At 41.1% G+C, this 144,179-nt stretch overlaps 4 protein-coding genes across 6 annotated transcripts; 3 read left to right on the forward strand and 1 right to left on the reverse strand.

The window, feature by feature from the left end:
* Positions 1-24,094: 24,094 nt before the first annotated feature.
* On the forward strand, positions 24,095-69,673 carry msh3 (mutS homolog 3 (E. coli)). The gene is made up of 24 exons (XM_034118529.1): positions 24,095-24,496; positions 24,583-24,700; positions 26,047-26,306; positions 27,496-27,717; positions 28,877-28,993; positions 29,080-29,197; positions 29,664-29,791; positions 30,630-30,796; positions 34,313-34,422; positions 34,610-34,724; positions 35,383-35,467; positions 37,867-37,976; positions 39,859-39,991; positions 41,646-41,833; positions 43,121-43,289; positions 43,518-43,582; positions 44,336-44,452; positions 44,694-44,801; positions 45,137-45,251; positions 45,695-45,852; positions 56,830-57,016; positions 65,607-65,733; positions 65,900-66,068; positions 69,341-69,673. Exons 1-24 carry the CDS (start codon positions 24,362-24,364, stop codon positions 69,465-69,467), a joined length of 3,348 nt encoding a protein of 1,115 aa, XP_033974420.1. The 5' UTR covers positions 24,095-24,361; the 3' UTR covers positions 69,468-69,673.
* A 574-nt stretch (positions 69,674-70,247) lies between these two features.
* On the forward strand, positions 70,248-111,110 carry rasgrf2b (Ras protein-specific guanine nucleotide-releasing factor 2b). 3 transcript variants are annotated; one of them, XM_034118087.1, is made up of 29 exons: positions 70,248-70,858; positions 82,582-82,688; positions 83,341-83,488; positions 86,417-86,506; positions 86,611-86,747; positions 87,475-87,591; positions 87,735-87,814; positions 89,447-89,640; positions 89,787-89,896; positions 89,994-90,112; positions 91,199-91,359; positions 91,455-91,521; positions 92,144-92,280; positions 92,742-92,824; positions 93,164-93,412; positions 95,150-95,242; positions 97,726-98,225; positions 99,964-100,089; positions 101,161-101,250; positions 103,228-103,334; positions 104,663-104,775; positions 105,107-105,167; positions 105,775-105,878; positions 107,161-107,245; positions 107,334-107,531; positions 107,760-107,839; positions 107,924-108,041; positions 108,128-108,196; positions 109,007-111,110. In XM_034118087.1, the coding sequence occupies exons 1-29, from the start codon at positions 70,478-70,480 to the stop codon at positions 109,097-109,099; spliced, it is 4,017 nt and encodes a 1,338-aa protein (XP_033973978.1). In that variant the 5' UTR covers positions 70,248-70,477; the 3' UTR covers positions 109,100-111,110. The 3 variants fall into 3 exon arrangements, with proteins under 3 accessions (XP_033973978.1, XP_033973979.1, XP_033973981.1); XM_034118088.1 differs by lacking the exon at positions 101,161-101,250; XM_034118090.1 differs by lacking the exon at positions 95,150-95,242.
* A 3,562-nt stretch (positions 111,111-114,672) lies between these two features.
* On the forward strand, positions 114,673-118,199 carry LOC117472726 (creatine kinase U-type, mitochondrial-like). Its single transcript, XM_034118091.1, has 8 exons — positions 114,673-114,849; positions 114,934-115,029; positions 115,133-115,354; positions 115,468-115,553; positions 116,314-116,437; positions 116,740-116,874; positions 116,968-117,093; positions 117,965-118,199. The coding sequence occupies exons 1-8, from the start codon at positions 114,688-114,690 to the stop codon at positions 118,079-118,081; spliced, it is 1,068 nt and encodes a 355-aa protein (XP_033973982.1). The 5' UTR covers positions 114,673-114,687; the 3' UTR covers positions 118,082-118,199.
* Positions 118,200-131,669: 13,470 nt separating this feature from the next.
* LOC117472727 (corticotropin-releasing factor-binding protein-like) lies at positions 131,670-138,851 on the reverse strand. Its single transcript, XM_034118092.1, has 7 exons — positions 138,745-138,851; positions 138,520-138,607; positions 137,947-138,104; positions 136,859-137,069; positions 135,462-135,616; positions 132,971-133,091; positions 131,670-132,268 (listed from the first exon to the last, which is right to left on the reverse strand). Exons 1-7 carry the CDS (start codon positions 138,823-138,825, stop codon positions 132,114-132,116), a joined length of 969 nt encoding a protein of 322 aa, XP_033973983.1. The 5' UTR covers positions 138,826-138,851; the 3' UTR covers positions 131,670-132,113.
* Positions 138,852-144,179: the final 5,328 nt, after the last annotated feature.

Consider the following 144,179-nt stretch of genomic DNA (forward strand, 5'->3'; position numbering starts at 1 on the left):
CTTAAGAAAGTTATCACCAAACATTTTAAGAATGTTTTTAGAGAACATTATCTTACCTTTCAGAAGAACATTCTGGGAACCAAAAGAAAACTTCCCGCTGAAAACATTCCTAGAACAGTGAATGGTAACATTCTCAGAATGTTTTTAGAACCAAACATTTCTAGCTGGGTACACACTAAAGGAATTGAAACTTCAGAAAATGAAACTTCCTGTTGTCGTGTTATTCAATAATACACGTGAGTTCAACTGTCACAATTACGTGTCTCTTTATTGGTAGCCTACATGCTAGAACACTCCTAGCTCACATGCCCATTACCATAACATCACATGTCGTCTCCCTATGACGTCCTTGAACCGTGCCCGTAGGGCTTCACTTCATGAACTATATGTAACCCTATGATATTTTGTGTATTACACAACATTAATGCACAACATCATTAATAACCAGTGTTTTTACTCTCTTATAAAACTCTCTATATATATATATATCTCTTAGGCTTCTGGTCCAACCTAGCCGGTCTCACCACGGCTCTCCCAGACCTGGTTCTAGGGGTAGGTGGCAGGTCTTGAGCACCAGGCTCCGGAGGTTCTGCAATACGCTGCTCTGGAACACCTCCTGAATGCTGCTCAGCTGCATCCCTGCTGCTCTGCTCTGACGAGGAGTGGGGATGAGATGATGGCAATTACGCCGGACTGTCCCATGAGGTCCCTCAAGAATGTAGGAGCGCGGCGTGTTGTGACTGCCAATAACCGTTCCACTCGCCTTCTGATCCGTGACCCAAACCTCTTTTCCCGGTGCAAGCCTCTCGAGACTTCTCACTCGATGACGCAGGTTGTACCACTGTGCATCCTTTATTCTCCTCTCTCTTTCTCGCAGAACTACAGCCTCGCTGTCGGGAAGAGCAGGATCCAGCAACGCTGGCAATGTTGGCACCGTCGTGCGAAGCCTCCTCCCCATGAGAAGTTGCGCAGGGCTATACCCGTTCTGTAGTGGGGTGGCTCTGTAAGCCAGCAGAGCCAGATATGGGTCTGCTGCTTTCTTAAGGAGACTCTTCACAGTCTTTACAGCCCGTTCTGCCTCATCGTTGCTCTGTGGATATTTAGGGCTGCTGGTGACGTGTTTAAATCCATACGACTCTGCAAACTCTTCAAATGCCCTTCCCGAGAACTGCGGCCCGTTGTCTGTGACCAGCGTCTCAGGGATACCATGTCGTGCAAAGATGGATTTGAGATGGTGGATTACATCTGTTGATTTTGTGGGTGTCAGCAAAGCCATTTCCACATACCTTGATGAATAATCCACTACCAGCAGATATGACTTGCTTCCCAGCATAAACAAGTCGGCACCCAGTTTCTGCCATGGTCGGCCTGGATATTGTGTTGGCATCAGCGGCTCTTTGGGGTTCTGTCTCTCCTTGCTGCATGTTCGGCAGTTAAGAACCAATTCATTTAGCTGCTGACTTAGCCCTGGCCACCATACAGACTGTCGGGCACGCTCCCTACACTTCACCACTCCTTGGTGACCTTCATGTAGTCTGGCGAGCACATCATTTCTCATTGTTGCGGGGATGACGAGTCTGTCCCCCTTTAACAGTAGTCCGTCCTTTACAGTTATGAACGCTTGTTCCGCCCAGTATTACTTTATGGCTGGTTCGCTGTTGCTGTCTGCTGGCCATTTCTCTTCACACAGCTGCATCACTCTTCCGCACACACTGTCCTTTGCCAACTGCTCTTTTAGCTCTTCCAGGTAAGCCGTGCTTGCTGGCAAACTATCGATAATCATGTCCACATAGATATTCGTGCTCTCGAGCAGAGTTGGTTGTAACGCGTTACTGTAATAATATTACTTTTGTCGGTAACGGAGTAGTGTAACACGTTACTTTTATAATTCAGTAATCACACTACAGTTACTAACATTGCCCCGACACGCGTTACTTCGTTACTTTTATAAATCAGTCATAATCACACTGACAGACAAGAGGGGTTTCCGCCGCAGGTTTATATGTACGTAATCTGCGCGACTTGCGCGTCCACATCTCTACGTGCAGTGCTGCATAAACATGGCTGAGTCAGCGATAACTTTCGAGGGGTGGAGGTATGCCCATTATTTTGAGTTCGTCCGAAGAATAGACAGGAATGTGACGGTGAGGTGCAAACTGTGTCCAGGCCAGAAGCTGTTATCCACTGCTGTAAACACCATGTCAAACCTCAACAAACACCTGCAAAGAACACATGCTAAGGTGAAGCTAATAGCTAAGGACCCCCGAACCCAGAGTGAGGATGTTGTGAGTGCGCCGCCGCCGACTCCGAAGCAGCAACAATTCGAATTTGGAGGACCGGTAACCAAAGCAGAGATGGACAGGCTTGTAGCATCCTTCATAGTAGAGGAAATGTTGCCAATTTGCACAGTGGAATCACCATCGCATCGTTCAGAGATATCAGAGGTGGGGACTCGAGTCACATGACTTGACTCGAGTCAGACTCGAGTCGCATATTTTTGGACTTGAGACTTGCTTGACTAACATTGATAAAAGACTTGACTTGACTTTGACTTGGTATTCATGACTTGAGACTTGACTTAAGCTTGAGACAGATGACTTGAAAGGACTTGACTTGTGAAAATTAAATATTTGCGTTTGTTTTTGTATTGAGATATTACGTTTAGTTTTTTCGAAATGTGATTGGGTGATTATAGCGCCATGCGTGCAAACCTGGCAACCCACTAGTAGGCAGGAGTGTCAGTTAACATGGCAGCGGCTAGCGTTACTCCACAAATAGTCAAGTTTGGATTCAAGGATTATGTTGTCGATGACGCTAATAAGAAGAGAACAGCGGTATGCCGGGTCTGCACTGCAGCATAAAGATCAGTGACAGGACCACCACAACATCCAACTTCATTCGTCACTACAAAAAACCCCACAGAGAAAGGTGCGTGAATGTGTTGTGTTAGCTAGAAAGCTAACGTTAAGTTTAAGCTACGTTAGACTTGGTTTCAAATCGATTAAGCATTGCAAAGAGAAGACAAAACGGTAAATTAACACAAGAACCTCCAAGGGATTCATTTGTACTAACCCTGATACTGACGGGCTGTCAGTAGAGGGAGAGAGAGAGAGGAAAAGAGATGCCTCGTTTATTTCCCCTGTGTTATTATCAGAACTTACTGCAAACTGTTGAATAATGTAGTTCATCTACTTTTAGTAGTTTGTTTAAATGTTTTAATTATGTTGTTTTTGTTTGTAGAAGTGCATCATTCCTTGATTTATTGTAAAATTAATCTGAACTTTTTGATCTGTTATGATGATAAACTGAAGCAATTTCAAAATGAACCCAATTAAGTGAGTTTTAAATCATCCTACTTAGTTTATAAGGAAATTATGAAGAGGAACAAATTAAATGATTTGAAAATGATATCTATGTAGGTTCTGCCTTTTTTAACAGACTTTTTGACTGAGTCCTAGCTATATTGTCTGCAGTTCTAGGGTTAATATGAATCTAATATGATTGTCATCGGTCTAAATTAAATTTCAAATGATTAACTGTGTATGTAATGAAGATCATAGTGTGGGTTGAATCCATTTTCATAACCACTGTCTTTTAACTGATTTAAATGCGGAAACTGGGCTTATTCATCAGAATTTCGTATAACTTGACTTGACTTGCTTGACCTGAGCAATGACTTGACTTGACTTGCTTGACTCTCACCACAGTGACTTGGGACTTGCTTGATACTTGTAGGTCAAGACTTGAGACTTGCTCATGACTTGCACATGTAGGACTTACTCCCACCTCTGAGAGATATACTGCACAAAATACAGAAAGCAGGAGACAGAGGACAGCCATGGTCAGAGCTATCTGGATCAGTCTTATGCGACAATGGAAACTGAACTAAAGAGAACATTTGAAACTTTAGCAGTCTGCGTGATCTGCCTGTAGGGAGGGGCGGGCCTAGACAATTTGCAGCCCTAGGCGAGATTTTAGCTGGCGCCCCCGCCCCCAGCCAGAGAATCGTACAGTAGAAAAGATAAAGATCAATAGAGTATCCAAGGAATACACAATAAAGTAAAATGCTTCAATCTGGTGCACTTTGAGCATAATTACTACTAGATCTATGGGGGTACAACTCTAAAACACCCACATGAAAAAGATCGGTTTACATTTTAATAACCAAATAAGTATGTGAACATAACCAATCACCTACCATAGCCAATAACAAATACATGTAACTTATTTTATTGTTGTTGTTCATCATATCTTATTTTACCAGTTAACATTTATTTATTTATGCATATTTTTGTATCTCTCCAGTTTTAAACGATATTTTTGGTTACTGTCCATGGTATACATTGAAATGATTTCAAACCTGTTTATCCCAATAATTATAAAGGAGTGCCTTGGAAATATGTGTTTACATCAATTGTGATCAAACCGTTTGAGACCCACTGAGATAACTTAGACTAAAGTGAACTATCTAAACACTCAAGAGTCCTTTACCTGTTGTGCACCGACAGAAATGTTATGGGAGTTTCATTTTCATGTTGTTTTATGTTTGTTTTGTCACTCATCATTTACCTGTCATTCCAGGCTTCCTGATTATCTACCTCTTGTGTGTCTCCCGTGCTCATCAGCACCAGCCCCGCCCCTGATTGTTTCCACCTGTGTCTTGTTGTCGTGTGTTTAAATTCCCCAGTCTCCCAGTGTTCATTGTCAGTTTGCCTTGTCTCATGCCTAGGTCAGATCTATGCTCTCCTTGATACCAAGATGTTTTTGTTCCTCACTACGTGAGCGATTTTCTTTTGTTCACTTTTTGTCATCTCATCCTAGAGATTTGATAGTGTTTATTTCTGTTCTTCTTTTGAAAATAAAGTATCTTACAAATACTTTACCTCTGTCTCCTGGGTTGTGCAATTGGGTCCTATACCTTGAGTCAGTGTTGTAGTCAAGTCACCAATTCACGAGTCCAAGTCACTCTCGAGTCACCACTCTTCGAGTCCGAGTCCAAGTCCGAGTCACCCAAGGAATGTCCGAGTCGAGTCCGAGTCCGAGTCATCATTACCTGTGTTTGAGTCCGAGTCCAAGTCTGAGTCACCCAAGGAGTGTCCGAGTCGAGTCCGAGTCATCATTACCTGTGTTCGAGTCCGAGTCCAAGTCCGAGTCACCTAAGAAGAGTCCAAGTCAAGTCCGAGTCACAAGTCTTCATGTATTAATCTTCGTGGATATATGTGTTGAAATGTAGCTGCTCCTCTACATTGCTTTTATCCTGTCATGTTATACTAATCTGTCTATTGAACTGCTGTGAAGCCAGTTTGGTTACAATTCTTGTATTAGGTGCTATACAAATATAAAGCTTATTACTAATATTAATATTATTATTATTATATATAAATAAACTATGTTTAAAATGAGTTACCTTTTAGAGAAGTGATTATATTTGTATGCCAATATTTTCCTATGGTAAAGTTTTCGTTTTGCACTTTTATTTTTGATAGTAATAAGATCGGGACTCTTATTTTGAAGGAACTTTTACCGGTTAAATCGGTTTACTCAGAGCCGTATAATAGAAGGCGCTGGGTTTACTGATAAAGATTTAGGTTGCGGTCGAATAGTCCATTTAGCTTAGGAACCTTCCTAACGGAGTGAAATGACCCGGAAGTCCCTCAGTGACAGCCATGATAAGTGCCGTTCGAATTCTCTAAATTAAAAGGAAAGGAGGTTTCAAACTTCCTTTATAACCAGGGGTGCACATAACTTTTTTAGTGAGTTACTCAGATGAGTACCAGGAGACAGCGTTTGGTACTCACCCCACATGAAGCGTGGTTTTAATAAGTGCAGTCTTCCTCACTGTCCTCCTCAGTGTCTCCTTCACTGTCCTCTATTTACACTTCTTGCATGCTAGATGATGAAGATGCACCTCCCTGTCTCTTTTTAAGCCTCCGATTTGCTTTCTCCAAAACTTGTTGCCAAAACTGTGAAGTCCTTGCATTTCCTGAGGCCAAGTTGAAGGATCAAATACTAAGAAATTATCACATGACTTGTAGTCATATCTGATTTCAGAGGAGGGAAGTAACAAAGTACATTTATTCAAGTACTGTACTTAGGTACAATTTATGCTACTTTGTACTTCTACTCCACTACAGTTCAGAGGTAAATCATGTACTTTTCCTCCACTACATGTAGTTAATACATTTTAGTTACTTCACAGATCTGGATGAATGATGTGAAATATAATCAAGTCTTAAATCAGACTTTAGTTCCACCTGGAGTAAATTCACAAGCTACCCTGCAGTAGCCTATACAAAGTCATTCAAACTAATTTTTAAACACTTTAATGATCAATAATTATAAAACATATCATATACATTATTATGAAATGGACCAATCTGCAAAATGACTACTTTTACTGTCGCTACTTTAACTAGGTGTTGATGATAATACTTTTCTAATTTTACTTGAGTAACACTTCATCCACCTAACCCTGTCTGATTTCAAACTCTTCCATTAACAGCCTGAGTAAGTTTGCAGGCAGCTGTGTGTTTTACTCCACTTTGTTGTAAATAAAACTGCAGCAGCTTGACCACAGAGCGTGAACGTTGTGATCAGCTGATTTTGCGCAGTTCTCCAGTGTGTGCGCGGGGCACAGAATGTGCACAGGGGAGTCTCCCACTGCAGCCAGTTGATGTAGTTTTGGTACAATTCTGTTGTACACACCGACGTTAACAGCAGCCCCGTCTGTGCACACGGCGACCTACTCTGTCGTCCAGTGATCTAAGCCTCTTTCTCCTGTGAAGCTTCACATGTCCGTCGGTTATGTCCTGCGCGGCACAGCCAGCACCCAGTTCAATCAGTCATAGAAAGTCCGAAGATTTTTGCAGGGAGCGAAACGGCAAAGTGGCTGCTTAATGTCTTTGTTTTTTTTTGGACAGGTCTAATAATTTACTCCACTGAGTGTTGACAAGAAACACGTATAGACGAAATATGTGTTTTTGTTTTGATGACCTATCAGGTACGCAAAGGCGCGTTGTGACACAAGTGACGTTACGCATTTCAGATTGTTGCCGCGCATGCGTACCTGCGTACCAGTTATGTGCACCCCTGTTTATAACCTCCTTTAGCTTAGGAGCCACTGGACCTCCCTAACCGAAAGGAGAGGAGAAAATGCTGCCCCACAATGCCTTGCTGCCGCGGCATTGCGGCAACAGTCGGCCGTTCACGGAAACAATCGATTATGACGAGAAATGATATCATGAAAGTTACGGTGCTTATTAAGCATTTTAAAACGTATGTGGTAAGTTGCCAAAGTGCTTTGTTTTGAACGTTCATCAGTATTATAATCAAAAAGAGAAATATGAACGTTCGTTTTTACTGAAATGATCAAATAAAGTCAACATTTCAGTCTTTACTAAGCTGTGTGGGGTTTGTTCAACTTTTAAAAAGATGTTTGAATGGTGATATACTTAAGCAATAGCTCACGACAGGCCGTGGTATATGCTCATTATATCACAGCTAAGGGGCGTGGTTCGGCCCGACGCGAAGCGGAGGGTCGACAACCCCCTTAGCTGTGATATAATGAGCATATATCACGGCCTGAAGTGAGCTATTGCTTTTATAAAACGGTTACCAAGTGTGGCAATATGAAAGAAAAATACACACTCTAATTTAAATAGTTTTTATTAGTAAATAATGATGTTCAAAATAAAATAGTCCCTCTGTTGCCTTCTGCACGAAACATAGTGCGAGGTGGTTGCTATGCAACAACACTAACAACAACTAGCGAACATATTAGACAGAGAGCGTTGATCCATTATTTGGCTATTTATTTACATTAATGTGTATGTTGCCGTTTATTGTGCACCCACTGAAAAACTGTCCAGCATCAGTAGCATAGCTTACGTGGTTACTTGTATAGGCTGAGGTTGTTCTAGGCTGTTGCTTTGCGTGGCGAGAATATTGCTCCACTTTCTCCGGTCCCCGAGATTCGGCTTCCAGTAGCTCTGGAGAGAGCTTTCGCACCTGTGGTCACTAACGGTCATAATTTCTCTGCTTTGTTTCAAGACCCGCATCAGAAAGCTTTTGAATGGTGATCCTTTTCCAGTTGGTCTACCTGCTCTTCACGTAGCTCTACATGTCGTCGTTTAGGTGCTTTTTGTTCTGGAGATAGGCACTCCTCAATCCACTCCTCCATAGTAAGACCCCCCCCCCCCCCCCCCCCCCGGAGGTCGAAGTTAATCTTAAATGTTTTTGCGGACCTTTTTGATTACAGATTTGAAAACATGGTTGCTTGCTTTAAAAGTAGCACAATTCATTATATCAAACCTTGGAAAGTATCTAAATATCCCTGCCCTAATGCCAAAGGAACTGCACACTGAATATGTTTTTGCCGTTTGATGTCTATGTCTGGACCGTTGCGTAAAAAGGAGGGTTTCTGCCCCGTTACTTCTCCGCTGCTTTCTTGTTCCAGTTTGAAAAGCAAACTGCCTGCAGTTTGCTTTTCAGCCCAACTGTATACTGTTTATCTCAGACGCGGAGGGATACTGAGTTGTTGTGAAAAGTAACTTACAATTCTACCCGTGGTATACGCTCAGTATACCACGGCTAAGAACCAATCAGATTGCTTGATTTTACTTGTCCGTTTTATAAACAGTGATAGATGTTAAGGACTAACGTTTATAATAAATACATTTGTATTGCTTTTAAGATCTTTTCATAGTTCATACGTATTGGGATCATTTGTATTAATGTGGACCGGAGGGAGAGGGTGACGAGCATAAGTTTCACTTTCCTTTTTTATTTCAATTCCAACTTTGGTCATGAAGAATATGTTTCTCTGTTGTCCCCGTTCATAAAGCATGAAACAACAGCATCAGAGCACGGTGCAGAGTCTCTAGATGAGTTTACAGTAGTCCCTCGTTCTTATTAAACATCCATGTTGCAGTCCGCTGTATAGAAAACTGTAGTTTCCATAGTTTCCCCACCGCAGCAGGCGCACATTTATGACCTCCGCTGGCGCATCATAAACACGTCGGATAGTGAAAGTGCAGTCGGATTCTCTAAAGTACCGCAGTCTCTTCTCCTAAATCCTTTTGAATTCTCCTATCCACTATCCCTTAACCCCATGACGTTTCACTCCAAGGTCAAGGAATAGACGATAGGGTTAGAACTTAGGAGCTGTTTTTTTGGAGTATTCGACCGCAACCGTAGCCCCAGAAAGCACATGGCTACTTAGCATGCAAAATGACATCATTCTGCATGTTAAGTAGCCATATGCTTCCGTGTTATCGGCTGAATCTTTATGTATTGATTAGATCACGTTACTCTGATGATAGTGTTCAAGACAGCCTATATGTCTGAACTCGATGTTTAGAGTAATGTGTTACGGAGCCTTCTCTTCAATATTGTTTCCACAGAGCATTTTGCGCTGCTCTTTTCCAATGTGGAAGCAGAATGTGTAAAAGCATACAGCACGATGCGGGGTGTGTCTCTAGACATCTTTAGACTGGAATAGCCGGGCCCAGTACGTGAACTCGCCTCGCAGCCGGTGCACACGCCAGGATAGAGGACATCAGACTCCATAGAAAACTTGCTCGAGTCCGAGTCCAAGTCGGAGCGTCAATGTACAAGTCGAGTCCGAGTCATCATGGGGGGAAAAATTCACGAGTCCGAGTCCGAGTCCAAGTCAGCGTACGCGATAATTCACGAGTCCGAGTCCGAGTCCAAGTCATCGTGCGCGAGAATTCACGAGTCCAAGTCCGAGTCGCGTCAATCAGTGCGCGAGTCCGAGTCGAGTCACGAGTCCCGAAAATCGGCACTCGAGTCCGAGTCCAGGACTCGAGTACTCCATCTCTGCCTTGAGTTTCTGAGTTCGTAACATTACCTCACTGAGCTGTAGTTATCAGCCTCTCAGTCTGACAGGAGAGGACTCTCCCTCCACATTATTGTAGAAACATCTTCTTCTTATATCCGTTAGAGCAGCTAGCACCAGATTCTAATAACAACAGCGCTGGTACCGGTGCGCTCTTCTCTCTCTTCCTCGCTCGCTCCCACGCTCACTCGCCCTTTGGCTGTGAGCTGCGGGCGCCTGATAAGCCAACATCCCTCATTTTCATCACTTACAGCGCCCATCGTACAGGGCAAATGAAAAGTGTAACCGGGGGGAAAAGGGTGTTACATTTACTTAATTATGAATATTGTTACATCAAGGCCGAAAATTAGGATGAGCACCAACAGTAAAAAAAAATGTGTTTCCCTCCCATAGCTACCAGCGCAGCGCCTCCCCAGATCTGGCGCCCTAGGCGAACATCTATAACGCCAGTGCTACGGGCCGGCCTTGCCTGCGAGTAAAGTAACGAGTAAAGTAACGAGTAAAGTAACGAGTAAAGTAACGAGTAAAGTAACGAGTTACTTTATGTAGAGAGTAACGAAGTAGTGTAATTTATTACTTTTTTATTTAAAGTAATATGTAATATATTACTTTTATTTAGTAACGACCCCATCTCTGCTCTCGAGGAACTCTTTTTCATCTGGTGTGGAGTCTCTTTTCACAGGTGCACGTGACAGTGTATCGGCCGTCCACAGGCTTTTCCCTGGCACATGTGTGATTGAGTAGAAAAATCAGGCGCATCCGGAAACGTTGAATCCGTGGGGGAAGCGCATCCAATGCCTGACACCCCAGGAGACTCAGTAGAGGTTTATGATCTGTTTCCAGCTCAAAGTGTCTGCCGATGAGAAAGTTGCGAAACCTTTCACAAGCCCAGGTTAAGCCTAAAGCTTCCTTTTCTACCTGTGCGTATCTCTGCTCCGTCTGTGTGAGAGAACGTGACATATAGGCTACCGGTCTCCAATCCTCTTCCCATTTCTGCAGAAGCACACTCCCCAAGCCGTATGATGATGCATCTGCTGAGACTTTGGTTTCTCTGTTTGTGTCATACATGGCTAGCACTGGTGGAGATATCAGAGAGTCTTTCAGATCTTGGAAGGCTCTGGCCTGATCGATGCCCCACAGCCAGCAGTTCTTTTTGGAGAGCAGGTCTCGAAGTGGCTTGTCTCGCTCTGCTAGCTGCGGTATGAACTTCCCCAGCTGGTTGACCATGCCTAGAAAGCTCCTCAGCTCACTCACATTTTTCGGCTCTTCCATTTTCCTTACAGCCTCTGTCTTGCTCGGGTCTGGTCTAATGCCGCTAGCAGTCATCACATGGCCCAAGTATGTCACCTCCTGTTTGGATATGTTGCACTTTTCCACATTCAGGGTGATTCTTTTGGATCTTCTCCAGCACAGCATACAGACGAACGTCGTGCTCCTCCTGTGTTTGGCCCCACACCAGTACATCGTCCATGTGACAGACAACCCCCACTAGTCCCTCAGTTACCTCAGTTGTCATCCTGTTTTGGAAATGCTCAGGGGCTGAGGCTATGCCGAAAGGTAGCCGATTGAAGTGGTATCGGCCAAAGGGTGTGATGAACGTTGTGTACTTGGCTGAGCCTTTTGTTAGAGGTATTTGCCAAAACCCCATGTTTGCATCCAACTTGCTGAATATTTTGGCTCCAGACAGCTTTCTCAGTGTTTCTTCCACTGAAGGTAGAATGTACTTTTCTCGACACACAGACTCGTTCAGTTTAGTTAGATCCACACATATGCGAACAGCCCCTGTCTTTTTAGGCGCCACCACCATGCCAGCGCACCAATCTGTAGGCTCCTCAACTCTGCTGATCACCCCCAGGTCTTCCATGCGGGACAGTTCCTCTTTGACTTTGTCCATCAGTGGCAGTGGAATCCTTCTAGGCGTCTTCAGAGAAAACGGTTGGGCCCCTGGTTTCAGCTTAATGGCATATGGCTGCCGCTGCATACAGTCTTTAGCGTGTCCATAGTGACGTTGTCTAGTCGTGCTACTAGCTTCAGCGCTACACTGGCAGGCCTCTCGAGCAATGCTGTTTGCAAGCGTCGAATGACATACACATCCTCCATAAGTTCTCTCTCTCCTTTCTTCAGCAGCATACTAGCAAAGCCCACTACGTCTAAAGGATTTTTCCCTGGACCCCAAAGTGGCTTCCTTGGCTTTTGAAGTGCTGGTGGATCTTTGTGCTTATAGACCTCTTTAAGTGAGGAATGACTGTAACATCAGCCCCAGTGTCAATTTTGAACTGCACGCTTTTGTTGTTAATGTCAATGTCTGCCATCCACGGATCATTGTCGGCCTCAATGCTGCCTAAGAACAAGCTTTCCTCTTCTTCATTAATCTCATGCACGCTTTTAGCTGTTTTACACACACGCATATAATGTCCCATTTTCCCACATGCATGGCATTTTACATCCTTGGCTGGACACTCAGTCTATGCATGTGAAGGAGAACAACCACAGTTATAACACTTTGCATCATTACCCTTGTTGTATTGTGTCCAGTTGCATCCGTTCAGACAGCCGCTTATCCGTCAATCCGACAACAAGCCTGTCTCGAATGAGTTCATCATGTAGCACGCCGTAGCTACAATGCTCCGCTAGTGCATATAGAGCTGTGACGAACGAGTCCACTGGTTCACCTTCTCCCTGTCTGCGCATATTAAACTTTGCCCGCTCATATATGACATTTTTCTTGACAACGAAGAAGCCTTGAAAGCCCTCCCGCACACCTTGGTAAGTGTCTCTCTGAGCCGCTGTGAGAGTCAATCCACGTAAAATATCATCTGCTTCATCTCCCATGCAGTATATTCATGTGTTGACTTGATTCTCTTCTGAGCTACTGTTCAGATTACTTGCCAGGCGAAATCTCTCGAACCGCCTTATCCATTTGGCCCATTCCTGCGGTCTTGAAAAGTCGAAAGGCTCCGGTGGCTGGATGCTAAACGTAGCACTCGGTCCCACCGCGGGTCGCGCTGCATCTCCGTTAGCATTATCATCTGCCATGTCCACTTTCCTTCCTTTTCACCGTCAATTGGCTCCAAACAATACTTTTTCCGGTCACACTCCACGTAATGTCGACAGGACTTCTGACACCATGTCGTGTTATTCAATAATACACATATGAGAGGCCCCGCCTTACATTTTCCGCCACAGATTTTGGAAATTGCTCCGTGCGCAAAGCATTGTGGGGATTTTAAGACCGCGGAGTCTACTCATGTGCAGCCTCGATATTTCTCCAAACGGCAGTGGCGAGCCGTCAGGGCCCCCTAGGCCCTCTGTGAGGGCCTAAGATATTCAATTTTTTTTTTTTTTTAAACATTAAAAAAAAAAAAAAAAATTTAAATATATATTTTTTTAATATTATTTTTGTTATATTTTTCATTAGTTTTACCGAAAAAAAACTTGATTTAATAAAATAACATTTCCAAAGAAATAAATCCTTCGAATCTGCCTGTTCAGTCTCTGTTTGAATGTGAAGGGTTACATGAAAGAAGCTCGTCTGGCCCTCTCTGCGATTCACAGAGGGCCCGCTATAGTAACTGAACGAGAGAGTAATGTCAAATGACAGTACAATTGACCAATCATATCTTCCCTCTAAATGGGTGGGTTTTATTATCGTGGACTTTATGACAAGTTCCGCCCGCTGTGAAACTTTTCTTGTTTCCATAGCAACAACAACTTCCTGTCAACAGCGTGAACTCGCCTTCAAAATAAAAGCATGCCAAATTACACTTAAGACATACAACTGCAACGAAAGTAACAAACACAATGCAATATCATTTTCAATGTTAAAGAACACAAATTGGGTTCACAGGTGTTGTTTTGTGTGGTAGAGGGTCGCTGTCATTGATGCGTTTTGCACCCTGGGCCGTTGTTTTGATATTCCGCTGAAGTATACGCTGTGACGTAATAACTATTTTTTTTTCTTTTTTTCGAGGGAATTGGTGGGGGTCAGAGGGCCTAGGTATAAAGCTCACGGCTCGCCACTGCCAAACGGAGTATGCCGGGCTCGGCAGATTTCCAAGTATGCTGGAGATTGTAACAGTACTTCGGCGGCACTCGATGACGTAATATGCTTGAAATAGTGGCTCTGAAGCAGCTTTACTCGCGATTGAGAAACACCCTCTGTGATGTTTCGCTCTTTCAAAAGTTGGGCCATTTTATCTTCATGCGCCAATGAGCAACTCTCATAGGAATGAATGAGGCCCCGCCTCCCACGCTTTATCAAGTGTTGCCAACTCCATAGTAAGGAAAGTAGCTATTGGCTGTCCAAAAAGTCACCAGAAGTCCCTAAATGACGTCATCGCCCAATTTGCATATCCTGTAATGGCGGTAAAAAAACGTTCCACCCCCTTCAAGGATCAAAACTTGAAACCATCAGAGTAAATCCAGACGACAGTAGATCAGAAATGTCTCTATTAGAAAAAGTAGAAAGTAGAAATAGTTTTAGTAGTTTTTAGTAGAAATCTCCCTTACAATAAAGGCAGTATGCCCGTGTGTCATCTCCAATAAATGGCTTCAACCATCCTTTAAACTCAGGGTTTGATTCCCACTCCTTTCTGTACTTTTGTAAATACAGTTTACTTAGAGACTGTGACATGATGACCTATGTGGATGTTTAGCTTGTCACAGAGAGTGACTATCTGTGACAGAGAGGCAGAGCCGGCCCGACCCATTAAGCGACATAAGCGGCCGCTTAGGGCCCCGCAGCCACTAAGGGCCCCCAATTTTCACCATTGCCGTGATAAGTATGTTTAATTAATTTTGTTAATATGCCTCGATTGCCTACTCTCAAAGTCATGTATTATATGATTGAGTCAATCATATAATACATTAACCGTGCTTTACCTGAACCTCATCATGAGAGGACGGCAGGATTGTAATTTCCCGTGTTCAGTGAATGCAACAGAGGCAAGGCACCAGACCAACCAGAGAGTTGAATGGAAATACACATCTGTCTTATTGGCTGACAGGTACCTATCCTGTGAGCTGTGACAATGTTTAAAGGGCCCATGTCATGGCCATTTCCACTGATCATAATTCCATTGTTGAGGTCTACTAGAATAGATTTATATTGTGCAATTTTCCAAACTCACATTGGTTTCTCATACAGCATCTCTGTAAACTACGTCTATTCACTGAATTTCACTCTTTGCCTTTAACGGCTCGTTGCAGCTCCAATAGCTCCAGCCCCCACCCTCCCTGTGAGCACAGTGTGCTCTGATTGGTCGGGATGTTGTGAATCGCGCTGAGCTCCGTGGAGGTGTTGTTTCCTTGTTAGCGATACACAGCCAAACACAGCCAAACTCATCCTGAGCACACACAAAGTCACAGCCGAAGTAAAAATAATAAGTTTGGCTTGATATTGAGTAAGAAAAAGGTTGATAAACGCTGTGAGAATGGGTCTGCAGAGAGAATTTCGCCGCGATCCCAACTGTCTGTTATCAGCCTGCAGCCAGGGAGGAGAAATCAGCTGAGCTGCCTGCTCCCTGCACACAGATGTGTGTGTGAGGAAGTCCGTGGATTGGTCAATTTGGACCAATCAGCGGGGGCTTAACGTAACGGCTCCGCGGACTTAACGTAACGGCTCCACGGATTGGTCCATTTCATTCCGGGTACGGCTTGACATCATGCCGTACCCGGAACGAAATGGAAGAATCAAATGGACAATGACGTATCTCCAACGAGGCGTTTTGGGGAGGTATTTTCTGTGTTAGAGTTTTACTCGCTACAGGGTGTACTTTGAGGGTTTGTGACTCTGCACACCGTTTACATGCATAAAAACCTTCATAACACACAAGGGGACGGGTAATAACCGGAAAAGCATGACATGGGCCCTTTAAAATAAACTGTTAGTCGGACTCAGAGTTTTTGAAGATGGACATAAGAACATTTTTGTTCTTAAAAAATACGACAATTCTCAAGTGGTGGCTCACACAACAATCCCAGAGCCACCACTTGAGCCAGGTAAACAAGGTATGTAAATGTCAGTAAACTTCCAAGTTATGCGAACATGTAAGCAAAGCATAAACTACAGCTACGTTGACGTTACTTTGAATTGCGGGGGTAAGCTAAACTGTTAGCAAGTAGCTATAGCTAGCCAGATATATTAAATAAACACTTTGTCATACAATCTAAAAGTTATGTTTTTTAGCGTTACCTGGTGATTTCAAAGAAAGCTCTCTGGAAAATGTTGACTTACTGTTCGACATGAAGCTAGAAGCTACCTTACAGTAGGCTACACAGTTGATCCTGAGTCCTGTCAGTTAAAGTGTTTCATAGTTAGCTTAGCTAAGCATCAACCTAGCACTGAAATATATGGATGTTATGTGACAGTATTTCTGAGAAAAAGTCAGCTGAAATGGTGGCATATTTGCCACTGCTTTACGTGTCGACAGCACGTTTGAACCCTATGGTTTGAACGTATTTGCAGCAGTAAATGTGGCTGTTTGACCACTGACGTTGCCATAACAACACCTGAATTTAAATGTGCAACCTCTTTTTGTGACAGATTTTTGCATGAAATTATAATTCTTCTGAATGATATTCCTATTGACAGCTAGTTTCTATGTGAAAATTAGGAGATGGACAGCCAGAGAGAATAAATGAAAAACAGTTATGAAATACTATATGACAAAACAAGAATACAGTTTAAAAGGGGAGTGATTTGTAAAATATCCATAAAGAAAAATCTGTTTACAGTTCTGTTTCATATGGGTGTTGAGAGATGTATCCATAGATCTCTTAATTTTGCTCTCAAAGTGCACCAGATTGATGCTTTTAACTTCAATATTTAAAAAAAATCTTTCCGGGGGAGCATGCCCCCGGACCCCCCTAGAGGATGTTAGGTCCACGGTGTTTACATGCTTATTTATACAATATGTGTGCTTATGCTAACATCATAAGACAAAAGTTGGTTCCGTGTTGTGTGTAGTGAGAACGTATGAGAGGCCGTCTAGCTCACAACTCATACTTGGTCTTACAAACAATATCAGAATTCCACACATACACCATTAAACTCTTTTATACATATAGCTAAACACTTTTACACGCACAATCATACTCTCTTTCACACACTTTTGTCTGGGCCATAAATCAAACTTACTTACAGACCAAACTGTACTTTCTTAGAAACACTATTATTCCTACTTACAGACAACATCATACTACAATATAATACTCTAGTAGTGTATGCAAGATAGAAAACGTTGTGTGTGAGAAAGAATGATAGTGTATGTGAGAGAGGAATTGTAGTATGTATGAGGGTATAGTAGTGTGTGTGAGAGAGAATGATAGTGTATGTGAGAGATGAATTGTAGTATGTATGAGGGTATAGTAGTGTGTGTGTGAGAGAATGATAGTGTATGTGAGAGAGGGATTGTAGTATGTATGAGGGTATAGTAGTGTGTGTGTGAGAGAATGATAGTGTATGTGAGAGAGGAATTGTAGTATGTATGAGGGTATAGTAGTGTTGTTAATTAACATGCATATTAGCAGTATATTGGCTCTTTATTAGTCATTATAAAACACTTATTAATGCCTTATTCTACATGACCATATTCTACAAGTAATAGACCATTAGCTGAGAGTTTTTCCTCAATAACCCTCTAATTGGTGCTTATTGCAAGTAAGGAAGTTGTTAGGTCTTAATATGCTCAATATGGGCCTAATAAGGCAGTAGTACCACAAGAATAGTAATTCTCCCATAATAACACTTAACAAATATGATATATCCTTATGTAAGAAGACATGAAACTATAAGTGTTAATTAAGTCTAAATAACTCAAAATGAGGTATTTCTATCGAATAATTACATTACATTACATGTTACTTGTTAGACGCTTTTCTCCAAAGCGACTTACATACTCAATACTGTGGACAATTCCCACAGGAGCAATTTGGGGTGAAGTGTCTCAGGGACACAACGACATGCTGACTGCAGTGGGGTTTGAACCTGTGACCCCGATCCAAACCTACACACAACCCACTGCGCCACACGCCTCCACAGAAGAATATGTTCCCTATTTTAAAGTGAAGTCTTGTTCATAACCAATAAGCTAGTAGTTTGACTCTAATTGACCTGAACAGGTTCCCTATTCTAAAGTTGCCTCCTCTTCACACTTTGTAAATACATTATAGCACGCAACTACTGAAATTAACCTCAACAGCACATGAACAAAGTAGGCACATGTTGAAATATCTGTTTTATTAAACCACTAAAGAGAGGTTCAGACACATACCAAAACATGTCAAGTTTCTCCAAGGGTGAGAACACATATGCAGTCTGTATACTTCTTAATAAAAACTGATTTTTAACAGAGTTTATGTATTTGTGATCATACTGTGTGACCTGCTTTACACAATAGGTGTACTGTTCTCTCTATGTGTTGTACTGTCTCAGTGTGAACATAGATTAAACAGCCAGCCAAACTCTTTTGAGAGCCAGGGAATGAGCAGCCATGCTCCTTTATTTAATTATTTGCAGTCCACTGACATTCAAATGGAGTGAAACTATACAAAAAGAAGTTACAAGGCACTTAATGATCTCATACATGCAAGTGTAACATACACAGATTAACACTTAGGACCGCTAAGTGTAAACAAGGTAAATATAGCTAATGCTAGCTGTAGCATATCCCTCCGAAATATGGTCGTAGACTTTACTGATGATTTAGAATTTATTGAAACTCCAGAGTCAACGTAAGAGCTATAAAGACACAAAAATAACAAATACATTTAGGCTCAATCCGTATTAGAATCACTTTAGCATACTACCAAAAGTTAACTAAAAACAGACAGCAAAGCTACAAAAGAGCTTATAAACGAATTAGGACACAACCTACAATTTTATATTATAGTAAATACCAACCTTGTGCCTCTTCGGGGGGTGCTAACATTTAAACATACACTTTATTCTTTACTTTCTCCGTCTTTATAGAAGATATTTCTTTTCGCAGTCATGTTGTTTCCATAGCAACAACAACTTCCTGTCAACAGCGTTAACTCGCCTTTGCGACGTGGGGACAGGCGTGAACATCCCGGTGGTCCCCAGCAGGGAGGAGCGCTGCCCGGCCGCAGGCGAAGGCACAGCGGCGGCGGGTACGAAGTCCTCGGGAGGAAGGAGCCGTGTCCCCGGGAGAAAGGAGCCGTGGACAGGGGAGAGGCCAGACGGGGCGCCGGCCGAAGCCGCCGTCGAGGCGAACCGTGAGCCGAACCGTGAGCCGCGGTTAGAGGTGAGGCCAGGCAGGGTCCCGAAGCGCGCCACCCACGGGCCGATGAAGGCATGGGCGACGTCCGAAACCGTAGAGTCGAGGCGAGACGGGGTCCAGAAGCGCGCCACCCCACGGGCCGAAGAAGGCATGGGCGACGTCCGAAGCCGCCGTCGAGGTGGTGAAAAAGCGAGAGGGTCCACACGAGGCCGACCAGACATGGTCGAACCTCCTCTCAGGCACCAGAAAAAAACTCAAAAGGGTCGTCCTGTCCGCGAACAAAAACAGGTGGGCGAAATAGCGAGAGGATCCACACGAGGCCGACCAGACATGATCGAACCTCCTCTCCGGCACCACAAAAAAAACAGTCGGATGGCGATAGCTGCTAGCTGTCGTGGCTAGCTGTCGTTAGCCGTTGGTAGCTGCTAGCCGTTAGCAGTCGTGGCTAGCCGTTAGCGAGCGCAGCCGGACATGCAGCCGCATGTCCCGAATAAACCAGGCATGGTCGTGTATCGGCTCCATGGAAGGCTTGCTGTCCCCCAGTGCCGAAAAGCCGTGGAAATGGCGAGCGTTGTCTGCGGCCATTCCGGAGGGCGCACCGAGCCACAGTCTGTGTGCACGTGGCAGCCACGGACGTCTCCAAGAATCTCCGGCATTCCGAGAAAAACAGTGTTTTTTGCCGTGTTCGGTTCAGTCTCGGAACCTTCGCGAGACTGATGTCAGGGTCACCAATGTAGTGCCGAGAGAAGGGAGTCGGAGACGGTGCATCGAAGGTGCAAATCTGTACTTTAATGAGCAGCAGGAATGCACATGCTGTCGGGTCGCAGCCCGAGAAGAGAAGAGAAAGCGAAAGGGAGGACACACAGTAGGTACACAGTAGGTACCGTCAACATATGTGTCCGTGCGGAAACAATACCCCCAACCTGTAGTTCCTTGATTTAATTATGTAACCCAGTGTATTAATAAGTGATCACTACACCTTCAAAATAAAAGCATCTAAATGAAAAAGGAAGTTTAAGACTATATAAAACTGCATCGAAAGCAACAAAAACAATGCAACATCCCCTTCAGTCTCACATAACACAAATGGGGTTATTTACACTAGCTGTTCAATAAGCATGTGTACAGCATAGGTGTACAGGCTAGTATGGCTAGCGTGTATGCTAACGCTAGCGCGAATGCTAACGCTAGCGCGAATGCTAACGCATTTTCTCATTGAGTTTAAACATCTCCAAATGTCATCACATAAACACAATACATGTTACTAATCCTTACAGTGTAAGTGTAAGGCTTACACTTACACTTACAGTCATTGCTTTCTGACGGACTTGACCCTTTTACTCTTCAGGTTGCATAGCGAAAATTAGTAGCATTCTACTGCCATTGTGGGCGGTGTCCATCAAACGAAAAACGTAGAGCCAATCAGGAACTGAGAATTTAGTCCAACTTCCTTTTCAATCAAACTCACTTCCTTTTCAATCATACTCTCACACACTCATAACTATTCTTATGCACACACCCTATCATTCTGTTTTATATAACAGATACATACCTATAGTCATTCACATGAACTATTATTACCTCTTAAGCTATTATTCAGCCTTTCATTCACTGCTATTCTGTTTTACATATATGACTATTGTTATTAACATGAAATACTATTCCCTCTTATATAGGTTATTATTCTGTCTTACATACATTGTTTACCGATTACACACATACTACTATCCTCTTTCACATACACTATTATAATGTTCTATTAGATTATAGTTGTTTGTGAAAGACGATAGTGGTGTGTGTACGAGAGTATGATGGTGCGTTTAAGAGATGTTGTTTTTGTGTGTGAGAGAGAATAGTTATTTACGTATGATAGTATGATAGTAAATGAAGGAAGGAATGACAGTACGTTAAAGACAGTATGATACGGTGTGTGAAAGAATCTGGTGGTGTACATGTGAGATTCTGATATGGTTTGTAAGACCAAGTATGAGTTGTGAGCTAGACGGCCTCTCATAAGAACGCGCTAGAGCAGTGGTTCTCAAACTTTTTCTGTCATTCCCCACTTTGAACAGGTGGGCCTTTTCAAGCCTCACCTGTTCCTCATCGCTCCAATAAAATGGTAGGCCAAGCTTAAAATTGTCAAATGTATCGTTCTATAACAGGGGTCTCCAACCTTTTAGGATGAGAGCTACTTTCAAAAAATAAAACAAGTCGTGAGCTACTTTTACTCCTCTTTTTTTGTTTTTTTGCAGTGTATATATTTAGCACATTTTAACATTATGATATGCTGACCTTTAACCTTTGTGTGCTGTTTGGGTCTGTGGGACCCGTTTTCAGTGTTTACTAAAATAACATGTATTCAATTTAATTATTTTAACCTGCTTTATTTGGGGGTGGACCTCCCCTCCACTAGGGGGGTCCGGGGGCATGCACCCCCGTGAAGATGTTTTTTAAAATGTTGAAGTGAAATGCATCAATCTGGTGCACTTTGAGCACAACATGAATTGATGGATACAGCTCTCAACACTCAGATGAAAGGGAGCTGTATACTTTTCAATAATCCAAACATCTTTAGAATATGATCACAACCAATAACAAATCATTTAAACTGGTTTATTCTTATCTTATGTTACCTAGTTAGCATTCTTTATTTCTATTTATGCATATTTTACTAATCACTTCCCTTTAAACTGTTTTTTTTATTTTTTACTGTCCTATAGTACACATTGGAATGATTTCTTACTTTATTTTTTACAACCAGGCTATATTAAATAGATAAAGGTGTTCTCTCTCTCTCTCTCTCTCTCTCTCTCTCTCTCTCTCTCTCTCTCTCTCTCTCTCTCTCTCTCTCTCTCTCTCCTCTCTCTCTCTCTCTGTCTCTGTCTCTGTCTCTGTCTCTCTGTCTCGCTCGCTCACAGAGGCTGTGTGCTCCTCCGTGGCGATGACGGCTTACGTTAAAAAATAATAATAAACATAGACCTATTTGTAAAGTGGGGGGACACAAACGGGATTTCGAAAAGTGTCACGGTTAAACTCCTTATGAAGTGGTGAGGTGCCGCTCCACATTGCTTTTCTTCCCGACTGCAGCGCTGTTGTGTGTGTGTGTGTGAGAGCGATTCACATGTGTGTATGAGAGATTTTTACATATGTCTGTAAATGATTTTGGTTTCAGTTGTGTGTGTGAGCAGGCTCGGATTGGCCATCGGGAGATACGGGACTTTTCCCGGTGGGCTGCTGCCTTCGGTGGGCCGCTGGCTCTGGCATAGGTGGGCCGTGGACTTTCACAGCGCCGCTGCGCCGGTACCGCACCCGCCGCCGCAAACGTTGTGAGGCTCCGGCGGGTGCGGCGCTGTGAAATTCCACAGCCGTTGCGAGTCTCCGGCTGTAACAGTCCACTGCCACCCGCGAGGACCCAGGTTCGATTCCGGCCTGAAGTCCAAATAATTAAAAAAAACATTTTTTTTTAAATCTCCCGTTCATCACGTCCATTCGCGACCCACCTATCACACTCTGCGCCCCACCAGTGGGGCGCGCCCCACACTTTGAGAAACGCTGCGCTAGAGTGAGGGGGGCCCCCAAGCCAAAGCTCGCTTAGGGGCCCCAAAAGTCTAGGGCCGGCCCTGCAGAGAGGCACACACACAGTGGACGAGGTGATTAAGTGACTGTTACATTTAAATCCGGCTCAAAACCAGGACAGCTTGGCAGTTGGCGCATGCACAATTTATTTGCAGTCTCGACCTATGGTCTCGACGCGGGAGAGTGTGGCTGTCTCCTCTCTGCTCTGACTGTAGCTGAGCTGCTGCGGGAGGCAACTGAGCGCCTGTGAGTACTATGGGAGGGCAGAGGGGCTCACGGCAGCACCCGCGGCTCGTTAACTGCAGAACAATACGTGAGTCTCCAAACACCAGAAAAGTCCCTAATAACACCATTACAAGTCGTTAGATTAGTCGTTAGTCGCTTTTGACAAAAATAAGTAGCCGGAGGCTGCGTTTCACTTCTCTTATTTTTCATTTCCTCGCTCCTCGGTCTCGGTCTCACCGGAAGTTGATTTGTCTGCGCCATCTTGAGTAGCGTCCCAATGGCCTTATTTTTGCCGGAGGACCGAGGATCGAGGAGCGAGGAGCGATAATGGAGGAGCTATAATCGAGGAACCACCAGACCATCCTTCGATGAAATCCTCAGATACTCGCCCCGCCCCCTGACTGTGTATCGCTCACTGATTGGACGATGCAGCGCATGCAATGATCTGATGCTTCTTGACATGAGAGCAGTTTCCCAGCGGAGTGAAGAAAACACATGAAACTCACGGGACTCACTCCTCAGTTCATACTGTGTTTTGTTTCAATGAATGCATCATTCAGTTACAAATATGTGATATATCTGAACAACAAAGTGGACAAAAATCATTTCATTCATTTATTGGAAACATTTTCGTGATCGCTTTTTTCGTTTTACATTTTAATTTATTGTCATTTCCATTCAGTCAGTCATTAAGTGCTATTTAACATGTTAATTTGCTACATATCCACACAAACAAACTAAGTGTGCAATCCAATGAATGTTAATCTAACTGGGTTTTGATAGATAACATATCTCTTTTTCTTCTCTCAATTCTTTTATTTATATTGTGCACTCTAATCAATATTAATCAAACTAATATTCGTTTATACATTTTAAGAATGGCGTTTATCTTTTTTGAGAATTAGTTCTTATTTGATTTGATTTATTTGGGTCTACAACAGATGATACAAATGTTTGTGTCAGTAAATGTGTACTAACAGAGGCGAGGGTGTTTGTGAAAATAACGGGGACAGAGCTGGCTGCTGTCAGACGATCAGCTGTGCGGCGTCATCACAAACGGACGTCGCTTCACGTGACGCTCCGGAGGAAAGGACGTCCCATTGCTCTTAAAACTAATTTCCCTTCTTCTCGTGGTTTTCTTGCGTCTCTCCATGCTTCCCTGGTGGGAGGGACTAGTCGCAGGGAAACGACGCAAGTGAGGGATGCAAGGAATCCATTTAACCGAAGTGAAACGCAGCCGGAGTGTTTAACGATGGACCCTGAAAACATACCCGGAAACGTTTTCTATGTTGTGATTGGACTGACGCTAGCTGCGTCATTTACGCGCCTAGGTGACCTCAGCACATGCGCCGCTATGTTTTGAAAACCCGGACAGCCAAAGCCTCTCACTGCATTCTACAGCAATACATGTGCATACAATGATATACTTCATGATGCATCTAATGTAACAGAAAGGTAAAGCATGCCAAAGTCTCTGAAGAAGTCCTGCAGCGCTCAGACCTCCATCAGCAGATACTTCGGAGGTCTGAGCAGCTGCACTGTGCCTCAGTGTGGGACTAACAAGAGTCCTGCCGAGCAGCAGCTCTCAAGGGGCAAGGTGAGGTTTGATTTATTGAACGCATGTTTGGGTCAGATAAACGTAACTTAAATATGATTAGTGACCTAAAACCGTTTGTCCTGCAGAAGAAACTGTCCCCTGGTGATGGTTTTGGATTGCCAACAAAACGAGCCAAACTTTCTGTACAAGACCTGCTGGTGGAGGATTTAAACTGTGAGCCTTCCTCCTTTCAGAGCAATACAAGTGAGTGTGTGCACCTCAAACAAAAAATCCTCACATTTACCCTACACATGTCACTCTCAGCCAAACCCATTCCAGGCAGTTAAACCCTCCTGTTTATGGGAGAGGTTTGGAATTGACATGAGATAGAGCTACTCATCATGTTTAAACCAACAATTTAAAGGTCCCCTATTATACTGTTTTTCATCAATATATTATAGGTCTCAGATATATACAAAACATGTCTCTGAAGTGTTTGGCTCAAAATCCCAAACAAATCATGCATTGCAGCATCCCATAATCCCCTCTGTTTCAAAAGGGCTGATTCTCTGGGTGTTTCTCAATCGCGAGTACACTTGCTTGGTAGCACATGTCTGCCGAGCATCTTGCTTCAGAAGCGAGGCAAGAATACTTCCTGGCATTCGGAAAATGTGTTACCTTGGTTGGTTATTGACTAATGGTTACACAAGCCAAAACAATCGTTATGACATCATAAAGTGGCCAAAATCTGATCAGCTCATTTTCAGACAGGTCTTTATATAAACGGATCAGGACAAAAAGAGAGAGAATCTTTTTTCCTGAAACTTTCAGAATCTCTTTGCACAGAGGGGACACATGTTTATGTATAACAGCAGTGTTTCCCCTACCATTGTATTGGAGGGGCGCTGCGCCCCGCCAACAGAGCCCCGCCAACAGAGCCCCGCGCCCCCCCTGAAATTCAAGGTGTTTAAAAAATAAAAATAAATTATCTATATATTTTTTAAATAATTTTTTTAATGTAATTTATAGCACCAAATTGCAACTAATCTATATCTACTGTCACTTTTCACATTGAACATGTGCTCTTTTATTAAATAAACTAAACGCTTTCATTGTAAGTTGTGAGTTTAGTGTTTTTGACCCTAAGAAACACTGATGCATTAATCAATAACAATAATCCACAGCTCCTCTCTCTGCTCCAGAGGATTTAAAAAACATATATCCCAATGCCACCCCCCCACGCTCAGGCAGCACCCCCCCACGCTCAGGCAGCACCCCCCCACGCTCAGGCAGCACCCCCCCACGCTCAGGCAGCACCCCCCCACGCTCAGGCAGCACCCCCCCACGCTCAGGCAGCACCCCCCCAAAGCAGTACACCTCGGGGAAACACTGAGCAGACATGACAAAGTGGAGTTTGCATAATAGGTGACCTTTAAATCGTTTTGACTAATATGCGTTGATTTGTGTGACGAACTTGATTAATGGCAGCAAATCCTGTGCATCCAGGTAATAATGTATGAATAGGAAAACAAATATTTACGTTTGTGACGTTCTTTTATGGATTAATACTCTTTATAGTCATATTTCATCTGTGTTTCTTGACACTCTAGAGACACCGGTCATATCGAGCCGAGGAGCAGCAGGCCTCTGCTCCTCCACCTTGGAGAAGCTGAAAGGCTTCACCTGCTCGACTGAGGCCGGTGATGGTGCTAGCAGTCTAATCTGTGACGGAGGAAGCAGTATCCGGCCTCCTCAGGATGTTACTGAACAACACAGCAATACAAATAAACTTCATCAGCCGGGAGAGGAGGATGAGGAGGAAGGGGATGTTGAAGAAAAAGGGGGTTCAAGGTTTGCTGCTTCAAAACAGGTAAACTCTAAGTAAATCGTCTGTGTTTATACCAGCATTTAAAAATATTTAGCAATATTCTATTCTTTGCCTGAGCCATATCTTGACATGTAGAGGACACAACAACCTCTAAACAAGGTAAGGTAAGCAGTGTTTCCCCTATATACAAATATGTGCGCCGCTGCTAGGGGGCGCCAGCAGGTACCCAAAAGAAATAAAATATATATATATATTTTTTTATTTTTTTTAATAAAATAATAATAAGTGGCGACCCTTTTTCATTTTTGATTGTTTGTTATGTGGATTTGTAGTATTTGTGTTACTGTATGTTCAATAAAGGTGTATTTTTGCTAAATCTTGAGACATTGCCACTGTATGTACTGGCACATTATGCTGGGCCCACGTGCCTTAGCACCGCTGCTATGACTCCATCCTATCCATCCTAGGGGAAACACTGGTAAGAATGTGTTTACATGACAAACACTCACATCATGATAGAGCTCTTTGCTCAATGGATTGTGGAAAAGAACATCATAATTTCTCTCTGTTAAACAGGTTTTCCCGGCAGACAGGAGAAGGCTTAGGTTTCCTTCAGATAACAAACCAACACAAATGTTTGAGCTGTGAAGAGTTTCTTCATTCTGCTCAGATCTCTTTAAAAACATTATGACACAAGCTTATTTTGTTGTACGTCAATCACCTTTAATTTCATTATTCTATATTTTTTAAGGAGTGAAAGGTATTGCAATTAAAACAACAATAGCACTAAAGTGATAAATCAGCCTAGCCAATAAATGGGCTGATGCGAACTGAATGCAGATAAATCAGTTTAATGTATTCTACACCTATAAAGTTTTGTCATGCCAAATCGGGCCATGAGCGTACAGTGGGGGTCAATTAGAGACACATAGACTCACAAAGTAAAAGCAATACCAGCATTGCTTCTGCCGCTGGTATCAAAAGGTTCCTCTACAGAAACGGCAACAATGTGCTTGAAGTCAATTAGGATCAATGTTTTCATACTGTGGTCACATTTCTGTCATATAACACATTTTAGGGATCTTTGTTATTGTTTGGTTCCAGTATTTTATCACTCAAGGGAAGTTAAGTAAATTTTTTCTCACATATCAGTTGGAAATAAAGAACTACATTCTTTGTGTGGGGAACTGTTTCTACTAAAATGATTTTTATGTCGTCTTTTCTATTGCAGGCGTTCCACTTTTCACAGTTTGCCAATTCAGGAGGAGGGGGAGGGGGAGTAAGGTTTGCAGATCTGAGTCCCCCCTCAGACTCGAACGCCCCCTCAAAGCGCTCAAAGAAAGTGTTCACCCCCCTGGAGCAGCAGGTGATCCAGCTGAAACAGCAGCACCCGGACGCGTTGTTGGCTGTGGAGTGTGGATACAAGTACAGGTTCTTTGGAGAGGATGCAGAGGTGAGAACTGCATCTGTGTTATTATGACGTATGTGGGTGCAAGGTTTAAGATATGCCTGAGAACATTCGAAACATTAACGGCCCGTCCACACAGCGGCGTGCGTTGAAGCTTGCCGGCGTGCGTGTCTGAAACTCGACCAACAACCAATCACATGATTCTCCCGCCCCTGACACACAAGCAGCGGTTTGATTGGCTAGAGCTTGTACTGGCATATGATTCGATTGGCTGACGCTTCTGCAGAGGCTTCAAAAGTTGAACATTGCTCAACTTTTGCGGCGAGCCACGCCAGCAAAGCTCCGCTTCGCTTCCCACAATGCAGTTCGGCAAAAAGTGACGTCACCCCATTCAAAGTGAATGGTGAAGCTTTCAACGCACGCCGCTGTGTGGACGGGCCGTAACTAACATTATAAAAAGAATGTAAAAAAAAAGTACAGTGCTGAAGTTATGTCATAGACATCTAATGTATCTTGTTGCAGAGATATCTACTGCAATTAGCATGCTAATCAGCTAGCCCCAGCCCTTCCTGTCTTGTAATACCACTTGTTCCTCTATAGGCAATATTGAGTTGCTGTAGTGTCAGTCTCAAACATATACAAATATCTCACTGTGTGAAAGTCATGTTTCATGTGGTAGATATTTGTTTCAATGCAGGTTATACGATATTTCCAGGTAATGGTAATTGTCAGGGAATAATTTCTCCCTACATGTTTACCTTTTGCCCTCTGACTTAGCTGACCAACCTTGAGCAGCCTTTATCTCCCATAAGGAGGGGCTGCCCTAGCAAGTTGTTGTTGTTGCCAGTTTATGACCGGGCAACTCTGTCAGAGATAGTTATTGTTGTGGGACACCTGGAACACATCCTTCTCGGGGTGTAGATGACCCCGAGCAATAAGCGACAACAAATGTGATTCAGTGTCCTCAGCTGTTTAGTCTATCTATTGAAGAAGGTTGATTATTACACTCTGAACTAGTTAAAACCTGGAGCTACAAGAGGGTTCTTCAGAATTGATTGTGGCATCTCAACCGTGTGGTCAACTCGTGGCCCGTGCCATGTCTTGTGAATTCTCCGGCCGAAGCTCCAAATAAACCGTCAGTGTTTGCCATCAAAGCTCCAGCTCTCCTCGTGTATCTCTATATAATCTTTGTTTGTGTGAGCAGATTGCTGCAAAGGAGCTGAATATCTTCTGTCACCTGGATCATAACTTCATGACGTGCAGCATCCCGACACACCGTCTGTTTGTTCACGTCCGACGGTTGGTGTCCCATGGACACAAGGTATGAAATATATCTTGCATATATTTCCTATATAGTAGCTGTTTAGAGTTACGTTGTTTCTCAATATTATTGTCCTTATTTTATAGGTTGGTGTGGTAAAGCAGACTGAGACGTCTGCAATCAAGGCCTCAGGAGCCAATAAGAGCGCTCTCTTCGCTCGTCAGCTGAGCGCTCTGTACACCAAGTCCACTCTGGTGGGAGAGGGTATCCTTACTGTGTGTGTGTGTGTGTGTGTGTGTGTGTGGTGGTTGTGTGTGTGTGGATGTGTGTGTGTGTGTGTGTGTGTGTGTGTGTGTGTGTGTGTGTGTGTGTGTGTGTGTGTGTGTGATTGTGTGTGTGTGTGTGTGTGTGTGTGTGTGTGTGGTGTGTGTGTGTGTGTGTGTGTGTGTGTGTGTGTGCTGTGTGTGTGTGTGTGTGTGTGTGTGTGTGTGTGGTGTGTGTGTGTGTGGTGTGTGTGTGTGTGTGTGTGTGTGTGTGTGTGTGTGTGTGAGTGTGTGTGTGTGTGTGTGTGGTGTGTGTGTGTGTGTGTGTGTGTGTGTGTGTGTGTGTGTGTGTGTGTGTGTGTGGTGTGTGTGTGTGTGTGTGTGTGTGTGTGTGTGTGTGTGTGTGTGTGAAGCAGCTTTTTATGTCTCTGTCTTTCTAAAGTGGTGTCCTTGACAGTTTTTCTGAGATGTGAACCCGGTGTGCAGTCTGGGGGGGGTCTGTGGTGACGTGGTGTCGGACCCCCCCGACAGCTTCCTGCTTTGTATCAGTGAGAGCTGGGACAAAGTGAAGAAGCAGCTCACTGTGGGGCTGGTGGTGAGTCTGATCAGTTCATATTCATAAAAACTACAGATGCTCTCAGGCAAGGAGCTGAATCAGGTTCTTCAGTTTAAAGCAAATTCATATTTATAGTTTATGTAAAGATAAGAGAAGGTTTTCATCTATATTTTGTGCACATTTCTTTTGTTTATTTTTATGTAAAGGGTTTGAAATACCACTCTTATTAAAATGTCATCTAATTTCTACATCTCTGTAGTCATTAAGGAGGCTTGGTCTATGCGGAGAAGTAGTGGGTTACTTTAAAAATATGCATACAGTGAGTGGGATGGGAGAAAATTCAATATGATAATTTATGGCCTTCAATGTAATCAAATCTTGATTCAATGATATATGGAGATAAACAAGAAGGCCTATATCGGCATAGACTAATTAGGCCATATGACCCGGACACAACAGTAATAAATAAATAATTGTCAGCAGTCAGAGATTATTTCAAATCAGCTCTCCCCTGAACATCTGTGGTCTTTGACTTACATTTGAGGAAGTGTTATCCCTTCCCTTGAATCAACTGGATTAGCCAAAAGCAGATGTTTCTAATTTCCTATTTTATTAAGAATTAAGAGTATTTCAATTTGTTTCCAAGATAAGGTTTCTAGATTTGTAACTATATCACAAAATACCATAATGGTAATAGAAGATTCTTTAGCCCTGCGCTGATATCAAGAATCAAGTGTTAAAAAACAAGTTAATGTTAATAATCTATCACAGCCGGTTGTAAAATGTGAACTTTGAGTACAAGCTGTACTTCTTTAACATAATCTGATTTAGAAGGAAAGCATGAGTGTGTACATTCAATTTGTGTTTGTGTTTGCAGGCAGTCCAGCCCAGCACAGGTGACGTGTTACTGGATTGTTTTCCTGATGATGCGTCTCGCTCCGAGCTGGAGGGTCGTGTCCTGAAGATCAACCCTGTGGAGATCCTGGTGCCCTCTGACCTCTCAGAGCAGACTCACAGACTCCTGCAGAGCATCGCTGCCGCCAGGTAATCTGCTGTCAGGCCACTAGAGGGCAGTCTGCTCCCATTTACAGTACATGTCACTTGTTAGACGCTTTTATCCAAAGCGACTTACATACATTCAATACTGTGGGCAATCCCCACAGGAACAATTTGGGGTGAAGTGTCTTGTCCAAGGACACAATGGAATGTTGACTGCAGCGGGATTCAAACCAGTGCCCCTGTGATCAGAAGGTCAGCACACTAACCAATGAGCCACAACCTCCCTGTTTAGTACAGGACAGTATGTTCTCTAGTTAACATTTTAGGCACAATGTAAACAGCTTCATGTCCATCCAGGGTAAAATGTTCTATATCTATAAACTGATAGGATAAACAGTTTTAGTTTTTCTATATTTCTTGCTCAGATTAGCTTGTTTTTGGCAGTGTTTCATATGGACATTTTATTTCTCTTGCATGTAGATACAGCACAAACCTCACATAGCCAGCTGGAAAACCGAATCAGGGGGGGTTACTACTTATAGTTTTACCTTTATCCCAATGTTTTGTTCAATGTTTTACCCCAACTTCTCCATTTCACTTCAACTCTGCTTTATATAGTAGCTGCTCTTTTAAAGCACATAGCTAAGTTCACATTCTCATTGTCGGTCCGAATGATTTCAGACATTTGGCAGTCAAATCCATCCAGTGATAAGGAGCATATATGCAAACCAGGTACAACAGGGAGTTGTGAGCTTTTTTGTTGTTACAACCGATGCGCCGATGCAAAAACAGACCTCAATATAATGAATGTAGGCTCCAGTGTTGACCAAGATACCAAACAGAGCTAAACCGTGCGTTTTCTTTTCACAGGCTGACTCACACGGTCAGCAACAGTGACTTTTGAGCTGATGAATTCCAGAAACCTGTTGCCTCTCATTGTGCCGCCATTCAGATCCTCTTTGCTGACAGTCTGCACCCAGCATGTTCACACCAGCAGGGACGGGCTCCTCTGGAGGCTGCCTGTGATTGTATTATGTTCTGAAAATGAAACGAGGGAGTGGGAGGCAGTGCAGTGGATTAGATTAGAGGGGAATAGTTAGATAAATGGGAAGGATCTCTGCCACTTTTTGTCTTTGACTCCTTGAACGTGCACTTATCTCCTTATTCACCTTTTCTTTTTATTCCGGTGGCTTCTTTTTTTCCCTCTTTGTTTAAATTCAATTCTAGAAAATGTGGTTCATTTGTATTCATTCCTCTCGGTCTTTCTCTCTCCCCCTCCTCATTTTCTCACCGTCTATGTGAGTGATTATAGCGGAGATGGGCCTGTAAAGGCCATTCCAATTATTGTGTTTGAACAGCACTGCTCTCTAGCGTTGTGCTCATCAGAGACAAGACTCTTCTCAATTTGCAGCGTGTATCATACAAATACAGGGCAGCTCGGTCTGTTCTGCTCGGATAGAAAATTCATCACATTTATATTCACACAAGCCTGTTACAGATCACCATTACTGTAGACCTTTCACAATATTCTTCTAGGTGATTTTCTTTTCCTCAATGATTTTTTTTTATGCTTCCGACTGAAATGAATGACACTTTAAATGCATAAATTATTTGGAAATAGATGTTTTGCAATGACACATTATATTGCTGTTAATCCCACCCATTAAAAAATCTTAAAGCAAGAGCCACCCAGGCGATTTAGAAGAGGGGTTTTTGTGGCTGCTGACGTTAGCTTCACAGCCTCCGTGTCTCTGGGGTTGGCTGACGAGAAGTGCCCCCTAGCAACGGGATGTATGTGTGTCCATGGAGAGGCAGGTAATGAGTCCCTGCGAGGATGGGAGTATCTTGGTGCAATATTACTTTACTTATTCTCAGCCTGGAGTCATGAGTCAGGATGAGAGCAGTGACATCGAGAGCTGAATGAATGATGCTGTCAACACAAAGGCTCTTGCTCTTTAAGATTTCAAGTCGATCACAGACACTCCGACACACAAAACATAATTTGTGTTTGATGTCTGTATGGATTTAAACGGCCACTCAGGGCTTTGTATTCACCCTACAGAAATAGATACTAATCGAGCGCCTTGATCTGTTTTGCACATTAACCTCTGCCTCTAACATCTCTGCCTTAACCTTTAACATCACTGCTTATGATTGATCACCATCACGAAGGCAAACAAAACAAAACAAATGTCTTATTGTTAAGAACCCACCTCTTCACATCTGCAGTGACACACTAAACCCAGAAAACAAAAGATGTAACATATTTTTCTCATTTGCCTTTCGTTTTGGAATTGTTTTTGTTTTTATTTTGCAAGATTTTGAGATATGTGTGTCAGAGGCATGTTTCTCCGCCAGTACAATGGAGGTGGATGGAGCTCATTTGAGCTTATTGTTGAAAACTGGTGTTTGAAAATCATACAAATATCTGCAAAACTTGCCTTCCCATCCACTACACTCTGTTCTGTGTTTAGTGCTATTACAGTAAACATGTGAAACATTGTAAACATTATTCCTTTTTAACATCAGCATTATAGCATCCTCTTTGTGACCATGTTAGCTTGCGGTTTTTGGCATTAAACTCAAAATACAGTTGCATCAATGCTTCTCTATATTTGAAAGACTATGGTTTATAGAGAAATGTCTTGAGATATCTTGAATTAGCGCAATATAGACATAAATTAACTTGGCTACCTTAGCACAGCTGGATCCCATGGCTGTTGTGTCATGTCATTCAATATCTTGAAGCAACAAAAAAAAAAATCACCTTCTTTTATAGGGGCGGAAAGCAACATAAAATAAAATAATCTAAACGCTACTTACCAGAAGAGCCGAGCATGTGTTTCCTGGTTATTTAAGGGTACATTTTGACAAATTGGTGGCATAAACTTGAATGAGATTTGTTGTTTCCTCGGGCCTCTCAGGGTTTTGCAGAATGCCACACAACACTGCTGTGTCCCTGGATCGATAGCAGCAATTGTCGCTGTTCTCGTAAACCCCATAATATGGTTGAATTGACTGCTTAAATGATTAATGGTTGTGTTTGCACTGAGGGCACAATATGCGGTCTATTGATCACTAACATGCAATCTTTGCTCCCAGTCTTACCAGTGACTGAAGTGAGAGATAATGATTCTTCTGTGTGTGTGTGTGTGTGTGTTTGTTTGTGTGTATGTATGTTTGTGTGTGAGTTTAAGCATTAGGAAGTGGAAGAAAGAAAATGCTCCAGCAGCACTGTGTTCAAAGCCACGTGTTTGCCTTGGTTGCCCTGGCAACAACAGCGGACAAAGCAACCGAGTCCTTGAAAGCAGCAACGCCGAGCAAGTGAATGGAGAAACCGGGAGATGCAGGGAAAGTGTGTGTGTGTGTGTGTGTGTGTGTGTGTGTATCCACTGAATGTGGTTGAACAAAAGGATGGCTGGAACATGCAGTGCTTCTGTGTCTAATTTAACTCACAGACAGGAAAATGATCAGATATCAGAGGTTGTGTTTCCTTCATCTACTCATCTGTACAGTCACAAGCACAACTTAAATCTATGCTGTCCTGTTGTCCTCCTGTAGCGCTCAGGCTGATGACCGAGTGAGAGTTGAGAAGAGGGACAGCGCTCAGTTTGAGTTCGCCTCGGCCATGAACACAGCCACAGAGTTCTACTGCCACGCCCAGGAGAAAGGTGTGTTTGTGCCTCTGGGTGCTTTTTGGTTTTAAATCCTTTACTCTATATAACCCTCAGTTACTCACATACTCTCAATGAGACCAAGACAGCCATTCAGCTCTCACACGCTGGATGTGTGTAAGGAGTGTGCCTGTGACTCATGGCTGTTTTATCTGTGACATGTTTGTGTTTCTGTATCCTTCAGGCTCTCGCTCTCTCTCGAGTGTAGCATCCTTGGAGAGCCCAGTGATCTGCTGTCTGGGGCCCCTCATCCAGTACCTCCAAGAATTCAACTTGGAGAGAGTTCTTAGAAGTGAAAGGTATTTGCACACTCAGCAATGCAGGTTATTGTTTGCTATGAAATCCTTGGTAGAGCTGAAACGATTAGACAGTTCATTGATTAGGTGATTGTCTTCTTTAACTGCTGCTGCCTAACTTGGCCAGGACTCTTGAGAAGAGAGAGAAAGAGATTTTTAATCACAATGAGATCTTCCTGGTTAAATAAAGGTTGAATAAAATAAAATGAAATGGTTTAAATTGTATATTTTTATGTATTGTTCCAGTCACTCATAGATAGATAGGTACACTTTGCTGCTTTTCTTTGTTATGCATACTTTTAAACTGAATCTCCTTGGGTTTTGGACTTTCATTGACTTAACTTACAGTATATATTTCATAAAGATTAAGCTAATGTAATAGATAGGGAAAATAATATATATACCACAATGTTTTTCTAAACTTATTTCAGACTTGATTTAATATCCATATTGTCTCCTTTATACCTGTACAACATTTTGGGGTGACCTCCATTTACAATCCAAGAAGAAAGAGCAGTTACTTTTTCCTAAAATTGCTCTGATTTAAGTTAAAGAAAGCTATTTTAATATTCTAGTCTTCACTATTGAACATACATTGTATTGCTACATGGATGATTATATCATGCAGCTGTATTTAAATATGATTTCTTGCTCCACGCAGCTCATTTCGGCGTCTGTCCTGTGAGTCGGAGGGTATGATCCTTGGTGCGGCCACCCTCAGGAACCTGGAGATCCTAAACAATCAGGTGAAGACACATCTCTGCTGGCAGTCAGTGTAATGAAGGGGTGGAGTCAGTCAGGATGATACATGGTTTACACGGCAACATACTTTATAATCCTCTTGTGTATAATTACTAAACAGAAACATCCACACTTTGTCTTTAGCTGGTAACGACAAATGTGCTTTTTTAATTAAGTTGGCTAAAACCAGGACTGTTTTCAAGTCTTAAGTCAGGTTTCTAATGTGTTATGGAAAGGCATGAAAGAGCACCTCAAAGGTCAGTCAGTTGCATACATTTAAGCTCTCAATTCAATTCAAATCATTAAAATGTTAACTTTGTCTTTTAACCCTCATGGGGGTTTGTGGTTTTGTAAAATGTTTTTACAAATATTCAATGTATTCCTGTGTAATCTATCCCCCTCACAATGAATTAACCCCATATCTGGCATTGTCCCAATTTAGAAATGTGACTTTGTCCAATATTGATGACATTCCCCTCAGCCTTAGCTGTGCTTTGTGTTTGTGGCTGATGAGCAGATGTTAGCAATGTAACATGCTAAACTAAGAAGAGAACATGTTAACAGAATACCTGCTAAACATTAGAGTGTTAATAACAATAGTCATATGGAGCATTTTACTATGCTAAAGTCGGCATTCAGACAGAAAGGCATTTATGTGTTTTGTTTGAGTCAAAGTTCAGTGTCTCTAATCAAGTAAGGTCAAGTCTGTAGGGACTATGAGTTCAGTTGTGCTCTCTTTCTGACGATTGCCTATACCAGGGGTACTCAAACTTTTTTATTAAAGGTCCACTTGTGAATTGTATACCAGGTCTCTGGTCCGGATCAATGCCAGTAAAGTACCCCCCCCCCCCCCCAAGCAGTTTCTTACAGCGCGCTATGCATGTGGGGGTTTCCCGACATGTCGTTGCAGTAAATTAAAGGGTGTTACATGTTGTCGTTGCTGTGGACCTTCTTAATCTACCTTCTTTGGGGGCCCCCTTCTGGTCCAAGCACTTGCCTGCCTTGCCTGTCGGCAAACAGCGCCCCTTTATACACACACACATTCAATACATACATATAGTATGGTGGCTTGAACTAGTGGGAGAAATGGCACTGTTTGTCTGTAGTCAATGCTTTGAACCTCGGCAAAAAAGGCATTAGAAGCATTAGAAAGTCAAGGTAAACTTGCGGTTAACTTGCGGTCTGCAATGCGTGTCACGCTCGCGCACACAAGTAAATATATATGCACGTTCATTCTCACAACGCGTCAGACACAAGAAAATATACATTAATTTACATCAGAATCAGAAATTGTTTATTTTGTATAATTTTTATTTTTTATAATGGGACACAGGGTTCGGTCCGGATTGATTTGCAGTTCGGTCCGGATCCGGATCTTGGTCCGGAGTTTGAGAAGCCCTGGCCTATACACTGAAAGTTAATGCTAAGACAAAAAGGTAATGTTTGTAACCATGAAAACAAACAAAGGCACCAAAGGTACACAAACAAACGTTTTGTTCATTGAAATAAGTATAAATAGTTTACTGGAATGTTTCACCGAGCCTGTATAATAAAAAAAAAAAGGAAGGAATACAAAGTACTTTAGACATCGGTATTTTGTATAAAGTACATTAGTGTGTCTAGCTGCTTTTAGTGAATCATTCAAATGCCTACTGTGTGCATCACAAATGACATATTGCAGTGTTGAGTTCATTTTGACATAGAAGTCAGATGTTCCTCTGTAATTGTTGTTTCTAATTTGGGTTGTGTGTAGAGTTTTGGCTCAATGAGCCCAATTTCTAAACAAGTATAAATATAAAATATGCAGGTCTAGAGCAAGGTCACGAAAGACAGCTGAACAGGTGCATGTCAGGAATCATTTACTGTAGAGTTGTAGTATTTAACAAACTTCAACATGATGTTTGCAACATTTACCTCAGTAAAAAAAGCCTGGAGAGTAGAGAGAGTTTTCCATTTTTATCAAGCTTTTAGCACAAGGGTGTTGACAGCCGCCTAGCTAGAAATGTCATGCAGCTTACCGGCTGGATGGCCACCTTCCAGTGCAAATAGTTTTTATATGTCAAGACTGTCCACATGATGTCTGTACACGTTGAAAAAAATCAGCTGCCAGCGTCGTTGCACACTGTAATGTAATGGATGAGTTAAATTGTCGTTTCTCCGATCACAAGAAAATGTTCAGTGACTGTTCAGACTTGCGTGGGCGACGGCTCAAAAGTTCAGCACGACTCTGCTGCTGTGGCATGTTTGTCACACATGGAGTTCAAGCTGAGTTCAAACCTCCTCACCTGGCTGCTTAAGGCTTCCCTCACCTGCCCATATCTATTACTTCATGTTATTATCCTTCCTGTGTCACAGTCAAATGAAGTCGTCTGTTTTGTGTTTGTGTCCGGTCTTTGGGTGACAGACAGATGGCAGGCTGAAGGGCAGTCTGTTGTGGGTGTTGGACCACACTCGCACTTCATTTGGGAAGAGACTGATGAGGAATTGGGTGAGCCAGCCCCTCACAGACCCGCAGTGAGTACAGGAGACCCTCTGTCCTCTAAAGGAGCTTATCTAGGCTTGACATTCAGTTTCACAGTGCCCCAAAATAAATCTGAACCCTAGGATTTCATCTTCCTAGTGCTCTTTTCCTATGCTTTCACTGAAAGAATAGTCCTGAGCAACAGATGTGAAAGACTACAATGTTTATCATCTGCACTGGTGTAGGTTACAAATAATGTGTATTGTAGGAGTGTAAGAAAATATCAATCCACTTAGGTGTTGTGATATTGTGTTATTGTTTTATGTTTTGAGATACGGAATTGATTCTCAAAACAGAATAACACATTTTGTTTTAGTTAATAGTTAACATGCAAACATTTGTTGTAGACGGTAGCTCAGTATGTTAAAAAAATGCTATGATTTTGATGTTACAGGGACTTTAACAAATACAAATGCAGATTCCACTATGCTGTTTGCATAACACACTTTTTATTCTGATTGAATGCATATGGCCTGTTTTTTTAATTACCACAATATATGCTTACAGTATTGTAATATAATGAATCGTAACCCCTGTATCTTGATATAAATAAATATTGACAGATTTTTGCCAATACACAGCCTGTATATATATATATATATATATATATACAGTATATATATAGTATTGTATATTGACAATATAACATTGTATGCAATCATTTTAGGTTTAATTACCTGGAACGACACATGTCTTTGAGTCACTTCTGCATTATTGAGCTCCAATAGCAAATGTCTTAATTTGAGAAAAATATGAATATCCCTATCATTATGATTAAAATGATTGTGACTATTTTGATATGACATGAATGCAGCATTATTCCAAAGCTGTTTACCATCCTTTGAATAATTCCTTTAATTAAAAGTCAGTGTAGCACAAGGATGTTCTCTAGAGAACTTAAGGCAGCGTTCATCATCTGAACATTTACTTATTGTTCAACCAGTTGAGCAGTGTTTCTTAAAAGAGGAACAACTGCTCTGCGAAAACCCTTAAAAAATGTTCAGGGGGTGATGTCATTAAATAAAAATACAGAAATGTACACACAACACTTTTTCTACAAAAATCTCTGAGTTAATTTATTGCAGTGCCGTTCCACTTCTCTTCTCTGCAACGTAATTCTATTATCCATATTTGGATATTGTGTTGGTATTTTGTGTGTGTGTGTTTGTCCCTCTCCCTCCCACAGTGCAGGGATTACAGTTGGGGATTGGGCTCTGCCCTCAGATTATACAGATAGCTCCTCTACAGAATTGAAACATGTATAAAACCCAGATTACACGCAGTCACACGAAATCCAAGGCACACAGGGCAGCAGCACATGACAACTAAGCCTTACTTTATCTGCTTTTTTCAGTACATTTTTCAGACTATGTTTTTCATAATATTAATTTGTAACCTTTGTGTCTTTGGTACAATGACACTTTCCAGGTTATGTGCTATTTGGATACAAGTTAAATTAATGTTTTTTAACACCAAATACTATTTCTTGATAAATACTAAAATGTTGCCTAGGTTATTATTTTTCTTAAAGTCATAAACACATTAAATACTACAGTAATACACATTTAATCCATCTCCAGAAAAGATAACCTAAAGATACTGTAATCGCTACATTCAAAGCTGGTTGGCTTCAATTAGTTCAGGAAACTGGTAAATCTCAGAAAATGAACATAATTTGTGAAGTTAATTGCTCTAAATTCAAAGTTACACAGCCTTTCAATCAAGTCTAATTCAGCTCCCCAAAATGAGATCTGGTGATGACTGATTGATGAACATTTTCATACCTTTAACTATTTGAATTCCATCTTTTCTATCAACTCTCTGATTTTGTGTGTGATCTCTCTCCTTTCCTTCTGTCTTTCCCCTCATGAACAGGTCTCTCTCAGAGAGGCAGGATGCTGTGCAGGAGATCCTGGAGTCGCCCTCCCTCACTCTAAGTTCCATCAAATCCCTGCTGTCACATCTGCCCGATTTGGAAAGAGGCATCTGTAGCATTTACCACAAAAAGGTAAAATGCAATAAAAGGAACACACTCATCTTTTGCCCCACTGATCATATTGTTTTTTCTACAACTGGTTATCATTAACACAGCATCTGTTGGCGTAGTGACACAGATTAAAACCGTTAGAGAAAAAGATCACAACTACAAAAATCTGGCAAAGGCATCAAGAAGAGCAGACCTCCTTTTCCTGGACGTTATGCATAAAAATGAAAACCAATAAAAATGTTCTCTCCCCGACTCCGTCACCCCCTTCTTCTCTTTCTCTTGCTCTCTATCTGTCTTTCTCTCTCTTTTTATGACATGCATCTTGATTAACAGCAGCGAGCAGTCACCTCATTGGCACTTACCTGATTGTCTGACACAATCTCATTTCCCATCGGATCCATTTTTGAAATGTCAGATGGCTCTTGTGTGTGTATGTCTGTGTGTGTGTGTGATGAGAGTGTGTGTGATAAGTGTGTGTGATGAGAGGGTCACTTTGATCTGAGCTCATGTTCAACTCTTCTAGCTCCTTTTTATATATTGTTAAAAGAAAACGATCAAATGAGAACACACACACACACACACACACACACACACACACACACACACACACAGGGGCCTTGATTGTCATTTAGCCCATGTGTAGATAGATGTGGCTGTGTGTAATGGTCTGTGTCTCTATGGCTCCATTGACATAATGGGAGGGAGGGCATGCTCCTAGTCTCCAGTCGCTCTCTGGGTTCATAAAAGAGCATCTCGGGGGCTGCTGACATGGGGGACCATTAGAACTGCAGCATGTGATTAATGCCATAAACCACTGTCAGTGTGACGCCCATTAACCTTTCAGCACTTGGTACGATACTCTGAAGTCACTAATGGCCATTTGAAGTCGATAAAATCGGAAATATTAGCTATGTTCTGAGCATTGATTAAACATTACCTTGATTGTATCGTAAGTCATATTCGGTTTTATGTTTAAAGCTGCAAAAGAGACATAAAGCTACTATGTTTGAGATGAAGGACAGCTGTGTTTCTTATGTTGTGGATTGTCAGCAATCACTAGAAGAGCTCAAATACAGACAAAATTAAATAAATATTTAGTACCTTTGGTCATCGCCTTTTTATAAGGTGCAGTCTGCGCTTTTAATCCAATACACCTTTTGTCAAATTGAGCCAATCTTTCTCCAGAATCACATACTCCACCTTTAAAGTTTCCATTAACAAATATGTCTTGTTGGAATATCTTAAATGATGAAAGATATCAATAACTTTTAAAAGTTCAGACTAAATCTTGTAGATGCATTTGAATGACATTTGTCTCACATATGTAATGCAGGGAATGGCTGCGATTTGAGCTTTTTGTAAAGACTTGCAGACTGTGCTGCTGCTAATGATAGTGTCTCTCAGAGCGTTGGCTGTAATAGGTCGTCTCTCTTCAAGCTTTGCTGCCAGACCCATCGCTGACGAGATTTAGAGATCTAATCTTTCTGGCTTGCAGACTCCCCCAGTAACACAACACACACAAACATTCACAGAGGGAAACAGAACAAAATAGCTAGTGTTTTGTTGGAGAATAAAGATGCTATTTCCAATATATAGTCATTTTTTCCAACCACGTCCAAAGATTGCTCAAACATTTATCTTCATCAAAAGTAATGCATAACTGTGTGTGTTCCAGTGTTCCACGCAGGAGTTTTACCTCATTAGCAGTGGTCTCTCCCGCCTGGGGCTGGAACTGCAGGCCTTGCTCCCAGCTATCCAATCACAGATCAGCTCTGCGCTCCTCCGAGGCCTCCTATTGGACACTCCTGACCTGCTGGCTCCCGCCCACAGCCACCTCAAGGTGCTCAATGAAAAGGCTGCCAAGTGAGTATCCAGCAGCATGAAACAAAAGTATTTGTTAGTGAAAGAGGAGGGACAAAGTACTTTGCACGAGCAGCAATACAAACAAAGTATTGAGATAATACAGAAAACCAATGGCCTTAAACAAAACATTTTCATTTATAAGTGATGCATTGTTAGAGCAGATTACTTACTGTTGCTTAACAAAGTTGTGTGAAAGTCTTAAAGGTCCCATGTCATGGCCATTTCTACTGATCATAATTCCATTGTTGAGGTCTACTAGAATAGATTTATATTGTGCAATTTTCCAAACTCACATTGGTTTCTCATACAGCATCTCTGTATAGTATGTGTATTCACTCTCTGTCCTAAATGGCTTGTTGGAGCTCCTGCCCCCCCCCCTCCCTGTGAACCCAGTGGCCATCTGCGAGACAGCGAGACACAGCGAAACCCAGCCCGAAACCAGCCTGAAACCAGCCCGAGCACACACACACACACACCCGCAGCCTCGCCACGTCCCGCCGTCTCAGGCGGAGAAATCGGCAGAGCTGCAGCTGAGAAAAGATTGAGTGTGTGTGTGTGAGGAAGGCACTTTACGTTACGTTACGTCACTATACCCAAATACGTCACTATACCCAGGAAGAAAACAATGGAAAATGAGAAATCTCCAACGAGGCGTTCTGGGGCAGCATAGACAGGCCTTTTCTGTGTTCAAGTTTTACTCGCTACAGGGTGTACTTTGAGGGGTTGTGACTCTGCAGACCGTTTAGCTACATAACACACAAGGGGACGGGTAATAACCAGAAAAGATTTTGAATGATCCTAACAAATGGCGATGGTCAATCAGGACAATACATTTTATTTAATTGCCTTTTTGCATTGAGGATTAATCTATACATTTAAAGGAGAAATTATGCTAGAACATTATATAGAACATGTACATGCTTCAATTAAATACAACTGAAAAACTTGGTTTCTTAAAGATGTTTTAAATTAAAAAAACGAATTCTCTGTAAATGGAGGAATTGGTCTATTTGCCTCTTCTATATTGGACTAATTTTATTTAATCGCTAACTCCAAAAAGTTTGATTGCTAAACACTGTTGTATATGGGTAAATCTATAATTAGTTTGATCAAGGTATGTGAAAATCTGAAAAACATCAAAGTACCAACACTGCTGAAGAGGTGGACTGACCAAAATGTTTAATGTCTTAGAAACTCTCCGGTATTGTGTGTCTATCCTGCTAAACATGCATACTATTAACTGTTACTGCTGTCACATGTGGATTCTGTTTTTCTTTATTTGTGGAGGTCGGGGAATAAGACAGAGCTGTTCTCAGATCTGTCCGGCTTCCCAGTGCTGCAGGAGAGGAGGGAGCAGATCCAGACTGTCATCAACGAGATTCAAGACCACCGCAAAGAAGTCCGGCTGACGCTGAAGACCCCGGCACTCGACTACACGAGCGTCTCCGGACAGGAGGTACGGCCTGTGTGTGTTTGAGTCTGAGAGTGACAGACAGGTGGGAGGAGAGGGATTTGGGTGGAAGACTGAGTCACAGAGATGATCTGATGTCTGTGTTTGTGTGTCTGTGTTTGTATCACTGTGTGTGTGTCGGTTTTAATCAAGAATGACGCATTATTTTGACCGTCTGCTCCCGCCTTATTTATCAAAGTCTTCCTCATCCTCCTCTTCCTCCTTTGCCCTCAGTTTCTGATTGAGGTGAAGAACTCGCGGTCGTCCACTGTTCCACCTGGCTGGGTTAAAATCAGCAGGTGAGCTCACTGTTGCAACACACATACGTGCGCACACAAACACAACTGGGATGGACACATCACTTTTATCATTTTTTTTTAATTAAATGATAGTGGCATTTGCTTCTTGGTGTAGGACTAAACATAAATCACAGTTTTATTGAAACCATAATAAGTGCAATATTTGTATTGAAATATTTGTTGAAGGTCAAATATGTGTCTATATCTTTAGTGAATAAGGCATTGTGGTGCTGCAGAGATGTCAAGGTTTACATATCTTATTATACAAACTAAAGAAAATATATCATTCATTTGGTACACTAAAAAACACACTGATTGTTTTCATATTAAGTATATTCTTTTATGTAAATAAATATAATGATGCAAAATGTTACATTGGCTGCAACATTGTGAATCATATTGCAATATCAATCCAAAGAACTGCAATCCTATATTATTTCACTCCTTTGTACGATAATGACAAGATGACATCTGTATTCAGAAAGCAATGAGCAGAGTGGAACTGATGGCTCCTATTAATTTCAATGAGAAACCGTTCACCACTCACAAATCCTTAATAAGGATCAAGAAAATGGTGGATCATTTATGTCTTCAGGCAATGGTCAAATTAAATAAACGGAAAATAGATTATATGCGTTCTTTCGTTTTAGGGCAGCACACAGCTCAAGACAAACCGGGTAACATCTGGTGTAAAAAAACATTTTCTATGTATTTTCTAAACCCTTGCATTCTCTGCTCCTCTCTCCTCTGCAGCACCAAGGCAGTCGGCAGGTATCACTCCCCTCTCCTGGTGGAGCGCTACAAGAAGCTGCTGCAGCTCCGAGAGCAGCTGCTGCTGGACTGCCAGAAGGAGTGGACCAATTTTCTCGAGTATGACACAAAAACAGCTGAACCCAATCTCAAATGAAAAACTGTTAAAAGTTTAACATGTCAGTCTCTGGTTCAGAGAGACGCCTGCACATCTCTCAGCTGGACACAATTATTTTTTCATGGTCAAGTGCATCAACAGTCTGCTCAGAACATAGTATGCACTTACCTTAAATTACACTTGAAAACACTTTCTCTGTCTCTCTCTCTCTCTGTGTCTTTCTCTCTCTCTCTCTCTCTGCAGTCAGTTTGGGGAGCACTATCACACCATGAAAAGAGCTATTAGTCACCTAGCAACCATGGATTGTCTCTTCTCATTGGCTGAGGTGGCTAAACAAGGGGACTATTGCAGGTGATGTCCTCTCATGACGACTGTAAATACTGGTGTGAGAGATTGTATTTGTGTGTGTGTGTGTTTGAGTTTGTGTGTGGGACATTGTGTGTGTGTGGGTGTCCTGTGTCGTGTCCTATAGTCTCAGACAGGCTGTGTGTGGGAGTGTGCACCAGGCTCAGCAGCGTGCTCAGCCAAAACGCCAACATCTCTCCCACTCACTCACAAACACACACACACACACACACACACACACACACACACACACACACACACACACACCCTTGCACTATGTCTTCTTCGATACATTTGGCCATCTCTAGACATGTTTGTGTGAATGTGTTTATTGCATTCAGGCCTGAGGTGTGTGAAGGTCAGCGGCAGATTATGATCAGGGATGGACGACATCCTGCGATTGACTTACTGATGGGAGACCACAACCAGTATGTGCCTAACCTCACCGAACTACAGGTACACACACACACACACACACACACGCGCGCTCACACGCGCTCACACACAGTCCCATTCATAGTGCTTTGAACAAAGTTGAGCCAAAGCACATAAAGACATTTGTTTGCTCACTAACCCATTGAGGCAGCTCTGTAACAAAGTTGTAACAGTACTCACTCACACACACATAAATGCACACTCACATACAGACTTGCATGGCACCACACACACTTCCTCGCACAGAGTGGGTGTAGGTTAATTTTGCAACAGAAGCACAAGCCAATGGGAAGTAGCCAAGCTTTCAATCCACCCACCTCCTCAGCTGTGCAGGACAGCATGCACATATCTTATTCTGTCTCTCCCCTTGCCTTCTGTCTATGTCACTGTGGTTACTCCTCTCCTCTCCTCTCCTCTCCTCTCCTCTCCTCTCCTCTCCTCTCCTCTCCTCTCCTCTTCTACAGGGGGATGGCAGGAGAACTATGATAATCACGGGTCCTAATATGGGGGGTAAGAGCTCCTACATCCGGCAGGTGGCTCTGATCTGTGTGATGGCTCAGATGGGCTCCTATGTCCCGGCCTGTGAGGCCCGTCTGGGCATGCTGGACGGCGTTTACACCAGGTATGAACACAAGCACAATCTACCTGTGAAATCTTAGGAGTTACACCTGGGTAAGGTTGATTTGGACCTTCTAGGTCACATATTACATGATGAAGAAGTCATGTTGAAATGTAATTGTATCTATTAGACTGTCTTGGAGTGCCTTGGAAACATTCCTTATCTTAGCATCATTACAGTTCTATTATGACCAAACCTGAGTTGGTGTTTGTGGTAAAAGTGACTTTCAATTTCGAATATAAAAAACTACAAGGTTTTCCAACAACTTTGAATTCTTCCTTTGCATTAAAAATGAACTTTTAAGAAAATTCAACTGCAAAAACACTGTCCCAAAATGTTTTTGATAGATATTACAGTGAACACATTTTAATGGAACTACTTTCCTCTGAAGAACTTCTGACACAGTGTTAACTTTATTCTTATTTCTTTTGATAGTTTGGTTGAATACACTTCACTATGAATCCTTAAGCCGCTGAATTGGCTTCATAAGGCAGAGTGCATTTCACAGAAACATGATCAATGAGCAATCACTTGATGCAGCTGAACAAAAAAAACAAGTATAGCCTGCTTGTTTATTTTTCTGGCAAGCATGTTAAAGATGAGACAATCATACATTATTAAATGCTTAGAAACAGGTTTAAAAGAATACATAAAGCACATAGGGTTTACCTAATCCATAATTTAATAGTGACACAACGAGCCACTGCGTGTTTTTCATTTTACTCATAAACGGGTGCACAAACGCTCCCAGGAAGTGATGAGTTGCTGAGCTTCTAGCTTTGTCTCCGCCAACAGGAAGACCACAAAAGTGACCATGACAACGCAATTCAGATCATCTTTATTAGTGCAATTAAACAAAAAGACATTGCTTGAGAAAACCTTAGGCCAAAAAAATCACACTTTTCCCCAAAACACCTCATTCACCTTGTTTCACCTTCATCGTCTGTGACAGGGTCGAGTTTATTCCTAGGACTGAGAATAATCCCTTCTAATCCCATTGTGTTCCTCCACACACAGGAAGAGGTGTGTGAGGGAAAAAAAGATTAACAAGAGCTGTTTGACAAGGCCAGCGCTATTGTTCTCTCATAGTTCTGTACGCTGCAGCTCTCCCTATCGTAAGAACTGTGAGACAATAAGGCTTTGTTGTAGGAGGTCTTTTTTCTCCTGATGATGATTGTCCTCATTATGATGAGAGTAGCAGTTAGCTCTGCATGTAGTTTTCAGTTATAGTGAGAAACACAAGCCAATGTAATGTATGGTGTCTGTTATTCTGCTGCTGCAGCACTATGTGATTAGACCTAATGGCTTGCAGATGTGTGTAATCGTCTTTTCTGTGGGTTTAAGCATGTTCTTACGTATTAACCCAGTAGGTGCCAAAGACATGTCAGCACACCACAAGAGCGTGTGTGTTTTAAGGGTAATTAACCTAAAACTTGGAAATCTACTAATCATACTACATATAGTTTATCATCCTGTAACCTAGAAGCAAAATATGTAGATATTCAAACTGATTCAAAATAATCAAAATCATGTAATTTGTCACAGAATAGTGGTCAAGTACTTACAGTACAAAGCCTTGCATCACCTAGCACCTCAGCGACTGCCTTTCTTTTTCTGTTCCAACAAGAACCCTTAGATCCTCCACTGCCCTGCTTTTAGAAATCCCAAGAGTATCACAAGAGAGATCTGGGGAGGCTGCGTTCTGTTTCTTACAGCCCTAAACTATGGAACAGCCTCCCCGTGGATCTTAGAACAGCAAACTCCCTTGAAATCTTTAAAAGCAAAATAAAAAGCTATCTTTTTAATATGGCTTTTAATTTGGGTTAACTTTAAATTCTCACTGGTATCACCAGTTCCTTCAGCAGGAAATCACATCTTTTAGTAGCATGGCGCACAAAATCTGAGAGAAAATCTGTTTAAATTGATCTGATTTGTCTGGCTGTGTTATGCCTTTTACAGTATACTGGCCATTTGATAGAAAGATTACAGGAAAGAAGTGGAGACAGAGAGATCTACGAGTTACTTGCAACACAGTTCTTGAACTAATTATTTATTGAGGATGTTGGGTAGCTCTACTGTACATCACTAGGGTGCCCCAACTAAGGTGCTTTTAGAACAGGATATTTCAGATCAGGATATTTCTTGGGAAGAAATGTGCACAAACCAACATACTTTTAGACTGGAAGTAATTATTGTCAGCTTTAGGTCAGTGTAGAGAAAAAGTGTACTTCAGAAAAGCAATACGTGTTTCCATGTGTGTCCATTGGTTGTTAAGTGGGGTCTATAAACATTGTAAGACGTACATTTTCTTGCTTTTTCTCTGAAAAAAAACAAGCATTTTAAAGAGCCAGTTAATGTCTACAGTAAAAAAGCACAGCCTCACAGAATCCGCTGTCCTCGCTGCCTCTTCTCTTTCTAATTGGGCTAAGATCCTGAGAAGCAAGGCAAGGCAAGGCAAAGTGCTTTACAAAAAATGAAAGACATTAAGAAAATGGCATTTAAAAACAGTCATTAAAAAGCAAAGATAATAAAATAAACATTAAAAGAAAAAATACATAAAAGTTGCAGTGCAGTTTAAGATGTGAATAGTTAAATTAAAAGCAGCGAAAAAAAGAAAAGTCTTCAGCCTGGATTTAAAAGTAGTCAGAGTTGCAGCGGACCGGCAGATTTCTGGTAGTTTGTTCCAGATATTTGGAGCATAATAACTGAATGCTGCTTCTCCGTGTTTAGTTCTGACTCTGGTGACAGAAAGCTGACCAGACCCTGAAGACCTGAGAGTTCTGGATGGTTCATAATATAGCAGCAGGTCAGAAATGTATTTTGGGCCTAAACCCGTGGCTGCTTTATAAACCAGCAGCAATATTTTTAAATCAATTCTTTGACACACAGGAAGCCAGTGTAAAGACTTCAGAACAGGAGTGATGTGATCCACTTTCTTAGTGTTAGTGAGGACTCGAGCAGCAGCGTTCTGAATTAGCTGCAGCTTTCTAATGGATTTTTTAGTGAGACCTGTGAAGACACCATTACAGTAGTCGAGTCTACTGAAGATAAAAGCATGGACAAGTTTTTCCAAATCCTGCTGTGACATTACGGCCCGTCCACACAGCGGCCTGCGTTGAAGCTTCAACGCTTCTGCCCATTCACTTTGAATGGGGTGACGTCACGCTACGCCGAACTGCATTGTGGGAGCGAAGCGTAGCGTTGCAAAAGTTGAGCAATGTTCAACTTTTGAAGTTTCGGCGGAAGCGTCAGCCAATCGAATCATATGCCAGTACAAGCTCTAGCCAATCAAACCGCGTGCTTGTGTGTCCGGGGCGGGAGATTCATGTGAGTTTCAGCCCCCCCCCGCCGGGAAGCTTCAACGCACGCCGCTGTGTGGACGGGCCGTTAGTCTTTTAATCCTAGATATATTCTAGTGATAGTAGGCTGATTTAGTAACTGTTTTAATGTGACTGTTGAAACTCAGGTCAGAGTCCATGACTACACCTAGATTTCTGGCTTTATCTGTTGTTTTGAACATTGCAGACTGAAGCTCAGCGCTAACTTTTATACGTTCTGCCTTGGCTCCAAAAACCATTATCTCAGTTTTATCTTTGTTTAATTGGAGAAAGTTCTGACACATCCAGTCATTGATTTGTTTAATGCACTCACTCAGTGTTTGAATTGGAGCATATTCTCCTGGTGAAATGGTTACGTAAATTTGTGTGTCATCCGCATAATTATGGTAACTTATTTTGTAGTTTTTCATTATCTGAGCCAGTGGTAGCATGTAGATGTTAAAGAGAAGAGGCTCCAAGATGGAGCCTTGAGGAACCCCACATGTCATATTTGTCAACTCAGATGTGTATTTACCTATAGAAACAACGTTTTTTCTGTCCGTTAAGTAGGACTCAAACCAATTTAGAACTGTTGCCGAAAGTCCCACCCAGTTTTCCAGTCTGTCTAGCAATATGTTGTGGTCAACAGTGTCAAACGCAGCACTGAGATCTAATAATACTAACACTGAAGTTCTGCCACTGTCTGTGTTTAAGTGGATGTCATTGAAGACCTTTACAAGAGCAGTCTCAGTGCTGTGGTTTGGACGAAAGCCTGATTGGAACACATTGAAACAGTTATTTAAATGCAAGTACTTACTCAACTGTTGAAAAACTACTTTTTCAATGATTTTACCTAGAAATGGCAGGTTTGATATTGGCCTGTAATTGTTCATTACTGAAGCATCTAGATCAGGGGTCAGCAACAGGCGGTCCGGATCCGGACCCAGACGCCGACCTATATGGACCCGGACCTATAATCAATACATTAACCCTTCTCTTGCGTTTCGGGTCAAAAGTGACCGAATGACTTTTGTTTCATAAATATTGTGTTTTTCATCCAATTGCCTCAATACCTTATGTTATACTCCACACTAGGCCTCTGAACATATACACTTGATGATCACCACTTGCATTGAATTTTGAGTGATTTATTCAATAGTGAAACACCATGATGTTTTCGGTCAGAATTGACCGCCATAGAAAATGAATGGGTATGAGTGTATTATGTTCATCCTGCAGATGGAAAACATCTATACACACACACACACACACACACACACACACACACACACACACACACACACACACACACACACACACACACACACACATACACATACACGCACACACACTCACGTTATGGGAACCTCTCCCTTTCTCGCGCTGTATGATACAATGTATCATACCTTCTCACAGGTGCGAGCTCTGTGCCCCTCGAGAAACACAAACCTCTCACTTTCTCGCGCTAAATGCGCCTCCCTTACTGTCTCTCAAGCAGTTATATTTGTGCCTTGCTCACATTTGACTCATTGACACAATGAGCAGGCGACCGATTAGGCGATTTTCTGTACACATTTTTTTAACCAGATGAAGAGGAGATTGAACCAGATGAAGAGGAGATAGAGGAAGGTGTCTCAGAAATGGAAGACAACAGCGATCCAGACTATGAGCCTACAACAGACCAGGAAGAGGCACCTGAGGGAGAGGCCCCTGAGGGAGAGGAGGGAGAGGCCCCTGAGATAGAGGCCCCTGAGGGAGAGGACCCTGAGATAGAACCCCCTGAGGGAGAGGAGCCTGAGGTGACATTCCACATTTCAATTTTGATGGGGCGATTCTATTTTAACCGCTGCCGACAGGGGGCGAAAGTACGGAGCCCCCTAGGGGACATGGAGAAGAAAAAAAAAATTATTTGAAAAAAAAAAAGAAAAAATGTTTTGCGAGATCTCGCAATACTTTTGCGAGATCTGGCAAAACTTTTCATTTAGCTCAATGTACTTCCTGGTCAGTTCGGCCACACAGAAACCACAACAATGGAGCGGTTCATCGATTTTACTTTGAGCTTGGCCTTAAATATAAAGATATAACATCAGTGCTTGGCAATAGGCACGGGTTTCACATAAGTGAAAGACACCTCAAGAGAACACTCGGAGCGAGGGGACATGCATGTCGCAAAGCATACTATGAGCTGAGTTATTGACAGATTCGAATTTCGCAGATCAATAACTCATGAACATAACGTTGTAAAAATACAAACGACATGACTTTACAATCATAGCAAGGTAGACAACGAGCTACAGAGTCATTTTTATCAGAACAGTACGATACGCGCCGCCATCCGAGCTAAACTTCAAGAATTGGTCACAATCTGCAGCTGGAGGAGGGAGTCTACAAACTGCAACGGGGGTTTTGCGAGATATCGCAATACTTTTGCGATATCTCGCAAAACATATATATATATATTTTTTCAAATACATTTTTTTTCTTCTCCATGTCCCCTAGGGGGCTCCGTACGAAAGAGACGAGTGAGCGATACAGGGAGAGAAACACAGAAGAAGAGATGAGAGCGCGGCAGAGAGAAGCGGAGAGGAAAGTGAGTGAAGAGAATAATTAGCGATACAGGGAGAGAAGCGGAGAGGAGAGTGAACAGGCGTGTTAGCGGCAGACAGGGAGAGACACATAATTACACATGGCGCTCTCCAAGAAGAGGAAAGTGGACAGTGAGAACAGAGCTTTTAACCCTGAGTGGACGGACTCATTCATGTTCATCCTGCCCACTGGGAGCACAGAACCAGTGTGTCGAGACCGTGGCGCTCATTAAAAGTGCCAAAACGCCACTATGAGACAAAACACAAAGTGTTTGACCAAACATTCCCTCTCAAGTCAGAACTGAGGTCACAAAAAATAAGCAGTCTCAGAGCCCAATATGATCAGTCCACCAGGATCAAAATTAAAACTAAATATCGTTCCAGGGCAGGCTAACCGAGGCTAACCAATGAGCACCTGCATGTGTATGAGAATGGCACTGACACCATTTCAGCCCAGATTTACAAACTCCTGGCAGGACAAGCTCCAGCTCAATTCTCACACTGAATTAAAAAAAAGTGAGTGATGGACTGCAATATAAGAGGGAAAGAAAGAGAAACTTTAAAACTGTTGAATTGTTATGATGTGTAAAGACTGATATTGTTCTATAATCGGCTGAAACTGTTAAGTCATGATGTGAAAAGGTTAACAAAGAAAAAGGGAAACTCAAGCTGCTGCTACACTTTATTTGATTTATCTAAAATTAAGCACTTTTAAGATGCACATATTTTCAAAAGCTATTTTATTTATTTTCTCCTTTATTTTTAAATGCAGCCTGGGAGGAACATTACACATTTCCACAGTATTTACTGTATATCTGTATAGTTCAAAGTTAATTGACAATAAATATTGTTGTTTATGAATTGTACTTTCTTTATTTGATTGGCAGTCAGTTGTTGATTACATGCAGACGTTGATAAAGCTACAGGCTACTTCAATATATATCACACTAATTCATAAAGCAAGTTAGACATTTTGATGTTCCGGACCTTTGCATGGGGAGATTTTCTCTAACTGGACCTCGTTGAATTTTAGTTGAATACCCCTGATCTAGATTATTCTTTTTTAAGAGCGGTTTAATGACTGCAGTTTTCAGGGCCTGTGGAAAACACCTGAGTGAAGAGACTTGTTTACTATGTGAAGTAGATCTGAGGCCATGCAATGAAAAACATCTTTGAAAAATCCTGTTGGAATAATATAATAATAATAATAATAATAATACATTACATTTATAAAGCGCTTTTCCTGGTGCTCAAAGCGCTTATATATAATATCAAGGCAGCAGGAGGAGGATTTCAGAAGTTGAATAATGTCCTCTAGGTTTTTATCATTAATCTGATGGAATTGTGTCATGGTGTTTGAATTGATATTAGGTGGACACAGGGACAACACATCTGCTGTAGCTGATGCAGAGGCACGGACTGCTTGTCTGATTTTCTGAATTTTGTCAGTGAAGGAGGCAAAGTCATTGCAGGCCCTGGTGGATAGAAATTCAGATGCTACTGACACTGGGGGGTTTGTTAGTCTGTCAACGGTAGCAAACAAGGCACGTGCATTGTTTTTGTTTTTGGTAATGATGCCAGAGAAGAAAGACTGTCGTGCATTTTTCAATTCCAAATTATAAGCTTATTTATAATAAGCACTCAATCAATTCCCACTGCTGTGTCAAGCGTGATACACGCAGCGGTGGGAATTGCTTCATCTTGTGTGTGTGAGAGTGAGAGGTGTTGTGTGTTTATGAGCAAGAGGGGAGACAGACATGGAGAGCCTCTGAGAGGAATAAGCAGACTTTGTGGGATGGGGGTAATGAGATGGTGCGTAGGTGTCTAATGGGATGTCCTGTCGGAATTGATCCACATGATTGATTATCAATGACGATAAAGTGAATAATCTGGAGATTGGTTTTAAAGCTGTGTGGCTGCCTTCATAACTTTTATTTTCCTGCCCACTCCTCTGCGCTACAGCACTTTTGACAAATATGCCAAACAGTGGTTTTAGCATTATTTGGTGCATGTGTACCATAGTGACCCTGCTGTGTGTGTTTTCTGGCGAGGGACGTGTGTGTGTGTGTGTGTGTGTGTGTGTGTGTGTGTGTGTGTGTGTGTGTGTGTGTGTGTGTGTGTGTGTGTGTGTGTGTGTGTGTGTGTGTGTGTGTGTGTGTGTGTGTGTGTGTGTGTGTGTGTGTGTGTGTGTGTGTGTGTGTGTGTGTGTGTGTGTGTGTGTGTGTGTGTGTGTGTGTGTGTGTGTGTGTGTGTGTGTGTGTGTGTGTGTGTGTGTGTGTGTGTGTGTGTGTGTGTGTGTGTGTGTGTGTGTGTGTGTGTGTGTGTGTGTGTGTGTGTGTGTGTGTGTGTGTGTGTGTGGTGTGTGTGTGTGTGTGTGTGTGTGTGGTGTGTGTGTGTGTGTGTGTGTGTGTGTGTGTGTGTGTGTGTGTGTGTGTGTGTGTGTGTGTGTGTGTGTGTGTGTGTGTGTGTGTGTGTGTGTGTGTGTGTGTGCTGAAGGTTATAGAGCACATTCTTCCATCCCTTCATGGTTGTTATGGAAACAGCTAAAGAAAACTGTGAAAAGGACCTTTAACGACCGTGGACTCGCAGCAGTGATTATACCGTGTGTTACTTGAGGCTTTCAAAAGTTCCTCGCCCATCAAAAATGCAATGAGAATTTATTTTTCAGAAATGTGGCTTAAATAAAAAAAAAAAAAAGGACCTGAGGGTTTTTTGCCAAGGGTCTTGAGATCCAGACCTCGGTGGGTGTTGTACAGTGTTGTGAAATGTTGCATCCAAAATCCACTTGTTCCTCAGAGCTTTTGATCCAAACACTTAAATGATGGACCAACTAATTACTTTGATTTTCTTGCTGCAGAGATCAATTTAATGTTTTTCATGTAGCATTATTCTTTATTTGGATTTCCTTTATCTCTCTACAGTATATCTGGTTGCTAGTCCTCTGGTGTTCCCATGAAATAAAGATAAACTGCACTTTTAAATCACACGGCATCAGTGGAGCAACAAAGGTAAAGCAAATTAAACATAGACATAAAAAATAAGTGAGTTTAAAGTGACTCTGCGAATCAAATAGCCTCAGTACATTACATTACATGTCATTTGTTAGACGCTTTTATCCAAAGCGACTTACATACATTCGGTACTGTGGACAATCCCCACAGGAGCAATTTGGGGTGAAGTGTCTTGTCCAGGGACACAACGACATGCTGACTGCAGTGGGACTCGAACTTGCTATCCCCTGATTCGAAGTCCAGTACTGACAGTAAACAACAAACAGTGGCATATATATGTTTTTGATAATATTGACCTCAGTTTAAAATGAACTTCAAAAATAACATATTAAACAGAATTATTTATTTGCATTAGGAGAAATGTATCAATGGGAAGCCTTCTTTCTCTAGATTAAACTGGATGAAATGCAGAAGGTTGAGAAGGGCTGTGAGGCCAACACTGAACAGGATGCAAATCCTCTAGAAGTATCAGCTGTTCCTTCTAACATTTGATTTTGAAGGTTGTGTCATGTTTGTAAAAGTGAGTTTGACGTTGTGTTGTGGCTTGTTGTTTTGATTGAACACATTGGAGTGTTATTCTAGTCAATCGGAGCAACAAGAGAAATGAGGGCCAGAAAAACACTTGAAATGTGGCTGACAATGTTTTGTTGTGACGTGATGATAAATGGACTCTATTTTCAGAAACAGTGTATTTGGCGGGAAGGCAGGACTCAATGCAGAGCAGCAGGACGCCCAGCTGGTGGAGCGAGTGTGTGTTTTTGCTGTACATCCGCTCATCAGAGGACGCACAGAGTGTGTGAACAGAGCTCTTCCTTTTCATCTCACTCTGTCCGTCCTTCCTGCCACGCAGTATAGATCTGATTGTATTAATTTCCCCTGACACACACGCACTATAAATTGGCTGATGAAATGCAGCAGCATGTGTGCCACGCCCCTCTCCTGTGTGGTGTGTGATGTAACCATGGTAATGTAAGTGCTGCAGGCTCCTGTCGGTAGTTCATTGATAATATGGCACTATATTCAAGGACAAACAGGACAGGAAAGACAGATTTAGAGGTGAGAAAAGCTGACTGGCAGATAGATTTGGCATCTGTGCTCCAGCTGGAGTCCTTGCTCTGTCAGACAGTCTGTATCTGTGCGTCACAGGAGCTCTCAAATGGGCTCTGAGGCTTGTGAAGAATTCAACATGTTGTCGTATCTCTGTAATCGGTAAATCTCCACTGACATTTGTAATCGACAGGTGGCAACGTCAATAATTTTCAAGGTTGTGTTATTCCACAGTAGGAGTCTTTTTGATTTTCTGTCATCAGACATAAATTACCGCTCAGGCGACAGTGTAACAGCATCAACCATAATTGTATCTAGAATTAGTTTATCAATACATGCATTCAGGGATGTCTAATACATGTATTTAATGTGTTGCTTCTCATAGCTGGGCCTAACGCAATACATGTTTTGTATTCTTGTGTTGGATGTTATGGTAGCTGATTATTGTCCATGTTTTTAAAATGAGATGTCCAAAAACCCTATGAGTGTCAGGTGCAGAAGATTTAATCTCTGGAAATACATAAAGAGTGCTAAAGGCCAGTTCTAACAGGAATAATATTCCCGTTTATACTTTTATTTATACAGGCCACTATAACTATAAAATGCTCATGATGACTCAACAGATTATTGGTTTTCTGTTAAACTATTATGGACTAATGATGATGGTTTAAGTGGTGGCATGCTCTTCCTGTGGTCAATCTGAGTACACTGAAATGTGTAACCAATGTCACTTATTTATAATTTAAGGAATTGCGAAGTAGACTTGATTCTTTATCCTGGTTTTTCTTCTTTGTTTTGGTATACAAAAAGAACCTACGGTTGTAGTAGTTACTCTTTGTCACTTTTTTCACACCCGTCCTTTTCAATTTCCCTTTTTCTTACAACTTCGATAGTTTAGGAGGAAGAGGAGGAGCAGCAGCTTCAGGGATTGAAAGATTGTGTGATCTGATCTCAGCATCATAACCTGTTACCCTTCGACTGTTTTCTGATCTCTGATCTATGCCTTGGTCTGTTTATCAGGATGGGGGCTTCAGACAACATCTACAAAGGCCGAAGTACATTCATGGAAGAGTTGACTGAAGCCTCAGAGATCCTTTCTCGTGCAACCGACCGTTCATTGGTGATCCTTGATGAGCTGGGACGGGGCACGAGCACTCATGACGGTATTGCCATCGCCTATGCCACCTTGGAGTACTTCATCAGAGATGTAAGTTTGTGTTTGTTTGAATGGATTCTTTTTACTGATGTCATGGTCACACACACGGATTTAAATATTTTAAGAAGGGAAGAAAAGGGATGAGAGGGAAGACACTGAGAGGACATCTGGGTTACATTGTGGTGCCGAAATGAAAAATAATGTGAAATACTCCCTGTTGTCATACAAACACATAATGTATTCATCCACCTGATTTGTTGGATCTCAACGCAAGCCCAATTAACCATTGAGCCGATGGCCTCGAGGTGTGTGTATGTGTGTCCATGCAACTGTTTGATAGTATGTGGCTGTGTGCTCTGCAGTATGCAGTGATCGTTTGTTCTCCGAGAGAAATATGAGGCTCCAGAGAGGCCTTTAGCAGCAGAGCAGCTCTTGAGAACAGAGCAGGCTTGATCTATAATGTTAATATTCTGGGAAAGAGCAAGCTGCAATGGAAAAGGAAGGAAAGAGAGAGTGATCCCTAGGTACCTACATGTTCAAGGGGTGTTGCAGTGCTGCATGCCTCATTTGACTTACATGAAATATTCACACATTCAAGGCCCATGACGGGTTGTCCAATCTTCACCTTTGCACTCTCAAGGGATCATATGTGTCCGTAGGCGTTGGTGCCTTTTGCTAATGATATGTTTCCTGCTTATTTTTGTCAACCATTGTTAAAATGTTGAGTTTGAAAATCAGTATTGTCCAATTTTAGCAATCGAAGCCAAAGAGAAGAGAGCAAAAGGTGCTGAGGTTTCAGTATTTTACGAGAGAGGCTGGGTGTTCTGCTGGGATTATAAATCCTGCACAGTCAAATGTGTTGCAAAATGTTGCACATCTCCATATTGACAAAACAGATAAGTAGTATCCCCAGAAAAGGGGGGTGCTTGTGTCAGTGAAGGGGTTATTAGTACCCACATTGGAAATTCAATCATTGTTGACTTGCAGTAGTTGTTGGTGCCAATTTATATTAAACAAACAATTAAATACTGTATGCATAGAGCACTCATTATTACAGTTTGACTTGCGTTGTGTGCTTGAGGTTGTGGCATCAATTAGGGCACACAGCTGTTCATTTTCTAAGCTGGTAACACCTGTAAAGTATAATCTACATAAAAATAAGGCGTCCTCTTTGTTTTATGTTACATGTTTTCCATGGTAATCCTATTTGTATCAACATAATTAGTGAACATAAATTGCAAATGTATACTTTAATTTCCACATATTACTACATAGCTCTACAATATATAACAACAATAAACATGTTAAAAATATGTACATACAGTATACAGTAGTGATAAGATTTATATTAATGCTGAAAATAGGATTGTTTCTCAAAATGTACAGTAAAATACAGTAAGGATGCCATTATTATACTTAAAATAAAATGAATCCTTTAAAATGTATGTAATATCAATTGTGACAAATGTATTTAAAACTGCAATTCATATTTTTAATATTGGACTTGTAGACTCCCTATGTTGCTCTTTATTTGCGTGATATGAATACAGACAGTTTACTAATGTTAGCAACATCCACTTTAAAGGGGAGGTTGTGCATTTAGCCTTTTAAGATGCCCTCAAATGGCCTGACATTCCTTTACTGTAGCTTTAAAGGAGAGGTGTCATGCTTTTCCGGTTATTACCCGTCCCCTTGTGTGTTATGAAGGTTTTTATGCATGTAAACGGTGTGCAGAGTCAAAACCCTCAAAGTACACCCTGTAGCGAGTAAAACTCTAACACAGAAAATACCTCCCCAAAACGCCTCGTTGGAGATACGTCATTGTCCATTTGATTCTTCCGGGTACGGCATGATGTAATGCCGTACCCGGAACGAAATGGACCAATCCGTGGAGCCGTTACGTTACGTCCGCGGAGCCGTTACGTTAAGCCCCCGCTGATTGGTCCAAATTGACCAATCCACGGACTTCCTCACACACACACATCTGTGTGCAGGGAGCAGGCAGCTCTGCTGATTTCTCCTCCCTGGCTGCAGGCTGATAACAGACAGTTGGGATCGCGGCAAAATTCTCTCTGCAGACCCATTCTCACAGCGTTTATCAACCTTTTTCTTACTCAATATCAAGCCACACTTATTGTTTTTACTTCGGGTGTGAGTTTGTGTGTGCTCAGGATGAGTTTGGCTGTGTTTCGCTATGTATCCTAAACAAGGAAACAACACCTCCACGGAGCTCAGCGCGATTCACAACGTCCCGACCAATCAGAGCACACTATGAACCAGAAAGACAACTCTGTTTCCACCATTTTATTGATTGATCATTGTGATTGTATATCTCCACAGTATTGACTAGGTCTAAGATTTCCAGAACAGGGGGCTGGAGCTTTTGGGGCTACAACGAGCTGTTAAAGGCAGAGAGTGAAATTCAGTGAATACACGTAGTTTACAGAGATGCTGTATGAGAAACCAATGTGAGTTTGGAAAAATGCACAGTATAAATCTATTTTAGTATACCTCAACAATGGAATTATGATCAGTGGAAATGGCCATGACACCTCTCCTTTAAAACTTGAATCAGGAGAACATAATAGTTTTGCATATCTGCCAAGCTGGACACCAATGCCGATATATCAATGATAAGTTCTCCTATGGATTGCAGTCTGCAAGACGCACATAACAAAACTAAAACATGCTTACAAATGTAGCTGTACAGAGGTCTAGTTTTCTTTACAGCTGTGTGGTGAGTTGTTGTGTGTGAGCCCTCCAGGTTGTAGCTTCTCTGGGGAAAAGGATTTAACAACTCACATGTTCCACCCTGACCTTGGTGAACATTACATTTTGCACTTTAGGAACTTTGTTTTCCTGGCTGTAGTAAATAAGCACCTCACCAGCTATTGTAACGGCTGATGATGCACAAACTGTTGATCCTCAGTTTGGGGCATCCTGTAGTGGGAGGATGAGCGCCAGGGTGCAGCTCCCCCTTTGGTCCTCACTGTCAGATCCCATTGATGTCGTTTTGCCACTAGAATGTCCTTACTCTCTCACTGATGCCTTCAGGGTAATTTTCCAAGCTGTATCCAATCTCTGACAGCTGGAATTTGTTTATTTTCTGTTTTCCAAAGCCTGAGTCAAAAAGCTCCAAATTGCCCTGAGGTTCCCCTTGTTCAAATATAGATGAATAAACATTTATCTTTGAAAACTCCTTCCAGTGATCGTGTTTTGCCAGTTCCGCATTAATGGACAGAATCTCAGGGGTTATGTAATCCTGCTGGAAAACATAGAACGCAAATGTGTAAGTAGCGGCTAATGCAGCAGGCAGCTGCTGCAGGAAGGAGCTCTCTAACTACCTGTTGTATAACACCATTGATTTGTTAGAAAAGCCTTGCTATTAAGAAAGACACAAACAAGAAGTTATGCTTTGCAGCAAAAGGCCTTTTCAGTACAGGCAGACCTGCAGAGTCTTTAATGGTCTCTCCTCCTCCTCCTCCTCCTCCTCCTCCTTTCCAGACTCAACTGCTCACGTCAAAAGTCAGACTACTCCTCCTTTGACTCGGTTGTTATAGTAACACACCTTTCCCTGTCCCCTAGCACTCACCTGAGAGGTAGTTAAGAATGTAGATGGGTTTCATAACACCACTCAATAAAAGAGACAGCCTTGACGCAGGAAGAGAAAAAGAAACAGAAAAGCAGAGGAGAGGAGAGACGATCACGAAAAAACAGGAGCTGCTTCTGTCAGAAGTTGCTGGGTTTTAATGTGAAATCAATCACGACCAGCACGCGGTTTGTTGCTTCAGTACGTGTTTCATTCTCATTCTAGCCGTGATGTTACCTCATACTGTCCTCTTCTTTAGCCATTACTCACTCTCAGACTCACTTGGACTCTCACTTTTATTCACACCAACAGCAGGTCCTGCCGTTAGCTTCACACAGAGCTCATCACTACGCATCGCTCTCCACTTGTACAATGACTCAGGCCTGAATGTGACTGCAATAACATTGTAATGCTGCACTGTATACACAAGCAGAATCAGGCCCAGCTTTACACCTTTTACCCTCACAGGAGAACTTGTACTCACTAAAACTTACTTTTGGTTGCACACTAATGGGTACATTTTCAGTAGGATGTTTCGCTCCGTGTGGGCGTTAATGGTCTGTTATGCTCACGCTGATGCACAGAGCTCCTAAGAAGACCCACGTGTGCTCCACTGCACTCTGCACTGCTCCGTTTCTGCACTGTTATACATACTGCACATGGGGAAGATACATGTCAGTTTGCTTTCAATTCGTTGTGATTTCATTCCTTTGTATTTTTCAGCTCTTGCATGTTCAATGGTGAGAATTGTGTTTCTCCATTGCATGCCAAACATGGTTTGGAGTGTGTGGGTGGGGACCACAGACAGGGATATAATAGAATCAAAATGGGAAAAGTTACAAGATGATACAAGAAATTAGGGCTGTGCAATTAATCGTATATTAATCTCGATTACGATTTTGGCTTGCAACGATTACGAAAACAACGTAATCGAAATAAAACGATTATTTTTATTTAAAAAAAAAAATAAATGTACCGGTAATTTTTTTTTTTTTTTATTGGTTTTTCAGTTGAATTATACTTAAAGTTCCGGGTAATCAACTGTTCGAAACATTTTTTTCAATAAATGAATGTTTTCAAAGTAAATGGATAATCGTTTGTAATAATCGTGATATCAATTATTGACCAAAATAATCGTGATTATGATTTTTGCCATAATCGCACAGCCCTACAAGAAATATATTTTCTACCACCGATTTATACTTCTATGATTGAACTCAAATCATAAAATACTGGATAATTTAAGCCCTTACCATTGCACCCAGGATATATTTCTATTCAAACAGAAGACTAAATATAACCTAAAGAAAAGTTTAGCACTTATGCACCCATCATCGACCCTTACTCAAATAAACTAAGCCACTTAGAAAACAGGATTAAGTCTCAGTCAAAGTCAGAGGTCAGTGACACACATGCAGGCATCAATTCCATCAAATCTCTTCCTGTCACACACTCACACAGCACCTTGGTAAGAGCCTTGTTAGTTGTGAGGTGAGAACACAAAGGGTGTCTACTTGAGTCAGAATTGGATTTGTGTCTAACAGGATAGATAGAAGTAACAAGACAGAGACACAGCAAGAGTGGAGTTGACAACTGCAGCCTCTGGATCAGATTTTCGAGTGGAAGCAAACCTGTGTCTTCAACAACATATCTCTACAGGTGTACAGTGAAACAGACAGCAATTTGGAGCTGATAATCAGAGGCATATAGGAGAGGAAGAGGTAGGCAAGGTGACAAGATACGGAGAAAGTGTTATCCGGCGGCTTGTGACCGAGAAACCTGAGATGCTGTTTTGTCTGAACCTTCGTGTCCAGTGAGCTGAACACACACCCTGTCTCTTCTGGACTCAGCCTCCTTTATGTTTGAGCGCTCCAAGCATTCCTCTATCTGTTTATAAACATGCAGAACATTTTAGCTTACATTAGGAGTGGATATTTATAGATGTTCCTCTTTTTGTCAAGTCCCAGACTGCCACTATTCATAAGCAGTGAGGCAGAGCAATGTTCCAAGACTCCCTCACCCCGTTTTAACAATCTTCCAATCATATTTTTTGGTCTATATCATAATGATAAAGATCATACACGCCATTTAACCTGCATCGTAATTCTCCAGCATTTTACTTGATCTTCATCAGTTTTCATTTTCCTTATCAATTAACTGAAAGCTGCACTCATCTGTATTTTTAAGTTTACATGTTTATAAAATGATGTTTCTTGTAGTGGAAAACCTGCAAAGAATAATGAAATTACTTTTTTTAATAGTGATACATACAGGACAGTAACACATATTCAAATTAACGCTAATGTTGCGTCTTATCTGTATCACAAACAATGGCTTATTTACAATGTTCACCACAAAGAAACGAAAGGTCAAAACATCAAATATGGTCTTTAAACTGCTTCTTCAATTGAACCAGACATTTAAACTTCGATGTGCATCTTGATTTAAACGATTATGTTATCTTTTAAATTGCCATGAGGAACTTTTGTAGTTACCGACTAATCGATTAATTTACTAATTGTTTCAGCACAGATTTCATCAGAACATGGGGCTCTGCAGAGCACAGCTGTCAGCTCACCCAAGGGTGGTCTTGTAATGAGCTGCTATTAGCCCCTAATCAGACCATTAGCCAGGCTGCAGCCTCCCTGTGACACGCTCCGTTTGTTTTTACCTTTCAGTGTAGGTGGACAGGAATGATTGAAGTGGCATGCTTTTGTGAGCGTGTGTGTTTGTGTGTAGTTCTCTGTTCCTTTGTTTGAAGCATGTGGGAGTCTCCATGCACTTCTCTTTCAGAGGGAGGTATTACCAGTGACGTCTGACCTTTCTTAGACCGAGCGGTTAGCGGACGATCTTAGAGCCGGCCGAGTCCTGCAGCGCCTGTCTGCTGCGATGATGTAAGACTCAGGCCTGCCTCACCATGAGAGCTCATACACAATTTATAATTGTCTTTCATCGTCAGGCTCAACTACTATTATAACGTTAGTTTTTGGGATATTTAATCAAGCATTAGTTTTTTTGTTTCAACATTTTGTTTTCAACTCATAATCACTTCTTTATTATGTTATTGCACACTCCCTACTGCCATTCAGTTGTGATTGGGCAGTTAGATTAGGCAGGAAAAGGAAACACATTTGTTTTATTAAAGATCTCCCAGCGGCTGTCCTGAGAGAGAAGTGAAAAAAATGTTGGCACATGTATTTGAGAGAGAGGTAGAGGGAGTAACCCCCCTGCTTTCTATAATGTTAAAGTCTTAACCTTAATACCAGATTTTGATCATGTAGTCTTTGGGTTGCCCCTAGGCCTAAAAGAGATTAAGGAATACAGAGAGGAGGCAAAGTGCTTTTAATGTTGCTACATCCCCCCCAGGATGTGTGCTGTTCATAGTGAACAGCAGAAAAACAGACTGATTGACTTTAGACATCCTTAAGAGAAAGAAAAAACTAAAGACTGATGCGAGGAAAAAGTGACATAATGCTGTATGTATGTGTTTATGCTGGTAGTAATATTCACAAAGGATGTCTTCATGTGTTATTAGCTCAGCACGCTGCAGGGTACAGAGGCGGCTAAGCACACTGGGACACAGTAAGATAGATAGAGATGGTCTTCTTTGAGTTTCTCAGATACTTTTGCTCAGTTGTGGCAACGCAGACAGGGTTACATAATGCAACATTTGTTATTAGGCACACCATTTGGTATATGTATCACTTTGTCTTCTTTGTCTTTTGTCTTTCTGTTTTTTCCCCCCGCCTACTACAATTACGTTTTTGCAGAAATTCATGCTCCCTCTGGGATGAATTGCAATGAATTAGGTGATTTCTTTCCATGCCACAATCAAGTCACATTCTCTGTCTTATCCAATAGAATATCACAGTGGTTGCCAAACTTAATGTCATTCTATGTCTACTTGTGATGTCATTGTAACAGACTGCATACTCGTCGTTATATATATATATATATATGTATCAAATATCATAATCAATAAATGTTGTTTAGCAGAATTATTATTTTCCATTACCAAGTCATTTTCATTTAAATCTCATTACTCACTGTTGAGATCCAGACCTACAGGTCAAACATCCCTGATCTAATTTGTTGATTGCATCGTGTTTGTTTAGACATTCATATTCCCTGCTGAGATTGGGGATCCCCGACTTTCATTTTAAGGACAACTTAAAGGTTGACACTAGATTCAAGTGAAGTATGTCGGCAACTATGGTGGTTTATTCGATATACATATATTTATATCATATACAATGTAATGGAGTCTATCATGCCACCTCAGGATGAACTGTAATAACTCACGTGCTGCCGTAACGCCACCATTAAGTCAAAATGACTGTCATTGTGAGCAGGAGCCTTGCAAAGCACTATAAACTACTACACTTGTTAATTTTGTGGTCTTGTTTATAAGAATGTTTCGGTTTCATTACTGTGTTTTATGTGACTTTGGCTCATTGATTGCCATGTGTGATCATTATTCAATGAACATGATCCTGTAACACCTCGTAATAGAATAGAACAAAAATATATCTGCGATTGGGTGTTTGAACAGATGATGACAAATACAACTGGAGTATTTACTTCAGTTTTCAACATGATTTTGTTGTCTGCATTATGTGAAAAGTTTTCATTTTTCACAGGCACCCTGCAAAACTGGTGAGTAGGAGGGAAGGTGGTAGTTGTGTTGTCAATAAAACCAGACATAGCAGGCAGAGGGCTACTACATGTGATATTACTCTACAGCCTGTACTTACTTTCTCACTTTTACCTACGTCTTGATTGTAGGAAACAACACAAGTGACAGGCTTCTCAGAAAGGCCTCTAAAACAGTGACTGATTTGATGAAATTACTTCCTTCCTCCTGTTTGATTCAACCCCTCGGCTGTGAATTTTTTCTTATCCAATGTGAACACAATGTACAGATCACATATCACCTGGCTGATCCTGTTTATGCAGTTGTTCCATACTTCAACATCAAGAGCAGTATATTGCAGTGTATCTGGCAGGCTTTTAGACCTAGCATCAACACTGCACTCTGCGTCCTTTTCTTAGGTGAAAGCCCTCACCCTGTTTGTGACCCATTACCCTCCTCTGTGTGAGTTGGAGCGGGTGTATCCTGAACACGTGTCTAACTTCCACATGGCTTTCCTACTCAATGAACCTGACATCAACACTGACGGTATGCGTGTGCCCATTGTTGTGTGTATTTCAAAAATGATTTCAACGTTTTTATGTCACGGATTGTCGGTTACATTTACATGAATCTTACTTTTTTTTAATCATAATCACGTTGCACTTGCTGATTTTTAACTTGTTTATCTATATATATGTGCATATGCTGACAGACGGAGAGGTTCAGCCAGAGTTCATCACTTTCCTCTACCAGCTAACTGAAGGAGCTGCAGGACGGAGCTACGGTCTCAATGTCGCCCGATTGGCTGACATCCCAGTCCCTATACTACACACTGCTGCACGCAAAGCTCGAGAGCTGGAGAACACGGTCAACGCCAGGAGGTACAGCAAACACGAATACACGTACAAATCTTATCATGAAGGCAGTTCTTTTATCTTTACTCCTGATGTTCGCCAGGTGAACAGAAGAAAAATATGTGGTTCTGCCTTTTTTGTGCTTGAGCGCCTTAAAACACCTTTATGATATAAACACAAGTTGCATTGTGGGAAATGTAGGACTTTGGAGCCTGACCCATATCAAAGAGTAAAATTCAGCCTCCTCTGCTTTGATTTCTACTTTCAAGTCCCCCAAGATTATTCCAGTTTAATACTTCCTTTAAAACCTCTCAAAATAAACCGTTTTCCTGTGCAAATGGAGCTTTACTGCTTATAAAAGAGATAACTCAAGAAAGCTCTGCTGACACTATACTGAATGTTTATTTAAACTTTAGACTCACATGAACTTGATTTAATTTTGTGCTAAGACCTTTGAAGCAATAATAGTGGAAAATCAGACCGCTGAAAAATGTGGCCTCTTTAATTCTAAGGGATGGAATTCCAGTTTTAGCTGCTTTTAGTTTAGGTTACTTTGGCTGCATCTCACTTCGGTTAAACAAAATTCTTGCGTCCCTCACTTGCGGAAGGAAACCACGAGAAGCAGGGAAATGAGTTTTAGGAGCAATGGGACGTCCTTTCCTCCGGAGCGTCACGTGAAGTGACGTCCGTTTGTGATGACGCCGCACAGCTGATCGTCTGACAACAGCCAGCTCTGTCCCCGTTATTTTCACAAACACCCCCGCCTCTGTTAGTACACATTTACTGACACAAACATTTGTATCATCTGTTGTAGACCCAAATAAATAAAATAAAATAAGAACTAATTCTCAAAAAAGATAAACGCCATTCTTAAAATGTATAAACGAACATTAGTTTGATTAATATTGATTAGAGTGCACAATATAAATAAAATAATTGAGAGAAGAAAAAGAGACATGTTATCTATCAAAACCCAGTTAGATTAACATTCATTGGATTGCACACTTTGTTTGTTTGTGTGGATATGTAGCAAATTAACATTTTAATAGCACTTAATGACTGACTGAATGGAAATGATAATAAATGAAAATGTAAAACGAAAAAAGCGATCATGAAAATGTTTCCAATAAATGAATAAAATGATTTTTGACCACTTTGTTGTTCAGATATATCACATATTTGTAACTAAATGATACATTAATTGACAAAACACAGTATAAACTGAGTTGTGACTCCCGTGAGTTTCATGTGTTTTCTTCACTCCGCTGGGAAACTGCTCTCATGTCAAGAAGCAACAGATCAGTGCATGCGCTGCATCGTCCAATCAGTGAACGATACACAGGCTGCGTCTCACTTCTCTTATTTTTCATTTCCTCGCTCCTCGGTCTCGGTCTCACCGGAAGTTGATTTGTCTGCTGCGCCATCTTGAGTAGCGTCCCAGTGGCCTTATTTGTGCCGGAGGACAGAGGATCGAGGAGCGATAACGGAGGAGCGATAACCGAGGAACCACCAGACCATCCTCGGGTGAAATCCTCAGACACTCGCCCCGCCCCCTTACTGTGTATCGCTCACTGATTGGACGATGCAGCGCATGCACTGATCTGTTGCTTCTTGACATGAGAGCAGTTTCCCAGCGGAGTGAAGAAAACACATGAAACTCACTGGAGTCACTCCTCAGTTTATACTGTGTTTTGTTTCAATGAATGCATCATTCAGTTACAAATATGTGATATATCTGAACAACAAAGTGGACAAAAATCATTTTATTCATTTATTGGAAACATTTTCATGATCGCTTTTTTCGTTTATACATTTTAAGAATGGCGTTTATTTTTTTTGAGAATGAGTTCTTATTTTATTTTATTTATTTGGGTCTACAACAGATGATACAAATGTTTGTGTCAGTAAATGTGTACTAACAGAGGCGGGGGTGTTTGTGAAAATAACGGGGACAGAGCTGCTGTCAGACGATCAGCTGTGCGGCGTCATCACAAACGGACGTCGCTTCACGTGACGCTCCGGAGGAAAGGACGTCCCATTGCTCTTAAAACTCATTTCCCTGCTTCTCGTGGTTTCCTTGCGTCTCTCCATGCTTCCCTGGTGGGAGGGACTAGTCGCAGGGAAACGACGCAAGTGAGGGACGCAAGGATTCCATTTAACCGAAGTGAGATGCAGCCACAGTAAGGGGGCGGGGCGAGTGTCTGAGGATTTCACCGGAGGATGGTCTGGTGGTTCCTCGATTATCGCTCCTCCGTTATCGCTCCTCGATCCTCCGGCACAAATAAGGCCACTGGGACGCTACTCAAGATGGCGCAGACAAATCAACTTCCGGTGATACCGAGACCGAGGAGCGAGGAAATGAAAAATAACCGAAGTGAGACGCAGCCTTTGAAAATGTTGATTCGGCAACATAACAGAAGTTTTATAGAGTCTTCCTACAGTAAAGAGTTGCAGCTATTACCACCTCTGGTAATGTCGGACATTTAGCATATATTGTATTTAAATGTTGCTTCAAATGCAGACACAGGATAGGCTTTCAATAGTTCCTCGTTTTAAATTCTGATTTTAAATTAATGTTCTTAATCGGGTCTAATTCCATTTTAATTAATCTAAATGTGCTGGAATGGCTAATTTAGTCAACTTTGTCACATTCTTGTAATGGAATATTTTCACCCAGGGGGTTCAAATCTCATTATCGCTATTCTAAGTATTAAGATGAGCAATATTTTTTTTAATGTAGATGTAGAAAGGTGTTTCTGTTAGAAGGAACGACACAGCCAGACATCGATGTTTGGCTTACAATTGAGTAAGGAAGTGGAAATATGGCAAATTCCTTTGCTGTCAAAATTTCAGCATATTGCACTTTCTCTCAATACACTTTTTTTCCTCTGTAAGTGTGTACACTGCATCTCCTTCACTCTGTAACAGACATCCTACTGGGACTTGATTGCTGCTTAGCCTCTGCCTTAGTAATCCTCACAATATGAAATATCTGACACACACTCACACTCACACTCACACACACACACACACACACACACACACACATCTCTGTCAATGTAATCCTCCCTATATTAAATGTTTGTCCTTTGCTGAAGTGAAGCCGTGCTGAGTAAACAATAATCGTACACAGAGGAGTTGGACTGCTGGTTGTACGTAAAGAAGAGGGATTTTTTTGTGCTCTCACACACGGTGTATTTAGGCTGAACACAAACAGGGGATGTGAGAATATACAATAGTCTAATATACAATGTTTTGTTAAACTGTTTGTCACTGTGTTTTTGTCTCCGTTCCTTTAGGAGGACAAAAAAACTTCTCTCAGATCTCTTGAGCATCTCGGACAGATCATCCCTCATGGCGTGGTTGCAGTCACACTCTTCATTGGTGCAACACCAGGAAAACACACACCCTGCAATCAGTGAATGATCCTGCTCAAAGAAGAATACACACAGAGGTTCAGAAGTACAAACTTGTCTTAGAATGAGTGGAGTCGTTTTTGTTAGTATTTGCGTGTGCGTGTCACCATGTACTGTAGCTGTATTCCAAATATCAGTTCATACGGACTGACAAGATTTAACTTCCAGACTATATTTGAAATCAATGTTTGATGATTAAAAAATGAAAAAAATATACCAACGTGTCACTTGCTGTTCTTCACCTTAAAAAAACTTTGATGCAGCTGGACCTTTGATGTATTTTTGATTTTTCCTCACAGTCTTCTTTCTTTTAAATATTTGGAACTTACATTACCCAAAATGCATCTCGACGCTTGCGATTGGAAATGTGTTTGTTACGCTAGTAGCAGCTAGGGGTCTTTTAGCCTGCTACCTCTGGGCCTGGGTTTTTCAAATATGCTATCTTTCAAGACCTGTAGATTTTAATTTCTTAAATTGCTGGAATTTCCATTTAAACAAAAAATGTTCATGCTTAACATTGAACACTACATTAGTTCTGTTATGGTATAAAAGTGGTTGATGCAACACTTTAAGCCTATACTTATTCAGCAACGAATCACATTTGCCTGTAAGAAAATATGCATTAGCCCTACATACATGTAGCTCTTTCACTCACTCTCACTGTCAAACACACACATACACGCACACACACAACTCACGCTCCGCCTTTCAATTCACCAACTCCAAGATCAGCCCGCACCAGCAGAGAGAGAGAAAGAGAGAGTTGAATGGAGAGAGAGAGAGAGAGAGTTAAAGGAGGGTGAGAGAGAGAGTTGCCACTGTCAAAGCCGATTACAGTTTATCTGGTCTGTGATTCTGTCACTGTCCACTTGAGGGTTCTCCACTTTGTGGACGAGACGCTCCCGCTTTCTCCTGCTTGATTGTTTGCCGAGCAGCATGGATGTACTGTAGTGTAGCGGGACTCAGACACCTCTACCATGAGTTCCTCTGCAGACGCGCTCCTGTCAGCGGGGCAACTTTATGGTGCGCCATGCTGCCGCTGAGCCGCGCGCCACTCGGTGGGAAAGTTCTCGTTGTGAACCCCGCTTGTCCTACTTTCTTCACTTTGCTATACCGTGTGACAAAATGCAGAAAAGCGTCCGCTACAACGAAGGGCACGCGCTCTTTCTATCGGCTGTAGCGCGTAAAGAGGGGACTAAGCGCGGCTATCTGAGCAAAAAGACGGCGGAGAACAGCCGATGGCACGAGAAGTTCTTCGCCCTCTATCAGAATATATTGTTCTACTCCGAGAACGAGCAAAGCACGAGACCCGCCGGGATTTACCTGTTGGAAGGATGCACCTGCGAGCGCGCGCCGGCACCCAAGACATCTACCACTGGGAGGGAAGCGCTGGAGAAACAGGTCAGAGTTTTTCACTCAACACTGATGTGTATGAAAGTTCTCACATATTTTCTGATGATCCCCCAAATCTGCCCAAACCCCCATTACATCATCCTGGTGCAGTCACTGATTGTAAGTCCAAAGAGATGCATATCTGGAAGCTGATATGTCTTGTTTATCATATAACCCATGGCCACCAAGGTCTTTCTAGAATATCTGTTGTTTATTTACATTGAAAGAAACATAAATGAAGAAATTACAAGTTAAAATTGTTTCATCACTCAAAGGGACGCCCATGTAGGCTACAGTAAAAAAAAAAAAAAAGAGCAAGTGGCTCATGCAGCGTCAGACTGAAGTGGCTGCAGCAGCTCAGCCTCTCTGCAGTGTCAAGAGCTCCAAGTGCATCATCCCCGAGCAGGTGATCACCCCCCCAAAGATTCAGATGTGCCAGAAAGAGCAGGCTGCCAGGAGAGTTAGGTTCCAAAAAGCATGTCTTCTTCTAATTTAAAAACAAAAACCAGGTCCTTTTATATTAATATATTTCTTTTTTGTACTCTCTTAAGTACTTCTCTTTATCTCTGAGGTCATAACATTTGCCCGCTGTCTCCCCAAAACGTACTTGATTTGAAACCTGTTTAAAATGACCCTGATAATCCATCACAAATGTATTATAAACGATAGGAAGTTATTCTGAACACCACCTTTTTCAGTCAAGCTTGACATTTTTTCTTATCCCACAGTCAAATTCATATAGTCTGACAGTGGGAGGAAAGTAGAAATGCAGCAACAGGTTCTTTCATTTAACCTAATGAATTCTATACATCTGGAAAATACGTTTGATTCTACACACAATATTTGTATTTAGCAGTGCAACAAATCCACATCATCTTTACATTGAATGAAACATGTATTCCCTATCTTCCCACTATCTCATATGAATGTATTTTTGCTTTATTTAGTTACACCTCATCCGCTTGGAATATTTAGTGTTTTTTTTGTAATCTTGTTATCTGAATTACTATTGAAAATAAACCCTTGTTTAAGCAATGCAGTGCTGTGGACCCATTTCTAAATCCTGCAAATGCTGATGAAGGTCAGAGATTCTTGACTTAAAGGCAGTAATGGGGGAGGGAGTATTTTTTGGCAAATCTGTTGGTGATGTGTTCCTAAGAGCTGCCTCAGCATTGTTGCTCCAACAGCTAGGTAGATCTGGTTGCTAGGAAACATTTGAATTATAGTCCTACCATGTGCACATGAATTTCATTGAGAAAAAATTAAACTGATCACATGTTTTCAGCTTGCCTCAGATATGTGAATAGTCCTCATTACATTAACAATTTAGGGGGAGGGATATACTGCATGTTACAGTGCATTCTTTACAGATGTATGCAAATGTCCAGTGGCTGACAGGTGGAAATGCTCTAAAATGGCCATATACACTTCCATTAGGAGAAACGCTCTGCAGCTTCAGAAACTATGCAAATATCCTCATAATCAAGATGATGAAGGAGGACAGATATCTCTTTTTGAGGGCAACATTGCATGTGGTTCTAACTCTTAACACCTAATATTGGTACTGATGTTAGCATGGAACCCGCCTCTTTTCTTTTATCCACACTCACACTGACTGTCTCACTCTCCCCCCATCTGTCTACAGCTGTGATGTTTAATTAGGGTTATTTTCAATTTGCCTTCAGCTGAAACCTGGTGTGCTCCAAAGTCATGTGTATCCATAGCCATGCACACGAGCGACACATATAAACCCAATATCATTGTATTTTTGAACACTGTATCTGGCTTATAAGGCGGTGTATGTGCGCAGGTGTATATGAAGATGATATCTCAGTTAAGGATACGTTTAGGCTGCTCCTGGGTCTTTTTTCCTTATGCAAAGGGTTGTTAGGATAAAGTGAGAGAAGGCCTTCCATCTCTTCATCAGTCACGCTGGCTCTTCACTGTTTTTTTGTGCAGTAGAGTGAGTCTGCCAGCAACCTACTGTATTCACACCCCCACAGTGAGCCACAATGCAACCACACAAATAACACACATCTACTGCCCTCTCTCTCTCTGTGTTGTACTCTCAGAAAGACACAAACCCCTTCAAATTATTTAGAGAGCATACACACTGGTCTGAATGGTTTCCACAGCGACTGTGGACGTGCATTGCTGATATGAACAGGTGATTGTCTGTGTGTGTGGTGTGTGTGGAAAAGACCAGATTTAGCTGTGTATAGTTGTCAACCCCCCCTCCCCCCATCATCAAGTGTTGGGTTGGGTTTTGAGAAGCACAGTTATACAGAGGCCGTGAACCAGGAGAGTGCTGGTATTGCTTTATTGAATGACAGTTTGCCATGTTGTAGAAACAATTGTGGTTGGACTTCGTTGGACTATAGGTTGGTAACATCATTGAGTTGTGCCAGAGCCAGGATCCAAATACATAAGGAGACAAACTGAGAAAATCAATGCTACATTTATTAAAACAAATTATAGCCTTACCATAATAAAGCTATACATTAGAGTTGTTTCTTCAAATTGATGTTTTTCTCCTTGGGTTAAAGGAAATGTTTTTTAAGTGTTTCTAAAATGCCAATATTTCCTTGTTTCAATAATTGTTGGCACTTCAGGGCCACCTTACTGTTGGTAGCACTGAAAAGACCGTTCTATATCAGCGTTATTATATATTGGAAAATTGAGAATAGGATATAGATCAATAGTATATTAAAGTTTCGTGTTTGTAGATGTAAGGCTCAGTATCGTGATAAAGGATGCTTCCAAAGGAATAAGGAGATTGTAGTTATATAACATAATCATCATAATTAAAGGTTAATTCAATGCTGTGATTGCATAACGACTGCTATGACTTGAATAAAGTGGGTTTTTGTTGAGATACTGTATCTATCCATAAGAGTTATTTGTGTGTGTGTGTGTGTGTGTGTGTGTGTGTGTGTGTGTGTGTGTGTGTGTGTGTGTGTGTGTGTGTGTGTGTGTGTGTGTGTGTGTGTGTGTGTGTGTGTGTGTGTGTGTGTGTGTGTGTGTGTGTGTGTGTGTGTGTGTGTGTGTGTGTGTGTGTGTGTGTGTGTGTGTGTGTGTGTGTGTGTGTGTTCTAAACATCTCTTTCAGAGCCTCCTGTTTTTGTGCTGCTGCTCGCCCTAATCGTCTGCATCAAGGCACCAATTCTTGCCATATTACTGGATTCTGATTTGCTTCCATCCGCAGGCTGCTTTTCATTTTTCTCTTTAGTCTTATGCCAGGACTTTGAGCCATTGTGGACCTAATTAGTGTCAGATAACAATTTGCAGCTGGCATGCATCTTAAAATCTGTCTCATGTGTTTGAAATACTGCACTAATCAAAGAAGGGTCAATGAGGGGGGGAACTTTAAAGAAAACACTCCTGGTAAAACAACGTTCTTTTGTCTTATTCTTCAGTGTCTATGAAAACTATTGCCTCCAAATTGTCAGAAGTTCATGACAAAGCTTATTTAAAGAAGTAGAACACAGTTTTGGGAAATATACTTGTTTGTTGCCCTTTCACACTAAGCTAATGTAGAGCCATTGGTGAGCATCTGTCGTCCTTGTATTCCTATGTTTCCGATGTTTAGTGATCTGGGATAACACTTTTGGGTCATCTAAAGTTGTGTAAAAATTGTCTCAAAACTTACAATATGTTACCAAATGCAGAACATACAATGAAAAAACTGAAATCTGTTAACATAATACATTTAAGTAAAGTCCACATTTCAGTTTTTTCAGTGTAGGTACTGGTTGGCTTTTGGTTGTAATCTTTGCAGTGTGACACAGACAAGGTGAGGGGACACAACAGTCAACCTTTGTTGAGTTCTTTGCAGGTACGTTGCAGAGTGGCCCTGGGTCTAAACATTCAATGCCAGTTTGTGATGTTTCCAGCTAGGACACTTTATATTGCCCCTTTGGGGAATGACTGGGGAATTTGACTTTCTTAAGTTATTCCTTAAAACCTTCTCCACCCCTGCTTCATCGATATAGATTGGAGTCCTTTTTTTTCAAGAATCCCAAGCAGCTCTTCTGGGTTTGTAGTCGTTGAGTGGTATGTTATTCTCTGAAGACTACTCTGCAAAATTGTTGATTTTCTGCTTACTCCAAATATAGTCAATGTTTGTATCCCAGCCTAAAACGTCAGTGTTGTCCGCAAACTTCTCTCCCTAATGGGGGCTGCAGTGATCGATGTTTAGCACACAGCCCGAGGTGCTCGGTGTTAAACAGTTAAGCAGACAAGGTAATGGGGAGAGATTGTATTGATGGCAAGCAGAGATCAACAACCAGTAAGACCAGAAATCATCACCATATGTTTTTGGAAAGGGAGTAGTAAAAAGATATGGCCATTATGAACATAACATTGTAATGATGCATTTCATTTGCAGTTTTTTCTGCGATAGGACAACGTGATATGACTAGCCTCTTTAGGACAGCTGAATTCAGCAGGTCTACAATTGTTTACAAAACTTACGTCAGTCATCTCACTGCCTCAAGGCAGAGTAGAGGTGAGAATAATATATAAAACACACCTAGCCGATACAAATTATTCCATCACATCTCATCCTTCACCGGCACTGGGCTGTTCATGGGGACGCCACGGGTGATAAAGCTCTCGGGGCATGGAGCCTCTGTTCTCTTTAGTGGTGTTATTGTTATTGCTGGAGCTGCTTCCATATACAATACACACTCCTCCTGTCACCAGCTACAGGTGTTGATGTTGAATGGTGACACAGAGAAAAAAGGATACACTAGGGCTGCTCAATTAATCGTATTTTAATCGCAATTATGATTATGGCTTGCAACGATTACGAAAACAACGTAATCGCAATAAAACGATTATTTATTTATTATTATTATTACTTTTTTCTTTTTTTATTACATTTTCTTTTTATTGGTTTTTCAGTTGAATTATACATAAAGTTCAGGGTAATCAACTGTTAAAACATACTGTTCAAAAAAATTGTTTTCCAATAGATTGATGTTTTCAAAGTAAATGGATAATCGTTTTTAATAATCGTGATATCAATTATTGACCCAATTAATCGAGATTATGATGCCATAATCGAGCAGCCCTACACACATATCCCATGAGGAGTTTATAAAATAAACTTTAGCGTCGGGTAATGGGATTGTCAAGTAGTTTCATGTGTGCTTGTTGTTTTCTGCACAGAGTTTATGAGCAGTGTATTTTACAGGATCAGGCAATACTCAAGAATATCGTAAAACAGATTTATGGTGGGTTTAGGCACTTCTGCTGTTGCACCCTGGGAGTCGTAGATCAAACTTTCCAATCCAGCATGTAATGCATTCAGGCGGCAGGATGTTTGCCGATGGTGACTGAGCAACTGTAAAGTATTAACTGTGTAATATGGAAAACAACGCTCAAAGATATATGATGCGTATTTATGTATGTTTTTGATGTAGTGTACGAAGACAACAGTGAGTGTAAACAGTGGTGGAGGGGAGCTATACGTTTTGACATGAAATAAACAGACAGATAATCCCTGATCAGGTTAAGGCAGAAAACCTATTGATATAACATAACATTATTTGTATGCCTACATACAGTATGTGTGTTTTATATGTGTGTGTTTCTAAAAGAAAGCGAGAAAGAGGGCCCCATACTTTGTTATAAAAACTTCTCTGGAGGAAGTGAACAGCATGGAGGGAAATAAAGAAACAGCAGGATGTGGGATGTGGATTCAGTGATCGTCACATTAGCTGGTACATCATTAGTTGAATTCAGTGCTTACATAAAGTTCTGCGGCTGCTGTCGCTGTCAGATAAATGTTTTGTATCTCTTCAAAAATAATAAGCCTACAGGAAATTAAAACGAACATGTTCTTTCTAATGTGATACAGTTTGGATTTCTGGAATGAATGGTTGTTATGGTTGTAGAAATTCAGAGATGAAGGGGCAACATGAAGAAAAGGGCAGCTGCTAAGGACTCAGTCTTTGTACGCCGGGTGCCTGTTTCTTTCAAAGTTTATAAATTGTCTTGGGGAAATATTGATATTACAAACGGGAATCCAGAAAATACTTTATATCCAAGAAGATCTTTAGAAAAATGCCCATTAACTTTCTGCATTACGTTACTTGCCTGCTCGCTTGCTTAATTGGTAGCCCTGGTGGTTTCTAGACACCAAAAGTAATGTCAATATTGCCGTTTCCAAAGAAACAGTGTTCTCATGACTTTACAACTTGATCACTAAGGATTTCTTGCACACACCCTCCCATGTCGTTTCCACCAGCTCACAATATTTCATGGCTGGCAGCAGGTCCCAGACTTCTTCAAGGCTTGTTATCACTGTGAGGTTGCCTGGAAACCAAAGCAGACTCCAAAAGGGTCTTGGACATGTTGTTTTTCATAACATAACCTGGCATTCAAACAAACAAGATATAACATGGTCACAATTTAGATTTAGAGGTGCTGTTTGGTAAACTTTGGACACAGCCATGATAGCTGTTGCAACAGTTTTCCAGTCTATATGCTAAGCTATGCTAATTAGTTACTGGCAGCCTTTCAAATATCAGACAGGTATGTGCATCAATCTAAAAGAAAATGAATGAGCATATTTCCGTCAATATTTTTTTAAATGGCAAATATGATGGATGTCACCTGACCACTTATTGAAAAAGATGCATGTGCAGGTACCCTAATGTAAAGTAAAAAAGATCATAAGGTACTGTTGTATTATTGAATGCACCATTTTTTGTTATGACATTAGCACTTTGTCTCATTGTTCTTGTCCTTGGCGGATTTGATGAAGCTAGATTAGGCACAAAAAGACATTATAGCCCCTGTGAGAGCACAACAGGAGCTGAGATATGAGAGGAATGGAGGAGGGAGGCTGATCGAGAGACTGGTGGGTAGAAAAGTGATCCAACACCCCTCCTATCCTATTTATCTCTCGTAAGCTTCTTTAGAGAAATGACTTTTACATTGTGACTTTTATTCTTTCAGTTATTGATTCAATCCTTTCAATGGCCAATAACATGTTTTACGACGATATTGTGTATGTCATCATTATCAGTCTATTCATGAAAACCCAAAAGATTATGTCTGCAATATATCTTAGTTATTTAGAAAATTAACCACCATGTTCGAACACTAAGATGTAATAACTTTCATTAGGGTCTTGTGGCTCGTTTTTTATGTAAAAAAAAAGGTTTCCTTTTCATTGTTGCTGCGTTGATATGAAAATGCAACAACCAGTTGTTTGAGGTTAGCTCTGTTTTATCGCTCACTTTTTGTTTGTTATATCTCATTGGTTTTAATCTTTTAAGGGAAAAACAACATGGCTTATATACCTCCACACATAAACACACAGGAATCCAGTTTATCAATGATATTATCAACTCCCTCTGGAGTCACACACACACACACACACACACATGAATCAGGTCTCCTTTCTGTTGTATTTCTCTGTAATGGTATCACCGCCCTGCGGGACTCAGGATCTCTGAGCAGTCCCTGCCTCACCACAGCACTGCAAAGGTGGAGATGCATTTTACATCACAGCCTCCAGTGGAGCCCATCATGTGTTTTTTCTACTTTGTGCTTAGTACATATGGAACTAAGGATAAGGATGAGTTCAAAACCTCTTGCACTTGTTGTAAGACGTTAACGGCAACCAAACTCACATGGCATTGAAAAGAACTGTGATTGGTTTTCCCTGCGGTACCGGTACCTTGTTTTGAACTGTTGTATTTCACTTATTCATAATGCTGTAGTAACACTTTCCTGTACCTTCATGCAAATAGAGGTTGTACTTGTCCTGTTGAATACTTGCTTGCAGTACTTTTTGCTCAGTGGTGGCAGTGTTTAAATATTTGCTTTTATGCAAATAAAGATCAAACAAAGGTAGCAACCTTAGCAGTGTGGCGTTAATATAACCGCAAACATACAATACTGTATATGGAGGTGAGACAGAGCAGTAACGTGATGGCCAATTTCTCTGACTTATACAGTACAGCTTGCTCCACCACCATATCATTTATTTTTTTCTTTATAACCATGCCAGTGGTTTTGCAAGTTTTAGCACATTTACTGAACAACAAAATATGTACAGGGTGTACTGTATATGCGTGTTTTAGAAACTTGACTATTATTTTCCTCTGTTCTTTTTAGATATTGGTTTCTATTCATTTAAGTATGATATGAAAATAGAGGATATTTGAAACGGCAAATATCATTTTCATTTCCAGGATCATTTTTAGATTTTTGGGCTTTTACTACAACAGGTTTACAAGCTTTAGTTTTCCAAAAACAATATTGTCTCATATTCCTGTTTTATTATAACTTTGATACTCAATTTTCTTTAAGCTCCTTTCCTAAAAGAAACCTAATCTGCTGTGGCATACGAGTAAAATATGGTTCAACTCTGCAAAGACAGCTCTCGATATTCAGGTTGGCAGATGGTTCATTCTAATGAACAGCACGGCAAAAAGCATAACAATAATCCATAAGGGTATAGCATGCAAAGTACAGAAGATTTGTAGTTAATAAATCAAAACTTGAAACATACTGGTATGCTCTTTTAAAAACCTGCGGCAGTAAAATGCCAGTCGCTCTGAAAGGCTGACAGTGAGAGTGGTGACAGTCCATCTGCGGTACTGTAACACAACATGGCCTCTCCTCAGCGCAGACACCACAGCAGACAGCCGTGTTGCATCATTGGTTGCTATTCAAGCCTTCCAATCAGCGGTGAATCCTAACAATGTCATCTCTGTTTTAAAATATTTATAACACATGAGTATTTCTGGTTCCCCCAGCCATCGTTTGCCTAATGAATCTATTACCACCAAGTCCAGTTTCATCTTTGACTCTTTAATGTTTAATAGAGAAAAAGGTATTTAATCACAGCACCACTATAAACTTGAGGGGGTGTAGTACGTTTTCATTTCCCAAGTCTCTTTTGCACATGAAAAGAACAAGTCTTATTCTTCACCTCTTCCTGCAGCAAGCAGTTTTAAATGACAGGCCCAAAATTGTTCCTGAATAATAGAATGTGCTTCTATTGTGTCTGTCTTTCTCGGTGGTGGTAAAACACACTCCTTTGTGTCAAGCTGTCAGTTTCACACTCATTTTCCATTATAGCAGCTGCTCAGATTATGCAAAAAGGTGAGTGGTAAATTGGTCTTCGGGTGACATACGGAGCTAAAGAGTAGAGAGAGTCTTTTGTTTTCCTCTCAGTCTTTATTTGTTTAAATTGAATCTCTTACAGTACAACGAAGACCCTGAGGGATAGAAGCTACATTTGAGCTGATTTGAAGGGAGATCGAGCCGGTAGCCCTGGATGGTAGTTGTAGAGTTGACCTCTTACTGCTTTACTGTGTTCCTTTTTCTACTAATGAGGACACAGCACAGTGTTACAATTCATTGCATTACACTGCATTGTTAATGTCACGAGGTCCAGCATGATGCAAAATCTGCTATAAGGATGTGATACCATTACACTTTAATGATTGCTTTGGGGCAATTGGGTCACTGCTGCAGCAAATAGTAGTAGTAGTAGTAGTAGTAGTATACAGCAGGGGTAAAAGAGAATATTAATATAAATATAGGGTAAAAATATTATAAGAATGTGACTTATTTCAACTATTTATACTTACAGTACTTACAACTTAGAGGGTCTGTAGAAATAGAATGTGGAAACTGGCTGTCAAATTCAAAGGGGAATACAGTGTGCAAACTTTACATTATAGAGTACCCTGAAAATTACAACAATACAATTATACACTTCAGATAGATAGGTCTGCCTCCATAATGAGTACTTTTAATTGAGTTATTTTAAATATTCTTTTTTTAGGTATATTCATCAGGACATTTTTTTTTAAATTTAGGACATTTATTGCAGCAGAATAGTATTGCGACCACATCAAATGTATTCCACAATTGAGTTCAAAATGGGAGAAGTCACTGCAGTTTCAAACATTAGCATTGCTGTATATGTGATAATAATGACAGAGCCATCTGTGCGACCATGTGAATCAATACCAACTTGTTGTGAAAACATTTGTGTGTTTTCATTTTAATAAGGCTATAAAAGACAGATACATTTGTAAAACTATAACATATAATAGCACTGAAAAAATCCATAACCATTGACCCATTACCAGTGCAGATAACATATTCTCAGAATACTAAATCTCTAAAATCTGCACTATCAAATTATTTCATTTTCTACTTGATGCTGCTTCCTCCTCAAAACCGAAACTGCAGGATTGATGAATAAAAGCATTAAATGAATAGAGGCAGCAGCGCTAAAGGCATAAAATGGAAGTGCAAACACAGCGGAAGCATCAGATATTGCGTTGCCATGGAAATTCTATCTTGTTAGGCAGTGACACAATTTAGAAACGTGTATTCGGTTAAGAAATATTATGTAACCGCTCCCTCTCTCGACCCGTCTCTCTTTCTCCCTGTCGAAGTCTGTTAGAGCACAGATTTTTGTTTGTGTAATAAAATCCAGCCAGCCAGTGAATCGAAATGACAGACACATAAAAGTGTGTGTGTGTGTGTGTGTGTGTGTGTGTGTGTGTGTGTGTGTGTGTGTGTGTGTGTGTGTGTGTGTGTGTGTGTGTGTGTGTGTGTGTGTGTGTGTGTGTGTGTGTGTGTGTGTGTGTGTGTGTGTGTGTGTGTGTGTGTTGTGTGTGTGTGTGTGTGTGTGTGTGTGTGTGTGTGTGTGTGTGTGTGTGTGTGTGTGTGTGTGTGTGTGTGTGTGTGTGTGTGTGTGTGTGTGTGTGTGTGTGTGTGTGTGTGTGTGTGTGTGTGTGTGTGTGTGTGTGTGTGTGTGTGTGTGTCCTATAACCATGGTGACTGTATCCAGCCCATCCCCACTGCAGGGGCAGAAAGCCGTCAATCCTGCTGCAGGGTAAAGCTCTCTCCTCTCTGGACTCAGTTTGGGTCACTGAAGCCTTACTCAGAGACACACAAAGAGAGTATGAAGAAATGTGGGGATGGAGGAGGAGGAGGAGGAGGAGTGGGTTTCGACAACAGAGAGAAGTGAGGATGCTGGTTGAGCAGGACAGAGGAGGCGGAGTGGGATGATAGGTGAAGTGCAAAGAGAGAGAGAGAGAAGAGGAGGATGAAAGAGGCGGTTGGATGAGGAGAAGAGAGAAATTCCATGCAGAGCTCAGTCTTCTCTGTTTTCCCTGACTAAGAATAGCAGCTCTTCTGGTAACCCAATGCCCCAGGACAAGACCATTTGAATAAAAGCCTCCATCACTTCACATAATGCCTGGTGTGTGTGTGTGTGTGTGTGCTCCACTGTAGGTGTGTGTGCTTGCCTGTGTTGGCATGTGACTGTGTGTAAGAGTGTATTTTGAAGGCAGATACTCATGGAATTTAATCAGAGTAATAAGAGAGACAAATGGGAAATGAGAGTGAGACAGGGAGTGGGCTAATTGATGGTGATGATAATAGGCTGGTGGAGAAAGGGGGAGCACAGACAATAGTTTATCTTCATTTTGTCCGTGTGCTCTGCCTGCTTCATGTAAGACCTTTGGAGCTTTATATGGATGAATCTGGGCAAGAAGAGAGCGTGAAAAGCAAATGTAGTGGAAAGCCATGTTTCCATATGTGTGTGCCATTTGACTGATGAGCTGCGGCTCAAAGGAGCGACCAAAACATCCTGTGCTTTAAAGTGAGACTGTTGGCACACCTGAGGGGTGATGTTGTAGATGTGTCAGGCTCACAGATATAAACAGTTTTTCTATTTATTTTCAGCACTACTTCCTTATCGTGTTTGGTCACGATGGACAGAAGCCTCTGGAGCTGCGAACAGAGGAGGAGAGTGAGTGCGATGAATGGGTGGAGGCCATCCAGCAGGCAAGGTATGCACGTACTGTAGTATTGAATAAAATAAATGTGTGTGCTATCCCCTCTTGTTTTGTACAGCAGGTAATTTGACATTAGACTGGTTTCTGTGACAGAACATTAAGATTATAGAGCATTCCTTAGGCAATGCTGGGTTTTTTAAATATACAGAACCATGTATAATCAGTAAAATGCTGGTTGTGTTCCAAAAAAACACATGTTTTTGGCTTTGTTTCCAGACTAATATCAGGAATTTAGTTGCTGACTAAATCAAACAAGATTAGGTGCATTTTCATCCATTTGTTTTTTGGGCATTTTCAATTTCCAAGAGGAAATGCCCAAAATGAAACATTTAAAAAAGATATTGCAGCAAAAGTGCAATTAAAAGAGACCCCGTCACACAGGGCTTGCTCACATAGAAAATATGTTCATAGTGCTTTTAAGATTTAAAGCTTCCCTCAGGACGGATTAACTGAATAACCTTCATAAATAATTTCCATACAGTTTTTAGAAACATTCAATGTTTTTCTACCGTAACACACATGGGAGCAGAAGCAACAAATGCCATTATTTTGTGAAGGCTGCTACTCAGTCATGTTTATAATATAAGTGCCTCATATAACTGATACCTCTGTAAATACTTATTTTACTTTGTGTCTTTATTTTCAGTTACTCTGACATCATCATTGAAAGAGAGGTGCTGATGCAGAAATACATCCACCTTGTACAGATAGTGGAAACGGAGAAGGTCGCCGCCAATCAGCTGCGCACCCAGCTGGAAGATCAGGACACAGAAATCGAGAGGCTCAAATCAGAGGTACGGCAAACACGTGCACACACAAACACCTGAATCTGGACCGTCCGGTGCAGTGCCTCTGTTTCCTCTAACTGGCCTCATGCAATTCCAACAACTAGCAATTGCAGATACAGTTGCTCTATGATTGTGGGACTGTGCCCCCAAACCTTAGGTTCTCTGACATGTTTGAGTGCCGTTTGTCTCTTTCCTTAACAGCAGGTCAGTGGTCCGCTGAGCAGCGACTCTCACTCTTTGAGGGCACACAATTCAATTAGCAAATAGCCAATGTGTTTGTCCAATTGCCTAAAACCATTGCCTCTTCCACGGGGTTTTTCAAATTACGGGGTTAAAATGAGGTTTAGGTTATATATTGGACAGACATTCACTCAGGATCCAGTGGCGTCTTCCTCCTCAGTTTCACAGACTACAGACCACAATCAGGGTTTCACTTAGCGACAATCAATAAAACATTTTTGAATTACACAAAACTAATCGTTATATATATATATATTTATATTATTATTTATTCAAAAGGTCTCTTTTTTTCCAATAGCTTCCATGTCATTTGACTCAGTGAGACCAAATACATGCAGAATTGTATTACTACAAGAGCAGGACAGATCAGTGCTTCCTGTGTGAATATATGAGACATAGCTATATTCATATAGAATCTAAAATTAACTAAACTTTAATAAAAAGAGGTGGGACCTTTATATGCAGTGATTGTAATGTATATCCCTATGGGTATGCTGTGAGCGTGTGTCTTTTCACAGCTGTTTTTATGGCAGCGAAGGAGTGCGTGGGAATGGTGCTCACTCACCTCTGAGTGTAGGAGGAAAAGCCCACCGCTCAATAAAAGAAGCCCATCAGTTTCCTTACAAACAGCTGCCAAATCATTATGCTTATCGAACGTAACACGTTTCTGTTCTGCCGCCACAGCACGCTAAATCAGTCATGCACGCTTACAACAACAACAGACCCCTACAACATTGTTAATCAGAACTGATAAAAACTCACTGTCTAAAACACATACACGACAGCATTGGTTTATGGTAATTACATCAATAGTTCTTATCGTTTATGAAGTAAACAGGGATTGAGCTTACTTTGGATGCTGACATCCCCGTCAGTTATTTGATACTTTTGTTTCACATTCTGTATTTACAAACAGCTAATGTTATGTCATTCAAAGGAGTGGAACACAGATTTTAGAATAAGTGCATTATTAAGGTTTATCAATTGAACCAAATTGTTAGGGAAATGATTCAGACAGTTTAGACCTGTAGAATAAAGCTCTAACATTGTGTTTTACGATTGAATGCTAATCTGATATTTGCTGTGATTTTCCATATCATTAAGCGCCTCAGATAAGAAGTGGTTCTCTTTTGTGCCACATGCAGAGTATTCCTAATGTAAAGGTGCTTGATTGAAATTGAATTCTGGTCTGTTCCTGCCTGAGGGGAAGCTCTTTGGATATTGCACCCTCTGCTAACATATAAATCACATCTCCATCATCATTTTCCATGATGTTTGGGCTCATCTGTGTTAACTATGTCTTATATAAATATGTTGCCCATATTGTTTTGTGGGGAAGAAATACCATGATCTACAGTAATGGACTACTGGATTTTCCTGTTACACTGCTTTTAGTAATAATTCCCCCTGTAGAGCAACAAGTAGATGCTTGTACTCGCTATACGCTGTGATTATATCTCACTGGCTGTATACAGTAAGCCCTGATGATAATGAAAATGCTAACGAAAAAGAAACATTAAGAAACATCTGCCTGTGTAATTGGGCTGCTCATGAAAAAGGGATTAGACTTTGAGAGCCAGTGAGCAGTTGGTGATCCATCTCATTAAAACATACTCTTGTTTGTTTGTTTGTTTGTTTATTTGAGTGTTGCTCCGTGTTTATGAATAATTTAACCAACTATCCACTGTAACTGTCAACAGTTGGCAGACTGGCTCCTCTCTTCTGCCATTTGCATGATAGCGCTGGTGGTTTAGAAAATAAAGAGGAAACTGTGGCTGGAAATGACTTTGGTTTCCTCTTCATGCTTTTCAGCATTTGTGATAAACGTATGTGCTCAAGAGGCCTGGAGGTAAAAGCAAACAGGTGGAGGTAATAGTACTAGAGACAGTCTGAACCTCTGCTGGCTTCATTTCTTCTGAAGAAAGCGTTGCCAAGAAAAACCTTTTACAAGCTATGTTTGAAGTTAGTCATCACTGTTATTTAAAGAGACTTGGTTCTAGCTAGGTTTACTATGTGAAATGAGATTTTTTTTCCCCCAGCTTAATAACATTTAGAGTCTGGCATCTGCCTGATGTGTTCCCAGATTTCATACCTGGAAGACGATATTAACTGTGTGGCAGGAAGCTGTTTTTTCACACCTGCACAGAGTAAATGTCACATTTCTAAAGGCTAATCTGACGTCAATGCCTGAAGAGGATATTTGATGGCTGTGAAAATGATACAAGAACTCTTTGGGGTCTTTAAAGACATTATGGTTTCCATCGATTGGTTTGTGCTAGACATATTTTCATCAGCAGAAGATTATACTTCATAGTCAGTAACTTGCGCTGCAGGTCATCAGGCACATGAAAGCCTTCATTTGCTTACTGTCACCAGCTAGCAGCCCTCCCCCTCTGAAGTCATTCTCTCTTTCTGAATGAAGGATGTAGAGTGTCAAAGATGAGGAAGTCTGATGTCGATCTGGTGCAAACACAGTGACTGTTCACTCAGCACACAATGCATGCCTTATATCACATATTCAGTTTTTAACCAAATAAATCTAAATCCCTGTAGGAACATAATATCCTTGTGAATTAAATCGAATCACTTCCTACTGACCATTTTGGGTTTACAGTAATTGTACATGTCTTTTGTGTTGCTATTTAGTCACCCAAATGATGCTCATTATGTTTGTGACTGAATTTCTCTTTAAAGATTGTAGCTCTGAACAAAACTAAGGAGCGAATGCGGCCTTACCATGTCAACCAAGAAAATGAAGATCCCGATATCAAAAAGATCAAAAAGGTAAACGTTTTTCTACTTTATTTCGTGTTGTTTGTGTGTGAACATGCAGATGTACGCTCCATGTGTATGACTATGTCTAAGCTTCCATGTTTGTTCTTCTTCAGGTGCAGAGTTTCATGCGGGGCTGGCTCTGTCGGAGGAAGTGGAAGATCATCGTTCAGGACTACATCTGCTCTCCTCACGCTGAGAGCATGAGGAAGAGGAACCAGATTGTCTTCAACATGGTGGAGGCAGAGACAGAGTATGTATATTTAAATGTACTTAGAGTAGCAGCACATAGAAAAGTTGTTGTTGAGCTTTCCAATATAGTACTAAACATGCCATAACGAACATTCTCATCTATTTCATAAAGTGTATAGCACAATATATACTGTGTATTAACAGCTAATATTATATACATACACTGAGATCACTACCAAACTATGAGACCCTGACTCGATACCATTGGCAAAACATGTTAAACTGATCTTCTGTTGCATAGCTCAAATTAAAATATGCTTTCACCAAATAAAAAAATAAAAAACATCAGTAATTAGTTTGAACACCAATCGCACACAGGGAGTGGCATTGAAGAATTCAAGGATCATTTATTGTAAGTCTGCAGCACAGGGTTTCACAATGAAATGCACTTATAATCCATTTATGCTATGCTATGAAAAACTTTCATTTGAATTAGCATCAGTATTTATCATTCAATCGTCAGATATAACAACAATTGGTCATATACTGTTAATGTTTTGAAGCTAATTCAGAATGTCTGTAACATTGCTGTATAATCTGGTGTGTGTGTGTGTGTGTGTGTGTGTGTGTGTGTGTGTGTGTGTGTGTGTGTGTGTGTGTGTGTGTGTGTGTGTGTGTGTGTGTGTGTGTGTGTGTGTGTGTGTGTGTGTGTTGTGTGTGTGTGTTGTGTGTGTGTGTGTGTGTGTGTGTGTGTGTGTGTGTGTGTGTGTGTGTGTGTGTGTGGATAGGTATGTCCACCAGCTGTACATCCTGGTCAACTGTTTCCTCAGACCTCTGAGGATGGCTGCTAGCTCCAAGAAGCCCCCCATCAACCACGACGATGTGAGCAGCATCTTCCTCAACAGGTGTGAAGATGTTCTGTCCATCTTTGCTTATAACCGAGTCACTGAAGTGCATAGACAGATATTGAGGAATATTAAGTCAAACAAACAATAAAGTACTTTTAGTCATTTTGTTTTCCACACTGCGTTTACACTTTTTTTTTCAGTGAGACCATCATGTTCCTACATGAGATTTTCCATCAAGGCTTGAAGGCGAGGATAGCCAACTGGCCAACTCTAGTGCTGGGTAAGCTGTTACTGCTACACAAAACACACAAACACACACGGTCTGCAGCCACATCAAGGTCAGGTTTTCAGTGATCCAGTTTGTCTCACTCAAACATCAGTCTTGACGTCTTACTGCTCCATTCACACACATACACACACATGCTCATTTGCCTATCTTTGTCTGCAACAAGCGCACTCATTGTCTTGACACACAATGACCACCCTGACCAGAGGGAATGTCACAAATTCACCTCCTAAAACCTGAAGCCTCTTCACCAGATAAGCGTCACCTAGGAGACAGACTGTTGAAAGACACAACAGCAATTCAAAAAGAAAAGGGACGACTGATTAAACACCCTTATCTGTTGCTCTGCTTCGGGCTGACGCAGAATTGAGATTTACAATGTGATATTCATGAAATCCATTTATGTAGTTTCAATACAGATTGATTGATTTTATCATATTGTTTTAATGTTATAGCCTCCAATACAGCATGCTTTAACCCCGGACAGATCATGGTCAAATTAATAGAAACATTTATCTGTGACTGATATCATGAAGGATTTTCTTTGCCTTTTGTCTATGATTATTATTCTTTGTTTCCCTGTGAGAGCACAGCCAGTGGAAAGCCCAGTATCCAACAACTTGTTTCTGTGCAGTTGATCAGGAAATATATAATTACTGTGCTTCATCCAGTGCTGTTATCAGAATGTCACATACATAATACTATATCTATTATTTTAGTAGACATGTGTCAAGACAGTGATAAGGCTTTTTCAAACAACTGTTTGTTGTCCAAGAAAGAGGAAATATTTCTTAAGGCAATATTTTTCTGATTTTGGTTTAAGGGAGTCAGTTTCCCAGCTACACATGTGTAAAGCTGAAATGTTGAAATATCTCTCCTGATTTCTGTCTAACATAACCTTGACCACACCTCTTTCCCCCTTTGTAGTTTGCTAAACATTTTGTGGCTAGACTTGAAAGAATGTATATGAAATTGTATTTCTGTGTGCACAGCAATGCATACAGCTAAGCACACTTTCCATTTAAATTTGAAGACAGGAGTTGACATTTGCACTTGTGAAAACTGTGAAAACCCTATTGGTCAATCAGAAACAGTAACAACTTTGACCAGTTATTTTCAAATTTAAAACCAAAACTATCTGTCATTATTTATGTCATAACCAGTGAAAGAACTATATTAAGTATTAAGTATATTAAATCTAAAAGAATAAAATGCTTTAAGTAATTATCTCAAGTCATATCTATTAAGGCACTGTGTATCGCATTGTGAGGCAACACAATGTTGATTTGTCTGTTGGGACATTCACTGGAGAAATCTCCAGCTGCGCATTGTTAGAAACTGTTTTGCCATCACCCAGCAGCGGCTGGTCTTCAACAGTGCCAAACAGTAATTTAACAGTTAGTTGTATTAACAGCATGTTATCTTAAAATTGAAATAGAAATTCCACTTAATCTCAAATCAATGTGACGTTAATGGAGTAGATAATAAGACTTGTGTCAATATTTGATCAAGCAAAAGGCCCAGAATAAACATTGCAATTAAATTGATATGGAAATGCTGGGAGCTGCATTCCTTCATGTGACTTACATACTGTTCATACAGTGAATACATGTATTTTTGTTTTAGCTGACCTTTTTGACATCCTGCTGCCCATGCTGAACATCTACCAGGAGTTTGTACGTAACCATCAGTACAGCCTGCAGGTTTTGGCCAACTGTAAGCAGAACAGAGACTTCGACAAGCTGCTGAAACAGTACGAGTCTAACGCCGCCTGCGAGGGAAGGATGCTCGAGACCTTCCTCACGTACCCCATGTTCCAAGTAAATACCTTCACCATTACACGTACACTGTCATAAACACACCATAACACCAATGCTTTTTTATTTCTACATTGCCACCATATAACATTTATTTTTTGAAATGATAATTCACAATTTAAACAGCCTTTTCTCTTCTCTCCTACAAGATTCCTCGATACATCATCACCTTGCATGAGTTATTAGCACACACGCCTCATGAGCATGTGGAGCGCAAGAGTCTTGAATTCGCCAAGTCCAAATTAGAGGACCTGTCCAGGTATGTGTCTGGGGAGTTGTCCGATTTATAAACAAATATATCTCGACACATTTTGATACTGAACACTGAACTAACTGTCATGTTTGTATGTGCCCAGAGTGATGCATGATGAGGTGAGTGACACAGAAAACATCCGGAAGAACCTGGCCATAGAACGGATGATAGTGGAGGGCTGTGACATCCTATTGGATACCAGCCAGACCTTCGTCAGGCAGGGTAAGTCTTCATCGGGTCACAGCACAGCTCAGGAGGTTTTCCCGACCATACAGTAAGACCCTCCAACCTGACAGCCTGTGATCTGAAACACACAGACACAGCATCTAGCTCCGTCACTGAATCATGACATTAGCCACCATAATACTTTCTACTGTGGGAGATGTGGCTCTATGTGAGAATACTTTTATGTAAGAATCATTATCTACCGAATTTTTCCCTAGCCGTCAAAACAGAATGTTGTACTCATTTAGTTTAATCACATTTCAAGTTATTTTTTGCAGTTTCCTGAATGAAACTGTCAGATTAAACCAATTACCCTTTTCAAAATGAAATACGGTTAAGCATTTGTACTATCTTCCCTTTCAGTGCACTTATTGTAAATTGCTCTAGGCAAAAGTGTATGTCAAATTGTTATGTTGTAGATGTAAAGCCTCTACAAATTCTTATTCTCCTGCCATGGAGATACACGAATCGCCTGTGAATAATCATGCATGTTTAAGTGTTAGCGTGGTGGCAGAACCTACAGCCTGTCCAAGCTAACAAAACAAAATATTTCTTGGTCACTATCTCAAATGTACTCCATAAAATGTACTGTGTTAATTAGCAATTACTTCTTGCAACAAGTGGTTGGAGTGACAGTCCAATAATGGCACTGGTCCAAGAACTGAAAAATCTTTATACTGTTTATGTGAACAGCACTGAACTATATCTGCACCAGCGCTCATTAAGAAGTGTGCTAATTGCTACAGTGTGCAAACCCTAATGAGCTACTGTATCTGGGCTCTTGATTTGATAAGGTCACTCATGCATGAAGTGTTGACATCAGATATGACACTGCATGTCTTCCTTTGTTTCGATGTTTCTACTAATGATAGTTTGTGCTGCTGAATGTACACATTGTAATGATCTCCTCCTTCATAGTGTGTCCTTATATCTCAGGCGCACACATTACATTTCAGTGTGCAGAATATAGTAGATCAGAAATGTTGCTTTTTTTTGTTTTGTTGTGCCACTTTAGATGGTTCGCAGACACACAGTTTGAGCTTAGTTTCAGCGTGATAAAGTGCTGTGCCCCTCCCTCCTCAGGCTCTCTGACCCAGCTGCCATCGGTGGAGCGAGGGAAGCTTAGTAAGGTCCGTCTGGGCTCGCTCTCTCTGAAGAAGGAAGGGGAGCGGCAGTGCTTCCTTTTCACCAAACACTTCCTTGTCTGTACTCGCAGCTCTGGAGGAAAACTGCACCTTCTCAAGGTGAGAACACTTTTCACCTCAGGAGCTGAAGTGGATCTCAGTGTGGAAACCTTTAATTAGTTGCCACCTCTAACCAAAATAAACTGTTCTTGCAGCAAGGTGGAGTGTTGTCCCTGATTGACTGCACACTCATAGAGGAACCAGATGCCAGCGACGAGGAGTGTAAGTTTACCACATCTATGAAGCACTGCGTCTACGTTAATGCACACAACCAGGCAGCTCTTAATGGCTCATTTAGGCCCTTCACCCCTCATGAAGGTTAATTAGGTGTCAGATGATAAGTGTCCAGAAATTACTTCCCTTTAAATATCAGATCACCACCCCTTTAAATGTCAGGTTTTAATCTTTTGACATTGATTTGCATTATTTATTTTCTTCTTCTGAGGTTTCATTTTGCAAATAGTGATATTGATGAAACACCTACACAGATACACATAGGGCTGAAACAAGCCTCAGGGGTGCGTAGAATGGAGATTGCAGGTTCACTTAATTAACCCTGTGTGTGTGTGTGTGTGTGTGTGTGTGTGTGTGTGTGTGTGTGTGTGTGTGTGTGTGTGTGTGTGTGTGTGTGTGTGTGTGTGTGTGTGTGTGTGTGTGTGTGTGTGTGTGTGTGTGTGTGTGTGTGTGTGTGTGTGTGTGTGTGTGTGTGTGTGTGTGTGTGTGTGTGTGTGTGTGTGTGTGTGTGTGTGTGTGTGTGTGTGTGTGTGTGTGTGTGTGTGTGTGTGTGTGTGTGTGTGTGTGTGTGTGTGTGTGTGTGTGTGTGTGTGTGTCCTACATCACATAGCTAAAGCTGGCGGTCAGGCATTTGGTCAGCTGGACTTTAAGCTTGTGATTGAGCCATCAGACGCACCTTCATTCACCGTGGTGTTACTGGCACCATCGCGACAGGAGAAGGCGGCATGGACCAGTGATATTAGCCAGGTAACACACAAAGTCACACTTATACACACACACAGACAAACGGAATAACAAGAACCTCCAAATAGCGAGAGGGTGTCTCTGTGGGCATTGAGAAGGCTTAGTGATAAGTAAACACAGACGAGGGTGCAGCTCCCCATGGGGAGACTTCAGCTTACTGCCTCGGTACTTCACAGAGTAGCAACATGTCAGCCTGGATTCATTCTTATCAGACAAAAAATACATTGACACTTGCATAGGGCTTCTTTTCCCCCTCAAACTCTTATTAACCAGACTTTCAAAACATCTTTCTAGCATTTGTTTGAATTCATTTGGAGCTACTGTAACAGATATACAATTTAGTAGATCAAGGTCAATCTAAAGTGCATGGCCTTTTATATACTGTTGGTCCAACAAACCCTTTCCTACTGTCTTTCTTTTACTTGAATCCTTAATGTATCGTCCTCTTCTCTCTGTCCCTGCAGTGTATAGATAATATCCGCTGTAATGGCTTGATGACCAGTGTATTTGAGGAGAACTCTAAAGTCACTGTGCCTCATATGATCAAGTAAGTATTTTTGTGTGTGTAAAGAGGAACACCCATCTCTATATGCCAGTGTTGTAAAACATGATGTAGCATTCCTGGATGAAACTGTATCAGCTGTGGTACGTGTACAGTATGTTGTTAGGCTGTACTGCTTTATGCTTCTTTATATTTATACATGCTCAAAAATATTATTTGGTATCCATTCTCTATTTTAGCTTTCTTTTGTGGAATACATTTATTTTTATTTTATCCATTCCTATTTTACTTGGCTGTTTTTGCTCAGTTACTTTCCTTTCTTAGCAGCACAGCAGTCACCCATGCTCGGTTGTGTGTGTATGTGTGTACGTGTGTATCCATCAGATCCGATGTGCGTCTCCATAAAGATGATGTTGACATTTGCTTCAGCAAGACGCTCAACTCCTGCAAGGTCCCCCAGATCCGCTACGCCAGCGTGGAGCGGCTGCTGGAGAGGCTGACCGACCTGCGCTTCCTCTCCATAGACTTCCTCAACACCTTCCTGCACACATACAGGATCTTCACCACGGCAACGGTCGTCATGGACAAACTGGCCGACATCTACAAGAAGCCCTTCTCCTCCATACCTATCAGGTCAATCAATGCAAACACATCAATGTGCATTCGTGAACACAGAAAAAGAGTCGTACACTTGTTGTTTTTCTGTATCCCTCTGTAATTTTGTCTATTTGAGAGTATGGAATATGCAAGGGTACATTTTTGCATTACATGCTCTGGGCCTTTTTTTCCTTTTAAAATTCTATGTAGTCAGATGTGGTTAGTGCGTTGAACTCTTTCCACAAGGTTAAGAACATACTGGCTGAAACAAACACCAGCCTGTGTGTGGAGGCCAGCAGAGCAGATGCTTCATCAAAGTTTTTGGCTCAGCCGTGGGAATATTCTGTGTATTAAATGGGGAGTTTTTCTCTCTCTAACTCTTGCTCCGCTTTCTTCATGCTCTTACTCTCTTACGAGGTCTCTGGCTGCTACAGAATTTAGTGTTTATATTCCTTCCTTGATTTTATTTAACTTTTAAATTGGAAAAGCTGTTCCTCTGCCCAAGGGCAGGTTTGTATTTAAGGTCTAACTCACCATGGCCTGTGGCTGCCTTCCCTGGAAGAGACCTGAAGGACTCATCCAGAGACCAGAGGTGTGCAGGGAGGGTAGTGGGGGTGTGTGGGCCAAGTCCCCTTTCCTAAAGCTTTACTTTAGCAGGATATGCATAATGTATCCCTAATGTCATTTGAGGTGGGCACATGAGCAGCAAAAAGTATCCCTCTGGTAAAACCTTTAATGCAATTCTTTCCTTCATCCACCACCAGTATTATAGGAGGTTTATTATCAAACTTCCAGTTTCTTTCTCCAATATACTATTTTTAGATTGTTTTGTACTTTTTTTGTTTTTATTTTGGTGTTGTTTGGCTATGCTGGCTTTACATTGTTCAGTCAGCCCAACTCTTTAGTCCAGACTGAAATATGTATCTCAAAAACTAATGAATGGACTACCATTAAAGTGTATGAAGACATGAATGTTTTCCACAGGATACATTCTATAGACTACCGATATCAGTCATAATTTGTGTTTAGCGCTAACTAGCAAACGTTAGCATACATTATACCTAATAAACATCAACTTATCAGGTTGATATGAGCATGTACTGAACCTTTAAGCACTGCTTGGTTCAAGTACAGCCTCACAGAGCCACTAGCATGGCTGTAGACCCTTAGTCTTGTTTTACATTTGTGAATTTATTTTTAAACATTCATTCAATATTACAGAATATAGCTCTTTTACAACTTGTATCAGATGTACTGCACTTTATGTTGCATTAATTAATTGTCCTTGTCTTAATAACTTTTGGTGATTGAATGCAATGTTCAATCTTCTACAAATGAACTCTTTCAAAGTTAGTCTCCCTTTGGTGCCCCCTTGTTTTTAGATAAGGGCCCAAATCTATTTATGCCCCTTCCTGGTATAGAGACTCTTTGCTTGCCACTGTTATGGACACACACATACTAATCATGCAAATGCAAATCAAAGACCTTCACCCAGCTCTCTGTGTCTGTTTCACACTGGATCTTTGCTCCCATGCGTTTATATCTGGGAGATTAAACATGTGCTGCTGTTCCTCACTCACACTGTGCCCCCCCCCTTAAACACACCTTTCCTCTTCCATCATCTTCATCTACCTTCCATCATCTTCCCTCAAACCATCTCGTCACATCTACTGCTTATACATTTTCATTTGTCAATTCAACCATCACCCTATCCATTTAATCATTTTTCTGTTTCATCCATCCCCCGTCTCTTCATGTCCCCTCTAACTACAGGGCGCAGTACCACTCATATGACCGTCTGTCCATCTCATCCATCTGTCCCGACTACAGTCTGAAGATCAAGAAGATAACCATGGATCAGTCCAAGTAACCTACTCTCTCTGGCCTCCTTTTTTCTGTCTCTTTCCAACGTGTCCTGCCTGCTGTTCTTCTCCTCTGGTCTTGGTCTGAAACTTTACTGATGCATGACTTTTCCCTTTACAATTTGATCTACTGGCTATCTCTCTTTTTCTACCAGTTTGAACAATTGTAGGGGTTTTATTTCGTAAGACAGGAATGGGAGAAGGGAAATGTTTCGTAGATTCTGCAGCCGGTCTGTAGCATGTTCTCTCACTGGAGAATCACTTCCTCAAGGCTGTCTTTTTACTCTGTATTCATATTGATCCCCTTTGACATTCATCTTCAGCATGCTTTATATCCTTCTCTTAAGCATCTCCCGCTACCTGCTTCAAAGTTCTCCAGCAATCTTTTGCTCTGATTTTATGGTATTTTCCTCTATATGCCTTTCATTTCTCCCTCTCTTCTTTGGAACTGGGATGCAATTTGTTCCTCTATTTCCTGCTGAATATCTGGCTTTTGTGAATAAATGATGGATGTGTTTATCTATGCATGATTACTCCTGCCTTAATGTAGCTCAGTACACACGACTTTCGGAGCAGTGTTAATGTCATCACAAAGTGCTTGTTATTCAAAAGCTTTTGCACTTTCATTGTCTGGTAAATAAGGCGTTTAAATGTTGCGAATGTTATCTGAAATAAAGGATTGATGTTTTTCTTATTAGAATTTAGAAAGCTGACTAAATTGTTCCTCGCTTAAGCCCCTGTCACACTGTCCCGAAATTGACACCAGATGGACACACGAATATGGAATTGTGAATTTCGCACGAAGATGGCCCCGAACTTGGTCAACAGCCAAGCAACAGCCGAAGCAAGTACGATGCCTACAGAAGGCCACAAGATGACACCCGAATCACACACGAAAATATGGTCGTAGACTTTACTGATGATTTAGAATGTATCCAGACTCCACGTAAGAGCTTGTGCCTCTTCGGGGGGTGCTAACATTTAAACATACACTTTATTCGATTAGAAGATATTACTTATCTCCGTCATGTTGTTTCCATAGCAACAACAACTGCCTGTCAACAGCGTGAACTCGCCTTCAAAATAAAAGCATCTAAATAAAACAGGAAGTTAACCTAAATTACATTTAAGACATACAACTGCAACGAAAGTAACAAAAACAATGTAATATCCTTTTCAGTTTCACAGAACACAAATTGGGTTATTTACATAATATGTTTACATGATTTTGTTGTGCAATAAATGCAATCTCGATGTCATCGTACTATAATACGAAGACTACACGACGACATTGCGAGGGCTTCACGTAGTCGTGTTGCCTTCCTAAGACAATCGGGCAGCTTCTTGTTTCCTTCGTATTGTCTTCGTGAGGCGAAAAATGCACGATGGCACCGATGATCACACGAAGATGACACGATTTGACAAGATGCCCTCACGAAGGGCAAAATGGACACACAAATTCAACACGAAAATTAACCTTCGCAAGGTCCTTCGGCAATTTTTTGGCATGCCAAAGATTTTGCCACCGCTCACGAAGTTGCTGCCAGAGCCTGAGAAACTCCACCGGCGGTCATACGATGGCTTAAGATGCCCTCACGAATGGCCCGATGTTGTTACGATCAGAGCCAAATTTGAACATTTCCTTTATCGTGTGTCCATCTGGTGTCAATTTCGGGACAGTGTGACAGGGGCTTTAGGCCCTTAATCGGGAACTAAAATCACAGTCAGCAACTTTCCGATTTAAGGATTTTTGAGGGGGTTCAGACACAGCTTGATTTATGAACCCCCCCTTGACTTGGTTACTTGAACCCATTTTATACATACTGTAGTCCCACAATTTTAGGACTGGAGTATTTCAGAGTTTTCCCATTTAAATACAGCTCAGAATCACACTGAGAGCAGTCAGAGTGAACTAAAACAGTACAAATCAGGTCATAGAAAAGCTGATAGAAGCTCCATAGAGCAGAGGGGAACGGCATAATCTGGTAATGATTTTCTGCGGGTTCTTCACTACGAACTAACCGGTTTACATTTCATAATGTCATTTTATCCTTTGAATCGGTAGAGATAATGATTAAGTTCATGTTACTTTTCCCAATTACCTCCTGTTCTTAAATTCCTACACTGTTCATCTGAGGTGAATATAAATACCCCTTAATTCAAACTCAAAGTTTGCTGGAGTAGACACAACATAATAATATATTTTCTGCTGTTCTTATATTGTGTAACATTACAAGCTTAGATGTCCCCAGTGTGCCTTGAGGCACTGTCTTTTACTTCTTCTACTTCTTTTTGAACTCTGAATACACAATAATTTGACCCTAAATCAGATACACTGTATGTCTATAATACAAGAAAACTGACAATTAGTTTCGCTATTGAACAGTAAAGGTTCACAGACAAAGAAGTCATTTTGTTGAGCTGCAGCAATTACACAATTCTTGTAATTCTTTTTAAAATATCTGCTTATCTTGTTTCCCCTTCCAGGTCCTTGGAGCTGTTCTTTGCCACCAACCAGAACAACAGAGGGGGCGAGCACATGAACGACAAATCTCCTCGTCTCTGCCGCAAGTTTTCCTCTCCCCCTCCTTTGTCCATCCCGTCCCGCACTTCCTCCCCTGTCCGAACACGAAAGCTCTCCCTCCACTCCCCCATCACTGCCAGGGTGGGAGGCCTCGACCTCACCAGTCCTCTGTCAAGCTCCAGCGTCAACCATAACACTTCCCAGTCTGCCGCCAGCAGCCCCACATCTGCAACCACCCCCCTAGCCCTGACACCTCAGACCCCAACTCCGACCACCTCCTCCTCTCCTCCTTCTCCTCCCTCTTCCACCTCTCCCCCACCGAACAACAACTCGAAGCCACCACAGGAACAAGGTCCTACCATTCCCACATCCCCAGACCAGAGTCCCTGCTCGCCTGCAGAGGGGGAGGATGTTCCAAAGATCGACCCCTTCGGTGGAAAACTGAGACGGAGCATCCGCAGATGTATGTTCCCACACAAATACAGTGCCAAAAATATGTATACTTACCGTGGTATCACTGTGTACTACTGACAATTCCTAGAGTACATCTATAGCTAAATGAGAGGTTATCCCAATTAATAGCACATTTTGGAATGTGTTCTTTTAATGCATACAGTTATTAATGTAGTTACAGAGATACAGATGTACAATTCTCAATTTTGTAACGTACTGTAAAGATGATTTTAAGGGGTCTATAACAGCTTAATTGTGAAACACTCCTGACAAGTTTGCAAAGACGCACTAACCATCTGTAGGATGTCCTCTATCCTCAGCTGGGTGTGTGTGAGCTTGAGTCAGCTAAGTTGCCTTTGCACAAGCTCAGATCTTCTAACAGTTGTGTTAAACATCCCTCTGTGAAGGGAAGTGAGTGTCAGGGCATATGAAGCAGCACAGCAAGGAAAAGCTGCAGTGAGTCCATCATTAGCATGTGCGCACACATACAATGTGTGTGTTTGTGTGGGCGTAAGTGTGTGTGCATGAGCGTGCTTGGCAGCAGCTAACAGCTCACCAGGAGACAGAGAGCCAATAGCACTTTCTGAGCATATGTCGAATAGCCATCAGGTGAAATAGGAAATGTATGTCTAATCCAAATGGAATACATTAAAATAAAACAACATATTTGTTTCCAAAGCAAAACACCAGGATACGATACTAGTAATAAGAGCATCTACAGTGTTTACTTGACATAGTGGAAATATACACATGGGAGACAAATGACAGGAATAATCTGATCAAATGAGCAAAGAAATGTATATATATGCAGGATGCTTACATACTGGGAACAAGGGGTTACTGAATGGTTTAATAAGTGTACAACATAGGGTACAGGGTCATCTGCACACCTTTAAGTACAAATGTAAAAACGTTTTTATACCTGTGAAAGGAAAGAATGTTACCAGCACTTTGGCAAAAGAAAAGAAACAACCGCACTACAACTTACACTGTTAATGAGTTTTATTGAATTTCAACAAATAAAATATTCAGTGTACATTAACATAACTATAAGAACAGTTCTTAACCCGACTGGTGTGCCTGAAGACGAACTGTATTTGCCAAAACACATATCTTCTCTAGCATTTAACTCCAACTAGCAGTAGCAACGAGCAACTTGTTATGCATAGTACTTTTCAAATGCTAGCATGTAGCGTTTGTGCCTTTCAGATTTATTGTGAAATTCCAGTGTTTTACAAGCATTTGTCCCAAGTTTGAATGTTTTTCCATTCCTCAAATATGAGTTGCTGGGTGGTTTCAGCCACCACAATATGTGATCACCAATCACTTTGTATTACATTAGCGTTGAATTAGCCACAGATGAACCTGCATTGTTTGCTTGCAGTCACAGGTGCTTTTCTACTGCAACCCTCAAATTGAAAACTGTTATTAACATCCTGTTCATGTGGGTCAAAGTGAGGCTCACTGCAACACAAGATGTATTATTGCCACCTAGCAGTGTTCTCTTAATATTTATGTACAACGAATAGGTGTTGGCTGGTGCAGAAATGTTTCTTATTGTGAGATTTAAAATACTAGTAAAAAAACAAAACATTAACGATATACAAACCCACTGGCTGTAGGCTACTGACTGATCTCTGCATGGCTTTGAACTTACGCGCAATAAATTACTTTCCAGTAGGGCAGACAGAGTACCATCACCATCATCATCATCATCAGCCTTGTGTCTCCCCTGTCCTCCTCTCTAGCTGTGCTGGAGTCGGTGTCGCTGGAGAAAATCATCCCAGAGTCTCCCCAGAGCAGTGAAGCAGGAGACATGTCTCCAAGCCGCTCCCCTTCCACACCTCGACACCTGCGCTACAGACAGCCTGGAGGTGTGTGTGTGTGTGTGTGTGTGTGTGTGTGTGTGTGTGTGTGTGTGTGTGTGTGTGTGTGTGTGTGTGTGTGTGTGTGTGTGTGTGTGTGTGTGTGTGTGGTGTGTGTGTGTGTGTGTGTGTGTGTGTGTGTGTGTGTGTGTGTGTGTGTGTGTGTGTGTGTGTGTGTGTGTGTGTGTGTGTGTGTGTGTGTGTGTGTGTGTGTGTGTGTGTGTGTGTGTGTGTGTGTGTGTGTGTGTGTGTGTGTGTGTGTGTGTGTGTGTGTGTGTGTGTGTGTGTGTGTGTGTGTGTGTGTGTGTGTGTGTGTGTGTGTGTGTGTGTGTGTGTGTGTGTGTGTGTGTGTGTGAATGACTCATAACTAGACCACAGTGCCACCGCTGGAGGCCCTCTGCAGAGCCAAGCAAAGTTCCCTGACCCAGGAGGCAGACATCTTTTGTAGAACAGCATAATATAAAGCTCCAATACAGACAGACAATAGCATAACTGCTCATGTGTGACTGAGTGAGTGTTATTGTAAGTGCCTTGGGATTGTTTTCCTTTATATGATAACAGTTAATATGAGAAGGTTGTTGGACATATTGCTAACAGCACCATTTTTGGTCTAAAATGTGTCTATAACAGGAATGACAGTGACAATGCTTGTGAGTTTGTAAGTGATGACAAAGACAAACAATTACAAATAGTTTAATTGAAATATTTTACATTTTGCATCTATAATTCATATAAATTATATTCCAAACACTCAAAAACACTAGTACAAATGAATAATGATCCGTTTCACATGTTTATGCCTTAAATAACTAGTAAATTAGTTGAATATACTTTGCCAATGTCTACAAACTAATTTGACTTTATGCAAATTGATAGTTTGAAAATGTGGTTAAAGTCACTTTTGTTATTTACATGAGCAGTTAATCATACTTATCTGTATGTTTCATCAGAGGGTTACAAAGCACCTAGCAACTTTTTGGTTATAGATAAGGTGTACAAAGGACAATGGGGTTTTAAATTCAATTAATATAATAGGCAATTTGAACTTTAGTTAAACAAATTAAAACTGTGTCTCTGCAGTCCAGTCAGGGGAGAACTCACGCTGCTCAGTCTCTCCCGTGTCAGCCTTTGCTATCGCCACAGCAGCAGCAGGACATGGTTCACCACCAGGTACACACACACACACACACACACACACACACACACACACACACACACACACACACATACACATACACATACACATACACATACACATACACATACACATACACACACACACACACACACACACAAATGTAAATAAAGAAAATATCTGTTCAATGGCGCCTTCAAAATAACATGGTACACATATTTTGTTTCTTGTGACAGTTTATAATAGTTGTAATACTTGTATCGGATAGCATTTACCTGAACCTGTAAAATGTATAGGTTGCAAGTTTTAAAAGGTCTACCCAGTTAAGCCCCAAGCCTGTTTTTCAGGTCTCAGGCTCGAAAATGATATTCCCAGAACAAATGACTATATCTTCACTTCTAAAAGGGGTAAATAAATAATCTTTTTTCTCAAAGCAATGATAAACCTGTGAGTTGGATGTAGAAGAGTCAGAATCAATATAGAATTCTTTTATTTTAAAGTAAATTCAGATTGAACATAGTAAAAAAATGTAAATTATAGTGTCCGTCCAAAAGAAAAACATTACTTATAGTGAAAACCACCCTTGAATGATGTGATAGTAGACTAAAAGCTTTAGGAATCCAAACTATAACATATAATAAGTACCCTGTATCAAGATTGATGCAAAACAAGTGACATTTGACCTTTTTAGAGAGGTTTAGCAACAAAAAAAAACACTTCTGGGGTCATTAGGGTGGATTTGCCATATCTCTGGCCCCCCTCGGTCGATTTTGATTAACACCTCTTTTGAACCGTTAGAGCCAATAGAATCGAGAGGGAGGTTCCTAAATCCACGTTACCATTGAGGAATGAGAGTGATGCGCACGCAGCTTGCCCAAAACCGAAACCTATGTTACGCTCTGAAAACTGAAAACTAGGTTATGGCCATAAATATGAAGATGGATTATCAGTAATCATTTCAAAGTGACACGGAGACATTGGATAACCTATGGATTAACCTTCAGCAGCGTTTTATCGTTTTAATGCCATTGAACACAACTTTTGATCAGAAAACAGCAAAGGTAAGACATATATGCCGTTTTGGCTCCGTAAAGCTACGTGGTGTGTTGTCTGGGTTTGCCTTCGCTGGCCTGAGTTCTGGTCGCACAGTGATGATACTTATACCTCTAGAATCTGTGGAATCTCAGCTTTAATCTGATAACTTGTTTGTGCAGATCCGATAAGTAATAAAGTATTTATACCGTGAGTTCTGTGCTAAGTGCGTTAGCATTTTTTCACTCAGGGCTAATTCAGAGGCTTGATATTACCCTTGTGTTTCATTTAGCTAAAAATTGTTAATATTGTCTGATAGCTGAGTTTCTTCCCGTTAAGTGGGTATGACACATTCATAGTTTGTTAAATGTTAAGAAGCCCTCAGACACTGTTTCTTGCAAGATGTTGCGTTTTGTGGGGCTTAACTGGTTTTAAAAGAGGACTCAATCCATAAATAGCTCAACTGTTAAATCTGGCGGCCAAAAACAAATACAAAATTTAAAGTACAGAAGTTTTAAAACAATATATAGTATTCTTTACTTTGTCATAGAATGTGTTAGCAAAACATCACACAATTGAGACATATTAAATGTTAATAGATTGAATCAACCAAATAGCAAAACGAAGATGAAATCTATGTATTAAAAAGATCATTGTTAAAAACCCCTTCTCTCTCTGTGGATTATCCAATAAGTGTGAAATAACCCTTTAGAATCACAATAATCCTTGACACATTAAAACACTATTACATTTCATATTTAGGTACATTTTGCTGCAATTTTACTTCTGTAAACGTTTAAAATATTTATATTAAAGCATTCTTCGAGTGCTATAATTACTTTTATACGTTTTTTACCACTGACCTATTTTATTTAGTTGGAAAATAGAGATAAGCCCCAGGTCATTAGTGAAAGATGTATATATCAACACAGTAATAACTCATTCTATCTGTCTCTCTTTTTCCTTATTTTTTTCTACAGTGTTTAATAACTCTGAGAGAACTTGTGATAAAGAGTTTATCATCCGCCGAGCTGCAACTAACAGAGTTCTCAACGTGCTGCGGCACTGGGTGTCCAAACACTCACAGGTCAGTCTGAGTGTGTGTGTGTGTGTTTGGTCCCCTGTTTTTGCTGAGGTGATCAGAACTGTGGTCTCATTAAAGCAGACGTCTGATGCGTTCTCTCTGCTCCAGTGCCCTCTCGTGAGCATGTAAACAACCATATGCACACAAATACACGCTCAACGTTGTTGTCGTGTCAACTGTAGAACCATCTCAACTCGCCTCAGTCCACCTACTCTTCTGCTAAACAGCCAGTGTTGCCTCTATTGAAGTGAACATCACAGTAATTGCCTTACTCCCCCCCCCCCAGAAGTCCAACTGAATCGATCTGTTTTATGTATTTTCTTCAATAGCACAAAATGCCGTGATGACAGGCCAGCTTTAGTCGGCTTATTAACACAGAGACAAAGCACAAACACGCACACGTATACACCCACTCACATTTTAGCTCGGGAGGCCAAAGAGCTTGTTAAAACTGACCTTTGAACGGGAGTTGAATTGGGGAGGGAGTGAAAGGGAAACGAGAGGAAGAGAAGCAGTAATGGCTGGCAGGAATGAGGGGGTACAGGAGGAGGATGTACAGTCAGCAAACATAAAGGATTGTAGAGCAGTGATTGATGATTGCTCAAACAAATAGGTGGAGACTAGAAATAAGTCAAGTACACATACAACTACAAACATTTTTCACATGCAGACATGTCACCATACATTTGATACTGCGAGTGAGTGTAATAGGCCATTAGGACGATGTGGCTAAAAGAGATTTACAGGATACATTTAAAAGATATCTTTGCATCAGTGCCTTGTCAGCTTAATTGATCAGTCTTTAGATTGGATGGATTAGCGCAAGAGAGACATCTTGCTATTTTACAAATTCATTCTACGTTTTTCAGATTGAAACACGAAAGTTTTCTCTCTCAATGCATTACAACTACCTTTGGGATAAAACCTACTTTAATCACCCAAACAACAGTTGGATGACACAACAGTAATAGAAGTATAATACATTCCCTTCTCTGTATTTTGTGCATCAGTCCCGAAACCTTAACAATTACTAAACTATGGCAATGTGAAAAATTAGATAAAATGACAATTCAAGCTCTACTACAGTATGTATATAATTACTATCAATTAAATTAGGTCAAATATTCTAAATGTAAATCACTACAACATTTTCAAGATTTCAACAAAGTTTGAAGAAAAAGAAAAATAACAATTTTGACCAAGTTCTAGAGAAAATAATTAGCAAGTGAGAACATGTAATGTTACTGTACTAGTTGATGGGTGCTGGAGAATCCTTAGCATGTCCCTCAGGTTCATTTGAACAATAACATTTAGTTTTGGTTTTTGTTTAGGACTTTGAGATGAACGGGGAGCTAAAGATGTCGGTGATCTGTCTCCTGGAGGAGGTGCTCAGAGATCCTGACCTTCTGCCTCAGGAGAGAAAAGCTACTGCCAACATACTGAGGTACAAGCATGCAGCATGCGTATGAAGCACTTAAAATGTCACTCGATAAAATTGTCTTATGTAATAAATTAGCATGAAAACATTCCCTTATTATATTATGCAATGCTCTACTGTACTCTACTCTATTCTGTTCTATTCTGTTCTATTCTATTATGTTATATGTTTTCAATACTGCTACATTGCTCTGTATTGTATCCTGTTCTATTTTATTCTCTTTAATTCATTTCTGTTATATTGAAAGCTTATTTTCTGTTCCGTTGTATTCTGTTAAATTAAATTAAATTCCTGTACTATTCAGTAGAATTTTACTCTATTCCACTTTGTCTTCTAGTGCCCTTTCTCTCGATGAGCAGGACGATGCCCAGCTGAGGATAGAGGACATCCTACAGATGGTTAGTGCGTCATTGCAAACTTGTCAGGACTTCATGATAATTCTGATATGATATTATTCTGCTGGATCAATGCAGCATCTGTAAACTGCAGAGAAAATTATTTCTAACTTTTACTGCATAATGTAAACACGTTGTTATCACAGATCAGCTGAGTCAGCAGCTTTTATTTCCCCCCCAAGATAAATACAAAAATCTAATTGTTTTATTTGAATACAATGTGGTCCTCTCTGGGATGAAATAAAGTACTTGCAGATTTTCAATAAATACTTTATAAACTCCCAGAGATGAAAATAATAATAAGAGTCATGAGTGCCTCTGGTTTATGATATTGGCTTAATCACGACACGCGCACACACACACACACACACACACACACACACACACACACACACACACACACACACACACACACACACACACACACACACACACACACACACACACACACACACACACACACACACACACACACACACACACACACACACACACACACACACACACACTCTTTATTAGATATTTATAACTCCTTGTTATCTGGTGTGAAAATTCATTTGTGCGGTGTGTTTGTGTTTATGTGTGTGTGTGCTTGTGTGTGTGTGTTTAGGCCGACTGTCCGAAGGCAGAGTGTTTCGAGTCTCTCCCAGCGATGGAGCTGGCAGAGCAGATCACTCTTCTGGATCACATCGTCTTCAGAAGCATTCCTTATGAGTCAGTCCTCTCATAACTCTCACACTCTGTCATCTGCATCAGGCCAAACTAAACTAAATCAGCTTTGGATACTGCTTATAATTACAAGACCAGTTAATCACCACAGGTTTTACTTTAGATATTGACCTACTAGATATGGACATCACTATGTGGCAAACTGTTGCTATGATAAATTATCATCTTTGTGAAACATCTACAACAGCTTTAATAAATGTTAGCCTCTTTCCTATTCATAAGCCTTAATATATGGCAGTTTCCTTTACTGCTGGTTGTGTAAGGTATGGGGGATTACGTTTAATTAAACTCTACATTATGTTTTTACGGTTGCAAAATTTCTTCTTTAAAACAACATACAGTATACTTACTGTATCTATGAAATTGCATATCAGACAACAGAGTATAACAGATTAAAAGTCTTAATGTATCCCCATTTTATGTATTTTTGATGTGCCCTAGACACAAAAGACACATCCTAGACTTTTGGGGCCTAATAAAACGTATCCAAATTGTCAGTTTATGGTATTATACCCCAGCTAAAACAATAACAAACACAGCCAACTTTTAAATAATTGATGGAAACAAATGTGTGTTTTGTAGTTTCCCAAAAAATTACATTTGGCTGGATGACAATGCAAGATTCTCCTCCAACACTATTGCAATGCTCACCTAGTTCAGTTCTTGACTTATCCACAGCCTTCATTAGACCAATGTCTTTACGTAAAGGTCCCATGTCATGGTTTTCTGGTTATTACCCGTCCCCTTGTGTGTTATGAAGGTTTTTATGCATGTAAACGGTCTGCAGAGTCACAAACCCTCAAAGTACACCCTGTAGGGAGTAAAACTCTAACACAGAAAAGACCTGTCTATGCTGCCCCAAAACGCCTCGTTGGAGATTTTTTTTTTTTTCATTGTTTTCTTCCTGGGTATGGTGACGTGCCCATACCCAAATGGACCCATTGGTCCAAATCCGTGGAGCTCCTCACACACACACACACTCTTTTAGCGCCGAAAATGTGACGCGCTGGGGGGGGTGCTAGTGGAGCCTCGCAATGCGGCGAAACTGTGCGTGCTTACACTGCAGGTGCGCCGGGTTTGGGGGTGCGGGGGGGGGGATGCGGATGCTAGTGGAGCCTCACAGGTGGGGCTGCTGCAGCCCCCTCAGCACCCCCCGTCCATTCGCGATGTCTCGTTTTTGCTACTCATACCTGTTTGGATTACTGCGCTATATTATATTGTCTGTGATCTAATTTGACTCACCACATGTTTCTGCCCCCTCTCTTAGAGAGTTCCTGGGACAGGGCTGGATGAAGGTGGATAAGACAGAGAGGACACCATACATCATGAAAACTACTCAACACTTCAATGATGTAAGCTCCAAAATGAGTAAAACTTTATTTTTACCCTATAAATATCCAACACCAAACTTTCATGGTCTCTTTTCTTCTCCTTTTGAAGATGAGCAACCTGGTGGCATCCCAGATTATGACCCACACCGATGTGGGCTCCAGGGCCAACTCCATAGAGAAGTGGGTCGCTGTGGCCGACATCTGCCGCTGTCTCAACAACTACAACGGAGTCCTGGAGATCACTTCTGCACTCAACCGCAGCGCCATCTACCGTCTGAAGAAGACCTGGGCTAAAATCAGCAAACAGGTGGAATAATTCCCCAACAATACTCTATATATGACTAAAAAAAATAGAGTTTACCGGATCTTAAAAGGTTACAAAAAGTGATTTGGTCTCTGCGATGTTCAGAGGCAGGAGCAAATTAGTTTGACTTTCATCTTGTTTTATTAAGAGTAATAGGACATTGGCTTAATGCATGTTCCTCCTTGTTGCTCTAAATAGTCTAATTAAATATATATTTGTGATCTTGTCCAGACTAAAGCACTGATGGACAAACTACAGAAGACTGTGTCGTCTGAGGGAAGGTTTAAAAATCTGAGGGAGACCCTGAAAAAGTGAGACTTTGCAAATCAATCCTTACACATTTTTCAAAATGAACGCAAATAATGTGCTTAATTCCTTCACACTTTGTTTTCCAGCTGCAACCCTCCAAGTGTGCCATACCTGGGAATGTATCTCACAGATCTGGCCTTTATTGAGGAGGGGACACCCAACTTCACAGACGAAGGTCTTGTTAACTTCTCCAAAATGAGGATGGTAGGCACATAAATGAATACAAAATATGAAAATTATCATTGTAAACTTGTCTTTAAATATCCACCTAATTTCCCCATTTTCTTTAGATATCCCACATCATCCGAGAGATCCGTCAGTTTCAGCAGACTCCGTACAGAATAGAGCATCAAGCCAAGGTACTTGTCTCTTAGATATTTTCACAATAGGAGTTGTTTTTCTCAGTAACATCAGCAAAGTAGACCGTGATTGCATGTATGAACTATTTAAAAAAAAAACGTTATTATATAGCACAGTAAAAAAACAGAGTTCTGAAGTTCTTTAAAAAGGGGCAGAAAAATCGCCAATTGTCAAGATTACCTTAGAAGACAGTATGTAAAAGTGAGTAAATCTCTAACACAAGGTTTGACATTAAGATCCTTTGCGGAAGTGCTGGTCATCTAATGTGAAATGATTTAAAACGCCTTATATATGATATACCAAATTTGAAACATCAAGAGAATATCAATTCACCCTCGCTGGACCAATCAGAAAACTGTGCAGAGTAGTTTAGACAAAGAGGACGATAAAATCTGTGGCGACTGTGGCTGCGAGGCAGTGCGGTCGTCTTTTAACCAGATACTTAGCCCTGAGTAGCTCCCGATGGCCAATGGTGTGCAAATGTGTATGAATGTTAGCTCATAGATTAATTGGTACTGCTTTGCATGAATGAGATGTGAATGACTCGTAGTATGTAAAGCGCTTTGAGGGGTGAAAAGACCTGATAAGTACAGTCCATTTAACATTTCCATTTCATTTAAATTAAGCTTCATATTTGCATATCCATTTGTATTTATTCCTTATTAAGACTTTTAAGGCCATCTAGTCCTCTAGTTGCTAAAAAAGTTAAACAATTCAGTCTTTAATTAAAAACAACTGAAATAATCCATAGATGTACACATATTTTGCTGTTCAGGACAATATGCCCCCTTTTGATATTTTCTGTCCAGGTGACCCAGTACCTGCTAGATAAGACTCTCATCATGGATGAAGACACACTCTACGATCTCTCGCTGAAGATCGAGCCCAGGCTCCCTGCCTGAGTTACAGCTGTTTGTGGCCAGTGGGAGCCTGCCAGACCTGGACCCCCCGAGGGCAACACGCCCACGTTATCTCATCAATCAGGAGGAAATTGGAGAGATTTGAGAGCAGCATGGAAATGAAGATAAGAGCGATACTGACTGAAGTGAGAGATATCTTTAGAGTCAAGTATGACGGTTGGACGGTTGTTTTTTCCCCAAGGGACTGAGGGAGCATGAGAAGGTTGTGGAGTTATAATCTCCAAGGAAAAGAGGAGGAAAGGTTTTAGTTGCACTGTGTGAGGGTTTTGAGGAAATTTCGCTGTGTGCGCTCATCATTCCTCAGTGGAGCATGTGGTGCGCATGACATCACACTTCCTCAGACAGCCGGAGAGTGCAGGAAAGGCTGAGAGCATGGAGTGTAGGATGAGTGTAATACAGTGGATGTAACAGAGATGTAGCATATACAGATAGTGTGTCAGAGAGATGTCTGAGCTCGTGTCTCTGTGCTGTTGTCTGTGTTCTGTTGCCTGTGCATTTCCGTGCCATGTCCTGGAGCATAAGCCCCAAAAAAATGCTTTATGTCATGATGGTCACTGCATAAAACTTGCATGATTTCAGCTTGGGATGTAACTGTCTAAATGGCCTTCAACCTGACCCCTGACCCTCAGCTTAGCATGCTTCACTCTAACCAGGGTGACTCTAAGCCACTATGCATCCTCAGTGGGCTAGGTATGAAAAGATGCCTTTAAGCCTTTAAATATATTGTGGAAAGATACTATAATTTGGATAATTTTAAATAGAAATTTGATTTATTTTGATGAAGTGGCTAATGTTTCCATTGTAGAAAAACTGAATTCTGTATTTGTCTATAGTAGGTTTTTGTCTCCATTTACAATTGAAAGCTCTTTAAAAAAAATGTCCTCATGAATGATACGAAATTAAAACATTTATCAGTGCCTTCCACTAGTGTAGGTCAATTTCCCCACAATGTTTTCTTAAGAGAATAGGTAATGTCGACTAAACAGTAGCATGTTAGTGTAAACACAGTGAAGTCATTGCAGAAAATATCTCTCTCTGGTGTTTAAACATTGTAATAACCGACCCAAAGCTTTGGTATGTGTGCACTTTGATTTCTTTGGCTTTTACAAATTGTCAGATACTGACGTGTGTAGTTAGTCCTAGTGTGTAACTCTTGGATGTAAGCTGGGACCGTTTTTTGCACTCTCTGAGATGTAGCTTCGCTTGAGTGACAGTATGATCGTTATTTACCATGCTATTTATTTCATCAGATAATGTATTTATGCTATTTTGTATAAAGTGACTCCACACATATCATATGATTGATGACAAATTGTTTTGCTGTGAATATTAATTTATTGTTGTAGTTTTTTGTCTATCTTGCTTTGATGTTGAAATCTAGTTTTGCATCCCAGCCTCTTGTATTGCAAGATATCTGTTTAACTTTATTCTGAAGAAAAAAAACGATGTCTTTTGAACGTTAAAAAGATGTAGCATTTGAATAACCAGAATGTTTTCTGTATTGCTGATATGATCAACATAGTTGTCCTGCATGTACACAACAGCTGCATGTTGTGCATGTCTAACTGGACGCTCCTTCTGCTTCTCTATTTTAATATTGTCTCTGTATCTGTCAGGAGGCTCAGTTTAAAGGCATAGAAACAATATTTTGTCCATCAAATCTGGCACATTTGTCTCTTAGTGTAGCTTATGACATCACATCTTTCAGCTCGAGTCATCTGCAAATCAGTCTGTCGTTATGGAGTAGCAGTGTTGGAAGTGATGCACTCCTCAGTAAAAAATATTCATCCAACAATAACCTTGTTCCAGATTGATTAAAGAAAATGTTTAGAGGCTTTGCTTTAAAAAAACACAACCTTTTGTTTTGCACTGCATCTGTATTTCTAAGTGTTTGTTTAACATACAGGATGCCACATTTGTATTGTATTTTCATTTTTGTGTATTTGTTTGCATTGTTCACGGTGCAGGAGAAATAAATTCAACATGCCTTATATGTTTGCGTATTTTCTCGAGCTATGCATCATTGAGATATTCGGTTCCTTCTGATTCCTCTAAACAGCGGCTCTTCATTTGAACCTCTATGTCCATTTTTCACCATAATGTACGGCTCAAGGGTGCATCAAAAATGTGGGACCACACTCTTAAAATAATGGGAGATAAATGTTTGCTTTGTATGATCAGGGAACAGTTTATTTTGGCAAACAAATGCTCCTGCACATCAATGGGTTTAATTTAGTGATGAGGTCTAAAAGTAGACTTGGAGAGGAGCATGAGACCAAATGACTCGTCACATGTGTGGTTTAAATAACATCTGTCTGTAGGTCTCCATATCGTCACGTAGTGTAATCCGGCACTGATGCAATCCTGCCACCCGGTGGTCATGTACAGCATTGCCGCTATTTGCTACAGCAGAGGCATGATGACCTGTGTACACAACATATATACCGCTCCTTGTCTTTAAGTTCAACGGTTAAAACCAAAAAGTGTAAACAAAATAAAAATGTGTTTCTCTAATTTCCCCTGAAAGGATTTTAGACAGTAAACATGTTATAAATGTGAGCTAACAATCAATATGGTGAGGGAATGTTTCATTACATAACTCTTATCTATAATACTTATCTATAACAGCTTTAATATAAATACACATACATTATGAAGAGGAAACCCTGTTGAATGTGCGTTCACTATTCACTGTTAGAACAACTTACATTGCTCTTTTTTGTTGCAGGAGATAATGTTAGCGTGAATGAAAGGGAGAGAAGAAGAGTGTGAAGAAACAAGTGGTGATGTGTGAATCAGAAGTTGAGCGTGTTTGCAAGGCGATGAAGTCATCGTTCTAAATGCTGTCGAGGAACTTTGACAAGTTGTTAGTGTGGGATCTGCTGTCAGTTTTTAGTGCTGATAAACCAACTGGAGGCTGGCAGTTGTAGGTTGCAAGCATTTGTGTCTCAGCGGGAGTTTTATAGCAGATTAACCAACATGACTCCTGTTTCCAAGCGACAGTTGGACGACAGTTAGTCAAAGTTTACCAGAACGCTGTTGGTGCGACATCTCAGCCCTTTCCAGTCTAAGACAGCAGCTTATTGGTGAGTGAAAATCATTAATACTGTACTTGAATTGCTGTGAAATAAAATAAGTAGAAGGCATCCAAATTAGAGACACTATTGCATAGGTGATGATATCAGTTTTAGATGCCATTGATTGGCTTGGGAGGTAACGTTTGCCAAACTGACAGACATGCTGACTGACAGTAGAAAGAGGATTTTCTGTCTGACGCCTAGTGAGAGGCTAATCCTTATCCAGTGCACCCATCCCGTCTCTGTTCTTCAGTCTGCTCTCATTCTGCAGATTGAGCCTCTCCGGACTGAGCTGCAGGAAACACACGGGCCCTTTGCCACCTCAACTCTTCAGAAAACCCTCAGGTGAGCAATAAACTCCCCATCCTCTCCTCTCAGCTCTTTTCCTTGCAGCCCTGTCCATGTGTCTTGCCTCTCCAGTGGGGAGTACAATTGTTGCTTACAGCTTTTAGGCTGCATTTGACACATTATCCACTTGTTGTTTTTTTATCAAACTTGTGACTGTCCTCTGAAAAGGTGATTTCAAAGAGATGTAGAGTATGCATAAGACTTTAAGAGGATTTATTTTTGAACACTTTTTCTAATGATATTTGATGGAAGTTTCAAATAGGTTTGAAAACACAGAGTGTTCGTCATCTTTTGTCTTACATGCCCACTAGATTTACATGTATAACACATGATGTGGTCTACACGGCACAGCAGCCTTTTGCATTAGGGCCTCTTAACCTGCCTGATATCAGCAGGTAGACAGCAGTCTGTATACCACTGCTCGCCTCCCTTTTGTGATTCCTCTTTTTAGAAAGGTCACATGTCACAAGTGCCTCTCCTCATTACCTTCCCTCTTCCTTTAATCTTCAAGTCTGGGACAAGATTCTCTCTAATCCAACCTTTTCCACTCTCTTCTTAACCTTTTGTGAAATCCCAACTGACCCTCACTCCTGCTTTACTATAATCACCAACTCCTGCTTCTTTACAAGTCTTTCTTTTCATACATCCAACATCCATTGTCCACAGCTCCTTTCAAACTCAATTTCCTCTCACTTCTATATTTGAGTCTTCCTCACCTAAAGCCCACTCTCTGTCTTTACGTTGTTTCTGTGTAAACTCAGCCAAGCAGCCCAGACTGTCAGAGAGCATCATGTGTTGTCTTCCACCTCTAAACTGGCACTCCAGCTTAACCTCACCAACTGCTACTATAAATACTGTGTGTGGGTGTGATGGCCAGGTGACTTAAACCTATACAGATTAAGACCTATATAGAATATGTTTAATGGGTGATGTGCAAAGATACAGCAAACGTCCTGAAATCCTGTAATCTGTCACTTGAGGACTTGATAGGTTAATGACATTAGTTGTCTAGTCTGAAGATGTGTGTTAATGTTCTTCTAGATCATGCCTTCTGTGACATTCAGGCAGGATGCTGTAGTAAAGAAGCGCAAATAAACATAAACACATAGGCTGTCATATATAACTCCATAAGGAGATAAAACAACTATAACCACAAGCAGTGTAAATACACTTTGGTATTCAGAGGTAAACTAAAGTACTCAAGTAATAACTGTTGATGATACTTGATGACTGTCAGCAGCAACCTGGTGGTAGACAGCGTAATCAGATCTTTTACTTAAGTAAAAGTTATCATACCACACTGTAAAAATACTTTGTTATAAGTGAAAGTCATGCATTCCCATTACAATACACAAAAAAAGCAATACCTTTGAAGTATTCTTGGTAACCCTAAATTAAAAGTATTTATGATGTAGGATTTTCATTATTTATATGAAATAGTTAAATAATAATGTAGTAAATCCTATCCTTACATGTTGTCACAGACTAAAATGTACATAAATGTACTCTATTGTAACCTTTTCCATTAAGAAAAACACAATGTTAATGGAAAATCAACTTTACCCTCTGACCTTTCACCAGGTAATAACCAGAACAGGTAACCATGGCGAACTCTTTCACCCGCATGCTATCTGGCCGTAACACGGCTGTGATTCTGTCCAGCGTGGGAGCTGCTACTCTGACATCTGGATATCTTCTCTGTGACAGCACTGTTGATGCAGCTGAGAGGAGGAAGCTCTATCCACCCAGGTACATATGTGACTTTCTTCAATAATCTCCATACAGCCAAAATGCCTATATTATTTCTCCATAAAATAAGAGATATTAAATCAGTTTATCATTTAGGTACATTCAAACACAATGCATGGCATACATACAAATCAAGTTCCTTGGAACAGTTAATCTACCGAATACAATTATATAATATTTATTAAGAAATGTATTTCAAAAAATGCAGACATGTATGAATTTATTCTCAAAATGCTGAAGCAAACTAAATGATTTATAACGTGATTGGTCTTTGGTTACAGACTTGAAAACAGTTTTGTAAGTTGTAAAGCTTCTTGTCCAAACAATAAGTAAGTGTTTTTTTTATTTTATTCCAATAGCGCTGATTTCCCTGACCTGAGGAAGCACAACAACTGCATGGCAGCAGCCCTGACCCCCACCATCTATGGACACCTGAGGGACAAGACCACCTCCAACGAGTGGACCGTGGACCAGTGCATCCAGACCGGGGTGGACAACCCTGGACACCCCTTTATCAAGACTGTGGGCATGGTAGCTGGAGACGAGGAGAGCTACGAGGTTGGAATTCGTGTTTGCAGTGTGTTGTTGTGTCGACAATCCAAAAATGAGATGTGAAACTGAGTGTTTTATTTTCTCCACCAGCTGTTTGCTGAGCTCTTTGATCCTGTTATCAAGGATAGACACAATGGCTACGATCCTCGCACAATGAAGCACCCCACTGACCTGGATGCTTCAAAGGTTACACCAGCATTTCTCTTAACTAATTTCTCTCCATCCCATCCTCCTCCTATAACCTGCTCAAACTCCCACACGGAGTGACGTAATGCTTTCACCTCCTCAGATCACCTCAGGAATGTTTGATGAGCGCTACGTGCTGTCATCTCGTGTCCGTACTGGGCGTAGCATCCGTGGACTGAGTCTCCCCCCTGCATGCTCGCGCTCTGAGCGCCGTGAGGTGGAGCGTGTGTGTGTGACTGCTCTGTCCGGCCTGAAGGGGGACCTGGCTGGGCGCTACTACAGCCTGGGAGATATGTCTGATAGAGAGCAGCAACACCTTATTGATGTAAGTGCACAAACATATCCTCGCACACACTCAGAGACAAGTATCTCTATTTGTTTTTTGATGGATGTTGGCAACTAATGTTCCCCATGATTCCTCTGTCCCTTCACTGGCAGGAGCACCTCCTGTTTGATAAACCTGTGTCACCTCTGCTGACTGCATCCGGGATGGCCAGAGATTGGCCTGATGCTCGTGGGATCTGGTAAGCCGAGACAAATCCCTGTCTAAAATAAACAGTGCTGATTGGCTGTAGTCACAAACATCCTTTTAAAGCAGTGTAGCGTATTTGATGACATTTATCAATGTGTTGGACGCAAAGGGTTATTTAGGAACTATCTAACAGACACCATTAGACACCAACATCGTACAATACAGGACCAATATGAGTAGAGAGAAGTGGCTTATACTGTAGAATTAGATTACACAGTTTCTCTGTAAAATCACGTTAGAACAGTTTATAAAGAAATGCATTCCCCTATTGCTGCGAGGCTTAAAATAACCAGCAAACAACAATGGTGCTTTATTGTTAATTAGTCTCACAATGCATGGAAAATCAATTTTTCCTCTGCCTAAAACATCACTGGTAGAACACTGATGCGTTCGCTTGCAGCTCGTCCATACCCTCCATTAGTAATGAGTAATCTACTTGTGCCTTAATTATCCTTTCCATGCTTTTAAAATACTGCTCTGCACTAATTAAATGTAACTCTTCTTTGCAAAAAATGTTCTGGCCTCTCTACTTCCTTTACCTCCATAACTCAAAATGCAGGATAATATCCTTGTTGATATAATACTGTTGATCAGACCTCCGCCTCCCTGCCTGTGCCTTGATAGCCAATGTCTTGCCTGACAACACATTTATACTGCTGAATGATTCAATTGTATCAGCAGATTCAGATTGGTATTAATACTAAAACCCAGCTCTGAATTGGAATTCATTTCTGCTGTTATTGGGGTTTCAGGCACAACAACGAGAAGAACTTCTTACTCTGGATCAATGAGGAGGACCACACAAGGATCATATCCATGGAGAAAGGAGGAAACATGAAGAGAGTGTTTGAAAGGTTCTGTAGAGGACTTAAACAGGTATGCATGTGTAAAGTTTTAAAACATTTTAGTCATTCTCTTCCCTAAATAAAGAAAATGAAAATGCATGCAGTTTGTCTAAGTGCAAGTATTGATATTAGTACTTACAGTAGCACTACTTACATATGATTGCCTACAGTATGAGGCTGTATTAAAACAATAATTGGAATTACCACATCAAAAATAGAAAAAAAAGCAGAGCCTTATTTGTCTGAATAATATTTTATCTCCAGTCTGTTGAAATTATATTTCAAATGTGTGTTCCAAAAAGTAAAAATACAATACTTTCTTGTAATTTGTAGGTGGAGCATCTTATTCAGGAGAGAGGCTGGGAGTTCATGTGGAATGACCGTCTGGGCTACATCCTCACCTGCCCCTCCAACCTGGGCACTGGACTCAGGGCGGGGGTGCATGTCCGTCTGCCCATGCTCAGCAGGGTAATGCAAAAAAACACACTGGGGGTTCCCCTCAAACAACACATATTTCCTCCTGTATTCTCAACATATTGATGTTTAATGTTTATTGTTAAGGACCCTCGCTTCAAAAAGATCCTGGAGAACCTGAGGCTTCAGAAGAGAGGCACTGGTGGTGTGGACACGGCGGCCACTGGAGACACCGTCGACATCTCTAACAACGACCGTCTCGGCAAGTCAGAGGTACAGTAATCACCTTAAGTGGAAGCTGAAGTAAAAGTAGAATTTAGTGGCAGGCAAAGACAGAGTCACAGAGAGGACAGCAGACATCCTAACAGGTGCTCTGAATAAGTTCTTTAATCTGTAATCCAGGCATATGCCAGGTGAGGTAATAGACCTCTGTCTCCTGAGCTGAGCCCTTCCTGCGGCTCTTTCCGACAGACTGTGAGGACGGCCTCCAATGGACACTACCAATTAGGTCTGTTAAAGGTCATTATCAAGGACATGGTAATGGAGGTCTGCCACCACAGTCAAGCAGAGGAAGTCCTTCCTGAAAGGCTCAGGGAGCAAAAGTCTTGTGGAGTTAGTTCATCTTGCTAGACAGCCATTTATAGAAGGGTGGGGGGATAGTGCATTGCGATGAGACTCTAAAAATATACAAAATATAATGTATTCAAAATGTGCTTCATTTTTCTTTCCTGATTGCACATGTTAAAGAGTTTATCAACCAGCAACTGTCTTCAACATCTTCATTTATTCTACATGGACATGACATTAGTTCCAACACAAATTGCATTCACCTTCAAAATCCACTTATTTGCGGAATTTCTAGATGTACCTGCAATTGTAGTAAAGTTAATTTTAAGGTTTAACAAAAATATTCACTTTTTCCCCCACCACACTAGCTAATTTCACTTGTTTGCTTATAGTTCCTATGCATTACATGAAATCCCACAGACTCAGGACTGTAATGTAATGACTCTTGAACCTCAGTGAGATGAATACTACTTAAGAGTTCCTAAAGTTCAGGATCATAATACATAATTGAATATAACTGTAAGTGTAACCTGAACCTGTGAAACTCTAACCACGATTTTTGACAATATGTTCACAGGTGGAGCTGGTACAATTAGTGGTTGATGGAGTTAACTACCTGATCGAATGTGAGAAGAGGCTGGAGAGGGGGCAGGACATCAAGATCCCCTCCCCCATCCCTCAGTTCAGGAAGTGAACATCACCTTTGCAGGGAATCCTGGAAAAGAGCAGGCACTCCAACCACCGTTAATTAAACTGTTGGTCTAACAAGATATTCATGGTCTGTATAGCACTGTACCTACTTACAATACATAATTTACGTGCATATTAATTCTAGACTAAATAAACTTGATTGACAAAACAAGGTGTATTTTTGGCAGATGTCCTATGTTGGTGGTGTTAGACTCTGTTTTGGAAAATGAATCATGATGTAAGGATATATTCTCCAAATTCAATAAGGAAAGACCAAGTCAAACCTCTCTCAAGGGTCATTTATGCATAACCAGAACTTTTACTTTCCCTTCTTTAATTACATTTAGCTTTTGCTACAGTTTTGTATATATTTACTTATTATGAAGTGGAATTATTGTATTAGTACTTTTAGTCAAGTAGAAGATCTGAATATTTTTCCCACCACTTGTCCATCAAATGTAGCCAGGTTATGTGTGTTTATCTCAAAAACAACATGTTACAATAAATTAAATAGTCTAAGCAATTTATAAAAACAAGGTAATTAGAAAGAGCGTAATCTAGGTAAAACAGAAAAGAAAGCACAACTTCAGTGCAAACAACAACGCCTACTCACTCTAGTCCCTTCTACCCCTCAGAAAAAGGCCAAGGCTGACTGCCAGTCTTAATCAAATAAAGCTATATATTGGACACTAATGTCACAAACTTTCCAACTCTAGACCCACAGAGAAGAATATAGCCACTGTTACAGCAGCAAGTGAAGAAATAGCATCAGGAACTAAAAAAGTGTCAAAATCACTTCTCAGCAGCCGGTGGATAACCTGGCATCCAGACCTCACTTGTCTCAGGCCTTTGATCCAGGGGTGAAAGGTCAAGATCCTTGCAAACACCAGACGGAACAAACAGAGTGGGCTGGTCTACACTACAGTATAACAAAGTTACTTCATCTTATGTAGATGCTTTGGAAAGAAGGAGTGTGGATTAAACTATGAAAGAAGCACAACAAATTAAATTAAGAAATTATTAATTAATTATTTGGGTGAATGGCCCTTCTAAATTCTAGAGTTTTTTTTAGTTGCTTTGCCTTTTCTGGCAGCAGATTAATGACGTAGATCTACTAATGCCATTAGAAATCTGCATTAACAAGATTTGTGTGTATGAGAGTGTGTTTTGGTGAGGTTTAATGCTGCAATTATTATAATCTCAATAAGGCTAGGATTTATCTGACAGAGAATAAAATTAGATTTTATCAGCAGGGATACTGAATATGGAAGATTGTAATTCACATAGAACCAATAGTGTATATTAGTGTGTAATAGATCGACCACGATCAGCATACATGCAGACTTCAATAGGCAACTCTATTGCTCTAATAAAGATCTGCCAAGGTTTTTTGGCTGTTGAAACAGCAATTAGTTAAACATTTACACCTTCAGGAGTGGCAGCTTCAGCTTCAACAAAGATGGTTCAAGTGTTTTGACAATATGTAAAAACAAATATGTAACTCAGGTTAAGAAAACTTTCCTCGACACAGGAATGTTTTTGAAACTGTTATTGATGATGAATTAGTACGACTTTTGAGAGCCAGGTACAAATAAATGATTAAACATGAAATAAATGGTCAACATGAAAGGAAAACTGGTGGACACTCCCCTCTGAGCTGTCCAAACATAATTAGTTTGTCCGTGGATATAAAATACACCGGGAAGTGGATAACATTCATTTTACATCATCAGAGGTCGGACAAGTTTTCAATTCCTTGGCTTTCCATTTGACTCAAAATGTGGCTGTGTGTGTCTTTGGGGATCATCTGTATGATGCTGTCAGGAGGTAAGATCAGTAAAGATGAGCAGCCATCACAAAATGTAATCTAAAAATCAGTAAGTTGAGGTCATTGTAAAAAATGTCAATTCTGCTTTGCCTGCAGTGTGTGGGTTAAAGTGCTTCACCTGCTGGAGTGCAAACCCTGGCTCCTGCACTCATGTTTGGGACTGTGCTGAACATTATGACCGCTGCAGCACTTCCATCGGTATGTTGCATTTACCACAATATTGTGGCTTTGAAATGTTATTATTATGTTTTATATTATTGTGTGATTTGAGTAGCCAGAACTTCTGTGAATATTATCACATATGTTATCTTATAAAATGTAATACTTCCCGTCCTTCTCTGTTGCAGTTGCTGAAAATTTGATCACAAAAGAATGCATGAGAAGTGATGTGTGCAATAACGTGGATTCTGTGAGTGTCAGATGCTGTGCTGGGGACCTATGTAACGGAGCGAAACACACTGGAGTCTTTGTCCCTCTCCTTTTAATGCCCATAGCTATCATCACACTCTTCATTTGAAGTCTAATGTCCTCATTTTTACCTTTCCATGCTGTAGAAATCTGAATCTGCTGTGCTGTTTGAAGTGTTCAAATGTGAAGGAAACTGCTAATCAAATAAGTTTTAAGGCAGTGGTAGTCTTTAAACATTCAGAGACCTTTATGAAGCCGGTGAATGCTAAAATCGGGTCGGACCATTGAGAAGAATTCATTTTTCACACTGTACATCTTTAATTATTTTGATGTTTACATGTGTATAATTGTGTCTTATTGTATTTATAGTACTTCCAAATATACATAGGCTGTATAAATACATTTTTTAATAATTGTATATTTAAATGTCCCACATTTAAACTGGTCATGCAAAAATAAATATTGATTTATTTTCAAATATCATTGACAATTTGCCAACTTTTTCTAATATTGCCAACAACAAACAAAGTCGCTTTTCTCCTTTTAATACCATGTATTATCACGTGTGTAGTTGATGAAACCAGACAGTAGAGGGTAGTATAATCAAAGGGTGACACAAACATGAGAATGGTGAGAATATTATTAATTGGTAAATATATACTGTGACCACCAAGTTCAAACTCCTTTGAGTATCAGTTCTCAAATTAGATTTTAAAAATCAGTTCAGAGAATCTAGATATGAACCAAATGCATGTCATCATGAAAAACATATTTAGTTTTACTACATATTTTGGTGTTAATTTTATTTAATAATTGATTTAAGTAATTATTCTAAAAGAAAAACATTTGAGAATCTTCCATCATTGATATGTTATTATTGAAGCAGTTTTTTTTTAACATATGTGTTGTTCTTTGGCATCCTATTAGGTACTTATGTACTGCATTTTCCCTATGACTGATGTAAAATAACAAAATGCTAATTAAAAGCTGTTTTTGTAAAAGTTAACAACTCAATGGCACCCAAGGGTTTGATTTACTGGGGTAATTGTATTGCAATAACATATTAAACGACAAGTGTAAGATTCACAAAAATGAGTGTACTCGCCTGTACTTAAAGTCATTCTGTGATTCTTCTGGAATGCAAATCCTCCTCAATCTTCTTTAGACTTTCCCTCATTTTTATTCTCAAAGCCTAACGCTTAACTTTCAAACATTTTGAAATGAATGGCGATCAGTAGGCAAATCTGGGGTTAACACCACACTGCAAAAAATAAATAAAAACCTTATGTCTGTATGTAGCACTTAAAAGGTTAGTCTTCTTTGAATCTAATGACGTCAACTAAATGACATGTAGTAAAAGTTCCTAATTTAAAGGGGCCCTATTATGCTCTTTTTCAGGATTCATAATTTAAATGTGTGCCTCAACTGTGACTACGGTTCCCATGCTTTGATGTTCGAAAAGTTCTATGTTTTTTCTCATACTGCCTCACCTCTTTTCACCCTCTGTCTGAAACCATACATGTAAATGGTTAGCTCTGATTGGTTAACTTGCCGGCTCTGTTGTGATTTATCAGCTGCTAAGAGCTGGCCCTTAGCCTTAGTCACGTGCAATGTGTTGGAGCACTATCCAACACGGGAGACCTGAAACAAAGGACTACCATGGAGACGTTTCAGGCAGGGGGGGGATGGGGGAGTGTATGGGAGAGAAACTCCCTCTGGCGTGGCCTTTGGGATTTTAGCCTTTGCAAACCATTTACATGCACAACAACGTATATAACAAACTAAAGAAAAGGGGGAACCCCCAAATAGGGCCTCTTTTACACTAAAGTCATTGATGTAGGATTCACCATAAGCATCTCAGCATTCAACATGCAATTGGCAGTAAGGCACCATCATCAAAGGTGTGGTTTACAGTTGTTATCTATGATGAGGCACAATAAGGCTCATCTTTTTCACACTGTTTATCAGGACTTCTTTACTTTTGTTTTTACCCTGTAACAGATGTAACTAAACCTTGAAGCACCGTCTAAATTGAACAGTCATATAACTGATAAATGTTTATAGTTCAAGAAAAAACACTTAGCAATAGGAAACATGTATGCAATTCTCTAATAGAGACCGTCATGTTAAGTATTCTACTTTGTACTCCAATTTAATGTTACCCTAATATGTAAATTCATTTGTATAACAGCCCATACAATTTTCTATAAATCATCACTATCAAAGAAAATAGAGAACAGCACTTTTGAAAGGGATAAACAAAGCGACATAAAGAATAGTGACAGATGTTTCCATCTGTGGTTTATTCACTAACCAATCCAGTGTAAATAATATCTTAAATAAACATAATTTTCTCTTTCTGTTACTTCAATGTTAATAATGACGCAGGCATGTCTCTTTCTGTACAGGGTCACATCTCATCCATGAAGACTTCTAACCCTTTAAGCCCAACAAGTGACAAACTAATTTCCAGTCCACCATCACAGATCACTATAAATACATTACAGAGCATTCATGGCTGCTGTTCCCAGTGCAAGAAACACATAATCAGACTTTATCTCTCTTGTGTGATTCATTCTCTAATGAAGACTGAAAATTGCAACACATCGAGCGAAAAAAAGACATCCGCTGGTTAATTGAATCATAACGGCTGAGCAGATTTGAGATTAATTCCACGTAAGGAGAAGATCAAAAGCAAGCGAGTTAGAAGGAAGTGGAGGGGAGTAAGAGCACTGAGGCTTGTGGGGTAATCCCATTAAGAGCTGAGCATTCACTGAGGATCCACAGCTGTACAGTATGCAAGAGATTACAGCAAACCTGTATTATTACAGTTTTAGAACGTTGTGGTGTATTATTCTGTGCTCTCAGTATTAAACCGGTTTAATTATGATTCAACCACTATGAAAGCTATTTCAGAGTTCCTCTCTGGAACTGATTGGATTACAAAAAGGAGGAGAAATGCATGCGTCATCGCTTAATACTGACTGCCAAGGACTTATTTTCATCAATTGCAATAGATATACATATTTAATTGTATATGTACATGGGGTGGAGGCGTACCCCTAACAGCTAAGGCAAGCAATTAACTTATTGAGTGTGCAATTTAAAGGGCAGCGAAGGGCCTGTCGCGACAGGTCCGGAGCTTTGTCCTGATGGGCTGTAGTAGGTTAGCTTCAGCAGACCTGAGGCGACGGGTAGGGGTGTGTGGTTGGATGAAGTTAATGAGTTAGGGGGGGAGGCAAGGTTGTTGATGGTTTTGTAGGTGATAAGTAATATTTTAAAGTCAATCTGGTGTTTGATTGGGAGCCAGTGGCGGTCCTGGAGGATGGGGGTGATATGGTCGGAGCGTCGGGTGGAGGTGTGTCACGGGTGTACAAGGAGTGGACCCAAAAGCACGAAGGCAGACACAGGATTCAAGTACAAAAAGAGTCTTTACTTGAAAAGCAGATACAGTACAAAAATACATACAACAAAATAATCTACACTAATGCTTACCTAACAAATAACTAGAACAATTCTACATACCTGATCTTACCTTACTATAACTATATACGGACAATGACTGTAACGATAACTAGATGCAATAGGATAACGCTGGAAAGTTTGGCATAAGACACAAGACAAAGGGAGACAGGACACTATATACAAGAGGTAAGTGGGCACAGGTGGAAACAATCAGGGGCGGGGCAGACACTGACGATGGCGGGAAAAAAAGCAAGGCAGGAAGTAAAGGAACCAGGAACGAGACAAGGAAGGTTTCTAATTTCTCTAATTCCCCTCCTCGACTCCTATCCTCGTGTCTTAGTCCCGCCCACAGGAGATGCGAGTGAAGGAGTCGAGGAGGGGAACCGAGGAGAGAGGAGGGGAAGCAGCAGGCGTTTAAACTTTAGAGAAATGAGAAGTCCTCTCCTCTGAGCGGTCATTTTAAAGAGACGTCCATTAATGATGACAGGAGGCACAGCAGCACTCTGGGTGTTTCTCAATCGCGAGTAAAGCTGCTTCAGAGCCACTATTTCAAGCATACTACGTCATCGAGTGCCGCCGAAGTACTGTTCCAATCTCCAGCATACTTGGAAATCTACCGAGCCCGGCGTACTCCGTTTGGAGAAATATTGAGGCTGCACATGAGTAGACTCTGCGGTCTTAAAATCCCCACAATGCTTTGCGCACGGACCAATTTCCCCAAATCTGTGGCGGAAGATGTAAGGCGGGGCCTCTCATATGACGCACACCTGCACACTTGCTAGCGTGTTCCACACTTCGTTTTTCCGAATGCCATGAGTATTCTTGACTCGCTTCTGAAGCAAGATGCTCGGCAGACATGTGCTACCAAGCAAGCGTACTCGCGATTGAGAAATACCCTCTGTCTGATGGACAGAACTTTGTTCATGACGACTTATATATTTACTTTTAATTAATTCACAGTGCGGTATAATGAGACAATAACAGGCTACAGATGCGGACATATACACACATATATATTTATATAGGCTATATATTTATATAAATGTATACAATTTCAGATTCAAACAAGTATGAGAGCACTCTCATATTAACGTAACACAATCAGAGACTGGATATATCCCCCCCCCCCCCCTCTGGTCGCTACAATGGGGAAATGAAATTACAGGCCAAAAGTTTTATTTACAAGTATTAAAAGTAAGCATAGGACACCAAACCAACTGAGACCTGTCTGTCTGCCGCATCTACACACACACACACACACACACACACACACACACACACACACACACACACACACACACACACACACACACACACACACACACACACACACACACACACACACACACACACACGCACTGGGCTGGGCTGAAAGCAGCCAGGGCTGACCTGTGCCGTGGCATCAGGAAAGCAAAACAAGAATACACCCGAGAAATTACAGGACATTTCAAGGATAGCAGGGACTCACGGAGCCTGTGGCAGGGCATAAGGACCCTAACGGACTACAAACTACCGCCACAGATCTGTGACAGTAATACCTCCCTGCTCAACAACCTCAACGGCTTCTTTGCACGTTTTGAAGCACAGAACAACACACCTGCGCAGAAAACCACCCCCCCCCCCGCCGACGACCAGGCTTTGCGTCTTTCACCAGCCAGTGTGAGGAGCACACTGCTGAGGATTAACCCCCGAAAGGCTGCAGGACCTGACAACATTCCTGGTCGTGTGCTGAAGGACTGCGCGGAAGAGCTCACAGATGTCCTCACAGACATTTTTAACATCTCCCTGAGCCAGGCTGTTGTTCCCTTGTGCTTCAAGGAAACCACCATCATTCCAGTGCCAAATAAGTCATCTCCATCCGGCTTCAACGACTACCGCCCCGTCGCACTAACTTCTACCATCATGAAGTGCTTCGAAAGGCTGGTCATGAAGCAGATCAAATCCACCCTCCCCCCATCGCTGGACCCGTTTCAGTTGCCTACCAAGCTAAACGGTCCACAGAGGATGCAATCTCCTCCGCTCTACACCCAGCCCTCACACACCTGGACACTAACACTAAGGCTAAGACTAAGTCTAAGGACCCATATGTCAGAATGCTATTCATAGACTTCAGCTCAGCATTCAACACCATCATCCCCCAGCAGCTTGTACAAAAACGTACAGACCTGGGCCTCAGCCCCTCTCCTCACAGAGAGACCACAAGCTGTACGGGTCAACAATAACACCTCAGCCACCCTCATACTGAGCACGGGGGCCCCCCAAGGATGTGTGCTCAGCCCCCTTCTCTTCACTCTGCTGACCCACGACTGCAAACCCATCTTCAGCACCAACCACATCGTGAAGTTTGCAGATGACACTGTGGTGGGTCTCATCAGCAACAACGATGAGACTAACTACAGGAAGGAAGTGAACCAGCTGGCCCTGTGGTGCCAAAACAACAACCTCTTCCTCAACCTGGAGAAAACAAAGGAGATAGTTGTTGACTTCAGGAGAACCCACCGTCGACCCCCTCTCCCCCTGACCATCAACGGCGCTGCTGTGACGCAGGTGACCAGCACCAAATTCCTTGGTGTGACCATCACTGATGACCTCACCTGGAAAAACAACACTACCGCACTAGCGAGGAAAGCCCAGCAGCGCCTGTACTTCATCCGGAAGCTCAAGCGAGCCGGAGCATCACCCCCCCATCATGCTGTCCTTCTACCGAGGTGCCACCGAGAGCATCCTCAGCAGCTGTATCACGCTGTGGTTCGGAAGCTGCACCGCCGCCGACCGCAAGAGCCTGCAGCGCATAGTGAACTCTGCCCAGAGGATCATCGGTGCCTCACTCCCATCACTAGAGGACATATACATAATACAACACCCGCCTCACCCGCAAAGCACTCAGCATTGTGGGTGACTCCACCCACCCCTCCAACAGCCTCTTCAGCCTCCTGCCTTCAGGAAGAAGGTTCCTCAGCCTCAGCTCGCGCACCTCCAGGCTGGGCAACAGCTTCCTCCACCAGGCGGTCAGGATGCTGAACTCTCTCCCCTCCCTCCATCTCTTCCGCCCTCTGACATCTCTCCCCTGAATTCTCCACCCTGCCTCCGACCTTTGTCCCATGCCCCAAATGGTCCTGGACTCTAACCCCCTAACTCACTTTTCTGCCCATCTCCGCTGCTACTGCACTGAAACTGTACTTTTGAACACTTAATTAATTGTATTAACATTTTAAACTGTATACCCCGGTTATCTAGGCCCTTTGTTTTGTTTAATGTATACCATGTTTATCTAGGCCCTTTTTGTTTTTTGTTTGATGTATATATGTCACACTGTAGGACTGCGGGAAATGATATTTCGAGATTTCTGGATGTACAACCTGTAGAATTCTTGACAATAAAGCTGACTTTGACTTTGACACACACACTGTACCACACACACCTACAGCTCCTAAAGCATAATCAGGCTACAGCCGTTGTGTATTTTATTATGTGAAGCACTAAATGGTCTTAGAAAAATATCGACTCTTTGTTTGTAGATATCTACTAAACTACAGCATACAAATACAGAGAGTAATGTAGGCCTGTTATACTGAGTGATATATATTTTACACACTGCTCTGCTTTCTGCACGGACCTCACAGCTGTTCTCACTGGAAACATCGCGTCGCGATGAAAGCAGTTACTAAAATAATATCCAGGGGATGCATGCAGAGCTGTCATTGGCTGAGATAAGTCCGGCCGTGCGTCATGACTCCACGCGGATGCGGATGCGGAAATGCATCCGCGGAGGAGCCGTGGAGGATGCATCAGTGTATCCTCGGTTATAGCTCCTCCAGAGAGCCTGGTAGTGACCCAGAAATGGATTTTAGCGCGCCATGTTGAAGGACATCTCATTTCTCTAAATGCACATCGGGTACCGAGGACCACATCGAGGAGGCTCTCTGGAGGAGCTATAATCGAGGATACACTGATGGCTCCTCCGCGGATGTATTTCCGGCAACAGTGATGTTTAAAAGAGTCGTGACGCACGGCCGGACTGATCTCAGCCAATGACAGCATGCATCCCCTGGATATTATTTTATTAACTGCTTGAATCAGACGCGATGTTTACAGTGAGAACAGCTGTGAGGTCCGTGCAGAAAGCAGAGCAGTGTGTAAAATATATATCACTCAGTATAACAGGCCTACATTACTCTCTGTATTTGTATGCTGTACTGTAGTTTAGTAGATATCTACAAACAAAGAGTCTATATTTTTCTAAGACCATTTAGTGCTTCACATAATAAAATACACAACGGCTGTAGCCTGATATTATGCTTTAGGAGCTGTAGGTGTGTGTTGTACAGTGTGTGTGTGTGTGTGTGTGTGTGTGTGTGTGTGTGTGTGTGTGTGTGTGTGTGTGTGTGTGTGTGTGTGTGTGTGTGTGTGTGTGTGTGTGTGTGTGTGTGTGTGTGTGTGTGTGTGTGTGTGTGTGTGTGTGTGTGTGTGTGTGTGTGTGTGTGTGTGTGTGTGTGTGTGTGTGTGTGTGTGTGTGTGTGTGTGTGTGTGTGTGTGTGTGTGTGTGTGTGTGTGTGTGTGTGTGTGTGTGTGTGTGTGTGTGTGTGTGTGTGTGTGCGCGCGTGCGTGCGTGCGTGCATAGATGCGGCAGACAGACAGGTCTCAGTTGGTTTGGTGTCCCATGCTTACTTTTAATACTTGTAAATAAAACATTTGGCCCGTGATTTCATTTCCCCATTGTAGCGACCAGAGAAGGGGGGGGGGTATATCCAGTCTCTTCTTCTTCTTCTTTCGTGTAACGTCAGAGGTCCAACTCGGTGTTGTGTAGCCATGCCCGCATCTCTGGTCCTACGTCGAAGAGGCTGGCTTCCGAGGGTGGTCTATATAAAGGGCAGGTGGTGATTACGTGTTCGGCAGTCTGTTCAGGGTCACCGCACTCCAGTCTCTGATAGTGTTACGTTATTATGAGAGTGCTCTCATACTTGTTTGAATCTGAAATTGTATATATTTATATAAATATATAGCCTATAAATATATATGTGTGTGTGTGTGTGTGTATATATGTCCGCATCTGTAGCCTGTTATTTTCTCATTATACCGCAATGTGAATTAATTAAAAGTAAATATATAAGTTGTCATGAACACAGTTCTGTCCATCAGACAGAGTGCCTCCTGTCATCATTAATGGACGTCTCTTTAAAATGACCACTCAGAGGAGAGGATTTCTCATTTCTCTAACCACCTGCTGCTTCCCCTCCTCTCTCCTCGGTTCCCCTCCTCGACTCCTCCGCTCGCATCTCCTGTGGGCGGGACTAAGACACGAGGATAGGAGTCGAGGAGGGAAGTCGAGGAGGGGAATTAGAGAAATTAGAAACCTTCAAGGTGAATGCAAAATAAAACAGGAAGTGGAACATAAATAACTAAACTAACAAAAAACATTGAACACAGTTGCCGACACACAACAAGGTGAGCATACGGGCAGCGGAGTTTTGGACATATTGCAGTTTATTGAGGATGTATGCAGATGAACCAAAGAGGATGTTGTTGCAATAATCCAGTTGGGATGTAATGAAGGCATGGATCAGAGTTTCAGCAGCGGTGGATGAGAGGGAGGGTCTGATGCGGGCAATGTTCTTTAAGTGGAAGAAGGCGGTTTTAGTGATCTGGTTGACGTGAGGGAGGAACGTGAGGGCGGGGTCGAGGATGATACCAAGGTTACGGACGTGAGTTGAAGGGTTGACGATGGAGCCGTCGATGTTTAGAGAGAAGTCCTGGGTGGAGCGGGTTAGTGAGTTTGGGCCAGTAATGATTATTTCAGATTTGTCACAGTTTAGTTTCAGAAAGTTGTTTTGCATCCATGTTTTGATGTCAGTGAGGCAGTTGGTGAGTTGGGAGTGGGTGGTTGCAGAAATACTTTTTGTAGAGAGGTAGAGTTGAGTGTTTTCGGCGTAACAGTGGAACCAGAGTTGGTGTTGGCGGAGGATCTGTCCAAGTGGGATGATGTAAATGATGAAAAGCAGGGGACCAAGTACAGAGCCCTGGGGGACGCCGTGAGTGACTGAAGCGATGGGGGATTTGCAGTTGTTGATGGAAATTAATTGTTTTCTGCCAGATAGATATGATTTGAGCCAGGAAAGGGCGGTGCCGGTTACGCCAATTAAGGACTGAAGGCGGGTGATGAGGATTGAGTGGTTAATTGTGTCGAAGGCAGCGGTTAGGTCAGAAGGATGAGGATGGAGAGGGAACCAGAGTCCGCAGAGAGGAGAATGTCTTTTGTGACCTTGAGTAGAGCAGTTCCAGTACTGTGGCGACTGCAGAAAGCAGATTGAAATTGTTCATGAAGGTTAAGGCTGTCCAAGTGAGATTGTAGTTGGGAGTCTACAGTTCGCTCCAAAATCTTTGACAGGAATGGGAGGTTGGAGATGGGCCGGTAGTTATTGAAGGTGTCAGGGTTTAGTCCGGGTTTTTTCAGTACAGGGGTGACAGCAGCGAGTTTCAAAGCAGGGGGGGATGAGGCCAGTGCACAGAGAGGAGTTCATGACTGCGGTGTTCAGAGGAATGACTTGGGGGAGACACGATTTGACAAGGGTGGAGGGGGTCCAGGATGGAGGTTGAAGTTTTCGTGCCAGTAACTAGAAGCTTGGTCAGCAGTGGTGATTTGAGTGAATGATGTAAAAGGGTGATTCGAAGGAGGTATAGCAATGATATTGCAATGTTCTATGAGTAAACTGCAAGTTTTTCATCTAGGAATAGACTCTTCTAAAGTCTTCCTTTAAGGTCTTCACTCAATGTTGAACATAATACAATGTTGTTGTTTCTGTTCGACAATGCAGAAGCAACTCACTTTAGCATCAGAGAATCAAGTGCTTTATTGATGGATGGTCACCCGCTCATTGTTCAACTAAGCAGTATGACATAAGGGATTTTATCATACCACGTAATATTTATAAAAATCATTCACCATTGGTGAAGGGCAGCATAAGTCCACAGCCATAAATTATACTGTACTTGGCTTTGCAGTGCTTTGAGCTAAATGCAATGTTAGCGTGTTTACATTATTTATCTATTTGTTCAACTTTATTAAACAATTATTCCAATACATCATAAAAAGCCACATAAACATGTGTTCATTACATTAATTCAAAACTGAAGGCATTATGAACAGAAAGCGTGCTAACTGCTAACATGATAACGATGACAATGCCAACATGCTGGTGTTCAGCAGGTATTATGTTCACCATCTTACTATTGTGTGTTTCCCTGCTAAGATTGCGAAATAGCACTGAACACAAAGTGCTCTTGAAGCGTACGAGAATGTCTTAAGTTTTGTAGATATTTGGTGATTACAATTTATCCTGAGGAGGGCATGTCTGTACCACATTCACTGTAATGTTGAGATGATTCACAAAAAACAACACTAATGTAAAATTCATAGAGAATCGAGAGGATAAGTGTGGGGGGCTCTGGAAACGGCAAATGCCTGCACAAAATATCATGCCGATCCAGTAGTTGCAGATATATATCAGGCTGGACTAATCATCAATGTAAAAAAGGGCAAATTTGAATCTCCTGACCAACTTCCAAATCTCTGCTCCTTTATCCACCCTGAAATAACAGGAGGAACCGTTGAGTTGTTTTTTAAGGAAACTCATTGGTTTGTTATTGTGATTAAGTTTTTCTTATAAGAATAAATCTCCTGCCAGATAAATAAACACTAAAAACCCAATACAACTGGGCTGGATTTGACTAAGTAACATTCCCACACTTTAATGTCTATTGGTTATGAGTCAAATTGATTTATCTTGCAAAGCAAACTAGTAAAGCAAACACCAAGTGAACACTCTGTACTTTAATGAAATGGAAAGAAGGCTTATAAAAACATTGACTCAAAAAACAGACCATAGAAAATGTGCTTTTTCATGCAAGTCATATATTTATTTTTATATTGTCAAGGCATTATAAACAGAAAAGAAAGCAGAGATGTAAAACCTCCCAAAGAATACAGAAACTGATATTAACTGAGATCAAAAGAGGGAAGGTTTACAATAGTTCTCTTGCCAACAAATATAATGTATCACAGATTTTCTTGACAAAGGATTAAAAAGTAAACTCTGAAATCCATCATCCTTCATAAATTTGAGATTAATAAAAATCGCTCTTAAAATAAATATTGTACGATCAAAGCGAAGATCTTTTAGGAAACTAAATAAAACATTTGGCAAAAACAATACAAAGTTTGTATTGGCTGAATTAAACAAACTGTTGTATTTACAGAGAAATGGATGGCTGTTTGATTGCGTGTGTGTGTTCATAAGTATGTGTGTGTGTTTATGTGTGTTGTTATATGTGTGTTATTTCATTCCACAGAGCAGAAATTATCCAGAGCGTTCTCTTGGGTCTTGGGGAGTTCGCTTTGTTCCAGTAGTCTGTACTGGAAGGAAACACGGTTGATATAGTTCCCGCTTGACACCAGCCTCACCACCGAGTTATCACAACCAATCTTCATCTGGGCTGAAGGGTCAGAGAGGAAAACAGATGCTTTACGCTGGAGCACTAAAGAACATTTTTGTTCTCTTGCTAACGCTTCTCAGCCTGGTTATCACAAGTGTAAGTATTTTTCTGTGTGAACTCTTTTGCATTGCACCAATCCACCCAGACAAAGAAGAATGTATAAAGAAACGTTTAAGATGTTAAATTAAAGATGTATACTATAGCAAAATATGGATAGTGTTTATTTTTTCCAATAATTTAAATCAGTTGAAAATCCAGTCGTAAAATCAAATTTGCATTACAAATAGTTCACCATGAGGAAAGATTTCTTGTTTTATTATTTTCGAGGACTCCTCTGGAGCATATCTGTCATAATATCTTTCATAGGAAACATGTTTTAACATTTCTCCAACATCCTGTTGCTGTAAAACTGAAGGGGACAGTCTTCTGATGTGTAGGATCATAACACGCAGCTGGAATTTAGTTTGAGTTGTTTAGTCAACATGGTGAAATGTGTCAAACTCACTTAAAATTGTTTGGATACTTTTGACATTAAACAATATTAGTTAAATACAAAAGCCAGCCTAAGCATAGCATAGAAAGGCATTGCAAAGCAAATAATAGTACAGCATAGTAATTGTCTAGCAAAAGTTAGACTTCTTCCTGGAACAATAAGAAATTACAGAGTGACACTAGAGGGAAACATGGGAGGCTCAGACTCACCAAGCCCACTGAGGGAGAAACAGAGGTCGGCTACAGGGAACATCATCGAGGTGTCCACCCCATTCCCCCCTAACAGCTCCACATAGTCTCCCGACCCCGAACAGCCCGACCACAGCTGCCTCTGTAAACAAAAAAGAAGAACGACAACATATTTTGGTGAGGAAGTGCAGCTAAGGCAAGCTATTAACTTATTGAGTGTGCAATTTAAAGTGCTATATTAAAGGCAACCCACACAGTTTTTTGACATCTAGTGGCAATATCCACTAGCCTGCTGTCCAGTATTTAGCTAGCCATGGTAGTAATTTACTATAATGCTACTCTGGTTATAGTTTATAGTCAGGCTGAGAACCAGCGCCTGGTGAAGGGTAAGTAGCTAAGAAGCTAGCTATCCGCCCCCCCTGCAACCACACTTTACTGCCCCACTGATGCATGTTGTCACTATAACAACTTATAACAACCAGCATTTTCTAGTAAAATGACCATGGCAAAAAAGTAATGTGCTTCTATTCTATTTCTATGTGTGAAGCTAAATATATCTCTGCTGGCAAGAGAGATTGATATTTCCTTTGTGTTTATGACATCACTGGTTTACTGTCATAAAACAAACATGAAACCAAAGAAAATGCATTCAACACATTTGCAAGTTCTCAATGTATTGTGTGGTCTGCATACTGTCTGTTCAACAGGCAGGCATCTGATGTTCCCTTGTTGAGAACAAGGCTATAAAGCTTAAGGGTACCTCAGGGTTCAATCCTTGGCCCATTATAATTTATTTTGTGTCAAGTGCTTTTTACATAACTAGAATCGTGTGCAGCTGCTAGCCTGAAAAACTGCCCGTTCAAATCTTTTTTGAATTTGTAACACTTAGAGCTTTCCTCAGAGTTTCGGCAGACATGTCAGGTTGTTGTATTTTGCCCAGTAGATGCAGTCACTGTCGTTTATCATGGCAGATGTCTGGCAGCCAGTAATCCGACCAGCTGCAAACAGCTACAGGACGGGAGTCATTTTGTTTGGTTAACTTTTTTATCTACATGATTTACAACATTTCATTCCTTCTCCTACTTAAAAAGATCTGGAATTCATGTGGTGTTTATTGCCTAAATGTTTTTTTGCTGGCATTGAACCATTATATGAATATACGATAGTCATTATAAAGCTATATAAAGCCAAGGGGAGTGGCACCATCAGTAACCAATCATTTGAAACATTGTTTTTTATAAAAAAATAATGATTTTGACTTTTAAAAAAACGTTTTAATTTAGGTATTTTTCTTTAATACAAGTGATTTAATTCACATCGTACATACAGAACTTCTTTATGGGAAATTCAAAACAGCAGGTTAAAAATGTATAAACTGTAATGCGTGTTGCTTTGAGAACTGACAAGTGTTATCACTTAGCCTAAACCCTTTGCCATTATATTATTACATGTAATTTGTTAGACACTTTTATCCAAAGTGTCTTACATACATTCAGTAGGCTACTGTGGACAATCCCCACAGGAGCAATTTGAGGTGAAGTGTCTTGCCCAGGGACACAACGACATGCTGACTGCAGTGGGACTCGAACTTGCTACCCCCTGATTCGAAGTCCAGCACACTACCCACTGAGCCACAGCCTCCCTATTTTTTTTTAATAATGCTCCTGTTAGAGAATAACAACTGTTGACAAAGGAATAAATGAAACGCCAGTGGTAGTCTGTAAACTATTTGCCAAAAAGAATATTGAGTTAGACGACCTCCAAATCCTTGAATGTTTCTTTTAATTGCAAAACCAATTTCTTCCCAAGAGTTAGATAAGAACATTCATAGAACTCTTGTGTCTGTATGGTAACGTTAAATCTATAAGTGGAGCCAGAAAGCACATTTTGTTTGCCCTAAGCTATGCAAACTGTCTCCTGAATGTAGTTTCATATTTAACAGAGATCAAGATAAGGAGATGGTGTTAATCTCCTTATCTCAGCAAGATCACAAATAGGTATATTTCCATTTCTGCCCATTTGTTATCGTTTTAGAATAGGAAAATATAGACAGATTTAAGCTAAATAAAAAACATTTAAAATATTACGGTTCACTATAAAGTATCATAACCCCACTTTTTATGAAAGTATTACAAATGATGTATCAAGTGATACATGATATTAGAACTAAAGGCAGATAATAACCCTGAGTCGCCATTTGTTTCTCACTTTGTTGACAAAAACCTGCACTGCTGCATGATGATGAATTTACTTAGGCAGCTAGGTACACGAAGTGGAAATATGATGTGTGTGTGTGTGTGTGTGTGTGTGTGTGTGTGTGTGTGTGTGTGTGTGTGTGTGTGTGTGTGGTGTGTGTGTGTGTGTGTGTGTGTGTGGTGTGTGTGTGTGTGTGTGTGTGTGTGTGTGTGTGTGTGTGTGTGTGTGTGTGTGTGTGTGTGTGTGTGTGTGTGTGTGTGTGTGTGTGTGTGTGTGTGTGTGTGTGTGTGTGTGTGTGTGTGTGTGGCTGGCTCACCTTTGGGCTGAGCTCATTGCTTTTGGCATGCCCCAGGCTAAGATCTGTCAGTCGGATCTCTACAGGGTAGATGATGGAGAAGCTGCAGTTCCTGCGCTGGTGTGGCAACACCATGGTAAAACTGCCCTCTGGACTCTGAGACATGATGTTACAGGCTTCACAAACACATATACATATACACACACATATACACACACACATATACACACACACATATACACACACACACACACACACACACACACACACACACACACACACACACACACACCACACACACACACACACACACACACACACACACACACACACACAGGAGAAGAGGTTTCAAATTAACAGTTCCCCGTCAACAGAGAAACTCATTACTGACACCTCATGTCACAAATTGGACATGATCAAGGCTGACTGCGGGGAGGGGACACAATTAGGGCTGAGCATGGAAATCCAATTCCAGTTCTGATGACAAAGATAAGAAAATAATGAAATTTGAATTGATAACAGTATGGTACACTGGACAGGCACCAACAGGAGTCGGAACAGTTTACTCATGCAGCATGTTGTTCATTAGAAACATTTCATGGTGAGGGAGCTGTGCCAATCAAAGCTGAGGAGAGAATGTTAGAATACATATTATTAGAATAAATATTATTGAGTTTAGTTTATTTATCTTTCCTTTTTTTATGCCTTCAAATGCCGTTCTGATTTACACAGGAGTTGAATATGAATGTCAATCAAATCAACTTTTATTTCTGGTAAAATATGTATTTATTGGTCATCAGGACCATGTTTATATTTGATGATCTTTGTGATAAACAGTATGTATATCACATTGTTACATGTACATGAATGCAGTTTTAGGGCCAATTTCAAACAATTTGGGACAATATGTGACACAGTAAAAGCTTGTATAAGATCAGATCAAACAAAGAAACAGTATTGGGACAGCTGCAGTTAGTTGTCATTATATGAATGAAACCTCACACATTGGCCTGAGATAATGTTTATCTTTAGATTCTATTCAAACTCCATTGTTTGTGTCTTTCTTTGTCCGGCTTTCTCTCACACAGAGGCTGTGATTGTTATGTTGCTTGACACAGTGTTAACACCGTGTTTGTCAAGCAGCTGGAAAACAGGTGCATGCCTCTCCTTCAATCTCTTCCTGTCGCTCGAGGCCTCTATTAATGCTCGACCAGGCACACATGTCCAGGAAGAGCACACATGGCTAACCACAAGTCACCAGGGTAGCCCTTATTTTAAAACATAAGATGGTCTTGGAACTTGTTTAGAAAACTATATGATTTTTCTTTATTTTGTTTGTTAATGTATTTTTTCTGGATGTTGTTTGTGTTTTTTTTTAGGTTAAGATTTTTTTGTGACTTCAAGGCAGCAGTACTTACGGAAGGGGTTGTGCAGCTTTTTGATGGCGAGGGTGAAGCCACTGTCAGCGCTGTGGAGGCGGAAGAAGATCATGGCGACGTTCTGAGAGGAGCGGCTGGTGGCTCCTGTTGCCGGGGAGGAGCAGTAGTCTGTGTAGCGCTGGTGGAGAGGCAGCTCGTGGTCCTGCTTGCTGGGGAACTTCTCTCCCTTCAGGACCCAGCCATCAAACATCTGTCGGAGGGAAATCACTTATCTCATTGTAATAAATGTTAGATTTCACTTGATCAATATTATCACTTACCAACATATTTCTGTTATTACTTGGGGAATGTCTTCTGTTTTGTGTACAGGTGAAGATGGGGTGTTTACATAAAGCAACAAAGGTATTTTCCTCTTTACATGAGAATGATGTTCTATGCATTTGGAGAATGTATTCATCAACGTTTTTATACAGACAATGGATATGTGGTGGTTGACTTAAATATAAATATATCAGATTAACTGTATAATAAAGAATACATGTGCTAGTCTCTGCATGTTTTCTATTAAACATGTCTTAACAATACACCGTCTTTCAATAACAAAAAACATTTGAGTAATAGCCAATAGGATTAGGTTTACCTGAGGACACATAACTTTACTTTAGTTGTGTGAATAAGTCAAATACAGGTTACAGCACCATCTGTGTTGATTCGAAATAGAGATGTGTTTTGTTTAGTTCTTTGGCATCTTTCTTCATGCTCAATGGAACTGATCAGGGCAGATCAGATACAACTTTGCCTGATCCTCTAACAACCGTAGCCTGAAGTTTCTTTCTCCCATGCCTTTTATCAGTTTGGCCCACATGAAATGAAACCGCAGTGTAACTGGCGGGCTTGGCTTCACTACTAAATCCTTCCTACTCTTGCTTTGAGTAATGTGACCAATTCATAGAGGATCCAGTGGGATGTTTGGCCCTTTGAACGTTGCCTTAACCCTTTTTGGCATGATTTTAAACAAAAATAAGAAGATGAAATAGAATTTAAAGAGTTTCAAAGCCCTGACCACCCTGCTTCCACTCAAATGGGGGTGGGAGGATGCCTGTGTGGGTTTTATTTTTGGAGCCAACCTTGATGAAGTCTCCGGCGCTGCAGTCAATATTGACGTCAGACAGCTCCAGGCTGATGACCTCACTGGGCTCAGCGATGATAAACGCAGCACAGGCCAGCTGCGGCCGAGACGCCACGAAGGTGTAGGAGCCATCAGTGGCCAGCATGTCCAAACATCCTTAAAACACAAACATTACTTTATTATAATGACATCAATAATTTGGTGTGATCTTCATGAAATAATAAACATAAATATTGACAGTGTGTTCATTTCTGACATGTCTTAGATTTCACTCTGTGGACTTCTGGGAAATATCCTACTTAGTGGTTGTCCTATAGTAAATTAAGAGGAAGTATTATTTACAATATCATTGTGAGCATGGATTGATTAAGTTATACTGACTGATAGTAAGAGAGGGTATTACATATTGTACCTGCCAAGACAACTACCATAAACACCTCTGCACTGAATGTTTCAGCTTCACCTAAAATACTTTTAATTATTTCATTATGTAAAGCGTCCACTTGTTGTTTGCCAAGTCGGTAAGCATAATCAGCTGTTGAATAAAGCTGTTGTGAACTGCAGCACTTACTGAGAGGTCGGCGGAAAATAAAATCCTCAGAATCTCTTTTCTGGTCCAAACTGAGCAGAGAATATAATCCATCTGCAGCTTCGATGTCCTAAATTAAACATTACAGACACAAACAATACATTTGAGGTGCCAGCTGAAACTTTACACAGACATCAGTTTAACATGCCTGACTTAAACAATGTCTTAAGCAATGTGCGATAATTTCTTGATATTCAAAAGTGTTACCTCAATGTACCGACTGAGCCCCATCCTGGATGAGAGGGAGATCAGAAAGAGGAGGAAATGTGTGCGCGGAGCCACCGACATGCTGAGTGCGTCTCGTGAAGTGTTTCCTGAAGCAGAGGGGGAATAACGGCGCTGCGTGAGGGGTGGCAGCTTTTATAGCAGCTCAGACACATAGGCAGGCCTACATCAGAGGGTCACTGACACTGACAAACACTGATCCGTCATATTAATCATGTGTGAAACGCTCTCATTCTTACCCGTATTAAGACACTCAAATGTGCCTCTGTGAAGGATGTAATAATAACTGCGTATCAGTTAGTTAAAAGTAAAAACCTTGCATGCATGATATTGCTTATGGCAATTTCCGGTACAGTTATTACATTATCATCGTGCTTTATTCAGGAAACATAAAGGAACTTGAAATAAAAACAAAGCTAGCATACAAAACGGCAACGACATATTTCCCATTTTAAATGATTTGTAATGTTAAACATTTTCCCTTTTAAATCAACAATTCATTGATGTATAAATGTTGAAATGGACCTAGCTGGCTGATAAAAAGTGACCCTAACTGAAATGAAAATGAACCTAACAGGCTCATTTACATGTTCAGATGAATGGGTATTTTCTCTTATAAATAAACATAATGTAATCAAATTATACATTCACATACAAGCACATGAGATTTTCAAATATAAGTTGCATATGTGGAATGTAACATTGCACAAGTTAAACATAAATCTTACATGAGATTTTTGTAAGGCATGAAATGGTTCTGTTAAAGAAGGACACATATGCAAACATTGGCTTGGACCCAGCAGTGAGCTGGGGTTGGTTCTCATCAGAAGGACCTCTAGGCTTGATCAGGAAGTCAAAAAAAGCTTACTTCGCAGTGAGGATCAGATCCAACATCTGTAAATCTTAGTCTCAGAAAAACGCTGAAAAACAAGGAGACTTTTTGTAGTTATTGTCAATTTCCAAAGTATTATAACACTTTTGTTATCAACGTTATTCCTAGGAAACAGGTATGCCTGGAAAGGCGGCCTCCACTGTACAGCTGTTTATTTTGTGTATTTTCTCCCCCTCCTCTCCTCACAGTTTAATTGCACACTTCTGTTTCACTCCAGGGAAAATGGCTACACATAATTTTAAAGAACCCTTTTCATCTCCCTGTCGAAATCGTGGAAGAAAAGGTTGTGTCCGTCTAAAACAAGACTTGATATGAGGTAGATTAATACTTTGGCAGTAAAAGTAAATCAGAAAATGCAATCACCAACTGGTATTTCTATCTTCATAATTCAATATAGAAAGTACATTTTGTAATCAGTTAGTTGGGGACACTAGTTTTGTTAAACTTAAGCACAAAGATAACGTGACCAGAAGATTAATTTGCTTAAAGATCATGCCAGTTCTTTGAGATTTGATGATATACTTCTGGTGTTCCATTATTTTGGCAGACACATGTTATATTGCAACTAAATATTGGTAGTCTAGTGTGTGGTTGTGTTCATTGTATCCCTGCATGGAGAGATATTCACATGATATGTTACTTGTTCAGTTGACCAAGGATGCTCCATATGTGTGTCTTTCTGCTAGTTAGACCCAAACAGAAAACCAAAGCAATAAAACATACAGCTGGATTCACAAGCACAGCAATAATTGTATATTTTAACAGAACAAAAACACACCATGGAGAGCACAAAAAAAACAACTGACTAGAATGATATAGAAAAAGTAGAAAACTGAAAGGAGTCAGAGAAAGAAAAGCTGTTATGTAATCTGGTGTTTAGTGACATAGCTAATTCATTTGGATGAGACTAATCGTTTGTGTCCATGCTGCCGTTGTGAAAGGTCACACTGAGACGTTGCTGAGTGTATGTGATGACGATCATCCTGTCAGCCTTCATACACACTTCAGCCCACACTTTCTCCCATTCATCTGAAGTAGAGACGAGGGACTCTGTGTGAAACTCTGGCTGGCAATTATCTTCAGCTAATGATAGCTGACATGTTCTCACAGTCATGAAGGTCTGTGATGCCACACAGGAATACAAACTGAAAAAACAAAAACAATAATGAACATAATGATTAGGTCTAACAGCCCCTTAATCTGTTGACAATGGTGATGACCTATTCAAGGTGTATTAGTTTCACTTTAAGCCAGTGGTCGGCGATGATAATTAGTTGCCCCTTACACAGTCCTTGTGTTGAAAAGATGTCTGAAACTATTAGCCAGGGTCTCCCAGCGTAAGTGTGCCTTGCTTATGCGAATGACAGCAGAGGAAAAGGAAAATGTGTGTGTGTGTGTGTGTGTGTGTGTGTGTGTGTGTGTGTGTGTGTGTGTGTGTGTGTGTGTGTGTGTGTGTGTGTGTGTGTGTGTGTGTGTGTGTGTGTGTGTGTGTGTGTGTGTGTGTGTGTGTGTGTGTGTGTGTGTGTGTGTGTGTGTGTGTGTGTGTGTGTGTGTGTGTGTGTGTGTGTGTGTGTTTGAGTGTTTGTGCTACACATGCTTGTCCCTTGGCGATTTCTCACAAAGGCTGTGATGTGTGTGATGCAGTGCTGTGATACATACTGTAATTGTTTAAATGCAATTTATTAAATGAATCAATACATTTAAATGAACATGAAACCCCACAGTCTCATTACACTGCTTTGAATGATGAACAGATATATCAATTTGGATTATCTATTCACAGAGTTCATCTTATACTATATAGAATAATATCTAACCCGACACAACCCCCACCATTTCAGTGAAAAAACAACACAGACCAAATGCATAGATATTAAATTATCTGTTGGAATTAGTGAATTTAGTTGGTTAGACACACTGGCAAATATCCCTGCTCTGAGGTTGCTGAAAATGTAACACAACATTTAAATATCATTAACCATAATACATTAAATTAGGAAGGCTCCATGTCCTCACATTTAAAAAGAATACCAAGTGCCAGCTGCCTCGGTCTTAACAACACCCAGGACTACAGCAACATCTGGTGGCAAATGTGGGAATAGTATATTTCTATATTGAAAAATATGCATGCATTATAGTTCACTTGCAACTGCAAGGGGGAAACAAAACCTTACTTACAACTTTTCTTGAATGCAATTATTATTCTGCTCCTTGGTAGTTCCTTTAACAGAAGCAGTGTGATTTGCCCTCTGTGTCTGTGATGCTGGTCCCAGCTGGCCAGGTGTGTGTCAGCCCCCTGTGTGAAGTTAAATCACAGTGATTGTTGACTACGGACATTAGCTTCTCAACCTCGCCTCGTATCCCAGCATGCAACCTCCGCCTGCACATCTGCTCCCTGGCAGAGATAGCACATATAGCAAGGTATTTTTGCTTTGTTGTTCATTGAGTGTTGACTCCCACACACACACACACACACACGCACGCACGCACGCACGCACACACACACACACACACACACACACACACACACACACACACACACACACACACACACACACACACACACACACACACACACACACACACACACACACACACACACACACACACACACACACACACACACACACACACACACACACACACACACACACACACACACACACACACACACACACACTTCTTGTGTGGATCTGTCTGTCCAGCCCGGCCCTCCTCACTGCCTGACTGACCCATTCATCTCCTGCGGGGGCCGTAATGAGCCGACCCTCCCTGTTTGGACCGACCTGACAGAGAGAGATTACTTTAAAGCCTGCATGGATTTTCTCCCTTGTCCCCTCCTCCCCATTCCTCTCTCCTGAAAGTGGTTAATTCGGAGTGCATTAATGAGGAGCGATGGATAACACACTCTTCTTTTAATTACCTTCCATCCGAGTTCTTCGGAGAGGCCCTGGTGACTCACATCTGACGCTGGCCTGTTTGTTTGGTTTACTTCAAACAATTTCAACTCTTACATGTTGTAGTAGGAATACATTCTGACAAAGTACACAAAAAGGTCTTGGTTCTGATTATGCTGAGTCAAGTACTTACAGGAAAAAGCCACTGGAACATTTTTTTGTTTTGTTTGGCCTGGTAAAGCAAAAAAAACAACTTACAAATTGTAAAGGGATGATTGATGTTGCATGCAGATAATTGGAATAATTCTACATAATAATATACTAACAGAGTGCACTGTGGAATATTTGTTCTTCCAAAGCAGCAAGAGTTCACTTGTGTCTAATCAGAGTGGTGCAAAACCCGAGTGTATTGACAAAAGTTAGCTAAAGGGCTGAGGAAGTAAAACCAGTGCCAAAGAATAAACTCAAATCTTGTTAGGCTGATTGACATGGAAATATTCAGTCCAAAAATCATCAAATTACATTTAGACCTTTTGGCCAACTAGATGCCACAATGTGTCTTATCCTCATAGCTCCGTCATTACTAACTCACTGGAGCCTGATCCTTGAAGAACATGTTTATTGAAACAATGAAGGAGCTCTATTCAACATCCTCTGAAGCAGTGTTTTTGTAATGCACTACTTATTCAGAAGGGTCAGAAGAGAACAAATTAAAGGAGTTTTCAAATAGAACAGACTTGCTTCAGTACAGTGTATAATACCTGCTGGGTTAATGATGGAGGCAACTACCACTTCCTCGTACAAAGTCCCTGGAGGCTCCTGTATGTCAGACAGCTGACTTTCAATGTATGTCTTGGAAATAATTATTTCCGCTGCAGACAGTGACCAACACCAAAATCACAGTGTCAGTGGGCTCATGTAGCATTGGACTGGGGTCACCAGTGCAAGAAGGAAGGGTCCATCTGTGTCAAAAGAAAGAAAAAAACCTTAAAGAGTCATATTGTAAAAACACCACAATAGACTGTTGCATTTTTTCAAAACAAAACTCTTCCTCTCTACATAAATCATCTAATTCTTAACTAAGCGCATATACTTGTGAGAGGCCTGGATAGTGTTTACTCTCTAATCTCTGACCCCTTGTAGATAAGCAAGGACACTCCTGCTGTAATTGTTGGTCAGATCTCCAGCTAAATATGTCTCCTCTTTACCGGATTCTGATTAAAATTGTACATCCAATTCGGATATCCACTGCATGCTGTGCCTTAAACAATGTTAAGTTTCCTGGTTGAAGTTCCCTCTAACTCTGAAACCTGTCTGCTCAGGACAGCTGGGGGGGCCTCTGACACTCAGTAAATGTGTTCCTTCATCATTCAGCCTCCACTGTGGTCTGGCCAGCCTTATCCAGCCTAATAAACATTGATTAGTCCACATAATCAATGCACTCAATGACAATGATTCAGTGCACTGCATAAATGTATCGACTGCAATCAGCTATAAACAGCAGCCCTCTTTTTCATGCACTTTCTGCGTTTTTTCAGCTTTGTTTTGATGGAACAATAATTGTATGATTCTCTGTAGAGTTAACAGACATATTTCATTAAGTGATACCGAGATGAGATAAAAAATCT

The sequence above is a fragment of the Trematomus bernacchii genome, unplaced genomic scaffold, assembly GCF_902827165.1.
Source record: "Trematomus bernacchii unplaced genomic scaffold, fTreBer1.1, whole genome shotgun sequence".
Lineage (NCBI taxonomy): Eukaryota > Metazoa > Chordata > Actinopteri > Perciformes > Nototheniidae > Trematomus > Trematomus bernacchii.

What these genes read in the sequence shown, in the direction of transcription:
- msh3 (XM_034118529.1), top strand. Translation starts at nt 24,362, where the DNA reads ATGCCAAAGTCTCTGAAGAAGTCCTGCAGCGCTCAGACCTCCATCAGC. An exon ending in TCTTTGGAGAGGATGCAGAG is followed by an intron (nt 27,718 to 28,876) that starts GTGAGAACTGCA and finishes TTGTGTGAGCAG; the next exon opens with ATTGCTGCAAAGGAGCTGAA. An exon ending in GTAGCATTTACCACAAAAAG is followed by an intron (nt 39,992 to 41,645) that starts GTAAAATGCAAT and finishes TGTGTGTTCCAG; the next exon opens with TGTTCCACGCAGGAGTTTTA.
- rasgrf2b (XM_034118087.1), top strand. Translation starts at nt 70,478, where the DNA reads ATGGTGCGCCATGCTGCCGCTGAGCCGCGCGCCACTCGGTGGGAAAGT. An exon ending in CTGGCCAACTCTAGTGCTGG is followed by an intron (nt 87,815 to 89,446) that starts GTAAGCTGTTAC and finishes TTTTTGTTTTAG; the next exon opens with CTGACCTTTTTGACATCCTG. An exon ending in AAATTAGAGGACCTGTCCAG is followed by an intron (nt 89,897 to 89,993) that starts GTATGTGTCTGG and finishes GTATGTGCCCAG; the next exon opens with AGTGATGCATGATGAGGTGA.
- LOC117472727 (XM_034118092.1), bottom strand. Translation starts at nt 138,825, where the DNA reads ATGTCGGTGGCTCCGCGCACACATTTCCTCCTCTTTCTGATCTCCCTC. An exon ending in GGCTCAGTCGGTACATTGAG is followed by an intron (nt 138,608 to 138,744) that starts GTAACACTTTTG and finishes TGTTTAATTTAG; the next exon opens with GACATCGAAGCTGCAGATGG. An exon ending in GCGCCGGAGACTTCATCAAG is followed by an intron (nt 137,070 to 137,946) that starts GTTGGCTCCAAA and finishes TCCCTCCGACAG; the next exon opens with ATGTTTGATGGCTGGGTCCT.
- LOC117472726 (XM_034118091.1), top strand. Translation starts at nt 114,688, where the DNA reads ATGGCAGCAGCCCTGACCCCCACCATCTATGGACACCTGAGGGACAAG. An exon ending in CTGACCTGGATGCTTCAAAG is followed by an intron (nt 115,030 to 115,132) that starts GTTACACCAGCA and finishes TCACCTCCTCAG; the next exon opens with ATCACCTCAGGAATGTTTGA. An exon ending in GTCTGCCCATGCTCAGCAGG is followed by an intron (nt 116,875 to 116,967) that starts GTAATGCAAAAA and finishes TTTATTGTTAAG; the next exon opens with GACCCTCGCTTCAAAAAGAT.